Source organism: Cervus elaphus, chromosome 9, assembly GCF_910594005.1.
Source record: "Cervus elaphus chromosome 9, mCerEla1.1, whole genome shotgun sequence".
Classification (NCBI taxonomy): Eukaryota; Metazoa; Chordata; class Mammalia; order Artiodactyla; family Cervidae; genus Cervus; species Cervus elaphus.
The window spans coordinates 15,016,071-15,140,123 of NC_057823.1; the positions used below are offsets into that span (position 1 = coordinate 15,016,071).

Sequence of the window (124,053 nt, forward strand, 5' to 3'; positions counted from 1 at the left end):
AAGAACAAGTAGGAAGGCGTACTGGAGCTGGAACCCAGCCAGTACCGACCACTCTCCTCTGTTTTCCTACACCAGTTAGAACCTACTGAGGGTTTGCTATGTGACAGCCTACTCTGCACATTTTCAAGGCATTCTGCCCTTTAATCTTTGCTCTGTCTTGGAAGTTAGGAGTCTTTTTTAATAGGTAAAGGTGAAGCCCAGAGAGTTTAAGTAACTTGTCAAGAGCATGTGGTACTACGGGGATTCTAACGCGGTAAATCTGATTTGAGCCTGAGTGATTCCTGCAGGGTGCCCTGAAATGATGTGTTTTACAGAACCCAGCACACAGGAGACGATCAGTAGGTATTGGATTTCTCCGCTTACCGCCCCTCTTCTGAGCCTCACCTTCCTCATCCATGAAATGGGGCTAGTGACGTGTCTCCCCCAACCCCCAGGGAAGCCTCAGTGATTAAGGCCACCACACAGTTTCAGCGCCTTCGCCAGGCATTTTGATCCCAACCGTTCACTGTAGTCAACCATCACTGATTGACTGCATTCTGTCACATGATCTCTGCCCGCCCACTGTGCCAACATGGCGGCGCCCAGGTCCTGATCCGGGAAACGTGCACCGAGACTAGTTCGATTTTCCGTGTTTCGAGAGACGGTGAGAAGGGCCTGGGAGACGCGAGGAGGGATCCGGACCATGGGTGGACCCGCTCCAGAGCTTCCGACTTCTCAGGGACAATTCTCCAAAGATGGGGGGTGGTGTCAGTTTACCGAGGTCCCAGGGTCTCTTTCGTCCCTACTTTACAATTGTGTAGGCCACCCGGCTCGGGAACGCATCTCTCTGATGCTTTGGCTGTTCCCTCCTCTACCCTCCCAACCAGGATTGGCGGGCAGAGGCCCCCGCGGATGTCCCGTGCGAGGATCGTTCTGTGGCTAAGCCCGACTCTCCGCCCCGCCCTCAGTCTCTGTAGAGCCCGGTTTATGGAGGGGCAGTCCCAAGGGCCGCCAGATGCAGCGGCCATGGAGAATGGCACCAAGCCGGACGGAGAAGAGCGCCCACCTGGGTTTCAGGAGACGACGATCACCGAGGGGGCCGCCAGGATCGTCTTTCCAAGCGCCAACGAAGTTTTCTACAACCCAGTGCAAGAGTTCAACCGGGACCTGACGTGAGCAGGGGTCCGGGGTCAGCTTGGCAGAGGGCAGTGGGTCTGAGGATAGAGGGATATGAGCTGACTCCCCGTCTCCCGCAGATGCGCTGTGATCACGGAATTTGCTCGTATTCAGCTTGCGGCCAAAGGAATCCAGAGTGAGTGGAGGTCCAGGCTCCTAATGGGCAGGGGTATCACACAGAGCTCTCTCGGTGGCCCACCCCTTCTGTCCCTGACCTTCCAGAAAGGCTCCAGCCTTATAGCAGGTCCTGGGCTCAGCTCCTTAGCCTGTCTCCAGGGACGATTTTCTTCCCTGCATCTTCTGTATACTGAAGAGTTCGTGCATGCTCAGTTGCGCAGTCGTGTCCAACTCTTTGCGACCCCATGGACTCTCCAGGCTTCTCTGTCCATGGGATTTCCCAGGCAAAAATACTGGAATAGGTTGCCATTTCCTCCTCCAGGGGATCTTCCCCACCCAGGGACTGAACCTTCATCCCTTGTGTCTCCTGCATTGCATGTAGATTCTTTGCTGCTGAGCCACCTGGGAAGCACATACTGAAGAATAGGGGGAGGTTTCTCAGAGGGCGCTTTGATATCCCCTGACTTGTGCTTCTGGGTGGCTGCAGTCAAGGTGCCAGGTGAGAAGGATGTGCAAAAGGTGATCGTGGACTTGTCAGAGCCAAAGGAGGACAAGGCTGAACTGAAAGAAGGTGCAAACCTGGCCCTAGAAGACCAACCTCGAACAGCCGCCGTGGGGGAGATCTGTGAGGTGGGGCCTGAACATAGGAGGCAGCAACCCTGGAGTCTAGTGGGTGATGAAGGAAGGGAGGCTCCTGGAGGGGGAGGGCTAGAGGAGGTGGGCCGTGGGGGCTCCTTGAGGGGTGGGGGATCCAACAGAAGATGGTGATGTGGATGTGAATGGGGCTCTGCTTACTCCAATAGGAAGGCCTGAGAGTGCTGGAAGGCCTAGCGGCCTCCGGCTTACGTTCCATACGCTTTGCTCGAGAGGTGCCTGGTCTCCGATCCGTGGTTGCCAATGACGCCTCTGCCCGAGCTGTGGATCTTATGCGCCGTAATGTGCAGCTCAACGAAGTGGCCCACCTAGTACAGCCCAGCCAGGCAGATGCCAGGTAGGTGCTGGGCACAGAGTGCTGGCCACTGGAACAGATTCACCTGGGGTCACATCCTGGCTGTGTCATATTCTTGCTCTGTGACCCTGAGAGAGTGGCTTTAGCCTCTCTGAGCCTGTTTCCTTGTCTGTAAAACAAGGACAGTAGTTTTATAGGGGTTGGTGTATTGATTATACTTGTATAGTTTGTGCTCACAGGTGGACATAAGTACCACTATGGACTCCATTTCAGACTTAACTTCCTGCACTTTAAAAAAGTATTTATTTATTTTTATTTACTTGTTTGGCTGCCCTGGGTCTTAGTTGCGGCACCCAGGATTCTGCATCTGCATTGCAGCATGCGAACTCTTAGTTGCAGCATGTGGAATCTAGTCCCCTGATCAGGGATGGAAACCGGGCCCCCTGCATTTGTGAGCGTGGAGTCTTAGCCACTGGACCACCAGTGAAGTCCCAACTTCTTGCACTTTTATTCAATCAAGTGAACCAGTGTATATCCAGTGCCCATCACCATTCTTACTGTCAGGACTGCATCGGTAAACAATACAGACAAAACCCCTGACCTTTTGGAGTTGATAATGCAGGGATCAGCAAACTACAGCCTGCCATGCCCACAGCCTGTTTTTTGTTTGTTTGTTTGTTTGTTTTTCTTAATGGCCTGCTATCTTTTACATTTTTAAAGGTTTAGAAAAAGAAGAATATGTGATGGACCACATGTAGCTCACAAAGCCTAAAATATTTACTACCTGACCCTTTCCAGAAAATAAATGAATTAAAAATATTTGCTGGGGACTTCCCTGGCCGTCCAGTTGTTAAGACTCTTTGCTTCCACGGCAGGGGCTCAGATTCCATCCTTGGTTGGGGAACTAAGATCCCACATGCTTTTCTGACCGTATTAGAATCTAACAGATGATGACAAATAAGTAAACTGTGTAGTGGTGAGAAGTGCTGGAGGCAGCGGGAAAATCCAGGGTATAAAGGATGGAGGAAGGAAGGGAGGGTTGCCATTACAAATAACTCGGTCAGTAGCATTTGCATTTTCTCACCTGCAGAGAACAACAATAGTTTCAAATCTGTGGAAGATTGTTGAATTAATACATCTATAATGGTGTCAGTTATATATGTGCTATGGGCTTCCCAGGTGGCTCAGGCGTAAAGAATCTGCCTGCCAATGCAGGAGACTTGGGTGCGACCCCTGGGTTGGGAAGAGAAAATGGCAACCCAGTCCAGTATTCTTGCCTGGAGAATCCCACGGACAGAGGAGACTGGTGGGCTACACTCCATAGGGTCACTAGCAGTCGGATACAACTGAGCATGCACACACACATATATGTGCTACATCAGTATTGACTAGTTTTTTGGGTTTTTTGGCCACACCAAAGGGCAGGTGGGATCTTAGTTCCCTGACCAGGGATCAAACCCGGGGCCCCTGCAGTGAAAGCATGGAGTCCAAACCACCGGACCACCAGGGAAGTCTCAGTATTGGCTATTATTATTGCCATTGTTAGATGAATAGACAGATCCAAGGAGGAAAAGTTAATATAGTTAGCAAGTGGCTGAGCCAGGATCTGAACCTGGGCAGCTGGCCCCCGAGTCCAGGCCCAAACCATCACATGGCGTGAGTGCGAGGCTGCGGAGGGGTCCCTGGGGCAGGGGGCTGAGGATCTGCCCCCTTGCTCCCAGAATGCTGATGTACCAGCACCAGAAGGCGTCGGAGCGGTTTGACGTCATCGATCTCGACCCTTACGGCAGCCCCGCCTCTTTCCTGGACGCAGCCGTGCAGGCTGTGAGTGAAGGAGGTGAGGCCAGCCTGCTGCGGGGGTCCGTACGGTGTAGGGCTTGGGGCGTTACTGAGTCTTCACTGCTGCGTCCCTCCCTACAGGGATGCTGTGCGTCACCTGCACAGACATGGCGGTCCTGGCGGGGAACAGCGGGGAGACCTGCTACAGCAAATACGGGGCCATGGCCCTCAAGAGCCGGGCCTGCCACGAGATGGTGAGAGGCCTCCTGGCTCGCCTCCCCGCCCCCCAGACCTGCTCAGCTTCCTCCAGGCAGCCAGAGCCAGATCCATCCCCAGATGTTGACCACAAATGTGTTCTTTTTTAAATTTATTTATTCTTGGCTGTGTTGGGGTTTCATTGCTGCACGGGCTTTTCTCTGGTTGCAGCAAGCGGGCGGCTACTCCCTAGTTGCGGTGCACCGGCTTCTCTTACTGCGGAGCATGGGCTCTAGAGCACCTGGGCTCAGTAGTTGTAGCTCCCAGGTTCTAGAGCACAGGCTCGCTAGTTGTGACGCACAGGTTTATTTGCTCTGAGGTATGTGGGATCTTACTGAATCGGGGATGGAATCCATGTCTCTTGCCTTGGCAGTTGGATTCTTTACCACTGAGCCACCTGGGAATCCTGACAAGCATGTTACCTCTTTTATTATTATCATTTTTAGAAACTATATTTATTTGTGTATTTAGCTGTCCCAGGTCCTAGTTGCTTAGCTGAGGCATGCGAACTCTTAGTTGCTGCATGTGGGATCTAGTTCCCCCACCAGGGATTGGACCCAGGCCCCCTGCACTGGGAACGTGGAGTCTTATCCACTGGACCACCAGGGAAGTCCTGACACACATTTTTTAACCAGCATAATTCCTGAGAGCATGGCTGCAAAATGGTCCTTTGGTTGTTGGGGGGGTGGGGGGGTGGGGAGTAGTTTTGCCTAGGATAAGAGTGGGTCATTACAGTCTTCTTTCTTCCTTCTTTTTTTTTTAATATTTGTTTATTTATTTGGCTGCACTGGTCTTAGTTTTGGCATGTGGGATCTAGTTCCTTGACCAGGGATCGAACCTGGTTCCCCCTGCATTGGGAGTGTGGAGTCTTAGCCACTGGCCCACCTGGGAAGTTCCACATTATTCTTTCTAGTATTCTCTATTTCAACAACTGCAGTTTTTTCCTGGCCGCACCTTGTGGCTTGCAGGATCTTGTTTTCCCGACCAGGGATTGAAACTTGGGCCACAGCAGTGAAAGCCCTAAACGTTAGACTACTGGGGAACTCCAGTGGTCTAGTGTTCTTTTTTAAAGGCAGTTTTTCCAGTTTTGTGTTTGGCTCTGAGTTCAGGTCCTAGTTTTGCTGGTGGCTTTGGACAAGTGACTTCACCTTTTCTGGGCCTCCATTTTTGCATCTGTGAAATGGGTGTGCTGTTGGCCCAGATCCCACGGAGTTGCTATGGAGAGTCAAGAAAGCAAGGCTGGCTATGTCAGGGGGCTGGAAAAGGAGGGCTCTTGTCCTTGGTCTTTAGGAGCCCTGCTGTCAGGTCAGCCTGGGAAGTGCTACCTCCTTGCTGCGTCAGAGCCTCCCTGCAGCCTTGGGTCCCATTAACCAGCATGGGGCACACAGGCAATGTTAACTGGAAGCCATTTGGTTAACGGGTCTGTGCTTCCTTTCCTTGGGCTTCCCAGGTGACTCAGTGGTAAAGAATCCACCTGCCATACAGGAGCCACAGGAGACTCGGGTTTGATCCCTGGGTCGGGAAGATCCCCTGGAGAAAGGCATGGCAACCCATTCCAATATTCTTGCCTGGAGAATCCCATGGACAGAGGAGCCTGGTGGACTAGTCCATAGGGTCACAAAGAGTCAAGAATGACTGAAGCAACTTAGCAGGCAGGCACGCTTTCTTTCCTTAATCGTTTAGTGTCCCCAGTAGGGCCAGAAAGGGACAGACTGGTGTGATTTTGCAGATGGGGAAGCTGAGGCTCTCCCTTGCCAAGGGTCACTCAGCGCTGGGCTCAGAACCCTGCAAGCCGGTCCTGCCAGTGTCCTGGTGAGCCGCTGGTGTGGCTGTGTGCAGGGGAGGCGGCCGCAGGGGCAGGGCTGACGGCTGGCACCCACCCCACCCCAGGCCCTGAGAACTGTCCTGCACAGCCTGGATCTCCGCGCCAACTGCTACCAGCGCTTTGTGGTGCCACTGCTCAGCATCAGCGCTGACTTCTACATACGGGTTTTTGTGCGTGTCTTCACCGGCCAGGCCAAGGTCAAGGCCTCAGCCAGGTAGTCTGGGGCAAAGAGGGGTGATGGATGGAAAGAGGCAAGAGGGTCTTTCCCAGGGTTGGGTGGGGTGGGGGGAGACATGGTCCCGCCTTGGGGAAATGGTTGGGGGAGGTTCCCAAAGGGAACCCAGTCAGTCTGAGGGAGGAGCTGGGATGTGGTGACCATGCTAGGAACTGGCGGCTGCCCTTGTCCCGGACAGCAAGCAGGCGATGGTGTTCCAGTGTGTGGGCTGCGGGGCCTTCCACCTGCAGCGCCTTGGCAAAGCATCGGCAGCCTCCGGTGGCCGGTGAGCAAGGGTGAGCTGGGGAGGAAGGGGAAGGGGACAACCCAGCCAAGGTTACCACCCCCGCCTCCCAACCTTACCCCTCTTTGAGCAGGCTCAAGTTCTCTGCAGCCTGCGGTCCCCCCGTGGCCCCTGAGTGCGAGCACTGTGGGCAGCGACACCAGGTGGGGCGAGGCGGGCTGGGGGGCAGCTATGAAGGCGGAGGGCCTGGCATCCTCGGTCCCTGCTCATCCAGCCCCTGTGTTCTCAGCTCGGTGGCCCCTTGTGGGCAGAGCCCCTCCACGACCTGGAATTCGTGGGCCGCGTCCTCGAGGCTGTGAGCGCCAACCCTGGCCGCTTCCACACCGCAGAGCGGATCCAAGGAGTGCTGAGTGTCATCACGGAGGTGGGGACCGGGGGCTGTGACCAGAAGGGGGCCAGCCATCCATCCTTGATGGGCCCCACCCCATCCCATGGCCCTGTTACAGGAGCTCCCGGACGTGCCTCTCTACTACACGCTGGACCAGCTGAGCAGCACCATCCACTGCAACACGCCCAGCCTCCTGCAGCTGCGGTGAGGCCCGGCCTGGGCTGGAGCCTGTGCCTGACCCGCTGGGTGCCCTTGGGCGAGTCGGGCCCCTCCTGGGCCAGAGTCCCCTGGAAAGTAGAGATCAAACATAGTGCAGGCCTAGGGCATCTCACGCGCAAGGGCTTAGACCAGTTCTTAGAAACCACAAGCCCTGGCCAGGGGGGATGTTAGGATCTTGCTGTTAGGATGGCTGGCATCAGGCAGGCAGTGTAGTCACTGGGAGATACACAGCCACGAGAGTCCCTTAAATTAGGCTCACACCTCCACACATGGGTCAGCACTGACTTCGGGGTCCAGCCCTCCCTCTCACCATCCCTCCTGGTCCCCAGGTCGGCCCTTCTCCATGCTGGCTTCCGGGTCTCCCTCTCCCACGCCTGTAAGAATGCCGTGAAGACGGACGCCCCCTCCTCGGCCCTCTGGGACATCATGCGGTGCTGGGTGAGGCCCGGCCTGACCAGGTGGGATCATGGAGGCAGGGGATGGTCACTGCCAGTGCCCTGACCTCTGACCTTTGCCTCCCAGGAGAAGGAGTGTCCAGTGAAACGGGAGCGCCTGTCAGAGAGCAGCCCGGCCTTCCGCATTCTCAGCGTGGAGCCCAGGTGCGGGCACGGTTCCGGCTGCCTATAGGCGCGGGGAGTAGACAACCCAGACACTTCCCCTCCCAGACACATGCTCATTTTTCAAGTGAGATCTGGAGTCCCTCCACTCTCTCCACCCGCTTCTGTCCTCTCACTCTTCTGGCCCCTGTTCTGCTCATCTGGACCAATGCAGTCCCCGCCCCCCGGCCCCCCAGCTCCTGCCCCTCATGAGCTGTGTTCCCCGGACAGCAGCCAGAGGGCACCTGTGAGTGCAAGTCAGGTCCTGGCCCTCCTCTCCGCAGAACCCTCCGTGGCTCCCACCTGACCCAGTGGGAACACAGTTCTGTCTGCAGGCGCTGTACTGTCTTCCCACCACTTCCCTGCTCTCATTTGCCCCCCGACCCCCGCTCCTCCACACTGGCCTCCTCGTTCAGACTTGGTAGGCACAGCCTCTGCATGGCTCTTCTGCCTGGAGTGCTGGCCTTAGGCCCCCCCACGGCTCTTCCCAGACTTTCTTCCTGTGTCCCTGCCGCCCTGTTCTCACGGCACTCCTTCCCAGACTCCCTATTGCTCTACCCTGCTCTCTTTCCCCCAGAACCCTTATCTTATGTCCTCACATGATATAATTTGCTAGTTTCTTTCTTTTTTATTTTTGGCTGTGTGGGGTCTTCATTGCTGTGCACAGTGGGTGGGGGCTACTCCCTAGTTGCGGTGCTCGGGCTGCTTATTGGGGTGGCCTTTCCTGTTGTGGCTCTAGGCGCACAGGCTTCAGCAGCTAAAGCATGTGGGATCAGTAGTTGTAGCATACAGGCTTAGTTGCTTTACGGCATGTGGGATCTTCCCGGACTGGGGATTGAACCCGTGTCCCCTGCATTGGTAGGCAAATTCTTAACCGCTGGAGCACCAAGGAAGCCCAGTTGTCTGATTTCTGACTTGCCTCCTTGCTCGTCTGTCTTAGGCATTAGAATGTCAGCTTTACTGGCAGCAGATTTGAGGCCCACTGTAGGCACTCGATAAATGTTTATTAAATATATGATAGAAGCCCTACGCCTGCAGACAGTTTTCCCAAGGTGCATCTAGCTGCACCGAGGTGGGCAGGCAGCCTAGGTGGTATGTGCCCAGCCGTCTGGCAGATGCCTTTCAGCCCCCACTCCCATTTCCCTAGGCTGCAGGCCAACTTCACCATCCGGGACGATGCCAACCCCAGCTCCCGCCAGCGAGGACTCAAGCGCTTCCAGGCCAACCCTGAGGCCAACTGGGGTCCCCGGCCCCGTGCTCGGCCAGGGTGAGCGAGAGTGGGGTGAGTGAAGGTGGGGCTTAGCTGGGGGGAGTGGGCACAAAGGCCGATGGAGCCTCCCCTCGTCTCCCCACACAGAGGCAAGGCAGCAGGAGAATCTGTGGAAGAGAGACGTAGGCTGCTCCAAAATAAGCGAAAGGAGCCAGTGGAGGACCCAGCTGAGCGGGCTGCTTGGCTCAAGACATTTCCCTGCAAGAAGTTCAAGGAGGTGAGGTGTCCCCCACCCCCCAACTGAAGCACCCATGGGTTCTCCTCCCAGCCACAGGACTGGGCCAATGGGCTGGCAGGGCTGGGGGAGCTGGGACCAGGCAAGTGGGTGGGAGTGAGCTCCCTATCCAGGGAAGGAACCCAGTGGAGGCTGCTGAGCTCCGGAACGGGGGTTCATTCACACCCATTGTATTCCCACCAGGGCACCTGTCAACAGGGGGACCAGTGCCGCTACTCACATAGCGCCCCCTCACCCAAGGCCACTGCTGAAGCCGCCCCCACTGACTGTCCAGAGGCCCCCAGTCAGAACCCCGCTGAGCCTGGGGCTGCTACTGGTCCAGGCATAGAGTGAGCTAATAAAGACCTTTTCACTTTCCCCCGACTGCCATTTGTCTGAATGGGGAGGCTGCGTGGTTTCTCTGTCCATCTACCTAAGGGGCTCTGTTCATCTCTTTAGCTCCTTGTCTAAGGTCTGTTTCTCTGCCCATCTATTTTGTTGATTTTATTTAGTTTAACTATTTTATTTATTTATTTGGCTGCACTGGGTCTTAGTTGCGGCACATGGGGTCTTTAGTTGCAGCATGCAAGATCTAGTTCCTTGGCCAGGGGTCTCACACTGGGGCCCCCTGCACTGGGAGCGCAGAGCCTTAGCCACCGGACCACCAGGGAAGTCCCCCTGTCCATCTGCTTTAACCCCTTGGTGAGCTCTGTGCATCTGGTGTGTTGGTCCATCCTGATGCTGTGCTGTCAGTGTTTCTGACTGGAGTCTTCTGTCTGTATTAGGGAGGTGGGCAGTTAACGGTTGCCTGCAAGGCGCTTTTGTTTGTTTAGTCCATAAGTCCGGTCCAGCGCTTTTGCAACCCCTCAGACTGTAGCCCACCAGGCTCCTCTGTCCATGGGATTCTCCAGGCAAGAATACTGGATATCCTTGCCTTGCGTCTCCTGCACTGCAGGTGGCTTCTGGACCGCTGAGCCAATGATTTGCTGGCGCCTGCGATTCCCAAGGTGGCCACGGGGCGGCAGCCGTGCGCTCACGCCCGCGGGGGGCCTTTACCCTCTTCCCCTTCTTCCCATCCTCCCAGCGTAGGCGCGCCCCCAGTACTCAGACCTGTCCTCTAGGCACTGCGCCCGCATATGGGCTCGCGCCCCAGTGTCTCCTCCTCCCCGCCGCCTGGTTTCTCTGGCCCAGCTGCCCCTGAGGGCCCCAGTGGCGGAAACCGGACCGGAACCAGGCGCCTCCTGCATCCGCTCCAGACCAGGTGCTTCCTGCCCTGCGGCCCCTTGGGTTTGCACACTGAGGCACCCGGCAGCCTGTGGCAACCCTTTCCCCGCCAGAGCCGGGGAGGGTGGCAGCATTAACGAGAGGACTGGGGCAGAATCCCCACCCTGCCACGTGGTAGCTTTGGGACCATGCAGGCACCCCTTACTGGCATCATATCATCTGTTCAAAGAACCTAAACCTAATAGGCATCCCAGAGTTAACGCAAACATTCAGAATTGTACTCTGGCTTCCCTGGACAGTAGGATGGTTGTTTGTGGGGTTCTGGGTTTCACTTGATTCCTGAGTGTGAGCATGCTTCGTGACTCAGTCGAGTCTGACTCTTTGCCACCCCATGGACTTGCAGCCTGCCAGGCTCTCTGTCCACGGGATTTCCGAGGCAAGAATACTGGAGTGGGTTGCTGTTTCCTTCTCCAGAGGATCTTCCTAACCAGGGATTGAACCTTTGTCTCCTGCACTGGCAGGGGCCTGCCTGGGCACTCCTGCCGTCACACGGGGCAAAGCATGACTGACGCAGGTGGGAGCCTGCCAAGGGTGGGAGCAGGGTCGTCCCTGCTGTGGTTGTACCCAGCTCCACTCCCTGCCTGAGCTCCAGCAGGACCCTGAGCTTTATCACCATTCCAAGATATTGACCCAATGCCTCTTTATCACTGTCCACCCTGAAGTGGCCCACACTGTGGGGAAAGGCCGGGGACGTCTGAGCCGGGGCCATGTGATCCTGTGGGGTGAGGCCCCGGATGGTGGGGGCCTGGTGGGTGCACCTATTCGAAGGTTCGGCCACTGGCCCTGGCCGCACCTCCCCCAGCTGTGGTATTTTTCTCTCACCCTCCTGGACCTGGCATGGCGGTGTGGAGGGTGCACCAGGGGCCCAAGACACTGGCCCAGGCTGGACATCCAGGGCCAGGCTGTCAACACTGCCTTGCAGTCGGTGCCCCACTCCAGGGTGGGGTTGGCAGAAGAGCGAGGAGGCACTCTTGTAGAAAGAGGAACCGGGCAGGCTGAGGAGGAGAAGGGGGCCCCTGGGTCACGAGGCCCCAGCAGGGCCGGAAAGGACTCTCCACCCCCATCACACGGGACAAGGGGTATTCAAAGCTGGAGGACAGACCCAAGTAACATAGGGACTGCTGCGTTTCTGCCTCAGTTTCCCCTCTGCATGCAACCGGGCACCTCACTCCCAAGGGTGTGTGCTGGAGCAGGGATCCTGCAGCGCCTGGGGGACAGAAGGTGAGGCCTTGAGGGGGACAGGCGGTCCTGCCTGCGCCGGCGGGAGGCGGGGCCGGGAGGCCCGCGCTCGGGGGATCCCCGCCCTCCGGGTTTCCTCCGGGGTCAGCCCGGCTCCTTATCAGGCGCGGCCAGGCAGCCAGGCCCTTATCTGCACTGGCCCAGCATCCTCCAGCCTCTGCGCCAGGGGTGAGAGGGAGGAAACCCGGCCGCCAGGGGCGGGGAGAGGGTGGGCGGCCTGGAGCTGCTCACTTTCCCTGGAGGGACCTGCCCTGTTGCCGCCGCTGCTTCTGCCGCGGTGGCCCTTGGGAGCCAAGAAAGAGGGGCGGCCCGACGCCGCGGCCCGGACGGGGCGCCCGACTACCAGGGCCACAGAGCACAGAGGCTGCAGCAGGGGGCTGGTGTCTTGCCTGAACCTGGAACCACATCCTAGCCCTGGAGGACAGAGTCAGGGCCATCTGCAGGCAGCCGCAGCAGTGCTGGGGTAAGAGTGGAGTGGGCCCGAAAAGGGGGGATCCCAGACCCACATGCATTCATTCATCTGGTGGGCCCACTAAGTAAGAGGCCAAGCAGCTTCCCCAGGGTCTAGCTAGGGACGACAGGGCAGAGGGGCTAGCAATCCCTGACGTTGCTGGGACACGCCAGGCCGTGAGGCCAGGAGTGAGCAGGGATGTGGAAACAGGGTGCAAAGGGGTGGTTACTGATTGTGGGTAGCGTGGGTGGGAGGATGCCAGAGCCAGAGAGAGGACTTGTGCATGACCGTGTGCCGGGGAGTAGGATTAGCATCCGGAGTCATAGTGTCAGCAGTGGAGTCATGGGGTGTGTAAGGGGGCAATTTGGGGGGAGGGGGTCACTGAAGTGATTATGGAGGACTTTCAGGGTCTGACATGGAGACAATGAGAAGAGCCTCAGGGTTATAGCTGAGGGCCCCATGGTCAACCTGGGGGCAGTGGTAAGTGAAGGTCAGTCAGCCATGGAGAGTTTGCAAGGTCCATGGTGTCAATGAAGGGTCTTGGATCTGAGGGTTACGGCGGCATCCTGTGGTGAAAGGGTCTGTCATGGGTTACCTGCCTTGCCCCTCCCTCCAGGCTCCAGGCCAGAGGGGGTTCTGGAAGAAGGGAAATTTGCTCAAGGGCTCCACAACTAAGGCCTCATGGGTCACAGACAGCTCAGAAGCATCACTGCTGAGCTCACTGCTGCCCTGCACCTCAGTGGGCAACCCCTGTCCTTGTGCCGGACCCCCTCCTGTGTCCTGGGAGTTTCTGGGCCCACTTCCCATCTGCCTTTGCCCGTTGGACTGCCACCCACCCCCACCCCAGTCTCCCTCCAGGTGAGGGCTTGCTCTGTTGGGCTAAGGGTTGGGGATGGCATCTGCCTCCTCCCGCCCCACTGGCTTCATTCCTCCCACAGGTGAGCACCCCCTCGGGGTCCATGTGCCCGCCCGAGGCCCAGGCGGAGGTGGGCCCCACCATGACCGAGAAGGCCAAGATGGTGTGTGCTCCCAGTCTGGTGCCTGCCCCGCCCCCAAAGCCTGCCTCGCCTGGGCCCCCAAAGGTGGAGGAGGTGGGCCACGGAGGCTCCTCCTCACCACCCAGGCTGCCCCCTGGCGTGCCAGTGATCAGCCTGGGCCACACCAGGCCCCCAGGGGCAGCCATGGCCCCCACAGAACTCAGCACCCTCCGTCCCCCACTGCTGCAACTCTCTACCCTGGGAACCGCCCCACCCACCCTGGCCCTGCATTACCACCCTCACCCATTCCTCAACAGGTCAGTGGGGGACTGGGGCCTGGGGGGAATCCAGGGGCAGGTCCTTACCCACAAGGCATTAGTGACCCACGACCCCTTACAGCCTCTACATTGGGCCAGCAGGACCTTTCAGCATCTTCCCTAGCAGCCGGCTAAAGCGGAGACCAAGCCACTGTGAGCTGGAGCTGGCTGAGGGTGAGTATGAGTTTATGTCCGCCCAACCATCTCTCCTGGGGCCCACGTCTGCCCGACAACCTTCCACTGGGAAAAGTGATGCCACTGCACACAGACACACACGGGGGCTCAGTACTCAGGTTACACTCATGTAGCAAAACCACAGACCCACGGCCAGTTCTTCACAGCCTCCGTCACCCAACAAGCCACAAGGATTCATGGCAAAAAAAGCACAGCATGGGGGCTCTGCTCACATGCACAGACACACAGGAAACAGCCACCGGGCAAGATCCACTCCAAGAGACAGCCACACAAGACAGCCACAGGACCACAACCACACAGGAGGCAGACACACAACCACAGCCCCTGAGGTCCATGGCCACACAGGAATTAGCCACACAACCACAACCACATGGCAGTGAGCACAAACCACAGCCATGTGGATACACAGGAGATCACACGGCCACCTGAGAAAGAATAGGTCACGATGCAAGAAACTCTTAGACTCAGGAGCACATCCAGCCACACAGGGGGACCACACAGAAGGAGAATCACAAGGACAGCTCCCCAGCCACATTCCCTAGGGAACCGCAGCCACTGACATAAAGGAGTGGACAGAAATACAGGAGGCTTCGGTTATCTGCAACTTGGGCCTGTGATAGGCCCTGTCTAGGCAGCTTGGGGGCTTCCCTCCTAGCTCAGTGGGTAAAGAATCTGCCTGCAATGCAGGAAACCTGGGTTTGATCCCTCTGTCGGGAAGATCCCCTGGAGAAGGAAACGGCGATCCACTCCAGTATTCTTGCCTGGAGAATCCTATGGACAGAGGAGCCTGGCGGGCTACAGTCAGTGGGGTCGCAAGAGTCGGACACGACTGAGCGACTAAACCACCACCACCAGGAAGCTTGGGGGTGGGGGGTGCGGGGGTTGCTAACTGAGCTACACGTGGATCCTACACGTGAATCCCTTGGATGGAGAAAGCCTCAGTCCACTGCCAGTGTTGAAGTCCCCCAAGAGGGTGTTGGGAGCCTCAAGTAAGGGTAGGTGGGGCTGCCTGCCTCTCTTGGGCCATGGCGCCAATCCTGCCACTCCTGTCCTCAGGGCATCAGCCCCAGAAGGTGGCTCGGCGTGTGTTCACCAACAGTCGGGAGCGCTGGCGGCAGCAGAACGTGAATGGCGCTTTCGCTGAGCTCAGGAAGCTGCTGCCAACGCACCCGCCCGACCGGAAGCTGAGCAAGAACGAGGTGCTCCGCCTGGCCATGAAATACATTGGCTTCCTAGTGCGGCTGCTGCGCGACCAGGCGGCGGCTCTGGCCGCAGGCTCCGCCCCTCCAGGGCCCCGTAAAAAGCGGCCGGCACACCGAGGCCTGGACGACGGCGGTGCCCGTCGCGGGCCGTGTCGCAGGGCCGAAGTAGTGGCGCGCCCCCAGCCCGCGCCTTCCAGCGGCCCCGACAGCAGCCGCGGCGGGGCGGGCCGACCCATCAAGACAGAACAAGCGGCTGTGAGCCCAGAGGTGCGATGACCTCCACGGTGTCGCCTCCGAGCCGAAGGGCACTGGGAAGTCAGCTCAGGGCCATCTAGGAAGGGGCGGACGACGCGCTCGCAGGGCCTGATCTGGACCGAACTCCCCCGAAGAAGGACTAGTGAGGAGTCCCCTACAGGGGAAAGGGCCCCCGCGGTCCCGAAGGGCGACCGTCGTCGCCCCCAGGGGCTTGAAGACCCTTTTATCGCCCACGGCCCGCTGAAAGTGGCCTTGTCCGCGTACCCCTTCCGCGGGGTGAGGTCCGGGAACCAACACATCAGAGCGGCCATTGGACCCAAAGGGGGCCTAATTTTTCCGAGCTGGGGTCACCGAGGGAGTTGAGAAGGGGCCTGAGCACACGCTGCTTTCTCACTGGCGCCCCCTCCCGGAGACTGAGAGATCCGCACTCCTCGACGGTGGCGGTGGCCGGCCGGGCTCAAGGCTGTGAGGGGCGGAATCCACGCGGAGACCCCATCCCACCGACCCCGAACCTGTCCCGCACGATTGCGTTAGCGAAGGCTCGGGCGCTCTTGCTTTTGTTTTTCTTTATTTCTTTATTTCACATACACATTAGCCATTCAATGGAGAAGCCGGAGAGAGTCAGGCAAAGATGGTATAACAGAAGCGCAGTGACGGGGGCGGGGCGGGGTGGGGTGGGGTGGGGCGGGGCGGAGAGGGAACGTACGGGCTGGCTGCCTACTTGCATTCCGCTAGGACACTGAAAACCCAGAAAACAAAACAGACAGTAAACTACCCTTGTTTCTTATGTATCTCAGTGCAGAGACGGGGGTGGAGGGCAGAGAGAGGGGGAGACCAGGCTGAAGGAAGAGGAGCGGAGGGACGGGGACGCTAAGGGGGAAGCACACCAAATCCATTAGTACTATATATAGAGATACTCGTATATACTGCGTTTCTTAGCCTAAGAAGAAACTTGTTTGACGGGACGGGCGGCCTTTGCGGTCCGCGATGCTGGTGCTGGTCGGGCGCACGGATCTCCCGGGCCGAAGCGGGGCTGGCCCAGGCTGGCTGGCGGGGGGACGGGGGGGGCGCCCCAAGGGTGGGTGGGGGGAGCAGAGGCGGGGCTGGGGTGCCCCTCGGGCTCTCGATTGGGGGACGAAAATTCTCGTGACTTTATTGCTCCTTTATTTTTCTTTCGTGTGTGGGGGAGGGTCCGTTCAGCACGGTCGGGGTGGGGAGGTGGTGGGTCGTCTGAGCCACCCGGCCCCTCTGGGACCCAGAGCGCGGCGTCCGCTCCGCCAGCACGGGGGTGAGAACAAGGCACTAGGTCGGCCGGCCAGCGCGGGGGCGGGTGTGTAAGGCAGTCGACGGGGGTTGGTTGCAGGGTGGGTAGGATGGGGCTGTGTGCGGGGCCGTGTGCGTGCGTGCGTGCGTGCGCGGGCCTGGGCGAATCGACCTGTCAGCTTGGCTGGTCCTATCCTGGAGCGTCGAGCCTTCCCCGTGCTCCCCGGAGGGTGACGGTGGTAGGGGGCGGGGGTGGAAGGAGTGATGTCGAGTCGCGGGCGCCGGGGAAGGGGTAGGGTGGGGTGGGGAAGAAACTACCAACTTGCCGAGCGCGCTCCTGATAATGCTGGTGAGGGTCAAGTTGGCGTCTGGCTCAAAAAGGACGCTTTGGGGACCTCTGAGGGAGGGAGGGGACCTTTGTTCGTTGGCATTGACCTCTGCGGGGGAGGGGCTGGGGACCCGCCGCCGCGCCCCCGGGCCCGGACCGTGGATCGGGCGAGGAGGGGGCGCTGGGCCCCAGGGAAGGGACGCCCGGGGAGACCCGCGGCCAGAGCAGCCCGCCGCCGGGCGCACGCCGCTGTCCCGTTCCGTTAAACTCAACAAAGAAGGGATATGCGTGTTCCTAACAAGTGCAGGATATTTAATTGATTCATAAACTTATGTATAATAGTTTGTGGGTTTTTTAAAACGTACTTTATAATGTAAGAAGCACCAGGGTTTTTATGTTGAATTATCTTTAAAATAATTTTCTCTCGTCCTTTTCCTTTTTGATCTTGTGTTGATTTTTAATGTCGAGGTTTTTTTTAAATTCTAAAATGAACGTTTCCTTCAGCCCTCCCACCGAAACCGAGAACGAACGACGAAGCAAATAAAAACCCCAGATCATCCTCGTCAACGCAGGAAAACGACTTAAAAAAAAAAAAACCTGAAAACGAACAGAAAAAAAAAAAAAAAGGAAAAAACACTCAGCTTTCGTTATCCCCGCGCAGGGCGGGGCAGGCCCGGTTCTTTTAGCGTCCCCAGAGCCGCGAGGACATTACAACAAAAATAGAATTTTTTTTCTTAATCTCTTAACATACAAAGATAGGAAAACTCTCTGATGCATTGCACTTGGTTCAATGAAAAAAAAAAAGTTCATTTCCCCCATATATATTTTTGTGGGTTTTTTTTTTTTTCTCTTCTAACACGTCCCCACATCTCCTGTCGCCCTCGTCTGCCCCTCACAACGACACTTAGGAAAGGAGCGGCCCCCTACCCCCGTGCCCACCCGGGCAGCCCTATAGGGCGCGCTCCCGCCCCGGCCCAGCTGGCCTGCAGCTTCCGACCTCGCCTGGGCGGGCGCCCCGCAGACCCCCTGCCCCCGAGAGCCCACCGCGCCCGCCGCCCCGATTGTCTTCGAGGGAAGGGGCGCGTGCGGCCGGGCAGGGGGACGGGGTCCCTTCTGCTCCCCTCTCAGCTCTGACCCTGTTTAGCCAACCAAACTGAAAAATCATTGCACTTTGACCGCGCGTCACGCCCGGCCCACCCGGCCCCCCACCACCCCCCGCCCTACTCCCCACGACCCCCAGGCTCCCGCGGGTTCCCCCGTCCCCTGCTTCTCAGACCCGGTCCTCCCCGACGGCTGCACGCGGATGGGGGAGGGGCTTCGCTCGACTTCCAACAAAAGCCACCCCTGGGGCCAGCCACCTCCTTGATTCCAGCGGGGGAGGAGGCGGCCGCTCGCTGGCCCCTTTGGCCCCAGGTGAGGGCCCTCCGCTCCTCCCCAGCCTCCTCCCTCCCCTCCTTCCCTCCCTTCGCTTGGGGCCACAGCCTCACCAACTAGATTCGCAATAAATAAAGCCCAAAACCCACCCCTATGTGGTGCAATGTTGGGTTGCTTGACTTTCAGAGGATCCTGACCTGTGCTTTGTGTTTTCAGACAGTTAAGGAGAGAGAAAGAGAGGCACAAGGACTCCAGAAAGGGGCGCAGGAGGGAGAGGCGGGGAGGAGGGAGTAAGGCACAGAAAGACAAGCCAGCGGGGCCAAGTCACACCCTGGAGGGGGGCTGGGCGTGCTCTTGCTCCCATCCCTCCCAGGGGGGGCTTCTGAAGACCCTCTGGACATGCCCCCAACCATCCCTTGGAGGAGGAGGGGGCTGCGGTGGGGAGGAGGGGGGGAAGAGCTACTTCTTGCGGTGTGTTATCAAATTGTTCCCAAGTTGCTCAAATGGAGGGGTTACCAATTGCAACAGCAAAGACCGAAACAATGAATGCCCCACCCCTAAATAAAGAGTAAAGACATTACAGCTGAAATCCAGAGAGAAGTGGCCATGGGGGTGGTGTGGCGAGGGAAGGGGGGGTAGGGCAGAGAAAGCTCCAAAACACTTTTTGAAAAAGGACGACACCCAACACCCTTCAAAGGAACTGAAAGTCGGCGAGCAGGACGCCTACCTAGCGCAGGTGGAGGTTTAGCTGACGGCAGCGGCGGCGGCTGCCTCACTCTCGCTCGACTCCGGGGTCCCCTTTCTGCTCCACTCTCCGGCCCCGCCGCGGCAGGGCTGTCTGCGGGAGGGGCAGGGGCGGGGACCGGTGGGGCAGAGCGCGGGCACCTGCTTGCGGGGCCGGGGTGTGGGCGCCACCGGGGGCCCAGCTCCCCTCACTCGTGGCCGGTCCGGACGACGACCCTCCTGGCCTGCCTCGGGAGGGAGAGGAGAGGGCACCTGTCCCGGGCTGGGAGGGGCCGTCTGGAAAAGCATTCCGATTTTTTTCCTATGGACTGTACAGAGGGGTTTGGGACCTGGGGAACTGGCCCTGCAGCTCGGGGTGGGGTGGCAGAATACCCTCCTTTCTGGAAGCATGAAACTGGCTCCAGAAGATGCCCCCTTCCGAGCTAGGGTGGGGGAGGGGGTGGACTTCTAGCCCAAGGGAGGGGCGGTGGGATCTCAAGGCTACCCTGCCTCACCCAGTCCAGGCGAAGAAGCCGGAGGCGAAGTCGGGGGAGGGAGGGAGGGGGTGGAGTCTGCAGGGGAGAGCCCTCGGGGTCTGCACCCCATCATCTTTACAAGCTGGTCCTCTGAGCTCCCGAGTGAAGCTCCGGCTGGAGTCAAGGGTGGGGTTCCCCTGGGAAGGGTGAGGGTAGGGGACAGGCCCCTTCAGAATTGTGCTGGTTGCTTTGTTTGGGGATTTTGCTCCTTCCCCAGAAGGCCGGGACGGGATGTGGGGGGAGGAAGGCAGTTCTGCATCCTTTCTTTCTGTCCTCTACTTGACAGAGTCCGTTTTGCATGTTTCTTTCTGCTTGGCTGCTGGCGCACAGCTCCACCGAGACCTCTTCCGAGGCTCTCTGAGAACTGAGCTGCTTCTGGGGGCCTGCAGGGGTCCCCGGGCTGGAGGAGAGAAGGGCTGAGTGGCTGACGACGTCTAATTTTTGCTTTTCGGTGGGGCTGGGCTGGGCTGGGGGATTTTTTTTTCCACGTCTCAAAATTTCTTCTCCCCCCGTTTGAGGAACCTCTTCTTTTCATTTTGTCATTTCTTTTGTTGATCTTATCAGAGGAACCAGGACTGAAATAGGACAAACAAAAAAAGAGGTGATATTGAGATGAGCAGGGGTCACTGCCTTCTTGCCCTTACCTGGTCCTGGGACTCTAGGTTGGTGCCTGAAGCCCCAGAGGGGTTCCAGCTCCAGCCGAGTCAAGGACACCAACACCTCCCACAAGGGTCCCTCCTATGGGAATCCTATTCCCCCAAGAGACCCGCCTCCAGTGCTGGAGTCCAGCTGGCCTTCCCGTGGGCACAGTGCCCAGCGGGTGGGACCCCCATGGCTGGCGCTGGCACGGGCACAGACCTGGGATCTGGCCATGTTTCCAATTGTTAGGTTTTTGTGTGGGTCGTGGAGCAGGGGAGGAGGATGCCAGGCTGCAGCTTTTGTCCCCAGAGGAGTTTGGGGAGTGGGGTGGGGGAAACCCAGCTTCTTGCTGAGTTTTCTTTCTGTCTCTTTGGATTAAAAGCAGAAATTCCCATCTGTATACCTCAGCTAAGGTCCCACAGGCTGAAAGGCTGGGGAGGGCTGGGTACCACATGACTTTTGTCCCTCACAGTACTAGGCCCAGGGGAAGGGGTCAGTTGCCCAGTGGGCACCGCGCCCTGGGGAACAACCTGAGGCTCCTCCAGTGGGCAGCAGCTTCCCTCAGAATGCCAGCAGGGGGCGCCGCCTTTCCATAAATGCAGCCAGGGTGGGCCCTTGGGACTGGGCTGCCTAGCAGTGCCTTGCACAAAAGGCTCTGGCCCCACCTCAGAGCCAGAGGGATGGGGCGGGGGGGAGGGGGGGGGCTCCTCTATGGTCTACAGTGCCTGATGGTACCCTTGGGGCAAAATTGAAGGAGTCCTTGAAAATGCACCCTGGGGTCCCTCCCAGGCGCTGCGTCACAGACTCAGGCCAGCAGAGGCCAAGCACAGCTAACTGCAGAGCATGCACAGGAGCAGATGCATTCCATCCCCACTCCAGCCCTGCACAGAAGCCCGTGGAAGGGAAGGTGGCTGCCCTGCTCAAGGCCACACAGCCCACACGGCCGGGCAGGTACTCAATGCAGGGGGCAGCTTCGAGTCCATGCTCCTCACTGCTACGTGTGGCGCGTTCCCAGGGAGGCAGGGTCTATGGTGGCCAGGACACCCGCACTCTGCCAAGGCTGCAGCCAAGGCTGCCTCACTGGGGTGAGGGCCTAGGGTGGCTAGGTCAGCCAAATTTTCAAAAGAAGCTGAAAGTCCAGACGATTTCATGTGAAATTTTCCATTATTTAAAAGACGTGTTTCAGTCACACAGATTATGGCCTCCTGGTCAGGCTTTGGTTTGGAACTGCAGGCCATCGTCCACTGTGAGATGGAGACTTCGAGTTTTTAGAGTTAGAAAGGGCCTTGATCCTATGAGCGAATGGATGTTTACTAGACATGTTCTGGTAGTCATTTCCTGATGTATGTGAGTCAAATTGTTATGTTGTACACCTTAAACTTATACAAGACTATCTGTCAATTATATCTCAGTAAAACTGGAAAAAAGAAGAAAGGGTGGGCCTCGGAGATCATCTAGAACTTTCTGGGACGATGGAAACATTCTCTAGTTGTGTTGTCCAATGCAGTAGCCACAAGCAACACATGGCTTCGGAGCACTTGAAATGCGTCTGGTGTGCCTGAGGGTCTAAATTTTTCTCTAGTTATTTAAACAGCCATATGTGGCCAGTGGCCATCACACTAGACAGTGCAGATGGGGAGCACTTGGCAACGTGGGGGTTTGTGGTTGCCATGGTGACTGGGGGCACTGCTACCATTTATGGGGCAGGTGAAGACACCACCCTTCCTGCCATGCGTGGACAGCACGCACAGGGGAGCCCTGCCTTCCTGTGGGGGAGCCCCTGGAGCCCCTACCCAGAATCCAACCCCATCAACTGATTTCAGGCCAGAGGGAGGCACAGAGGGGCCTGGTAAGGTGTGGGCGGAAGCCAGGACTGAGGCCTTCCCGGAGCAGCTGGGGGAGGGAGGCTGCAGCAGCAGGCTTCTGGCCCGAGGAAGAGGGGAGCTTCCTGGGTGAGCCCCTGGTCCCTGCAGGCTCAGGTGTTAAGTGTTCCCTGGGACGCCAAGGGCGGACTACACTGGCACCCTTACACCACCTCGCTGGCTATAAGCCCACCTCTCCCCCTTCCTGAGAGGGAAGAGGCTGGGACACCGGGGCAGGGAGGGCCTGTTTGGCCCCTCTGCCCATGGCAGGCCAGACCAAGGCCTCGGGCTGGCCCCTGTGGGGGTCTCCTGAGCTGCATGGCGGCGGTGGGGGGGGACAACCATCAGTGCTCAGGGGTAGAAGACTCCAGGTCCGGTTCCAGGCCTAGAGTTAGGGACAAAAACGACTCCAGTGGGACTCCCTGGTGCCGCCCTGTGGTCCCAGGAACGGGAGGTCTGCTGCCAAGCCCGGAGTGGCTTTTTCTGCTCACCCCTCCCTGTTTCCTGAGCCAGGTCCAAAATTGATTAAAACTAAGTAAAAAGCGCTGCCCAGGGAATGACAAAATTGCTAAAATTCTCTTTTCTTCCCTCATTCTATTGTTCTCTCTCCATCTGGTGCTCCAGAGATCGGCTAAAGTCACTGGTTACTGTGGAAACCACCCCCCACTGTACCCCCTGCACCCGCTGCAGCAGCCTGCCTGCCCCCAGGCCTGAGGGCTCCCTGATCAGCTTGTCCGACTCCTCTGGCCCCCCAACCCCCCTTCCCAGACACACCTGCCTGCTCAGGGCCCTGGGCCCCAAGGCTCCTTGTAGGAACCAGGGGAAGAAAAAATGTTTCCCAAACATGCCTCAGATTCTGAGTTGGCCCCACTATCCAATCAAAGTGAGCAGAGAAAGTGAAGCAGGGAGAGCATGTGGAGGCGGAAATGGGGTGAACGGGGAGGGAGGGCTCGTGGCAGTGGTCCCCGAGAGTGAGCAAGCACGAATATACTATACAGTCAGAGCTGCAGGGCGGACAGCAGGAGGAGGGAGGGTGGGCAGGCGGGCACGCTGGAGCCCTGCCGCCTGGTGCCAGCCCCGAGCCAGGAGGGGAGGCCCGCCTGCTGTCCCTTCCTCTGGCACCCCCTCCTGCCCTCTACCAGCAGGGCTCTCGCAGCCTCCCTGGCACAGAGCGGAGGGGGCTGGCTCCAGCCCCTGCTCGAAGCCATTGTTTTTCTTCTCAACACCCCCAAGTTCAAGTTCATCTGGGTGTTACATCATGTCTGGTTGCTCCTGGAAACCAGACGGGTCAGACGTGACTCTGGGGAAAGGGGGTGGGAAGCTGAAGGGGGCTGAAGTTCTCCTCCCCTCCCCTCCTTGCCACTAGGGAGCTCTGAAGTTTGAAGTCTGACAAAGTTTTTGGCTTTTTTTTTTAGGGAGGGAAAGGAAAAGGGAAAAAAACAAAACCTTAAACCACACACACAAAACTTCCATCCACCAACTTTCTTTGGACCTGGGCCTCAGAGCAAAGAGAGAGCGGGAGCTGAAAAAGGTGGCCCGGGGGGCTAAGGAAGCCTCCGAGGCCCTGGGCTCACAGGGCGGTGTTTTTGTCGAATGTGCAAAAGAAAAAGATCTTTGCCTGTTCTCCCTCCACTCCCCAGAAGCCCCACACTGTACAAGCTGCCTGGGCTCTGCTCCTGGGGCTGATCCTCCCTGTGCCCTGAGTGCCCTGGGTTCTATAGGCGGGCGCCAGCCTCCTAGGGACAGGAATAGGGTAGGAGGCCTGCGTGCACCAGGGTGCAAAGACAACTGGGCAAAGCCTGGTCCAGAGGCCTCCAGCAGCGGGGCTGGGGGGTACATTTCCTTGTGAGAACTGCGGGCAGATGGCAGCAGGACTAGGGGCTCCAACAGCCTGGCCACCCCTCTGACAGGATTCACAGGATGTGGGGGAGGTACCTCCGGGGCAGCGTTGGGCCGTGCCTCATCCCCAGTGCCAGAGTCTCTGGGCACGTGGCCCACCCAAATCCAAGGAGAGGGGAGGGCCTGGGGCAAGGACATGCCCCAGAGCAGAAGGAAAGCAACCAGGCAGACCTTGTCCTCCTGATGCAGCCTCCCACTTCCACCTTCGCTTCCACCAGGCCTGGCCCAGAGCGCCTCTAGCCTTGGGTCCTTGGCTGCCTTCCCCAGGGCCAGGGCTGTCAGAGCTAATTATCCAATTAGCTGATTAGCCAGGGGGCCTGGGGGCTGCCTGGGGAGGCAGGCTCAGCTGGGCGTGCAAAAGCCTGAGCCCTCCAGCCCTGCCCCGGCCTCTTCTCCCGACTGCCCCAGGACCCTGGCCTCCTCCAGAACGCCGGAAGACCCCCACCCCTGCCTGTGTCCACGTGGTGGGCAGGGCCTCTTACCTGAGACTGCTGTGGGATGTTCAGAAAGTTGCCGTCCCGGGGTCCGATGCTGACAAACCGGTTGGCAGAGGAGGCGCCTGTCGCTGCGAATGCTGTGGGGAGCAGGGGAGAGAGGGAGAGACCCCGTGAGGACTGGGGGCCCACCCGGGCACTGCCCCTTAGGGCTGCTGAGAGAGGGAGAGACTAGGTTAGACCATGCTGCCTGGGCTGAGGCTGGTGGCGGGAAGGCCAGGCCGGAGGGGACCCCTCATCCTCTCACTGACCAGGAGCTCGCAGTCCCCTAGCCCCGGCACTCCATCCACCGCAGCCAGGGAAGCTCTTTTGTGGCCCTGGAGGCTCTAGCTGAGGCCCTGTAGACCCAATTCTGTCCCCTCCTCCCAGAGCACCTGAAGTAAGATCCCTTGCTTTCCTGCTGGGCCTCTTGGTTTTGGAGAAAAGGGAGCCCAGGAGGCTGGGAGCTCTGGAGACGGCCCCACCCTGCTGGGAGAAGGCCATCTCGGCCGGGATACCCCTCTAACAGGGGCGCCTGGTTGGGTGCTGCACCGCTTACCACCCTGGGCCCAAGGACTGGCCCCGTGGCTTGGGAAACTTGAAGGGTCCCAGTAGAGGGCTAAGCTGGGTGGGACAGGTCAGAGAGGGTCTGGGAGCTGGCTGCTGGCTCAGGTGCAGGGGTGGCAGGGCTCAGGCCTGGCAGGCATTCTCCTCCTCTGATGGATGAGCCAGCTCCTATGGTCCTGCGGTTCCCAGGGACCAAGATGGGCCCACGTGCAGAGAAGGAGGAGGCCAGAGGGCCTGGCAAAGCCCCAGGGCGTGGGCAGCAGGGGCAGTTGTTCTGAGGCCTGAGGGGGCAAATGGGCCAAAGATTCTGGAGCTCTTCTGGGTTGTCTGGCTGGAGCCCTACGGGAAGGAGCTGGCCCTGTACCCTGGGAGGAAGGAAGCCCCCAGAAAGGCTGAGGTGTGTCACAGGCTAACTGGGAGTCCCCCTCCCATCCCTCCCAGCACCAGATACACCCCAGGGACCCCGTGCTCACCAGATTCTGTCCATAAGCGGCCCCCAGCCACCCTGCAGCCGGGCCCCCCTCCCACCCCACCCACCTCCAATGACCATGGCCATGACTTTGTGTCTTGTGGCAAATGCAGATGAGAAGATGACATGAAGAGGATGAAGAGGGGAAAAGAACTCAAACCATGGAAAAAGAAGGTGAGGCAGAGAGCGCGAGGCCGAGAAGAGTGGTGAGATGGGCCGCCCTTCCGCCGCTGTCCCCGAGTCCTGACCCACAGCCTGCCAGCCCCCAGAGTGCTGCCCACCCCCGCCCACAGTCCCCCAGACGGCACACCGCCCACCCTCCGCCTCTCCTGTCCTTCATGCGTCGTCGGGTCTAGCTGGGGCCTCTCAACTCAGATTTTTCTCTTCCCTTTGACAAAATTTGTCATCGGTTTTAAAAAAAAAAGAGAGAGAGAGAGAGACAAAGAGATGAAGTAAGCCAAGGTCCAGAGCCCTTCCTTGTCCTTAGAAGATCCAACCTGGGGAGAAATTGAGGGAAAGGGGAGGGATGGGAGGGAGGGTTAAAAAAAAAAGAGGAACAACGAGAAACCAAATGTGAGACTGAAGGCTGGAGGGGAGGGGATCAGGGGCTGGCCTGCTGCAACTTTAGAGGCCTGGGGGCCCAGAATGGAGGTGAGGGGGGCAAGGCAAAAAGGGGATGGTGGTGGCGTCGCCTTGTGGTCACATTTAATTTTCTTGGTGTGGGGGGGGGGGGGCACAACGAAACAACGAAAAAATCGAAAAACGAAAAAACAAAAAAATGAAAAAAACAGCAGTTAGGCATGAAGATGGCATGGCTGTGCCTCCCCTCCCCCCGCCCACCCTGGCCAGCACCCCTGGCCTGGGTGCCCCCACTGTGCTCCCTCTCCCGCCCCCCGGAGGGGCCTGGGCCAGGGGCCCCAGCTGGGAGCAGCGGGCGGGCAGGGGGGCTCGTGGGGTGCTGGCTGGTGCCACTAAGGCCCCGGAGGCCAAAGTCGGGGGGCTCAGCTCTGTCCTTGTTGGGGTGGGAGGCACTCTGGGTGGGGGGCCTTTGGCAGTGAGAGAGGGGCTCTCCTCTTTGCAGCGGAGGCTGCTTGGACGGGCCGGGGACGCTGGGCGTGTGGTTTCGGTTTCATCGTCCACTTACAAGGTGACGGAGGAGTCAAGGCGGCGCCGTCTGGGGCAGTGCTGGTGGATTTGGAATCAGGCATAGGAAGGGGCACTGGTCTGGCCACTGGAGGCGGCGGTGGTAGCAAAAATGACCCCGGGACTTTGCCCTGGCCGCTACCGTTGGGCTGCGAACAACATAAATAGAGTGGCGCATGAAGGCACATCACACACAGACACACGCTCCCCTGCGCGGGCACGCCCGGCAGCGCTCCCAGCGGAGGACGCGGGGTGGGGTCCTCTCCTCCAGGGCGCCGGGGTGGTGAGGGCGTGAGGCCTCTATTTGGTCTCTCAGGTGTTTCTCTTTTTTTTTTTTTTCCGTAGTCCTCTTTTGAAGTGGTGGGAGGGAGGAAGGGGGATGTCCGACGGGTCGTTTGTTATTTCTTAGGGAACAGGTTTTAGGTACCAAAACGTGCCATTTAACTATACAAGCAGCTGTGCTCTGAACTGTCACGCTCTGAAGACTTTCTCCTATGGCAGCAAAGATGCACCAGCTTACTCCCTGTGCTCCCCCCAAACACACACGTGCCTCCCCTGGGTGGGCTCCTGGGGTAGGATCAGCTGACCCAACCAAGGAGCACAGGCCCACCAGTGTGCGCCCCGTGCCATGGCCTCGGGGGCAAGCCAGGGCATGTGCCTGAGGACAGTGGATGCTAGCCTATCTGCTACAGAGCAGCCCAAGAAGAAAACCCATTGCTGGCAGCCCCAGTTCCCCCAGAAGCCGGGACCAGCTACCAGAGTCACAAATTGTCCATTACTCCCTCTTGTGCCTTAAACTTGAGTTGCCTCCTCCCGGCCCCACGTGTGGCCTTGTGTTCATCAGCCTTTGGGATTCAAGGCATGCCGGCCCCACAGAGAGGGGCAGAGGGCCCTGGCTTCCGGCAGACACAGCTTCCCTGGACCTTGCATCTCCTGCTGCTCCAGGCAGTGCCCTCTATGACCACCTGCAGCCTGGGCTCACGGGGGCCAGGCCAGAACTCTTCCTCCTAAACGGGCCTCTCTCCTGTGGCTCAAACCTCTGTCCTCCCAGCTCCCCCAGGTTTAAGACCATGGGAGGTTCACAGGCTCTTCCTCCTGTTAGCAAACCCTGCAGAGTCCACCCCTGCTCTGTCACCAGCTCGGTCATCCTTCGATCCTGGCTGGTTTCACCTGGACTATGAAACAGAGACTCCAAGGGGCCTCCCCTCTGCGGACAGCGTGCTCTTCAGCTCAGCACCTGGCACGGAACCAGGCACTTCGCTCAGGCTGTGTCCAGTCCTCCCACCACCTCTAAGGCAGTTCCTCTTGTTTCTGCCTGCCCCCCAGGGGTACCGACAGCGTCTGGAGACATTCTGGTTGACACAGCTTGAGGGTGTGGAGGCTGAGGATGCGGCTTGACACCCACCCTATAACACACAGGGCCACCCCCAGGACAAAGGCCCAGTGGTCCACAGGCTAATGGTGTCGAACCCTTAGGAGAAGGGAAGCTCCACTCTCCCCTGTTCACAACAGAGGAAACTAAGGCTCCTCATGGTTAAGCGTTCTAGTCAAAATCACCCAGCTGCAATGGCCACTTAAGTGTCCCTACAAGTTCATGGCCATGTTTGTCTGATTCCATGGACCCATAGACTTATCAACCCTCTTCCCAAATCCAAAGGAGTTCAGACACCCCAGTGCCCCCAAACCTTCCATAGCTACCATGACCTCTGATGTAAAACGTTGTCTCCCCAGTCAGGCTGTTGGTTCCAAGCAACAGCATGCCGCCAGCTCTGCAGGGTGATGCTGACACAGTAGTGGCAACTGCCTTCACTCATTTCCACAGCCTATCTGGCTCCTATCTTGCTCTTCCATCAGGGCAGGAAGTAGAACAATCCCAAAGGATCACAGCCTCACTCCTCTCCAGGCTGTCCTGAGCTTGGGCTCCAGGGGCAGCTGGGACACGGGAGCTTTCTGGGCAGCCTCTGCTCCCACAGGGTGGCCTCTGCTTCCTCAAGAGCCTGTCTCCCCCCAGGAGGCTCTGAATCACTAATCTCATCTGATAAAACAAATCCTAGGCTGATAGGACCAGACATGGAAAGCTGCTGATTTACAACATTCAGATCCTAGAAGCAAGTCCCAACCAGACTAGGCTGTCTCTGCTCTGGTTGGGGTATGAGTTGAAGGTTTAAAAATCTCAAGATCTTGGGACTTTGTGGTACCTTAAGACCTCTCGAGTTAAGAGCTTAGAAGTAAACTAGAAGCTGGGATAGCACCTCCCTTTCATCTGACAGATGAAGATGTGGGCCTGGCCACTCTGCAACTGGAGAGCAAGGCTGAGCTGGAACCAGGCTTCCTGCCTCCCAGAGCCATGGCCTCCCATCAGTCCCCGGATCTTCTCTATCGTGCTCATTTGGTCTGTTCTCTATGCCAGAAATACAGCTAACTGGGCATCCTCTTTCTGCCCTTTGCGTGTCTTCTAATCAGCAGTTCCCAACCTTTTTGGCACCAGGGACTGGCTTCGTGGAAGACAACTTGTCCACAAACTGGGGGGTGGAGGGGATGGTTTCAGGATGATTCAAGCACATTACATTTATTGTGTACTTTATTTCTAATCTGATGCCACTGCTGATCTGACAGGAGGTACCGGTTCATAGCCCAGAGGTTGGGGACCCTTGCTCTAAGTGGATCTCCATTTAACCTTGGTCTTTACTGACCTGATTTTCTCAGTCAGGAGCTTACACTGGGGTCTAAGAGGTACCTGGGAACCATTGTGCACACTGTAAAATTTTGTATGCATGTAATTTTCTGCAAAGATGGTTCCTAACTTCTGGTTCTCAGGAGGTTATAACTTACTTCTCTAGTCTCTACATCAGTGGTTCTCCAAGTGGGTCCTCTGACCAGAAGCAGCAGCGTCACCTGGGAACTTGCGGAGAAATGCAGATTCTACACCCCACACCAGAGCTGCTGACTTAGACGAGACCCAGCCACCTTTCACCTCCAAGTCACTCTCACACACGCTAAGACCAAGAGCTCCTACTCCGGGATGGCCGTGGTGCGAGCACAGTCCGGTACCCCCACCCTCTGCCACCATGTCAGTGGCAGAGCCCAGGGCCTCTGGCTCCTCCTCCACACCACGGGGAGACCATCTCTAGTCTCCTCTCAGGAACTGGGCCCCAAAGAGCAGGCTCGCTGCAGAATTCCACCCCACACCCAACTCTCGGGCACAATAGGCCACAAGAGGAAACCTATAGAGACTGCTCTCAGCCAAACTAGACTTTCTCTTTAACCAGAGGGGCTGTCTGCTCCCCTGTCAATAAATAGCTTTTTGTCAACTGTCTACTCAGAGCCAGCACCTGCCTTGAGAAGAGAACTTTCGAGGCCAAGGAGACCTTGATCTTTTCTTTGTTTGCCATGCCACATGACTTGCAGGGTCTTAGTTCCTTGACCAGGACTGAATCCAGGCCCTTGGCAATGAAAGCGCGGAGTCATAACCCTGGATGGCCATGGACTTCTCAGCCCTTGATCTTGAGTGATCAAGTCAAGGGGAAGGCTCAGGACCTGGCTGTCAGGAGTCCAGGGATGGGCTGACCCACACTCTTAAGGGTCCTGTGGGTTAGCTTCGGTTCTCTGGGCCACGTCAGTTCCCCAGGTGAGTCACATTTCAGTTGAAACCCCAGCTGGCCCCATAGCTGAGAAGCAAGGTTCCTAGCCCCTCGGATCCAGATTCCAGAACCCAGGACCCCTGGGGCTGGGATACAGGCCGGCAGCTCCCGTAGACTCCGCTGGCATCTCTGAAGGAAGCACGGGTGCTGCTGCGAATCGTGTCCACTTTTCCCTCAGTGCCCCTACAAGTGGACAGAGCTTGTCCAGAGAGGTGGGCAAAACTCTGCACGTGCCAAGGAGCTGCAGAGCCAGCAAAAGAAACCCTCGCAGGGCAGAGGGGAAAAGATGAGAAAAGCGGAAAAGGGGAGAAGAGCAGGAGGGAGGGAAGAAGACTGGCCTCTGCCCTGGACAGCAAGAACACAAGGGCCAAGCCACAGCCCTGCCCCCATCGAGATGCCAGCACTACGCAAGTGCGCTGCGGCAGCACCAGGCTGAGCAGCTGAGGGCCGCCGCCCCCTCTCAGGGCGGCTTCTGGATGCCTTTCCCTGCCAGGGCACTTTGAGTGTCCGCCACACCTGACCTCTCACGGTGCAGTTCCAAGCTGGACCAACTGGGAGGCAAGCAGCTGGGCCTTCTTACAGCACAGTATGCTGCTGGAGTTCCAGAACATTCCCAGAGGTCTAGAGATCACCATGCCACAGCCTGGAATGGTCTCCCAGGAACTACACAAGGACCACTGTCCCACTGAAGGGTCACGAGGGGCTCACTGCTGTCGGAGGTAGTTCTCTGCTCACTGGATTTGTGTCTCTGCTCTAGGGCTCGCTGATGGAGAAGGACAGTGGGGACAGAGCTCCATGGGGAGCCCTCTCTCTCCCAGGCTGAGGAGCAGAAATACTTTATTCCAGAACCATGACTGACCTGAGAGCCCCTTGTTAAGAGTCCCGCCAACAGGAGTCTCATGACACAGACTGTGGAAGGGAGCCTGCCCTCTCCCAAGGGCTTCTCACTGGGGATGAGGAAGGTGCCCCCGAGCACCCTGAATCTGGAGACGGTCACGATCAGCAGAGCTGACAGAGGGCGGTGTTGCTGGCATCAAGTGGGCAGGGGCCAGGCACGCTGCTTAGCACCCAGAGTGCACAGACATTCCCACACCACAGAGAACAGACAGGCCCCAGTGTCAGCTGCAAGGGAATCCTTGCAGCCCTGAGGTTTAAGAGGGGTGTCAGGAGCTAAGGGGTCTGGGCCCAGATTGGACAGATCATTGGTCCACTCCTGCTATGGGAAAAGACCAGAGCTGGGTAAAGAGCCCAAGCAAGGTGGGCCCAGCCACTGCCCCGTCCTCTCTGGACCAGAATGAAGAGGCCCCGGGCGGACACGTGGATCCCTGCCCCCGGACCCAGAAGACTGAGGTGTTCGGCAGTCCCAGCTCATGGCTGCTCCAGCCCCAGGTGGGCTCCCGGCTTTGGGGCCCTCTCCCTGTGAGCCCTGAGACAGACAGACAGACGCAGAGATGAGCTGCAGGGGGGCTCGCGGGGCCCTCTGGACTCACCTGTCCGGTGGCCTGGCCCGAGCCATCCGAGCACACAAACTGCACAAACTCCTTCAGCGAGTCCTGCCCGTGGTGGTGGTGGTAGCGGATGGTCGGGTGCGTGAAGTACGGGCTCGACTGCTGGATGATGGACGTGGAGGGGAAGTGCAGCGCTGACGCCGTGGCCCGGGGGCTCCCTGCGTGCACGCGGCAGGAAGGAAAGGGCGTCGTCAGGGCCGAGAAGGCCGTGGCGAGGGACGCTGAAGCCGAGGAGCCCTGCTGGTCAGAGCCCTTTGCGTCCAGAGAACAGGGCAGGAGCAGGGCAGGGGCCGGGGTGGGAGAGTGAGGCGCCGACTGCTAGTGTGAGGGTGTGTGAGATGGCGCCAAAAACACTCAGTAAAGTCAAGGTAAATAGCATTTGAATGCAATATTTTAAAAAGTTGAATTGGGATGGCCCAGAGACCAGCTGCTTCTCTTTATAAATAAAGTTTGACTGGAATCAGGGCTAGAGTTAGGGTGAGGTGAGACGTGTGTGTGTGCTCAGTCGCTCAGTTGTGTCTGACTCTTTGCAACCCCATGGACTGTAGCCCACCAGGCTCCTCTGTCCATGGGATTCTCCAGGCAAGAATGCTGGAGTGGGTTGCCAAGTCCTCCTCCGCAGGATCTTCCCAACCCAGGGATTGAACCCACATCTCTTACGTCCTGCATTGACAGGTGGGTTCTTTACCGCTAGCGGCACCTGGGAAGCCCTGTGAGGTGAGACAGGGTCATGCAATTAAAAGATCAGTCCTTTTATTTAAAATACTGATATTCGCTCATCGTGTATTTTTTGTTTTAATTTTTAGAACATTGCATTTAATATTATTTATAAATTTTGGTGACTGAGATTTCAGGTGCTCCCTGACGTTCTGCGCCAAGGTCAGTGCCTCACACACCCCTCCCTGGTGCAGGGCCTGGAAGGGAGCCTTGGGGAGCAGGCAGACCATTCGGTGGGGCTCTGGACAAACACCCGGCCCTGTGCCAGCGCTAGAGGGGCCTCCACGGAGCACACGCACGTCCCGCATGAGGCTGGATGTACACCTGGCCCCCAGGTCACATTCTTCTGTGCTCGGGCCCCACGGCTCATACACACTTCCTCGGACGCCCAGCTCCCCCCTGGAGCAGGCCCCACTTCTTCCCCAGCCAAGTCCTCCCTATCCTGCCTGTTTCCAATCAGCTCGCTCTTGCTCTCGGTTTCATTAGGGGCCTAAAGAAACTTGGCTTCTCTCTGGAGTTCATAAAAGCTGAGTGGAGCGGGGCCTGCCGCCCTCCCCTGCTTGTGCGGAGGGCCTGGGCTCCCCACCCCCACCTCGCAGCCACCACGCCCTGCCCCGCTGCTGGCTCCCGGCCAGGAGGCCCTGAGGAGGAAGCCAGGAGGGTGACCCTCCGAGTGCTCCGTGTCCTACGCAAGGGCCCGGGGTGGGGGTGGCGGGCAGACACAGGGCAGTGTTCAGAAACAGTCCAGGCCTCTCTCGAGAGGGAAGAGGTGCCCGCAGTTTCCCACCTGGTTCCATCCCCTCCAGAACCTGGCGGCACCCTCCCCTCAAGCTCTCTGCCAGACTGGAGCAGAGAGTCCGCCCCACGCCCCGGCCCCCGGCAGGCAGTCTGCCGACTCCTTTCCTTTCCCCTTGGCCTAGCCCTTCGCTTCTGGAAAAGAGCGGGGAGGCCTCGAGCAGGGAGCCTGGGCCCCTCTGAGGGTCCCTCAGAGTAACGTGGGCCGGTGCCAGGGAAAACAGACCCTGGGCACTTTGGGGCGCTGAGAGAGAGAAACTGGAAGGAGGGCAGAAGGAGAAGCCTGTGCTCTCCCATCCACAGCTGGCGGGAGGCAAGGAGAGCTGGGAGGAGTGGGCCCAAGGCCTCAGGACAGACCTGCGCCACACAAAACACACATGTGTGCACACGTCACGTGCACACACAGCACACACGTGTGCACACGGCCGCGCAAACACACAAGCACACGTGCATCGAACGCATGCACACAGCACCCTCGCATGAACATAAGCAAACACACATCCTCACGTGCACACACAGCGCACAGCAGGCGTGCACCCCAGCACACGGGGTGTGAGAGGCAAGTGGGAGCGTGTGGGGGGGCATGGTGAGAAGGCCCAGGGGCCGGCCTGGGTCTGGAGGAGGTGCCGCTGCTGTGGAGGGGGGCCCGTCCCCACGCCCGCCCACTGCCACACCACGGCCAGTTCGGAGAGTGGGGCTGTCACTCGGGCTTCCCTGGCCAGCTAGCCCTCAGGCAGGGCTCCTCCGCCACCCCCGCTGCCCCCCTCCGGGCCCTCCGTTTCTCACCTGGTCTGACTCCAGCAAGCACAGGCAGCGGGTGGTGAGTGAAAGCCATGCGCGGGGAGCTGCCCTGAGAGGAGAGGGCACTGCAGAAGTCCAGCTTTCCTGACTTCTTTAGAGAAGCCGGGCCTGAGGGGAGGAATCAGCAACACGGGGCAGGTTTAGCTGGGCCAGGAAGGGAGCGGGGGAGGCGGGAAGCCAGCAGCTCACTCCTTCTCTCCTCAGCCCCCTCCTGGCTGCCCTCTTCCCTTCAGGGCTCCCCAGCCTCCGCTGCCTGATTCTCAGGCCCTGAGTGCAGACCGTCCGCTGCTGGCAGGTGAGGGAGATCAGGCCCTGTGGTGCGCCGGGCAGGGCGTGAGCAGGCGGGCCATCTTGCCCCCTAACAAGCAGATTATGAGCTCCAAGGTGCACAGAGTCAGAGTGCAGAGGCGGGACCAGAGGGCAGGGAAGGTGTGCAGGAGGAGCCCGGGGAGCAGCTTCACACTGAGGGGCCAGGAACTTCCCTGGAGGCCCAGTGGCTGAGACTCTGTGCTTCCACTGGGGAAATTAAGGTCTCAGTCAAAGGAAAAGAGAAAGAGTGAGGAGGCCCCTGCGGAGGGGCAGGCTGGGGTCTACTCCATGGGGTCCTGGGCTACAGGTCCCGTTCTGCCAGGAAGAAGCCAGGGCTCCTTACGGGAAGGGAAAGCACAGCCATGGGCCCTTCGGACCACGGTGGAGAGACAAAATCTGACAAGGGAACAGGGAGGAGGCTGGAGGGCCAGGGTGGGAGCTGGGGGCGAGGGAGCCAGGAAAGGCTGCGCTTGGTCAGGCACCCAGAGGTCCGACGGTCAGGGTGGGTCATTCCTGGGTTTGCTCTGCTCCCAGGACCAGAGGTGGAGGAGGCACTTGGCAAGAGACAGGGACACAGAGAATGCTCCATTTGAGCTCGCCTCTAACAGCCTGACGAGGCCAACCAAGACCACAAAGCAGGGCGCCCAGGCCAGGGCCCCCAGGGGAGCCAGTCTCCTGTCCTGGGAGGATAAGGTGCAGTCGGGGCAGGTCTCCAGAGCTGCCATCTTTGGAACACGAATCGAATCAGTTTGGGTGGGGTGTGTGTACTGGGGGCGGGAGGGGGGTGCTACAGAAGAGAGAAATAAGAGCTGTCTTAACCACAGAGGGAAGAGGCGGGGGAAGGGCGCACTCCCAGCCGCCAGCAGAGGTGTTATCTGGCGGCAGCTGTGTGCCACCTGATAGCTGGCACGATGCGGGGCGGGGGGGGTGCGGGGAGCGCCCCCACCAGCTGCGCCCAGCTGTCCCCCTGGCCACACAGCACCTCCCCAGCTGTTCCCAGTCCTGCAGCTGGGCTGCTTAATTGGCGATTTGTCCCAGAACAGGGAAACAACGCAGTGTTGGTGGGAGGAGGGGGTGAGTATGGAGGAAAAGAGGGGAAAAGCGAGGGAGCCGGGGATGCCACAGGAGGACATGGGGCCATGCGTGGAGGGACTGCCGGCGGGAGCGGAAATGGCAGGCTCGACAGCAGACAGCCAGGAAAGGAGGGAGCCGGAGCTGCGGAGGGGAGGCTCCAGGGAGCCAGGTCTGGATGGAGCGACCCGGGGGGGCCCACGCCTCAGGAGCCAGCAGTGGACACGGCCCTCCAGGCACACCAGTCCCTGAGGAAAGACTTCACTTCAGCTGGTGATTCTTCAGGGCCTCTCAACCCCTTCTCTCTGCCCCTCCAGAGGTTGCCCCTGCAGGTCTATGCCCTGCTGGCTCAGGTCCCTGCTGGCCATGAGGACACCCGGGGAGGGGCTCCCAGAGTCGTGCAGGAGCCTGGTCGGCAGAGGGTGGGCCTCGCTGGTGGTCTAGCCCTCTCCCTCAGCCTGGGGCCTGGAGGTGAGTCCTCCTCTCCTCCTCCCAAGTTGCAGAGAGCGAAAGCCAGAGGTTGCCTCCAGGTCAGCAGGGAAGCGGAAGCCCCTCCCTGCCCTCCGGTCTTGCCTTTCCCCCAGCCCTGGCCCCTGCCCATCTGCCTGGCCCTTCCTGGTATAGCAACATCTGGAAGACACCAAGGAAAAAACTCTCAGGCCGACCCTCGTCTTCCTGCATCACAGCACAAGGCCTCCGTCCCCAGGCCTAACCACACGGACACCTCCCATACAGAGGTCTGCGCTACCTGGCCCCCAGACCCCCGTACCTGGAAGGTAACACACAGGCTGCACCAACAACGTGTCAGACAGAAGCATTCTGCAGGCAGCCTCCTTATACACACCTGTGCACCACACACATGTGCGTGCACACACACACACACGGCCCTCCCTCTCCCCCTCTGCTCCACTTGGGCTCTCCAGGTGTGCCCTCACCTCCTGTCAAAACAGGAGAGCCCCCTGGTGAGCCCCTCCTCTCACCAGGAAGGGGCTGGCGAGAGGATCGAGAGGCCTGGCAACAATTCTGCTCACTCGCTGCTAGGCTGTGCTCCTCTCCTTAGACCAGTGGTTATAAACACAGGAAGATTCTGTCCCCAGCAGGACACAGCCACGCCCGGAGACCTTTCTGGCCACCACACCTAGTAAGGAGGTTTGCTACTGGCATCGAGTGGGCAGAGGCCAGGGCTGCCGCGCCAACACCCAACAGGGCACAAAATGGCCCGGCCGCAGACAATGCTGTGGCCCTGGAACGTTCATGAACGCCCAGTCTGAGAAACTGCTTTAAACCATGAAGACGGTAGAGCGGGGGCAACCTCCCTGAAGAAATACCCAGAGGAGGAGGACAAGGAGGCTCTGAAGAGGAAGCCATGCCCCCCTTGCAGGGCACCAGAGGTTCAGGGCCAGGGCTTTCCTTCTGCCACACCGGTGGGTCCTACTGCCCACGCGTGACAACCCGCCCGCTCGCCTCTGCTGTCCAGGCCTGTGCCCCTCTGGAAGAGTGGGCTGGGAAAGGACAGGCGGTGCTGCCTGCAGCAGGAAGCACCACGGGAGGTTCGCCGGGTAAAACTGAGGGGGACAGGAGGCTGCACACCGCCTGCGCTCCAGGTTGGGCCTTGCAGTGGCGCCCATACCTGCATCCACATCGTTGGGCCAACCACTGGACTGGCTGCTGCCAGCTGCCGGGGAGCGGCCTGTGCCAGGATAGAAGACGTCGTCGACAGGGCTCTCCATCTCACTGTCATCGATGGACTTGGGGCGCTTGGTGGTGCTGGGGAAGGAGGAGAGGGGTCAGGTGGGCCTCAGGTGAGTGGCCGGACTGGGACCCGGACCCAGGAAGCCTGCACTGATGCCCCTCCGTGTGGCAAGCAGGTGCCCGCTGTCAGCAGCATCTCAGGGCACTCCCTCTGTGCCCTCCGCCCAGGTCAGACTGAGAGCCCCCAGGGCCCAGCCCACCCCCTCCTCCTCGAGCCCCTTCTCAGTCCACAAGACCACCCACCGCCATCCACCCAGCCACCCGAGCCCAAGAAGTGGGCCAAACCCTCAGCTGCCTCCTCAGCCCGCCTGCTACTTCCCGTCAGCTCCCACGGCCAGAGGGGGTGAGTGAGGCACTGGCCAGGGACAAAACAGCACGGGGTGACGCAAAACTCAGTCACTGTGATACTATGTTATTTTATATTAAAATACGATTAACTATGGAGATATCATAACATTTTAATGTAATATTCTAACATACCCAAATGAATACTTGAACCTCACAATGAACCAAAATACTCGATTTTTTTTTTTTAAGGGACAGGATCGCACCCTGTCCTGCATGACTGGCTCTGACCGGGATGCACTGTGCCTATGCCTACCTCTCAAAAGGCTCTCAACTCCACCCCTCCCTCTCGGGCCGATCCCCCACCTGACTCAGGCCCTCCTCCCCTCCAGCCTGGTGGGAGAGCCTCTAACTGACCGTCCTGCCCATGAACACTGATTCTAGAAGTCTTTCTAGAACACATATCCCCAGCCTCTGTTCCTTGACCCCTCTGGCCTGTGAAGCCCACTGGGGATAGTCCTGGCAGCCTCATTTGGGATGGAGGCTGCTCTCTCTGCCTAGAGCGTCCACCCCAGGCCTGTACCAGCCCCTCTTTGTCTGAGTTCAAAGGTCACACCCCCAGGAAAGAGGCCTTCTCCAGTCCCCACAGGGAGCCCCTTCCAGGCAGAGCCCTGGCCTCGCTTGAGTTTGTGTCTCTGAGGCTGAGCACCTGTGCCAGCGCTAAGCTCAGGGGTGCACCACAGAGCAGGCCCGGGCTCTGAAGCCAGCGCCCGCAACGGAGGGTAACGAGCTGGAGCGCCCTGCCCGAAGCACCTGCAATGTCTCGGGGCTGGGGGAAGGCCGGGGCGTGGGGCTCACCTGGTGGAAGGAGGGGAGGTGATGGATCGCCGCCCCAGGGTCACCTGGTTTATATTGTAGTAGCTGGGACTCTCCAGGTCTGCCAGCGAGAAGTTGGGCCCTGATGCTGTTGCAACAGGAGCTGGGAAGAAGGGAGAGTGTGATGAGGTCTGGAAAATATGGGCCCCTGTTTCCTTGCTGGGAGCAGCCCCTCGGAAGCCCTGGAGTGAGTTCACTGTGGAGGCTGCTGAGGAAACCTCCTCTTGGCTGAAGCTTGTTGGAAAGATTCCTTGGTTATGATTTTTTTTTTTCCCTCCAAAGCAGTGGAGGTTAGAGGTGGGGCTCTCCAATGCCTCCATTCCACCTAGCCCAGCGCCAGTGAGGCCAAGAGTGTCCCAGGAAGTCTGTCTGCCCCCTCCCCACCTGAGACCCCATCAGTGGGGGACTACATAGGGTCCAAGTCCCACCTCCTCACCCCCATCCCTGCGGACTCAACCCTGGCCCAGAAGGAGGAAGGACTCACTCTGTGATACTCTCACCAGCTCCGTCACATTCCAGACCCCGGAAGTCACAAAACAGTCCTGGAAACTTAAGTGCCCTGAGGAGGGAAAAGGGCAGGTGAGTGAGTCAGGCAAGGCCAGGAGGGGCTGTCTGCCTGTCTCTCCCGATCTCGCCCCACCCTCAACTTGTTCCATCCCATGGCCCGTGTCCCAGCCCCAGGCTGGCCCTCAGGGGTCCTCAGATCTCCATGGATGCGGGGTATGCTCCCATGCGTGCCCTCCCCCATGGAACAGCAGCCTCTGTTCAGCCAAGGGACAGCTGAGTGAAGGGGCTGGCAGGCGCAGGCCCACCCGGCCCCGGAGAGCAGAGAAGGGTACAGGCTGGGGGATGTGGTGGACACAGCGGGCCAGGGGGGCGGGGTGCAGGCAGGAGGGCCGGGGGCACTGACCGTTGGGCAGTGGTTTGATGTCCGCATCTCCTTGCTGGTTTGAACTATCTGATTGTCCGGATTCTGCAGGAGACACAAAGGGTGGGATGGGTCAAGACCAAGTGCCCCAGGCTCAGCAGGCAGGCAGCTGCCCCTCCAGCCCTATGGACTCCTCTCCCCATCCCTTCCTGAGCAGCCCAGGGAAGCCAGGAGAGAAAGAAAGGCTGCTGCTGTGGCGAGGCCGCCCTGCAGACTGCAGGGTGCTGGGCCGCGTCTCTGGCCTCCTCCCAGTAGATGCCAGGAGCACCCCAGTTGTGACAACCAAAACCCAGTCTCCAAACACTGCCTGAAGTGCCCGGGGCGAGCTGCCCATGAGTGAGCCCTGGCCGAGACTCAGGGCAAGGAGGCGCCCAGGAGGGAAGCCCCCGACTGCCCCTTTGCACAGCTGGGTTGGACCCAGGGGTCCCCCGTTCTCTACCCCACTCAAGCTCCAGAGGGAGCAGCCCTTTCCCTCCCTTCATTAATTAGAGCCAGTCCTGCCTGCCTGCGCCACCCCCACCTCACCTTTATGCATACAGGCAGCGCCTGGCAACACGGAGGGGGGAGATTTGCCTTGATGCTGTCGCCCGCTCTGTGCCAGCCTGTCTGGGCTGTCTCATGCCCCAGTGCCACAGCTGCTCGGAGGGAGCCCTGAGACAAGGGCCCATTGTGCGGTGGGAGCGCACAGAGGACGGGGGGCAGGGTGGAGTGTGTGTGTGAATATTTTGCTGAGCTTGGGAAAGCCCCCCGCCCCTGCCCCCCAGGTCCTCAAAGCTTTGTGTGCCAGGGGCACAACGGGGACCTCCAGAACGCTTGCCCGGGCACGACAGCTGGCGAGAGGGTGGTGGAGGGGGCCAGGGCAGCTTGTGGGGCAGGAGAAAGGCAGACATTCAGTAAAGAATCAGCTGCTTGTGGGGGGACCAATGGGGTGGCCTCGGAAAACTGGGCCCTGGCATTGGCCTGGGCTTCGCTCCGCTCTTTGGAGTGACCCTGCCTCCCGGGTCTCACCCGCCACCCTACAGCCGGCCTGCTCGCCACGGAGGCCATCCTCTACCAACCTTGCGGTCAAACCGCTCACACTGGGGAGTGAATAGCAAGGAGGTTCCTGAAGAGTGACGTGGGCCCAAGAGATAGAAGTGGGGGGATCCTGCAGCCACTTGGGAAAGAAGGAAGAGCTCCAGGTGTTGGGGCTGGTGAGCAGAACAGTAGCCTTCTCAGAGCTAAGGCCCTACGATGACTCAGCCAAGTTCCTGGCCCCTTGCATCCATGTGGCCAGTGGGAAAAAGACAGGCTGCCCCAGGACAGTTTCAGGCCCCACTTCCCCCATCCTTTATCTTGTTTCACTTAAAAAAAAAATTTTTTTTTTTTTGAACATATTTATTTGGCTGTGTTGGGTCTTGGTTGCAGCACACGGAACCTTTGTTGCAGCATATGGACTTAGTTTCCTGGCATCATGTGGGATCTTAGTCCCCCAGCCGGGGTTCCAACCCGCATCCCCTGCATTGGGAAGGTGGACTCAACCACTGGACCATCAGGGAAGTACCTTTTTAGCCAGCCTCTACTTTTTAAAAATTCCAAATGATAATAATAATGAATCCTGTCACAAATCAAGCTAACAGGACCCCCCGGCCCGCCCCCTTGCGTTTGGGGTGTGTCCTCCCACACCTCCCTTTGCACCCACCCGAGCAGCAGTTTTAGGGATGGCAAATTCCACCCCAGGTCACTTCTTTGTCCATGGCACTCTGCTCTGGAGAGACTTCCTCCCACGCCCCCGGGGGAGGGCAGTCTCTCTCTGCACGTGAATTTTCTTGTTGCTCTCTCCTCAGCCCATTCCTGACTCTCTGGGTCTGATTCAAGCCCCAGCTGGTCCAGGAGGGAGCAGGCAAGGGGTTGAGGCAGTAGGCGGCCCACCGTAGCGCCTCTGTGGACCAGTGCCCCGAGCCTAATGTCTCTCAGGGCCGTCCTTGCCCAGATTCACAGCTCAGAAAGAGCGCAGCTGCAGGACCCGCGTGTGGAGCCCAGCGAGCCGCACCCAGTCAAGGCTTTGCTGCAAAGGCTTGGCCCACTTGTCCCTGGACCAGCTCAGTCCCCACAGAGCCCTCCAGGCCAGGGACAGTGGTGTAGGAGGGGATGGTAGGAGGCCATCCTATTAAGAGTGGTCTCAGCCCTTCAGACGTGGCCAGGTGGGGACAGAACGCCGCGCGCACGCGCACACCCAGCCCAGGGACAGTAAGACGGGAGAACCCGACAAAGAGATGGAGGTGGGCCAGCGCGAGAGGCAGAGACAAATGGGGCTGCAGGAGAGCGCGGCAGACAGGAAATCCTTCTGAAGCAGGACACTGCCCTGAGACGTGACTGCTGTGATCACTATTAGCCCCATGCAAGGGAGAGGCAGGAGCGGGCTCCGGCGGGCGAGGCCCGCTGCCACGCGCCTGCAGGCGCTGCTCCGGGCGCTGCTGGCAGCCATCTTAGCCCTTGGCAGCCATCTTACGGCTGGCGGCCCCGCCGGGCCACCGCCGCCCGCCCCGGGGCGCTCGGCGCGGCTCCGGGACAAAAGGCAGAGACGCTGGAAATCTGCGCCCGGGCTGGCGGGCAGGAGCGCCGGCCTGGCCGGCGGGGCAGCTGGGGCCGGGGCTCCGCCGTCCTGCTCAGGCGGTGCCCCTTCCCCCTCCTGGCCAGCGCGGAGCGAGGAGGTCAGAGGAACGAGGCTGAGGGCTCGCCCGTGAGCCACGCGTCCTCAGGCGGCCCCCAGACCCAGAGCCTCGGCTGTTTACCCAGGAGACCCCTGCCCCAGAGAGGTGACGGGGCCTGAGGACAGCAAGGGGTGTGCTGGGGGCAGGCCCTTGCCCGCCGGTCAGCTTGGAGGGACACCTTGGGCAGACCCGGGAGGGGGCAGACAGGCCGCTGGGCCTGTGCTGGACAGGCTCCTGGGGAGGGCCAGGAGATGCCCCCCAGACCAGAGGCAAGAGCCCGCCAGGCCAGCTTCCTGAAGCCATGGGCACCCTGGGAGCTGTGCCCTCCCTGGCTGGGGCCTGCTCTGGACAGCCCCTAGGGACCAGGAGCTCGGCCCCAGGCTGGCACCCTGGGGAGCCTCACACCCCAGCGCCTGACCCCCTTCCCTGTCCAGGCTCCCTGGGGAAGGGAGGGAGTAACCCCAGGCCTTGGGACACAGAAAGGCAGGCCCCTTTATGACACCCCTTCCCAGGCCCCGCCTCATGGTTGCTTGGCTTTTATCTCACAGAATGGGGCTTATCAGAGCCACCAGCTGAACAAACACACAAATCCACGGTTAGTGAGAGAAAACCCTCCGCCTGAACTCTTTATCTCCTGTTCGCAGGCCCTGAGCACTGCCCCCTGCCAACAGCACAGGAGGCGCCCTGACTGCTGTGCCATGAGGGCGCCTCCCCTGGCCACCCCCTTCTCCCCACGCCCCAGCCCAGCACGTGGGGGCTCTCCCCTGGCAGTCCCTACCAGGCGGGCGTGCATGAGTGAGCTCCTGCCACACGGGAGCCCCCCTCCAGTGTCTGCTTTCTCACTGGGGACAATGGGCCAGCTGGTGGCCTGTGGGCCGGTGGACGGGCAGAGAAAATGTTGGCTGGCACCAGGCGGGCAGGTGCCCGGCTCCATCCTTTATCCTCTCCCACCCGGCCCACGCCCCCGAGGCTGTCGCTCGGCTTCCCCAGCCTTCCAGGGCCATGTCCCCTGGCAACATTTCCGGCCTCGGCTTTCTCTCCAGCCTGGTAGACGGAGCCGTAGGGACCCTAACCACCCACTCCCAGCTCGGGGCCACCCTGACTGAACCCCAGCCCCCAGGCCTACCACTCTCTTCAGGGACAAAGGCTGCCTTGACTTTCTGGAGAGACTGGAGAGGGGCCGGAGCGGCCAGAGGCACTGCTGCCTCCGTTCAGTCCTGAGGTGACACGTTCCTGCCCCCGGGTGCCCAGGGCCGGACAGCGCCTCCTGTGCGCTAAGCTGCTTTCCACTCAGCCCGTCAAGTGCAGCTTCCTCAAAGCCAAGTCCAGCCACCGTCTGAGGACGGCTGCCTGGGCGTGCAGGCCTCAGGCCTCTGCCTGGTCCAGATTTAGGGGATGGAGAGAATTTTGGAGGCTGCCACTTGTCCTTGATGCTACCAGGGTGGCGAGGGGTGTGTTCAGGCTGGCTCATGTCACACGTGTGTGAGCTCGTGTTCTGCTGCCCGTCTTCCTCTTGGGACTGGGGTGCTCGTGCGGTCCACACCTCAGGGCAGAAGGCAGGACTGCGTGGGGGCGGGTGACGAATCTGGACTCTTCCTAGGTGTGGGACCAAGTGGGCTCCGCAGAGCAAGGCTCTGAGATGGGATTGGCTCTCAGGTCCCAGGCTGCTCGCCCTCCATCCCCTCACGGCTTCAGTCATCCCCACCCCCCGGTCAGCGCTTGTAGACGAGGCCTCGTGCAGCACCCAGACCTAGGCCAGGCTCAGCCAGAGGTTGGCAGCATGGGACCCTCTCTTCCTCAGGGTTCTTCTGTGTCTCCTGGGACAGCCCTGAAGGCCCTGAAATGCCGTTCTCCTCGCCCCCAGCTCTGCGCATTCTCTACCTCTGCTCAGTTCTTATTAAAGCCCCCGACTTCCTTTCTTCAGCTCCTCGCCTTTCCCTCTGGAATCCTATTTCTGGTCTCATTTTGCTCTGTCTTGGCTCCGTGCCCCTCTCTCTGTCCTTCCTTCTCCTTCGCTTTCCCTCTCTTTGGCCCCCTTTCCTCTCCCAGTCCTGCCTGTTTGCACAAGTGTGTGCGTGTGCACACGTGTGTGCTTCGAAGAGGCCTCTGCCTCTTCATCAGAGCTCTAAGAGGGGAAGCTCCAGCAGCCAGAAGGAGCCCAGAATCACACATAAACTCCAACTGACAGCATGTTTTTAATATATATATTCCCAGCCATAGACAGGGAGATATTTATGGCTCCTACTAGGTGAGGGAGGGATTCCTGCTCACTGCAGCACATGCTCCGCCTCGGCTCCCGCCCCAAACAACTTCTCTCTGAGAAGCAGGCCACATGTAATTCACCGGTTGGCTGCCCCCACGCACATCAGAGACTGAGAGCATTTGTTGGGGGGCTGAGAGGGGCACGTAGGCACAACCGCACCGACACACGCGTACCCAGGCACGTGTATGTCCTAGGGCGCACATTTGCTCTACATCCAGACACACACACACACCCCCCCAGAGATGCCACCAACCACCTGAGGCTGTCCAACAGGGGTGGGCTGAGTTGGTGTGTCGAGAGCGGCGGTCAGCACGCTCACTGCTCAGAGGAACCTCCGTTGGCTCTCTCCGGACCACTGGCCTTTGAGGGTGGGGTGGGAGGCCAGGCCTCTGGGCATGCCTGCCCTTCCCCTCCCCCAGCTCTCCCCAGGCCTGAGGTTGGAGAAGCAGGCAAGGGTGTGCTCTGTTCTGGGGGTGCCATACCCTGAAGGACCAATTCTGGAGCTGATCCCTGGCCCTGTCCAGTGGCACACACCTCCTCCCCCGCCACCTGCACACGCGCACACACACCCCTTTCTCTCTCTCTGCAACTGAGGAGCATCCAGGGCAAGAGAAACTCAATCTCAAGGGGAGCCGAGGCCTGGCCTGCAGCAATCAGAGCTGGAGAATGTAACTATTGTGTCTCCTGAAACCCAAGTCTGAGAATCTGAGACACCCTGAGGAGGGGAGCAGCAGATGGGTGGGGGGCTAGGGGAACGGGTCACGGAGGGGTTCTCCCTGTCTCTGCAAACAGAAGACTTGAGACCGAGGAAGTCCTTGGAAATGCAGGGCAGCCAGAGGAGGCTGCGCTCGACCAGGCCGGGCCCAGGGGGCTTTTCGATCTTCCCCCTTTCCCTCCACCACCTCCATGAGCCAGCATGTATGCTCGCAGGAGCTGGGGCCATCCTGGGGTTTTTCTCTCCTCTGTCATCCTAGACCCCATGTGGTTGGAGACAGAAGCCTGACCAGGAAGCATAGCTCTGAAGCTGTGGGTGGGAGTGTGGGCAGGGGCAAGGCAGGGAGACATGTCACTACCCCCCCATCACCCTCCTCGCTTCTCTCATTTCCCCTCCCCTCATGGAGCCAAAGGGGCTCAAGCTTTTGACTCGGGTCACCTGTTGCGGGGAGGAAGAGACAAGTGACAGGAAAGAGAAAGCGACCAAGTTACAGCCTCGACACACGTGGTCTAGATCCGCCCTAGCTGCCCCTGGGGCCTAGGTTCAAGGAAGGCCGAGGGGGTGGGGGCAGCAGGCCCGGCCCCGGGGATCTGTCAGGCAGGGACCAGTGACTCGAGATGGGACACTCCTCTCTCATCTCTGATCCCGATGGCACTGCTTTCCGCCCAGCCCACCCTGCCTCCACAGCTGCTCTCGGGGGTCCCCTGGGGAGCAAGGGCAGAGTCTGGCTACAGCAGGCCTCATGGCCTGGCAGGGGAGCTGAGGGAAGGGAGGAGAAAGCAAGTCCAGGGGCGTATCTGGTGCCCAGAGGAGCAGCAGAGGGGATCTGAAGGCTGGGCTCAAGCAAGCAGCTCCAAGCCCCCTAGGCTGCTCCCTGGTGTGAGCTGCGCCGTGTTCTCTGCCCTGCTCCTGCCAGGGGAAACTTTGTCAGCACTGCGCCCAGCCGAGGGAGGACTAGAGATGGGGCCTGGGCGCCCAGCCGCTTCTCCCCCAGGCCTGACAGATAATGTGCAGCAAGGGGGAGAGGAGGACACCCCGGTGCAGAGCGAGGCGCCCAGCAGGCTGACGGATGGAAGAGCCCAGGACCATCAGCCTGCCAGCCGCCTCTCCAAGTCTGGCCCAGTAGCTAACAAATGAGACCCCCCACTCAGCAGCACTGGGGGTGGCAGGTGGGCCTGCAGCCTCCTCCTGGGTCTGCCCTTTGCAGGAGACCCAACACAGGTCCCAGCAACCCAGGTATCAGGGCTCCATGGCTGCAGGGTGACCGTGCAGGCCCAGGGCTGAGCAAGAGCACCACCCCGGGTGTCAGAGATGTCCAGGGGCTGGAAGTCCCATCCGAGCAGAATTCACACAGAGAGGGAACGAGAGTGAGACATCCCCTACTGCACAGGGTGGGGCCTGTGGTGAGACAAAGGCAGGAGCCCTGGTCCCAGGGCTGCCTCTGCCTCCACCCTGAGCCCGCCCTTGGCACCCCCCTCCCATCCAGGGAGGTATCCTTCTGCAGAACAGGGGGAGTGGGGGGCACCCCAAGGACGAGGGGAAATGGAGGGAGGAGGTGGGCAGCCCACCAAGTGGAACAGGGCTGCTCTGAGTTCACTGCCATGCGCTGGGACCTACGGGCCCAGTGAGCCTGGCCAAGATCTGAACTGTTTCCTCATCTGTAAGATGGAGATTGCACCCGCCCCCTGGGGTTCCTGCCTGAGGAATAAATGAGAAAATGGGTACCAGGTGCTCAGCCCAGGGCCCAGTTCAGAGTAGGGGCTCCTTTCAGTGGAATCACCGATTCCCTTCACCTCCCTCAGCTAAAACCCCACTCTGTCTGGGCTCAGCGCAAATGTCAACTCGGTGGGGCCGCTGTGGCTAACCCACAGCTCCCCTCCCACTGGAGTTCATACTGTTTATGATATATCACGTGCACTTGAGATGATGGTTCTTGGTATCTCACCCCAGAGACCACTGCCAGTGAGCAGAGGGGCTCCCTCAAGACTCGGCCCATTACCCTCTGCAGAGAGGGGCAGGGAGCTTTCTCGGGAAATAAAGGGCAGAGCAGAATGCCTTCTACACATACATCCCTCCACAAATGCAACGGCCACAGTCCCAGGACAGTCACCACACTGGAAACAGTCAGGGAGAGGCAGGGACAGGGATTGCCAGGAGACGGCAAGGCTAACATGGAAGCAGAGAGAGACTTGTGTCCCTGGATGCTGAGGCTGCTGAGCGCAAAGCCCTGCACACATGAGCTCGGCGCTGGGCGTACGGGGAGCTGAGGACACCGGGGCACAGGCGTGGCCACACAAGCGGCCGGGTGCCTCTGCTGGCAGCACAGGCTGGTGCCACGACTCAGGCGGCAGCAGGAGCCAACATTTCTGAGAGGGCCGGGGGCCAGGCGTCATGTGGTGCTGGGGGCCCAGAAAAGTGGCCCCCTGGCCCTGAAGCTTCTCCTTCCTCTCCAACCTGATGGACAGAAACTGATAGTGGAGGATGCCCTTCACACCAAGAGAAGGCAGGGCCGCAGCAGAGGGGCCGTGTCCAGGTCAGGGGCCTGCAGAGCCGCTCCCCCACCCCGGCCACGCTATTTCCAGTGCTGCCCTTTCTGGCCCTTCGAGCTGCCCCAGCCCGGCCTGGCCAGACAACCACCCCCACCCCCAGCTGCTCTTAGGACTATTAATAGCGTCCCTACCTCCCAGGGCCAGGCGTCACCTTCTCCCCCAACCCCCAAATACACTTGCCCTTGGTCTAATGATCTGTAAAGGGACAGAGTCCTCTGGGTGCTCATGCCAACTAGGGAAGAGAAAGGGGAGGCAAAGGCTCTGGAGGTCACCTGAGGGACATTTCTGAGACAAGCAGGAATTTAAGGGAAGGAGGCAGTGGAACCAAGAGCAAGAAACAGACAAAAAGACAAAATTAAAACTAACAGAGAGGGAGGGACCAAGACAGAAAATCAGTCAAAGCAAAGTAGTTCAAAGAAAGAAGTCTGCTATAGAAAGAATCAGAGGGGATTCTCTGGCAATCCAGTGGTTACGACTCCGCGCTTCCACTTCAGGGGGCACGGGTTCAGTTCCTGGTAGGGAAACTAAGATTCGGCATGAAATGTGCCCCCCCCCCAAAAAAAATCAGAGAAATAGGTTAGAGGAGAGGCAGGGAAAAGGGGGAAAAGCAGAGAGAGAAAGAGGAAGCAAAGGAGGAAATGATACATTAAAAAACAAAAACAGACGGGGAGAACATTTTCCTAGAATGATTTAGGAGTGGCTTCACAAACACAACTGCCTGGTCAGCACCTAGCTAACAGCATCTGTCTGTAGGGCGCTGGACAAGGTGAGGGGCTGGGGAGACTCCAGGCCAAGGAGCCCTACCCACCCACTCTCACAATGTTCTGGGTAGTGGAGGAGATGAACAGAAGGAATACCTGACCAGGAAAAGAAAATGGGAAGATCAAATCCCCAGGATTAGGAAATCCACTTTCAGTCCTGGACAGGGGCAGGCCTCCACACTTGGAGCCTCTTCACCTGTTGGAAAGGCAGCTGGGTAGGCCCGAGGATGGTGGAAATAGGAGAGCATCAGTACCCCTGGCCACACTGCACTCCGTGTTCCCCCTCTCTAACTGTGCGCAGAATCCTGCCGGCCCTGCCTCCCACTGCCCCTTCATTGGGAGAATCCATCCAGGGACCCTGGGGGCCTGGAGAAGAAGAAGCCACCCACCTCTGTTCTCCTCTGGGAAGCAGACAGAGGCTACCTGTTTCCCATCCTCAGGTACTCTGACTTCCTTAGCCTCCTGAGAGCACCCAGTTCCCAGGCTGGTAACCCTGGAGGAGGCTCCTCTTGCAGGGGCTGGCCTTGTGTGGCAGAGTCAGACTTGGACTCTGACTTTGGACAGCATGAGAGACCTAAGACCCTGAGCACCAGGCCTTCAGGCTGCGGGTTTCTGACCAGGAGCGCCCCACCAGCCCGTCAGGCCCTCGATCCAAGGCCTGTCAGGGTTTTGTTCATTACACTCCCCCACACCTGAAAGTGTAATTTGAGTGGAAGACTCAAAGAAACCCTCTAATCTTTCCAACTACATAGACCACCCGGGTTTTCCAGGTGGCTCAGCGTAAGGAACCCGCCTGCCAGTGCAGGATACGTGGGTTCAGTCCCTGGGTTGGGAAGATCCCTTGGAGGAGGGCATGGCCAGTCACTCCAGTATTCTTGCCTGGAGAATCCCATGAACAGAGGAGCACACAGACCATCCAGGCACCTTCCCTCTACTGAGAGCACATCTTTCCTAAAGACCCAAACCTCAGCACACATACCCAAGGAACTGATCTGGAACACCTAGAACAGCTCATACTCCTGTAAAGCCCAGCTGGGTCTGGATGCAGGACTGGACACACTGGCCTCCAGGCCCGAGTTCTGGACTGACCACAGGAAGGAACAAGAGGCTCCCTGAGAAGGGAAGGGCAGAGGTGCACTCTCACAGGCCTCCCCACCCTGGAGGCCTTAAGGCAGCCACCGTCCAGAGCGGCCCCGGCAAAGCATGAGGAATTTGGGAATTTGCCAACCTCCAACTTGGAGCCCTGAGGTCCCAGGCAGGGCTGAATGATTGGGCAGGTGGGTGACCTCCCTGGAGGCTGAGACCTCTCTGGCCGCTGAAGGAGTCTGGGCTTGGAATCAGGAGCCTGGGGTCCAAATTCTAGACCTACTGTTATTAGGCCCCCAGCGTGTCTCCCGGGCCTCCTCTTTGTGCAACACAACCCCAGGCTTGCCTCAGAGGGCACGGGGAGACGTGAGCAGGAGTTTTTACAGTGAATGAAGCGGGAAGGTTTTATGCACTATAAAGCGCCACGCACACATAGGGAGCTGCCGACGGGGAAAAGGGGCCAGCTTCTGGGACTATGTTTCAGGGACGGCGGGGATACTAAGGAACAGCGGAGGGGCATTTTCCCCACGGAGTACAGAGGCCGGTGTAGGAGGCAGCTCCCCAGACTTAGGGCTGCGACAGTTCAAGCCGCTAAGGGGACAAAATGATACTGATCCTACAAGCCTGGCAGGTGCCAAATTTCCCACTCACAAGGCTCTGAAGTACCGAAAGGGACTTCCCTTTCGGGGGCTCGGGTTCCGCACCCCCGAGAGCGGTGTGCTGCACTCCCCGACTCGGCAGCTAGGTGGCACAGCGAGTTAACACTAGCTGCCCTCCGCAGGCTGCGGCCGGCGCGGAGGCGGCGGCGAACTTGCGCTCAGTCTGCCCTGGGCTGCAGGGGCCAGGGAACCCCTTGCTCAACGGCAAGGTCCGAGCTGGCCCCAGGAGGACGCGGCCGCGCTCGGGCCCCTCGGACCCCGTGTTGTGCGGCCCGAGGCTGCAGCTCTGGTTGCGGCCGCTGCCGAGCACATCCCGTGATGAGATAGGAGGGCCGAACTTCCCGTGCTCATTGATTAGGAACAGCTTGCGGTGCGGGGGCCGGATGCAAGGGGGCCGGGGAATGGGCTAGTGAGGAGAAGCAGGAGGTAAGAGAGGGGCTGCCAGGTGCACGGCTGGGAGGGGTAATCCAGTGAGCTCAGGCTCCCTCTGAGCCGCCGCCGCCGCCGCTCTGAGCCCCGGCCTGCCTCCCCCAGCGTGGGGCTGCCCTGGATGTGGGCTAGTCTGCGGCTGCGTGACCCCTGGCGTGTTCCCAACACGCCCATGACGCCCCCACCTTCTGGCAACACGCCTCTGCGCCTGATAAACGTTTGGAGAGGAAGGTTTCTTCCTTTTTTTTTCTTTCCATCTCTCTCAAAAAGTTAAAAATGGAGAGTAAAAGTCAGAGATCAGAAACCAAAAAGAGGGATAGAAATGGAGAAAAGTCAGGAAGAAAAAAAAAAAAAAAAACCTCAACACAGGCCAGCACTCTCGCGGCGGTGGCAGCAGTCGGGCAGGCACACCCTCCCGAGGCTGGCGTGGAGAAAGGCCCCTTTGTTCCGCAGCGAGGTTAGCCGAGGTGAGGCCCGCCCGCCCCCTCCCCCCTGACCCTGGGCAGCGCAGATCGCTTCTCGGGGCCCCTGGACTGGGCTCAGCTGCTTCTCTGTCCCCCCAGTTCTCCCGCCAGTCCTCCTCCCAGCCAGTGCAACAGCCCAGCAGACGGGGAAGGGCTGCTCCCTAGCCTCTGCCTTGCCCAAGCACCAAGGGTCACACATGTGGGGCAGGGCTGGGCTCCTCCGATGGGCCCCTGGATGCCCCTGATGCCAGACATCAGCAGCTTGTCCAGGCTGCTCTTTAACTGTGGGGTCCGGGGGACAGATTCTGCACACAGCCAGACCCCCACCAAGGGATGGGCAAAAGAGGTGATTCGTGCTAGAAGATGGTGCCCCAGGAGGCGCAGGCTGACTGACCAGGTGCCTCTTGCCCACAGCGAGGCCCCAGGGTGTCTTGTGTACCCATTACAGATATGGGCTCTTTCCAGTGCCCTTGGGCTCTGGGAAGGGGTGGCTCCTGCAGGTCTTCCTCAAAGCAAAGGCTGGGCTCTGGTGCTGGGGTTGCCCTCAGAGGAGAGGCAGCGCCTGAAGTCACTCCATCTGATCCCCAAGGAGGGGCCAAAGTGGGGTCATAAAGGGGGGCAGCCAGTGGAGAGACAGCAGAGGGGTGGGAAGGGAGAGAAAGTAAAAAGCATCCCTTTGTCTAGCAGCACACCTGCCCCCGCCCCCCCAGCCCCGCCCCAGCCCCTCTAACAGCTCACGTTGGACAGGGGACCTGAGGGATGGCTGTCCTGTGTGTCACTCACTGTGTGCCCACCATGGGCACCCTGACCCTGTCCACTCAGGCTCCCAGCCACTCAGCAGGGATGCAGGCCTCAGACTTTTCAGGCACAGCTTGGCGGCTTTACACTTGGCCAAGAAGTTTCCACCCAGCAGCCCTCTCCAGCTCCCACCCCAGGCCCCCGGCAGCAGAAATCCTGGAAGGAGGGACTGGTTAGATCCTTGTGCTCCAGACAGTCCCCTGGCTTCATGCTGAGGGGGTACCTGTTCCACTGGAGGCCCCAGCCCCCCACCAGCAGTAGTGGAAGGCAAGGCAGTGACAGAGGGGAAGAAGAGTAAGGTGTGGCTGACCTCGCCCTCCCCAGGCGAGGAAGTGGGGGGGTGGGGGTGGGGGAGCAGCTGCAGCTAGAATCGCAGGAGCCTGGACTGTCCTCTATGGCATCGAATCGGCGAGGAGAAGCTGCAGCTCAGATACACGGTGTCCTGCCAAACCCCAGTCCTTTAATTCAATTAAGTGCGGGACAGACTTCCCAGATTTGTGTGTGTGTTCAAGAGCATGTGAAAAGCCGAATGTGTTGAATCCCGGGAGCTGAGATCTTGTGTGACTGTGTGCACACATGTGGATGTGTGAAGCCTGACGGTGGAGGAGGGAGATGAGCGGATGCGAATGGTGAGGGGCCGGACAGGGGTGGGGCAGAGCGGCTCAGGAAGAGTGAGCACCTACATCTTTTTAGAGAGCCAAACTCCAGACCAGGGTTCTCAACCCCACCCATGGACCCTTCTCAGGTGGAGCCGTCCTGTGCAACAGCAGGGGGTGTTGCTGGCCTCTGCCCCCTGGGTGCCAGTAGCATCATGCCCCCTCAGCCGGGACAGCCCCAAATGCCTGCCCACGGCCAAGCGCCCCTGAGGGCAGTGGTGGAACCCACTGCTCTGGGGCATCTGTTGACAACCACAGTCTGTGTGTTTACTACCAGGACTTCGCCTCATCTCTCTCCCTTTGTGGAGAAGGAAATGGCAACCCACTCCAGAATTCTTGCCTGGAGAATCCCAGGGACGGGGGAGCCTGGTGGGCTGCCGTCTATGGGGTCACACAGAGGTGGACACGACTGAAGCGACTTAGCAGCAGCAGCAGCAGCTCTCCCTTTGGGCTTAAGCCCCAGAGTGCTTGGCTTCCCAAGTGTCTCGGGTCTGGTTCTTTCTCCTGAGATAGTCTCCCTACCTTACCCATCTGGCCAGAGGAGGTCTAGAGCTACTCGGGCTCAGCAATGGTTTAATAAAGCGTTGGTGTCTTAGGAAGTATAGCAGTGGGGGGAGCCCGCGGACAGGTAAAGTGAAAGCTCAGAGCTTTCACTCCTTAAAAGTCAGGAGCCAGAGGTCATGCCCAGGTCCAGAAAGAAGCCTGAGTTCTCCATCGCTGGAGGTGAAGCCCACAGGAGAGATGTGGACGTGCCTGAGTGCAGACCCCTGGGAAGATGCCCTGCTCGGCCCCCAGAGGCCAGCAGAAGTCCTGCACAGCTCCAGCCATCAGACCACCCTCCCGTTTGGAGGCGCCAGAGAAGCAGGCGTTTAGGTGTCCCCAGCTAAACCCCAGCCCAGGTCAACCCCCCTCCCCTGTTCCTGGGGTCACCTGTAGCTTTCCTGGTGGGGGGTGGAGGGACCCAGATCCAGCAGCCCTTCTTCCCTCTGGCCCAGGAAGCCTGCCTCTCTCCCTGGCCCTCCAGGAACCCTGAACAGCCCCCTTCTGGGAGCAGAGCCAAAAAGATGGAAGAAGGATGTTTATAAGCTGCTAAAAGGGAAAAAGGAAAAAAGTGGGAGGTGGGGCAGAGAGGCCCAGGCTTCCAGGTAGTGTGGATGGGGCCTCCGTGGGGAAGGAGCGAGGCCACCTTCCTCAGGGACCCTGCCGTCCAGCTGACCTTCTAACTGGTGAGATGGCGCCCCCTGCCCCACCTAGCTGGGCCACAGCCAGGCAGGCCTAACAGTGTGCACACGCGGCAGTCTCTCACCCCAGAGGGCGTGCGTGCTAAGTTGTTTCAGTCCAACTCTGCGCGACCCTATGAACTGAGGCCTGCCAGGTTCCTCTGTCTGTGGGATTCTCCAGGCAAGAATACTGGAGGGGGTTGCTCTGCCCTCTTCTAGGGGATCTTCCTGACCCAGGGATCGAACCTGGGTCTCCTGCATTGGCAGGCAGGTTCTTTACCACTGGCACCACCTGGAAATACCCCACAGTGGGCTGCCAAATGACGGCTTCTTGACACTCTTACCCCGACCCACAGGACTCTAAGACACTACTGGTTCTAGCTTATGCGCCACCCCGCCCCGCCCCGACCCCGGCCCCAGCACACACTGCTCAGCCTAGGAAGGGCAGAACCAGGGAAGGGTCAGGGCCCTGCAGATGGGGGGCTGGGGTGTGGTGACAGGAGCCCAGCTTGGTGGGAGCGAAAGCTGAGTCCCCAGCTCACAGGGCTCACAGGGCTCGGCACACAGCTAATGGGAGGCTGGCAGTGGCAAATTGTTGTTTACTTTTAATTAAGTAAACAATGTCGGCTTTCCGCCTCCTCCCCTGCCATCCCAGCCAGTAATTTGGGGGATGACAATGGGGCTGTTTCCTTCCTCCTGCCTTCTTCCCTCCCTCCGAGCACTCCTGCTCTCCCCCGGCAGCAGCCACTGAGACGCGCTAGAGCCGAGGCTCCACGCGGTGGGGAGGGGGAAGAAGGTCCAGGCTGACCCACTGCCTGTGGGGTCCTGAGGTGGCAGGTACTAGGGGGCACGGTTCCACTGGCAGGTTCTCTGGAGGGCGGCAAGGGGAGCCTTGCCCTGGGAATCTCTGAGCCTGTAAGCTGTAGCCCATTTTCTTTCTGCTCCCTCCCCCCACAGGCCTCCTCCCTGACCACCATCTCTCAAATCCACAGAACGGGTGATCCAGAGTCTCTGGTGGAAGCAGCAGCAGAGGCCAAAACGATGTGAGCAGGAGACATCCCCAAAGTCGGATGGGTCTCCCTCACAAGCAGCCACCAGGCAGGACCTTCTGGTCTGCTCAGGCAGAACGGGGTCAGGCCTGAGGCTGCTCAGCCTCGGGGGCCAGAGCTCACTGAGCCGACTGGATGCCGGGCAGTGGGTACCAGCTTTTCCTTGAAGCAGGGCTGGCTCCACGGCCTGGGTTTCTGCTCTTCCTTATGGTGAAATCCTTAACTTTTGAACAAGGGGCTGTGTGTTTTCATTCTGCTCTGGGCCTTACAGATTCTATAGGTGGTTCTGCTCAGAGGCCCAAATGAGTGAGGAAAGGGAAGAAGAAAGCCAAGAAGCCAGTCTTGGTCTTTCCCCTACTGAGTCCCCTAGCCTGGGGTGGGGCGGGTTGGGGGCAGGCGCTGGGCTCCCCTCAGTGAAGAGGCAAGCCAAAGGGGCCGAACCCTGAGTCTCTATGAGAGGCTGAATCTCCAGTGACTCCACGTGGGCAGGCAGACGGGCACAGGGCACTTATGTGGAAACAAAATGCTTCGCACATCCTTTCTCAGGAAGACTGTAAACGGGCCCACCTCTCCAGGGCACAGCGGAGGCAGGGATGGGAAGCGCCTCACCCCCCCCCCTGCCTCTCAGGATCAGGCCTGCAGGTCCTGAGCCCAGCCCGGCCTGGAGCTCATTCCTGTCCCCTCCTCCCTGAGAGGCAGAAGACTCCTCCAAGGTGTTGGGGGTTGGGGGACGGAGTCATGTGCAAGCCCGCTCCTCCCCCTGCCCCCCTCACCGCTCCCCCACCTCCTTCCAAAGGGAAGGGCGGGACTACGGCGGTGGAGTTGGCTGGGGCTGGATGCAATTTCAGCCACAGAGCAGGGCTCCCTGGCTGGAAGCAATTTTCTCATTAGGACCCCGGGCTGCCTGCACGTTGGTTCTCAGCCCTCACTCCCCTCCTGCGAAACCACACCCCACAGGCCTCCCCACAGACCACTCACACGCACAGGGAACCCATGTGAACGAGTCAGGGGGACGACAGTGGGGTCAGTGCGGGGGTGGGGGCGGGGCGCAGGAGAGAGGTACTGGCCCAAAGCCCCTGCAGGGGTGGCCAGTGGAGAGATCAGGGCTCCTCACCCAGCAGCTGGCCACCCGCTGCCGCCTGTTTAGGGCTCCCCAGCACAGAGGCACAGACAGCCGCCAGCCCCTCCTCGCTTGCCTCAGAGAGTAAGGATCCCAGCCCCCAGGACCGAGAGCCTGAAGGCTGGCTTCACACCACACTCCCAGCCCATCCCCTTCTTGCTCAGCTGGGTTGGGGGCGAGCAGATGGGCTCTGGGGAAGCAGACCCCCTCCCCCAGCCCCAAGGCTGCTCAGAGTAAAGGGTGGTCTCAGGCCAGGGAGGAGGGGGGACCGAGGCCCTGTGAGGGGCGGCTCCGCGCTCGCGCTCCGCAGACACATGTGGTTGGACTTAAAAAGCTATTAGGGAGCGAGGCGCTGGCGGGAGTGTGGCCGGCCCTCACACCAGCAGTGGGGAGGGGAGGGCAGATGCCGAGGCGGTGAGCTCAGCACCTCCCGCTCCCTCCCCAGCAGGGCCCCTGGACTCCAGGAGAACTCGGGGACCCTCACTCAGCAGGAGAAGGGGGCGAGCCCTCGGGGGAGGGCAGGTGTGCTGCTGGGCCCGGGCGGGCACAGATTCCAGGAGGTGCCGCCATCCGAGGGCTCTAGGCTGGCCTTGGCGACCTCTGGGGGCAAGGGGACAGTCCCCAGGGGTTATTCTATGGCTCAGCGGGCCCCAGGAGAGCACAGACAGGTTCTCGGCCTGACTTCAGCTTTCTTGGGGTGACAATGGGCTGGAGGTCTCCTGTGTGCTTGGCAGGGCTGGGGAGCAGTGATTATTAGGAGAGCGGGAAGGGAAAAGTGAGCCCCACCCATCACGAGGCCAGAAAGAACCGACGGAAAGTTCCCTAGAGCTGCCAGCTTGTAAAAAGCTTCTTTTCTTTCCAAATTATGAACATTTTTTAACAACGGGGCGGGGGGACGGGGTAGAAAACTCAGAGCAGCAATCTAGGACTTCATTAGGACCGTGTGTGACCGTGACTGACTGGTGACTGAAGGTGACGGATGCATATGGGCTGAGTGTCCAAGAGTTCTACTCCAAAAGCCCAGCCAACACCCCCTCCTCGGTCCCCTTATTTTCAGAGACCTAACTCTCCTTGCCCCATGCCTAACCCAGAGAAGGCTGACACTGCAAGTGGTTGTCAAGAGGGGCAAGGGACACAGAGTGGAACCACTCCTGGGATTGGCCAGTCACTTGCTAAAGCTCCAGGTCCATCCCCGAAGGAGAACACCCTGGGGTGCTGAGCTTAATTAACACCCCCCTGGAAGAGGCCTTAGGCTCTGGGTCCCCCACAGGACCCGAGTGAAATGCTCCCACCCAAGGCTCTTGACGTGGCTTCCCTGGTGGCTCAGTGGTAAAGAATCCACCTGCCGATGCAGGGGACCCAGATTCTGTCCCTGGGTGGGGAAGATCCCTGGAGAAGGAAATGGCAAGCCACTCCAGTATTCTTGCCTGGGAAATCCCATGGACAGAGGAGTCTGGTGGGCTAGAGTCCATGGGGTCGCAAAAGAGTCAGACAACGACTTAGCGACTAAACAACAACAAGGCTCTTGAGGTTCTCGGAGCTGCTCAGCCATTCGCTGAGGTCACTGACAGCCCCCCAGCCCCCTGAGGGAGCAATGCAGAAGTGGGGAGCTCAAGTTACACAGTGCCTCCGCTGTGTGGCAGGCAGGACCTGGGTGTTTGGGAGACATTTAATCTGTTTGACAACCCCATGGAGTGGCTGTTATTTCCCCCCAATTTTAAAGATGAGAATATCAAGGTCCAGTAGAACCAACTGCGATCACCAGAGCCCGAATGGATGGCATCTCCACAGGTCTGGTGGCAGAGCTCCCAGCACTCCTTCTCGGGCCAATCTGTAAACTGGAGGCCTGGGAGCTGCGAGGGGACCCCAGGCAGGGCAGCAGAGAGGAGACTGCTCTGAGCCCCAGGAGTTGGGCCGGTGGGGGAGGAGCTGACCACAGAGCTGGTGCCGGATCGTGCTCAGGAAACACGCAAAGAATGCGGCTGGCAAGGGGCCAGTGGGCCAGGACCACAAAGAGGCCTTTGTTTTAGGAGGTGTCCAGGGAGTGGATGGACAGAACAGCGGAGGTGGGGGCAGCACCCCTTGGGGGTTTGCCTGGGGAAGGGCAGCCATGCCTGCACTGTCCCCACACACCGCCCGCTCCTGTCATCCCCTGCTCCTGGCCCCTGCAGTGGTGGGTTCTCGTATCCGGCCCCAGACTCCAGGCGAGAGAGCCCCTGGGGCCAGGTTCCCCCACTCTCAGCAGCCCCCACCTTGGCTTGAGGGGTGCTCCATGCTCTATCCCGAATCCACCCTTCTGGACCCCAGAAGTCACTTCCCCTGTAATGTGATGCTGCAGTTCCCTGGAGCCTCTAGGCCTCCCAGCGCTGGCTGCAAGGAGTGAGGATCCTCTGAGTGAGGATGAAGGGGTCGGGGCTGAGAAAGGGGGCCTCGGACCTCCAGGTGGGCCGTGTGAAGTACTGGAGAACCCGTGCCCCACTAGTGGTCCCTCTTTTCCACTATGGGAGAGAGGGAAGGCCTTGGAGCATGTACCCTCCTCCTTCCCTCTCTGTAGTTGCAGGGTTGCTCCAGCCAACCTCTTCTTGGCATCTGGAAAAGTTTGGGAAACTTTAAAAAAATTTTTTCTGGAGTTTGTCTATGGTTCCCCAGCCTTGGGGAGCCACAGCCAAGAAGAAGGGAAGGGGGAGTAGGGGGCAGAACAGAAACTCACCAAGAGAAACAGAGCAAGGCAGGGAGGGAGGCAGGGAGACCCAGGGGGACCCCACCAGCCAGTCTGGCCCCTGAGTGGCCTGACCCTGTGGCCTGCCAGCCTCTCCACAGCCAGCAAGAAGGACCCCCACAAGACTGTCAAGCCGACCCAAGCCCCCCAGGCCTGCGGTGCCACGCCCTGCGGAAGTCCCACCCAGCACACTGCTCAGCCTCTTCCCCGGGACGCCCCTGCCAGACACGTGTGCACCCAGGTGGAGGGGCAGCCAGTGTCTGTGACCTCCGGAAAAGGAGAGGGCATCTTAGGATGGGCAGCTAGAGGCAGTAACAGCAGCTGGAAAGAGGGACTGAGGAGAAAGTGGGTGGGCTTTTCTGTCAGTAGGGTTTCTACCTAGGTTTCCAACTCCCTGTGAGCAGGAGGAGGGCAACATGGGAACTGGCAGAGCCCCCCAGAGCCCAGCAGGACTGCCCTGGGCCCAGCAGTCTCCCTCTTCTGCTGAGTGTGTGAACGGGCAGCAGCACAGAGCAGCTGAGGCAGAGCTGAGGTGGTCGAGGGCTCACCCAAAGGGCAGGATGGAGGGCGTGTTATAAGCAGAACTCTAGGTTCATCCCAAGAAAGGGGGCACACGTGTGACACACAACTGTTTCTCTAAGAGGACCCAGATCATCACATCAGAAGGGTGCCCCTCTCACCCTGACACGGTCCCCGTCTGGGTCGGGGCCAGGGCAGGCAGGAAGCTTTTCCTGACCCCAGTGATGCTCGGTGGGCCCCTCCTGACAGCCCATCCTCAGGTGACCCACCCTGGGCTCTCAGAATACAGTGGTCACTCGGGGGGTCGCCCCCACAGGACAGTTCCCCTTTGAACTCCCTGCCCGGGGGCCAGCAGTGTGCGTGCGCCTCTCAGCTCCAGATGTGTGTGTGTATTGGGGCGGTGGGGGCGGGGGAACTGCCTGGAGGACCTGTAGCACCAGGGATCTAGCTGGGAATGCAGATACTTTGGGGGCAGGCCCAGGAATCTGTGTGCTAACACGCCATCCTGGGGACTCTGATGCAGGCTCTGGGGTGAGAATCACTGGCCGAGGGGGAGGATCCTGACTGGGACGGCAAATGGGAGGAGGAGAGAGAAAGAGAGGAAAGGAGTGCAGTGGGGGTGGGGGGCGTGGGACACATAGGCAGCACCACCTGAATGCAAGGGGGCGTTTGGTCCTAAGTCCTCAGGCACAGTGCAGGGCGGAGGAAAGGCAGAGGGGAGGGGTGGCGGGGAGGAGGGGGCAGTGGGCAGCAGGGGGTCGGGTCTGCCAAGGAAGAGCAGGACCAGGGGGCGGAGGGCAGACGCACAGCGGGGAGGGAGCAGTGCTGTAGACGAGTCTTCCCACCCCGCCCCCTCAGGCACCTGCTAAGGCAGCAGAGGCAGCGGGTTGTGTTTCTTTAACCCCTGGGGCCTGTTGACACAGATTAGTATCGCTGGTCAGGGGTCAATAGGGAAGGCTCTTGAGGTCAGGACCTGAACAACTGGAGTTGTAATGAGCCACGTGGGGAAGAGGCCCAGGGAGAGGAGAGGGCTGAGGGGGAGGGGGAGGAGGGCTGGGCTGTGCCTAGGAAGGCGGCGGGCTGGTCTCCAGGAGGGGGGCCGTGGGGAACCCACCTGCACTTGGGGCGGGAAGGAGATCAGGCTCCTGATTCAGGCAGAGGAGAGACACTCCGCTGCCTAGAGCTGAACCCCTAGCCAGGGAAGGACAGGGGAGGGTCCGTGCCAGGAGGCGGTGGGAGACCAGGGGCAGCCTCAGCTGACCACCCAGGGCAGCAGACCCCTCAGGTGCAGACAGCACCCCTCTCCCCTCCGATGATCTTCTGCACCCTGAGTGGGCGTGACCCTGCTCCCCCCGCGTCTGTGGTGGGGTGGCTGGGGTGGCGCTGCGCCCACCTGAGCCGTCCGCCCACCCTGGGCCACCTGGTGGAGCCTGAGCCGGGTGACTCATTGGAGCTCTAGTGAGGCTGGTGCGTGGGCTGGGCAGTGTCCCAAACACCTGGCGGGACCGCCTCTGCCCCACCTTCTGTGACAGGAGTCGGGATCCAAGATCCACAGCCCCCACCCGAGTCTGGAGCAGCTACTGCCCAACACCTCTGCTGGCCCCTGCCCCGGCCTGGGGCAGTCCCAGAGGGCCACAGGGCCCTGAGCCTACCTCCTCTCATGGCCAGCAACGCTGGGCCCCAAAGGCCACCCCAGGGCCACCTCCGGAGGGGCTGGTCTGGGTGGGAAGAGTGGACAGTGTGGGGCATGGAGGTGGAGGGGCGCATGGGAGGACACAGACATCCCAGGGTGCAGAGGGCGGTGGGAGGCAAACTGGGCGTGGATGTTCCCCTGCATGTCTGCAAGGGCACGGGGTGGGTCACACACAGACCTGTGACATGCAGGAAAAGAATACAGTGCCTTGAGGTCAGCCTGACAAGGTTGTTAAGCATCTGCTACCTGCTAGATGCTGCTGAATGAGGAACCAGAGAAGCTGACTTGAGTAACTCTCCCTGCAGCTGGAAACTGGGTGCATAATGAACACAACACAACCCCACCCCAACCCTGGAGAGGGAGAGATAAGCTCTGGGGGTGGGAAGTGATGCGGGGGAAAAAACTGTACTAAGGGGGGGTGACAGCTGAGTTGGGGTGTGAAAGATAGAGGCGTTTGGACAAAGGGGAAAAGAGACAGGCAGACTGAGAGGAACATGCGCAGAAGCCCAGAGGAGGGGAGCGGCATGGCGAACGGAGGGTCTGCAGAGAGCTCCATTTGCTGGAATACTCAGTGCCTGGGGAGTGATGGGAGACGACGCTGAAACGGTCAGGAAAGGCCTGTCAGAGACCCTGGGTGCCTGCCTAAGGAGACAGCACCGCTGGGAGACAGTGTGACCCAGCTACCCATTTGAAGGTGGTCACAAAACTCTGCTGCTGCTGCTAAGTCGCGTCAGTCGTGTCCAACTCTGTGCGACCCCACAGACGGCAGCCCACCAGGCTCCGCCGTCCCTGGGATTTCCCAAGCAGAAACACTGGAGTGGGTTGCCATTTCCTTCTCCAATGTATCAAAGTGAAAAGTGAAAGTGAAGACGCTCAGTCATGTCCGACTCTTCACCACCCCATGGACTGCAGCCTACCAGGCTCCTCCGTCCATGGGATTTTCCAGGCAAGAGTACTGGAGTGGGTTGCCATTGCCTTCTCTGTACAAAACTCTAAGAGACAGCAATTCCCCTGCTAGGTATATAGTAAAGAGAATAAAAAATGTATGTCCACATAAAGACTTATTCACAAATGTGCATAGCACCATTATTCACCATTGACCCAAAGTGGAAATAATCTACATGTCCTTCAACAGAAGGATGGATGCATAAAATGTGGTAGAGTTGTACAGTGGAATACTATTTAGCTGTGAAAAGGAATGAAGTTCTGACACACGCTGCAGTGACACTGCTCAGTGAAAGAAGCCAGTCACAGACGGCCACGCAGCATGCCCCCATTGACACAGAATGTCCGGATCGGCAAATTCACAGAGGCACACGTTCAGACTAGTAGCTTTCAGGAGCTGGCAGGAAGGAGGAATTGGGACAGTCTGCTAACAGATATGGGGGTTTTTTGTCAGGAGCTGCGATGGAGCTGTTCTGGAATTAGATAGTGATGATAGTTGCACTCCATTATGAATGCAGGAAATGCCATAAACTAATATATTGTAAAATAGTGAACTTTATTATGTGAATTATAACCCAATAAAAAACAAATCCAGAAGAGAGGAGAAGAAGCTGAATTCAGAAAATCACAGTGGTGAAGAGGCAGGGACACTTAGGAGCCACCGCAGGGCCACAACAGTTTGCTTGTGGGGTTCGTGAGCTGGTGACACCCCCCAACCAGGACTAGGCATGGGACAGAGAGAAGAGAGGGGGGCTGGAGTGCAGTGAGGTCACTGATGGACACAGGGTGGGGAGTCAGCTGGATGTTGGCCCAGGAGCTGGAAAGAAGAGTTCGAAGAGTTCAGGTCTAAGAGATGCCGGGGGGCCGGGGGTGGGCAGCAGCGAGGGGGAGAGGTGCCCAGAGGGGATGGGCCCCAAGCTGCCACTCCCTGGTTCAAGGCCGACAGCAAGGTTCTTCCAGACACTGGCCTTCCAGGCATAACTCAAGGATTTTAACAGCGTCTAGTGCATCAGACTGCTGTGGACTTAGATGGGGCTTAGATTACAGGAGAGAGCACAGGAAGAGAAGAGGAGAATGAGCAGACCCAGGGGAAACCAACCTTCACAGGACAGATGCAGCAAGCAGACCTGGGCGAGCTACATGGAAAGAAAGGGCCTGGGATGCCTCAGGGCAGAGAGAGGGACCTATCGCCCGTGGGTCCAGGGACCAACTAGACCACAGGCAGCTGCCTGTGGAAAGCCAGACCTGGGAGAGGAGGCCGAGGGGTAACTGATCGGGGTCCTTGACCAAGTCCTGTGGGAAGTGTGGGAAGCAAGCCGCTCGGCCCCCGAGCCTCCGGATCCCCGGCTTCCACCCTCCTCACCCCGTGCGACGGCCCTGCCCACGGCGCTGGGCCCTGGAGCTCAACACATGGCACCACTCAATGGTTTCTGGCACAGGAGAGGGATTTATTTCCTGGACGAAGCAGCCAAAATCGTTCTGCACCTTTGTTCGCGAGCACGGTGCAGTCGGAGCCGACATTTTCTAGCAGGGCTGGGGAAGAACAACTCAAAATGGATTCAGGGAGGGTGTCGGCTGAGGAGCAGCTGAAATGCTGCCTTCCGTGGTCTGCAAGGCTGAAGGCCAATGGGGGGGAAAGGATGTGGTCGCGTTCTTAAAGGCAAGTCAAGCAGGGTTTTTAGTGAGCTTGCTGTAAGTGAACTCTGGGGATAGGTAAGCCACCTGAAGCTTAAAAGGGGGCTGATCTAAGGCAACAAGAACTTTTACTAAAAAAAACAAGAGTGGCCTTGCAGACTGTACTACCTAAGAGATAGCCTCACGTTCAGGGGAGAACAGTTCTGATTCATGGGCCGAAGACTGACATCACTCAGCTCCCAGGAATCTAAAGTGATGCAGAGAATAGTTCCCTGCGGTACCCACCTCTCCGGGCCTCTGAGTCCTGGATACCTGGACTTCAGGGTCAGGTTCCAGACCTGTGGCCTGAGAGGGGAAGGCAGGTCCCCTGTCCCACCCCAGCCCTCTGAACAGCCAGCCTGGAGGCTGACAGTGGCTTCCTTTCCGATGTTCCCACTGGCCCCTCAACAGCCTGGGTCTTGGGCCCTCTCCTGATAAGGGCCTGAGGTTTAGACCAAGACAGTGTCCTGGAAGGAAAAGACCCATCCCAGGGCCCCCAGAAGCCATCTGCCTCCTGTCTCCTCCCTTCTCCTTCCTCTCCGATCCTGCCATTCACCACGGAGATGTGCACAGACACAAAAAGGCACTCTGCACTGGGATCCACGTAGAATCGTAGAATCGTCGCCTCACAGCCTATTTACAGACGTTTTACCAAACAAAACATCAACCCCCAGTGTTTGACAGGAAGCCCCTCCCCTCTTGTCAGGAGCGATGCCTCCTAAAGGGGGTTCCTAGCGATGAGCAGCAAAAACCCCAGGAAGGGGAGAGGGGGAAAAAAAGGAACACACGGGGTGGGAGAAGGTAAAATTATAAGGTTGGGGCTGTCAAGGCAAAAAAACGGGGAAAAAGGCAAAGCGACTCCACTATTAGGGACTCGGTGTGAAACATGGAATTCACAACAGCCGAAAATCTTCGTGCTTTGTCTGCGGAAAACAGAGACACAGCGGCCTACGGGCTGGGAGGGCCTTGCAGCCACTCGGCACACAGCCTGCGTGTAAGCAGTGCACTTACCCTGAGATACAGGGCCGAGCCCACAGCCCGCCCCCCCAGCCTCACAAGCTGCTCCGCACTCTGCCTGCTAGTCACCATCCTGTCCTCTCGCCCAAGGGGCACCCTGGAAGGGACCGAAGTTGAAAACAGAAGTGGGAAGGGGGCAGTACTGCCCTTTCGGTGGACAGGAATAAATGGTGGGGAAGCCCATCCAGAAAAGAGCAAACTCGGGGTTTTGGATCAGCCCGGCTCGGCCCCACGCCTCAGAGGAGAAGCTGGGCGGGAGGTGTCTGGAGAAGCCAGAGTGTGGCCGGCGTCCTGGCAGGATGGGAACCCCGAGGGCTCAAGCCCTCCCATCCCGGCACCCCTTCCTCTGCACTCCTCTCACTCAGAGGGGCCTACAGGCCGGAGCTAAGGGGCAGGGTTTGAGCCCGTCACTCCCAGGCGCCTCAGTGGGCAATGAGGACAGGAAAGAGGAGAACCGAGGGCAAGAACCCCAATCTGGGTCCAGTGCTTGCTTCTGGAAGAGGGGGGAGAAGACCTGCCAGAAAAGGGAGGGGGTGGATATGACAGTGCGTGGCCTCGGGTCCTGACACCCAGCACGGGATGGAACACACGGGGGCTGTCAGCCTGGGGCCCCTGCTTGCCCCTGCCTCCCCGGGAGCAGAGCTCTGCGCACCCCGGGCCGAGGTCTCGAGAAGCAGCCCCCGGGAGTCCTGGGGGCCCTCTTCTGTGCTGACTTGCCCGTTGCCATCCGCTGCCTCTGCTGTGGTCAGGCTTTTCCCACTGTGACGCCCCGGACATCGGGGCAGGACTGTTCTCCGCGGCGGGGCTGCCCTACTTGTTGTAAGACAGTTAGCAGCATCCCTGGCCCTGTCCCACTAAATGTCAGTACCAAGCCCACCGCCGCCACGCAGCAACAACCAGAAGGGCCTCCAGACGTCACCAGCAGTCCCCTGGGGCAGAACTTCCCCCGTGCTGTTCTTGTCCTGTTCTCACCCTTGTCCTGTTCTCCCAAGACCGTGTCACACACAGCTTTGGACCCACACCAGCGGGGACCAGGTACTTGTCTATCCAGGAGACAAGAGGGGGCTGTGGTGCTGGCGGCCGTGGAGCCCCCTGAGAAGAGAGCTCCTGTCCCGCCCTAACTGCCACCACGTCCCCTTCATTCTGTGCCTGCAGAAGCCCATCCGTTCCCTAGGGGGCCTGTGAGGTCTGGGTGCCGGGCGGGGGGCGCTCCTCTGCCCTCCCCCTCCTCAGCTCTGAGGAGCTCCTTGTGTCATGCCAGAGCCTCAGTGGGACCCCAGCCCACCTGCCCAGCCCCTCAGGCCACCTCCCCAGCCCCTCGGCAAGGGCTGTTATGCCCGAACTGTGTCCAGACACCGGGCTTTTAACAGCAGCTTCCTCTGGGGCTGGGCTCTCCCAACCTTCGCCTCTCACTCAGCCCAGCTCCTGACGGGGGAGCCACAGCGCCCTGTAATTACAGCAATTGTAATCTCTTTTACTAACAGGTAGATTAATAGTGAGGCAGGTTCACAAAGAGCCCCAGACAGGAGCTGCTCGGCTGCCGAGCGGGCGGAAAGGCTGACACCTCGCAGCAGGGACGTGCAGCACCGACTCAGACGCTCGCTCTAGGCCCGAGGAGCTCGGGGCCTGCAGGCTGGGCTGGCCGTGCCCCTGGGTGACCGGGGGACTCATGGGGTGACCGGCGGCAGGTGCCTGCGCTCTCCCTGGGCTTCAGTGTCCTCACGGGAGCAACAGAGAGCTTCAACTTCGTAGTCCTCAGCGCTTACTCTCACATCCGTGGGGTGTGACTCGCACTGACATTTATTCACACACTCCAACCCACACCAGGACACCGACACCCACCCCCTGACACTCGGGGTCACACACGCCAAACATGCAGAGTTAAGGAACAAACTGAGCTTCATAACACAGGAGCCCCGCCCACGGTAGGATGGCTACGGGCCCCCTGGGAGCTGGAAGCCTGGCACCTCGGCCACCAGGGAGGAGGGGAAAGGCTTCTGCTGCCCCTCCCTGTCCTGCGCCAGCCCCTCTTCTGCTGCAGGTCATGGGCTTCCCGCCAGGCCTCAGGAGTCCCAGCGAAGCTCCCCTCACAGGGCCCAAGGACAGTTAAGTTCTGGGCAAGACGCGGCACCGAGTACAAGCAGGGGGTGCCAGAGGCCAAGACACTGCCATCCTGATGGACCAAGGAAATGCAGACGGCGATGTGGAGAGACTCAAAGTGAATGAATACACATGTGTGCACACGGGCGTGAGCGCCTCTGACTAGAGCCAGTGGGGACTGAGCCCGACCAGGGCGGGCTCGCGAGCGTACGCCGGGGCACCCTGGCGAAGGACATGGCCTGGCCTGGGGCCGTCTGTGTGTGTCCGGCTGTGCGGCCCTGGGGGACGCCATCTCTAGGGCGCTGGGTGTGTGTGTGCGCGCGCGAGTGAAGACAAAGTCCACAGCTTGGAGGGCAGAGCTCACGGTCCCTGAGCCTCCCCTCCAGTCACAGGAGGACACACACTTCAGACAGTCCCAGCGTCCTGGTGGCAGACGGTGGCGCTGGCCTCAGGGATGGGCAACAGCTGCTTCCTCAGGAACTCTTGGGGCCCGTGCTGGCGGCCACCATGGGCCTGCGATTCGGCAGTGGCGCTGGGGGGCTGCTGCCATTAAGGCGCCATGGCCAGCACCTGCTCACTGCCGAGCAGTCCCCGGGCTCCCCTGCCAGCTCCCAGCCTGAGAGAACCGACACCGCCATGCCTGAGGCCCTCAGGAACCCTCCCCTTCTAGCAGTGCCAACAGAGAGAGGCCTGGAAGAGGGGGCCTCAGAAGGAAATGCAGGCTGGAGGATGAGAGTGTGTGGGGTGATGTCCAGGACTAGCTCCTTCGTTGGTTGACAGCACGCGTCCATCAGGGGACGTGTGAGCAGGTGTAACCAATGCACACCTGTGACGGGGTGGGAGTGTGGGTGCGTGAAAAGCACGTCCTCGTGTGATGTGTGCGTGAGGTGTGTGTGATGTGTGCGAACGACGGCAGTGTATTTCTGTGGCTCTTGGTAGTGAGAACAGGGTACAGCTGGGGACGTGGTGCGATGGACCCTCACATGCCATCTGTGGGCATCAAATTTCCAGACAGCAATTTCACAACATATGTGACAAGTCTTATAGACGAGAGTCTATACCCTATGCCTGGTAATTCAACCACTAGGAAGCCTTGTCTGAAGTTCATAAACAGAGCTACAAAGCTCAGGGCACCCAGATGTCCATCCCAGCAGAATTTACAACTCAAAGGCCTCCACACACGAGGGACTGCATCAACTCTGGAACACTCAAGCATCATGAGTCGCTCAAAAAGCATGTTTGTATTTTTAAAAATAATCATATGTTATATTTATAATAAAATGTAATTTCCTATTTCCAAAATGAAAAGAGAAGTCACTAGAAATGTTGGTAATTAGGGACAGTGCAGCTAATAATGAGATGCTAAACAACCACAGAGTATTTTTTGAAAAATTGTGACATGTTGCAATACACAATGGCATTAAGTTTTTATAAGAAGCACGCCAAAGTGTTTCTATCACTTTAAAAATTTTTTAAACCCAAATTAAAAAAAAATACAATGTTGAGCATAAATAGGTATAAAAAATGCAACAAAAGGCTATTCATGGTTAAGAGGTAGAATTTTGATAATTTTTATTTACCCCGTTAGATTTTGTGCTTCTTTGGTATTTTAATGATGGCATGTGCACTAGTCTTATAATCAGAAAAATGCCTTTTCAAAAACAGTAGATGGATGAGAGGCTATATGTACCTGACTCTCTCCCCAAATCATAGCAGACACTAACGAGGTGATAGCAAACCACAGCCCTGTGGGTCCAGCCGCATTCCTGTTCCTTGAGCCAGGCAGGCCTCCACCTCAAGAACTTCCATTCCTGTGTCCCAGGCCAAAGGATACAGAGAAGGAAGGAAGGCGACACCCCCAACCTACTGTCACACTGCAACACCACTGCTAACCACACTCCTGAGACTCCTGGGGCACCAGGCCGCCCCTCCACTGACAAGGGGACCTTTGGAAGGAAAAGCAAATCTCTGAGAAAGTCAAGGACAGTAACAGGGGGCCGGAGGAAGGAAGCTCACAACCAGGGAGGAAGCGGCCAACTGGAGATTCTTAAGGTGGAGAGAGGAGAGCTGGGAATGCACTCAGAAGCTAACAGAACTGACTCTAAGGTCTGAAGCCAGTGAAGGGGCAGCAATGGCAGAATCGATTTCAGAATCAACTCAGAGAAGTGGCTCTGCGTGTGTGAGTATATGAGAAACGCACTGTTCATGTTGCTTTAATAATTCATTGTTAAGAACCAAATCTAGCCACCGGAGCTGGGAGCAAAGCACCAGCTGGGGAGCGGCAGCCATCTCCAACCCAGGAGGCCTGGTCCTGAGGGGTCCCCAGGAGGGAGCGGGCAGGCAGGGCCAGCCCTGTGTCTGCACCCGCAGCCACACAAGGAGCCTGGAGGTCGGGGCTTCTGGGGAGAGGGGCGGGGATGAGAGGAGACCCCTGAGCGAAAGGCAAACAATCCCCACGCCCTGAGGCTGCTCCCTGCCACCCTGTGCTGCAGGGCACCTGACAGGCAGGCTAGCGGGGTGGGGAGGGTCTGGCCTGGGAGGAGTTCCCTCCGCGTGTGGGCTGGGAGCTGGCAGGGGTGGTGAGCTGGGGGGAACACAGGCCTTGCCCCTTCTGTCAGGACGAGCCATGGAGACACAGGGAAGGCCTGGGTGAGGGTAGGACAGGTCAAGCTGGAGCCTATGACCCCCCGAGCAGTGGCCCCTCTAACAAGGGGGCCAGGGAGAGGGCAGCTCCTTCCCCATTCTCCTGACACTTTATTCTCATTCTCAAAAAGGGGAAAAAAAACACATATTTTGAGAAACCAAGTCCTTTTCAATCCATTAACCCACAGCTTCCCACTTGCCTGCCACATTCACTCCAGCCTTTCAGAAGCCTCGATCACTCCTCACCTGTCTGCATTCTCTCCTCATGATGCCCACACAGAGAGCACACCACCACTCTCCCTGGCCCCACTCCTGTCCTTTATCAGCCCCATCTCTGATTTTTATGCCATTTCATGCCTTTGCATCATCTCAAGGATGGGATGGGCTGTCAGCTGCTTCCCATCTGAAGGTAATTCAATATTCAAAATGGGTTTATGGGGTTGTATAAAACTATACACTGGGTGAGAGCCAGATGCCAAGGCAGATAAAACATAGTCCCAGTTCCAAGATTCCAGCCTAGCAAAAGAAAGCTACAAAATTAAGTGCAAAGTGTCACAGAGGAGCAAAATTACCCGGCCCTCAGCCAAACCTGGGTCCAGCTTGCATTCAAACAAGGCCTCGCCCAGCTGACTGCTCACTCCTGCACAAGACTCTCCAGAGGTACCTGTCTCGTGACAAGACACATAAAGGCAGGATTTGGCATCGTGGGAAGGCCCGGCCTCTCCCAGGGAGGCCAACACATGCCTGCAACCACCATCCACAAACCAGGGAGCAGGGCTCTGGCTCACCAGGGACGGCCCTGCAGCCGGAGTGCTTGGTTGGAGAGAAACACAATTCAGGAGGCCCTGCCAAGCCAGGCTGGCATTTGAGTAATTATATTAATGAATCTCCAAGTTTCAATATCTAGTGTTAGACGGTGGCTTCAGGACCATCATCCTCAGTTACTGTCCCACATGGCCGGGGACACTCCTGGGCAGCAGCATGGCTACAACAGACTCTGTGTGTGTGTGTGTGGGGGGGGGGTTAAATTTTTTTTAATGCATGTATTTGAAATTCTGCCCATGAATAAGTTAGAGAACTCTGGACCATCCTTGGGGCAGGGGCCTCTCATTTGGCCATACCTCTCGGGCTGGCAGTGCCCCGAGAATTACTACTCTTGTGGAGCAATGGCCTTTGTGTTCAAAGCCAGCACTGCTCCCCACAGAGTTCTCCTTGGCGCAGCAGGCCAGACTTGCCTGCAAACCCATGGGCCTTGCTTTCCCACCCGTGCTCATTAGCTGCTCAATCCCAAGTCCACACTCAAAAGTTGGGCTCAACACACACAGAGGGCAGCTGATCCTCCTGCTCCCGCCAACTCCCCGGCACAGACCAGACCACTGCACTGCCATTCTGGCCACCATCTGCGGGCCCCGTCCCAGGCCAGCAAAAATGATGACCTAGTTGGCCATGCTTTACATGTGGTCAGGGCCAGTGGGGACCAAGTAAGCTGCAGCCAGGTAGTAAACTAAACAGGCACTAAACACGGGTAAGAAAGAAAGAGTCTGCTATAACCCTGTGAGCACAATCCACGCATGCCGTGCAAAACGCAACCTGCTCCAAAGGACATCAGGTAGCTTAGAATCCAAATGTCTGTAAAACCTCACACACTCTTTCATCTGTTCCATTTGTGAGGTCTCTTTGGGTGGCAGGCTGGCCCTGGTTGCTGGGTCTGGGAAATGGGCTTTTGTGGAGACAAGTTCTCTTCCTGGGACAAGTGCACTCGGGGGGCCCCATGGCCTGGAGGCTGCAGTGGCCTGCTCAGGTCTATGTGGGAAGCAAGCACGTCTTGCCTCTTGGAAACTCTTTGATAGGCAATAAGGGATCACTGTTTAATGATTCTTTCATTACTATTGTTTTTTTTTTTAATAACAGGCAAAAGATCCACACTGGCAGGTGGGGCTTACTCTCAGCACCACCTCCATCTTAACTGCAAAGGGACTCTGAGCCTTGAGAAGGCAAAAAGACCCTCTTAGAAGCCCCATGATATCCCCCCAAAAGGTCTCCCAGCTCCAGAACCCTACACACAACCAATCAAAGCACAGAATACAGAGCTGCAAGAAATTCAGAGAGGAGGCCCGGCAGGAGCTGAGGGCCTCTGCTAACACAGGCAAGGGAGGGTTGTCGTAAGGAGAGACACACAGGCTCTGCTCACCCACCTCCAAGGCGGGGCTGCTCGGTCTCACCACTACAGACCATCCATGACTTCTGATGGCTTGACTCGATTTTTGACTGTGTGGTGCAAAGCAATACGCAGTAGAAATCATACTTCAAATTTTAAATTTTGATCTTACATGTATAGGTATGGCCGAGTCCCTTTGCTGGTCACCTGAAATTATCACAACATTGTTAACTGGCTATACTCCAATATAAAATAAGAAGTTTTAAGATTTATTTTAATCTTTTCCTGGGCTAGTGATATGCAGTACAGTATACTCTGGTACTCTTGTGATTCTGGGCAGTGGCAGTGAGCCACAGCTCCCAGTCAAGCAGGCCGTCAGGAGGGTAAACAGCCGTTACACTTACAACCTTTCTGTGCCCCTATAATCGGGTGTCCCAGGTGGCTCAGTGGTAAAGATCTCGCCAGCCAATGCAGGAGCTAAAGGAGACATGGCTTCGATTCCTGGGTCAGGAAGATCCTCTGGAGAAGGAAATGGCAACCCACTCCCAGTATTCCTGCCTGGGAAACCCCATAGACAGAGGAATCTGGTGGGCTATAATCCATGGCGTCGCAAACAGTCAGACAGGACTTAGCGACTAAACAATAACAACCCATATAATCACTCTGTTTTTCACTTTCTGTTTTTCACACTGTTTCTTTATGGCATAGTATTCCATAAATTACGTAAGATATTCATCCATTTATTATAAAATAGGCTTTGTGTTTGATGATTTTGCCCAGTTGTAAACTAGTGGAAGTGTCCTGAGCACGTTTAAGGTGGGCTAGGCTCAGCCATGATGTTCGGTAGGTTAAGTGTATCAAAAGCATTTTTGACTTACAATATTTTCAATTTATGACGGGCTTATCAGGATGCAGCCCGATTGTAGGTTAAGGAAGATCTACAGTGACATTTGGGGCCGGGTGGTTCCTTGTTGAGAGACTGTCCCGTGCATGCGCCCTGACTCACGAGATGCCAACAGCACCCCCCCCTGGTTGTGACACCAAAAGCGTCCACAGCAGCTGCTAAATGCTCCTGAGGGGCAAAACCGGCCCTGGTGGGAAACCATGTTCTCAGATGACCAGCCATCCTGGTTTTCAGGGGACAAAGGGCTTTCCTGGGAAAAGGGACTTTCAGCGCTGAAACCAGGAAACTCCTGGGCAAATGGGGACAAGTAGGCTGCCCACCCTTCCTCCCTCCCAACTAACTTCAATCCCTCCACCTGCCATCAAAACACATTTCCTCCTCTATCTTCAGGGATGCAAACAGCAGCTCTTCATTGTTGTGTATGAAACCACTTCTCACACACCTGAAAAGATGACATCCCACCCCACAGATCCTTCTGGGGCCAAAATATTATCCTTGCCACCTCTTCCTTTCTGAGCACCGTCTCCCACAGCCATGACTTCCACGAGGCTCTCTGAGACATGCGCCAAATTGCTCGCATATTTTTTATATTACTAAGGCCGAAATTGACCTAAAACGTCTGGTTAGGAGCAACGGCCCCACCCTGGCGAGGACAGAACTGGGGTGCAGAGCTCTGGTGGGTGCGCATTTCAACTCCCCTTCAGCAAGCGGGCCGCGAAGCTGTGGAGAGACCCCCAAGGAGGCGGGAGGATGGAGAGAGACCATTTGGCTCTCCCGTTCTCCCCAGCACTCTGCTGAGCCTCACATGAGCCGCTAGACACGGGGACAGGACCCGAGACCCTCGAGAGAGCACATGTAAGGACACGGGGTTTTCTCCCCGGTTGGACACCGCACCGGGGACCCCACCTGGTAGACCTCAGGATTCGCAGCCCCCCACCCCGCCCCGCCGCCCCGAAGCTTTCTATCCATTTGCCTCCTCCCTTTAAAGGCCTCTCTTCATTTGGTCCCCCAGGGAGCCGTCTGTTACTACAGAAACAATGATGTCATGTGGGGGGTGGGGCTGCAGGGCTCTCCCACCCCTCCCTAGCTAGGTATCACGCCTGCCTACATCACGGCTCAGAAATTTATAGCCCAGCGCTGGGTATTTATAAGGTGGCTCTGGTGTGACCACAGATTCAGTGCTGGGCTGGTGACTATTTATAGCCAGAGGATATACACTTATTACATGCCCCCCCGCCCCGTATTCTGGGCCACGTGTTATATAACTGCCATTATGCAATAACACCCATTACATAATAATTATACACTAATGGGGATATAATCTGCAGGCATAATAAGGACACACTCCCCAAGGCTGCACTCGGTAGGCCTCCTGCAGGCCGCCTCCAGGGATCTCTGGATCCCTCCGCGCACTCCACCCGGTCCAGGAGTCAGCAGGTGTCACCCTGCTCCCGGCTGTCATCCACAACCTCCCCAAGGCCATCAGCCCCAGCCGCAAAGCTCCATCCAGGTTCCTTCTTCCTGTCTTGTCCCTGCTGCTGGCCTACAGAGAACACTTCTGCCTGCTGTATCTTTGAGCCCAACACAAAGAATTATGAAGGGGTAATTCCTGGAAGGCTGAGAGACACTTCACTCTCCATTTCAAGAAAGGAAAAAACCAGCAGCAGTCACCCCTGGAAGGAGCCTGTAGGGTCTAGAAAAGCCTCCAGCATGCCAGGCCAGTTGGCAGAGGGTTGGCCCCATGCAGAGGAGCACCCTGGCCCTCCAGGAAAGAGCTGGAAAGAGGCAAGGGCTGGGGCCAAGCCAAGCACGGTCAGGCAGGCCACTTCTCAGCGGCTCCTCCTTCCCTCATCACCCCGCAGGGGCCAGGCTTTGCAGGGGCCCTGACTGCCACCATCGCCCTTGGCGTTACACCGCCGGCAGGAATGCCCCAGAGCAGGAGCCTGGCTGGTCAGATGGCAACACACGCTCTGCTGGTCTCCCTGCTCCCAGGAAGGACAAATAGAAACTGTCATCTCAGGGGAAAAAGAGGACAGGGACTCTGCACCTGGGGTGATGGGGGACACGGGTGGAATGGGCAGGGGACATGAAAATTTAAGACCGCGATAACACATGATGGAGTCAATTCAATTAGCCTAAACATATCATCCGCTCTTAAAATAGATACCACTGTATTTAAAAGTGGTTTGATGAGAAGTTAACTGATGAAAAACTAGAAGAACCTACACAGATCTGGGAAGTAAGTTTCTTTCTGGCACAGGAGGGTGGTTTGGAGAGCCTGTCCCTTACGTTCCCCTGTTGTTTGAAGTTCTAATAAAAGAGTGTGTCTTACTACCATAATAAGAAAAATCAAATACATCTTTTAAAAAGAGTAGTGCCAAGGCTCAGGTGACACTTCCAGTCTCTGCATCCCATGCTGCAGAACAAAACGCCTCTCTCTGGGCTTGGTGGGCCTGATGTGGCCACTGGCTCTCCCCACAGGCCTGGCTCAGCTGAGTCGCAGGTCCCAGTTCCCATCCCCGCAACAGCAGCCCGCGCACACAGACTGCGATGCAAAACGTCAGGGGGGATGTTCAGCAAAAGACTCGGAGTGGCACTCGTGATTCCCAAGGGGAGAGGAGCCCCCAGGTGGTTTTAGTCCAGGGTCTTTCTGCCCAGAAAGGGACAAATGGAACAGGACAGGCAGGTGAACAGCCAGGACTCAGAGGTTCTGCTGCCACTCGAGAAAACATAAAGAGGTCCTAAACTGGAAGAGAGGCAAGAGATGAATCTGGGGGACGTTTTGTCCAAATCTCTCCATTTCGCCAGAGGGTCTCAGCTGGGGCAATTCTGCCCTCAGGAGTACTTGGAAACATAAGAAAGTGTTTCGATTGTCGGACTTCCCAGGTGGCACCAGTGGTAAAGAACCCACCTGCCAATGCAAGAGACGTGGGTTCAATCCCTGGGTCTGAAAGATCTCCTGGAGGAGGGTATGGCAACTCACTCCAGTATTCTTGCCGGGAGAATCCCATGGATGGAGGAGCCTGGTGGGCTACGGTCCATAAGGTAGCAAAGAGTCAGACAGGACTGAAACGACTTGGCAAGCATGCATTTTGGTTGTTGCACATGGGGCAGGGGCGAGGGGTATATCTAGTGGGTCAAGGCCAGAGATGTTGTTAATCACCCTATGATGCACAGGACTGTCTCCCTGACACAGAAGGATCTGGCCCCAAAGTCAACAGCGTCATGGTTGGGAAACCCTACTCTATGGGACCTGATTTCAATGGTTAAGAGGTGAAGTCCCTATCTTCTTCGTCAGGGAAACAGGAAAATCTTCAGCAGTGAGCTATCCTCTCTCACACCCAGCCCCCTTCAGCATGTTGGAGGACTTTTATATACATAACCCTGAAGTTTTCAAACTTTCAAAAAGGGGTAAGAAGGGGAGTCTACGTGAATTCAGCAGCATAAAAGGCAATGAAGAACAGATTATTGCAAAACTTCCAGCGATCTTCTGGTTAATTAGGATAATTATATTCACTTATTTCAAACTGCAATTCCAAGCAGACTCCCAGGAAAAAGGGCGTGACCGAGCAAGGATCAGGGATTCCCAAGGTGCAGCCAAGCCTGCCTGGCCGCACACCTGGACTTTCTGCACAGTCTACCTTCCCCAGGACGGGGTGCCAAGAAGCTGAGCTGGCCAAAGCACGCTGGGGGTGTCCAGCCGACATCCCCCACCTGGTCTATGCTAGCATGCTGCCTCTCAGGTCAGAGGCAGGGGGCTGACTGGTAGGAACAGAGACCACTGTCAAGGATGGGCCAGGTTCCCGCCGTCTGTTTCCACCCTACATGCTCAGCAGCTGGGGGAGCCCTTGAGCTGAGCCACAGGCTGGGCTCCAGCCCCTCCAGTCTCAGCTCCTGGAGAGCAAGGGAGATCATGGGGACCTGCCCAGCTTTCTCCTCTGAGACTCCACCAAGGCCAGCAATCCCCATGACGTCCAAGGAGCGGCAAAGCCCACAGAGGGAAGCCAGGGTGCTCACTGACCGGAAACCTGGGTCCTTCTGCAGGAAACTGATTGTGCAACCCAAGCGCCCTGACATCGCTGCACCGGGTTCCCTTCTCTGTACGGTGGGGATAATGATACCTGCCCTGCCTATATCACTCAACCATTGTGAGGATGGAATCAGCCCCAGACAAGCTGAAAAGGCGCAGCCAGCTGACAAAAACGAGCTAATTCCTCACTGTCTTTCAAGGTGAAGTTCAAGCAGGTCACCTTCCAGGAAGCCTCCCAGGTCCTCGCGTCTGGTTCCCCAGTTCCTCACTGCACACAAAGACCCCTGTGTGTGTCACCTGAGTGCACACGCTCACCGCTGGGAACGCCGGCTTACCACCAGAATCGATGTTAAGAATTTGGGTAGTTAACACGCAAACAGGACTCAACACGGTGCCTCGACCATAACGGACCTTCCGTGGAAAAATGGAATTAAAGCAGGGCAGGGAGACCACAGGTGTGCCCTCTCCTCCACCAACAGGGAACAAAAAGTCACTGGGATCCTGGACAAAGGAGTGTCCCTTAAGTTATCGATGTCCTCCAAATTAATAGCAAATGATGCACAGAGATCACTTCTCAATACTCTGTATTCATCTATATGGAAAAAGAATCTAAAAAGGAGTGGGGAAAAAAAGAGTGGATATTTATGTAAGTATAACTGATACACTTTGCTATACACCTGAAACTAACACAATATTGTAAATCAACTATGCTCTGGTAAAAATTAAAGAAAAAAATTGATGGCCCTGACCCTGGCGCAGTGGCATGCCAGGTCGTCATTAAGACATCAAAAGTGAGGAAAAGAGCCAGAACACCCCCCACCACTGATAGCCCACCAGCCATGGTGGCTGCTGGGGGCACAAGTCACTTGGAAGACAGGCCCACAAAGGGCAACCCTACAGTAGTTTTTTAAACCCCCAGAAAATCAGATATTAGACATGTATACAAACAATGTAAGGAACCCAGGTACCCGGGTGGGGAGGGGGTGAGGCCTAGTCCAGCCGACACCACCCCCCCCCCCCCCGCCACCGCCCCTCTGCCGGCTGGGACCCTTTTCTAATGCCAACAACTCTTCGGCGCAAACATGCTTAAAATGGCGACGGCGGCCTGCAGGGCCAGGCGCTCGTCGTACTGTTTGCCACGGTGCCCTCAGTGCCAAGAAAAACCTACCATGAGAAATGCCATCAGCTATATTTATCTATCTCTCAGCCCCCCAGCCTCCTCCTTCCGTCTGCCAAGCAGGCCTGCGGAGCCCCCCTCACCCAGTGGGCACACTTCCCTGTTGCTGACGCCCGTGACCACCTGCCCAAGCCTCGCTTTCCGGCGCTCTCCTCCCCAGCCCCGGCAACCAGGCTCCACACAGACACAGCGGCCAACAAGCTGCACCCTTCTCACTGGTACATCAGGTGTGCCCACATGAGCTTAAAGTTATGCACCCACACAGGCGCTGATCACCACATCTGTGGTCCCAAACCACGGGCACTGGTGGTCCTCCTCCCCTCAGTCTCAGCTCCCTGCTCGTCAGCCAGAACCAGCCTGCCCTCCGTGAGCCGTGGGCCGGAGCCTCTGGAAGAGGTACCCATGCCGCACCATCTCAGAGGCCAGTCATCATGTGGAGACAGAGGCGTGGGTGAACATGCGAGCCTGAGAGGACAGGGCTCCTCCTGGGCCTGTGTACCATTGCCGGCAGGATGCCCGGCTGGAGGGCAGACCTCTCAGCCCCCCAGTTCCCAGATGGAAAGTGGGGAGCCCCCGCCTGTATTCCAGAGTGCTAAGAGTTTCCAAGAAGCGCACATGTTAAAAGGACCCCCTGCCCCATCCCCTTCCTATCCATCCAAGAAGGCCACGGCAGAATCGGGGATGATAAAGGGAAAATGGCAAAGTCAAGGTTCAGGACCATGCAAATCCTACAGCTGCTGGGGATGTGGCTCATAGGGGGAGTGTCCCTTCCATGCCAGGCACTTCCGACCAGTCCTTACACAAGCAGCAGGGCTCCTAGCTGACCCTTCCCACCTTCGGGCCTAACGCAGAACATGTGAAGGTGAACTGGCGACTGTATCCTAACCCCCCTTGCTTCAGGAGGCAGTGCCCACACCCCGTCCCAGGCTTCTCCCCAGAAGGCTGCCTCCCGCCTCTGAGCCCCTCACTCAGAAAAGAGTTCCTGGGAGCCAACTCCTCTGAGAATGAAGCAACCCAAATAAAAATTTTAAAACCCAGAAGCTCTTTCTCTCCTGCCCCCTCCCCCTCCACTGGCAAATGAAAACAAACAAGAAATCAAAGAGGCCTTTTGTGTGAGCACCGCGCTGACACTGCTGGGGCCTTTGAAAGGACTTCTGAATCGGACACTGAAGGATAAAATAACTGAAGCGTGGCAGCTCCTGAGACAGGGGGGTGGGGTGGGGGTGGGACTGACGGGGCAAAGAGAAAGAGGGGTGGGGAGGGAGACACCTTCTTCCCAAGGCAGAAAGGGGGATGTTTGGCTGTACCTTCTCTGCTCAGCGGCTGCAGGACGCCAGGACAGAGGGGGACTGGGGCACAACCCTCTACCCCTTTGGCCTACCTTCCTCAGCATCCCAGATTCCTGCAATTCTAGAAGGCGCTGAGATGGGCCCTGCCTCCTCCTTCACAGCCCACCTGGAGCTGTCCTGTGAAGCCCCGAGGGGTCTCCCCTCGCCTCTGGCATGGATCACTGTTCACATCTATAGGTCGGTGCCTTCTAGAAATTATCAGGGGACCTTTGCTCAAACCTTGCAGGCCACAGGCAAGAGTCTCTCATCCTTAGAAGGACCTTGCTCACAGTAGGTTCACCAAGTGTGCATGTATTTCATGAATAAAGAAAATTCAACCATCTTCCTGCAGTGCCAGAAAGTAAGCTGAAGCCTCAGGAAGTCCTTCCACACGTCTGGCCCCCAGCCCTCCTGCTACAGAGCTGCCCCGTTTCCTCTGGCTGGGCGGTGAAGCACAGCTGGTCACCATGCTCGGGCTCCCAGGTCCCCTCTGGCTTATTCATGGGCCGAACTCTGCCAGCTCAAACTCAGACAAAGATAGTTCTTTTTTTTCCCCTTGAGCTACAGCTTCCAACTCAGCCCTGACAGTGAGCACTCCACCAGGACCCCCTGCACATCGCAGCCAGCGGGGACCCCTGACTGGTTGGAGGGATATGCCACATAGTCCTAGAATGAGACCAGCCCGGGGGGGCTGGGCGTCTCCGGTCTCTTCTTTGGGGTCACCCCCTCGGAAGTCAGCCTGAACTGTATTATCCCTTCACACCATCAGATCCAAGGACCCCGTGTCACAGGATCAGAGTAAAGGCGGCCTGGGCAGGCTTCTCAGGTATGCAGCCTAGGCCATCACGCAGACCCAATGCTTGGTTTAATGATCTATCGTCTCTTTGTAGTTCCTAATCATTTTGAACCAGGAATCCCTCATTTTCATTTTGCACTGGGCCCCACAAAATACGTAGCTGGAAGGCCTAGCAAATCGTGTGGCTACCTTGGGATCTGCTTGAACTTGGAGTTTCCGTGTCCAGTATAGAACGCTCCAGTTTAAGGGGGCCTCCAGGGGGTGATGACCAAAATGGCAAGTGCACAAGGAGCTGTGTCAAATGTGGGAGGCGTGAGAGACTGGCAGCGTTTGCCCTGGAGAAGCGACAGCTTCCTGGGAAGAGGGGTGGAGAGGAACTGTGAGCCCTGTCTCCAGCACTTGAAACACTTCCGTGTTACAGAAAAATGAGCTCTCACCTCGTTCGACCCTTAAGGCCGAAATAAAACCAATAGGTAAAGGTGACAGGGAGATGTCCTAGGACTCAGGGGGTTGTAACACCAGAACCGCAGCAGCTGGCATCCCCTGCTTGCCTGCTATGTGCCAGTACCTTTACGTGTTAGCTGTTCAGTCCCTTTAACCATCCTCTCAATTAGCTGAACAGAAGACTTTTACAACGATGGAAGCTGATCCTCGAACCACCGTGACATCCCTTCTGGGACACTCTCAAAGGCATCTAACCCTACACGGGTGTATCTTGCTGGTTTTAGGAATCTGGTAACTGGGCTACACAGTCTTCAACAGCCCTGGCACCAGATGGCGCTGCCTCAAAAACAGACCAGCGGCCTTTCTGGGCATGGGTGAAGAAGCACCGGGGCCTCAGGAGGAGCAAGGCCTCCGGAGAGGGCAGCTGGTGTGCCCTTGGCCACTCCCATGCACTCACACCAGGGCCACCAGAGGGGGCCAGGCATCCAGCAGAGGCTTGGGGGATGCCACTAGCACCGACCACATCTCGGCAGGGCTGACATGGCGGGCCAGTGCCCTCCGCTGCCAAGGAAGCCCTCTCTTGGGCCAGAGAACCCGCACTCACTGAAAAGCCCAAGCTCTGAAGCAGACAGTGACAAACAGGGAGCTCTTACACCGAGAAGGGCAACTCTGCACTTGGGAAAATTCACTTGGACAGATCCTCAGGTGCTAATCCATTTCCTGGGACAGGTAAGGCCCAGCTGTCCCCAGACCTGGAGGCAAGGAGGGAGGCAGAAGCTCCTTTCGGAGCAGCACATTGACCAACGCAGGGGAACACAGCCTGCCGAGTCCAGACAGGGAAACTCTACAGGAGAAATCATCAGGTCCCTTCCACAACAACAACCCAACAACTGCCAGGAAAGAAACCAATATGAAGAAGGAGGAAGAGGGGGAGGATCGCCTAGAGCTTATGAGACTTCCAAGACAGAGCAACCCACTTTAGTGCATGAACCTGATCAGGATCCTGATCTACACAAACAAAATTTGGAGATTATTAGGGAAATGTGAACACTGACCAGCCAAAGAAATCATTTTCAGTGTGATAGTGATATTATGTTTCCATTTTTCAAGAATCTTTATCTTTAGAAACATGTGCAGAAATATTAACACAGGAGAAGCTATAAGGCCTGGATTTTATTCTAAACAACCCAGAGTAGGTGGGCATCAGGGGCTGTGGATAAATCGAAACTAGCCATAAACTGGCACTGGTGATGGGAGTTCCTTCTATGTATAAATTTCTCTGTAGAGAAAAAGCAGAGATAAAGAAAAGAGCCACCCCCTGAACACCTGGACTTAATGGGCCTCCACTGTGTGCCTGTTGGAGGGATCTTACGGGGAGAAGCTGACGTTTTCATTCAGTAAAGCATTTTATTACTTTCAGATTTTTTCTTTTCTAGGATGGAGGTCTAGATTAAGGATGGTCTGAAGATGCCCGTTTACCTTCAGATTCTTGCAGAAGCTTTGGGGAGTGTATAGCCATGCTTCCAGACCAGTTCAGCCACCCTTCCTTACCCAAGCATCCTTCCGCCTGGCCCCAGGTTCCCCTCTGTCTCCAGCCACTGCCCTGGGACACCCCCTTTGGATGGAAGGACAACGTCAAAAATGTACAACCTCCTTCCCATGGCAGTACTCTCTGACCCGGTTCTGCTTCAACATCCCCTCCTGAATGGGAAAGGTACCCAGCAGGAAGGCCACCCTCATGAAGGGTGCAAAACACTCTGAGTGGCCTTTTAGGACCCTGTGTTCTGGGAGTGGGGCTCTTGACGTCACATACACTCGTCCTTTAGTCCCTCTCAACCATGCCACTTCTTAAAGCTTCATGTGAGACAAAACAAGGGCCCACAAGGGCCATGGATGACGGATGACAATGGCGCTTGCAGGGGAAGCCACACCCCCAAGCTTACCATCACAAGTCTGCTTGTCATCAAACCTGGCACACCAGTTCAGCCCAGATCAGGTTCGTCAGCCCATTTGAAGGGAAGGACAGCATTTCTTTTAGAATCTAAAGTAACCCTTGTCTGAGCCCTTGCTGCCCCAGCCACCAACCCTGGTTTATACTGGAAGCAAGGAACAAGTGGCACCCTACTGAGTAGGTCTTTGCATGGACATGGAAGAGGAAGGTTGTACTACTGGCCTGGCACTGTTTGGGGGCTCAGCCAGCAGAAGACATTTGTGAGTAAACTGGAGTGGTTTGGAGAGAAAGCCATGCCCACCGCTTCATGCAATTTCAAGCCATCTACCCAAGGCCCATGGGTAGGCCACACCATATCCACTTACCCTCACTACCTCAGAAAGGTGCCCTCAAGTTAAAGCAATTTCAGCAACAAAATTCCTACCTTCCTGAAAACTATCTGGAGTCCAGGGACCTGAACTGTTGACAAATTATAAGAAAATGTTCTCATTTCTCCACTCAGCTTTTGTCAAGGAACTCAGCCTCAGCTGGGACAGAGGGGGCCACGACTACATGTGATGGGCATGGATTTACTCATATTCCTGGGAAAATCTTCTCATTATGTCTAGCGGGCAAGTAGGGGTGCCACCCTTCTCCTTACACCTGTCTGGTCAGTCCAGGAGCCAGCTGGCTGGTCAGGAAATGGTCTCCATCACACATACTTCACCCTACCTTGGCCCCCTGCTAGCAGCAGTAAAAAATACAACCTAAAATAAAAGAAGTCAGGGAAACAGCTCTGCTACAGGATCCAGCTACAGATCAAGGTAGAGGAAGCTGGCTCAGGAGGAAGATGGGTATTGATTTCACCTTAGAGGCCCTAGATCCAAAACTGAAAGGTACAGAACTGCCCCCCCCTCCCCCCGCCCCAGAGGAGCTATCTGACAGACACAAGCTCAGGTCTTCAAGCCTGCCCCAACCCACTTCCAATACCACTACCTCCCATTCTGATTGCTGCACAGACAGAGAATCAGGGAATAACTTTTAATTTTTGCTTTGATCTCCTTTCCAGAAAGAAAATAGATGAACAAGGAAGAGGACCAGCAGTTGGTCATTCTTCGTGAGGGGGCTGTGATAGTCACACAAGGCCAGGTACAGGCCTAGAAAGGTCCACAGAGGGAAATACAATGGGGGGTGGTGGTGGAGGGGGGTGGTGTCCCCTGCCTCCATCCAACCACCAAAGCCACTTCTCAGAAGAGAGAATGAACAAGAAGAGAGGCCTAAAATATCACCTTTTCCTCCTCCTGAGTTTCCCAATATATAAACTCTTAGTGCTAATCCGAGTTGAGTCCTCAATCCTGACGCAATACTGAAAGTGCCCCAAAATTTCCTTTCTAGATTAAGTCATCTCTCTCCTCCCAACATCCCAAACAGGCAAGGGGGTAACCACAGCAAAAAAGTGAGTTGCTTTTCTTTTTTGTGAATGAACAGGAAGGAAGATACACACACGCACGCGCACACACACACACACACACACACACACATATTTGCGGGAGAAAGAACATTCACTAGAGTTGAAGTTAAGCCACATTCTCTTACATTCGCATGAAGAGAGAAAGAAGGGGGGGAAAGGAGGGGGAAAGGTTGGAATGGTGGAAAGGAAAAAAAAAAACAGAAAGAGAAAGGTTTGGTAGCCCTCTCATTACAAGTTGGTTGGGCATAATGTAAACACACTTCTGCCTTGCTTAATCACAGAGTGCCGCCCGTTTAGGTTTCAAAGGCGGCAGTAAATTGGGCGTAGCTGAGTGGAGGCTAAAAATTAACCAGCCATCTCTGTTTCAATTTGTAAGAAAACAAAAGCGGAAAGAAATTATAAAAAGGGAAAGGGTAGGGAGGGAAAAAAAAAAAAAAGAACAGAGGAGAACTGAACCACCACAACCCAAAATGCAGGGTGAAATTGGAAAAGCAAAGAGGAGAGAGAGGTGGAACTACTTGGAACACAAAAGAAAAAGGAGATTTTACAGAGTTTTGATTGTTTGTTTCTTTAAGACCTCTTCCACAGCAATGCCTGCTCCCCCCCACCCCCAGCAGAGGTGTTGGGGCTTGGGGCATCCACCCCGGGGGTCTCACTACTTCAGCTGAGACCCGCAGGAGAAGGGGCAGTAAAGGGGAAGAGCGCAAGGGAGCTCTGCTCATTTTCACTCTCTATGAAATCGAATGACTTTTCTCCTCTCCGTCAGCCAAATCCCAGCCAAAACAGCTCCCGCCTGGGCATCTGGGCCCCAGAATCTGCCCGCCTCTGCCTTCTTTCCTCTTTTCTATTCATTCTGTTTCAGATCCCAGGATTTTACACGCCCCTCTCTCCACCGAACCACTGCCCACCCCGCTTGTGCCAAATCTGGCTTTTCCCCAGGACTTGAGGGGAAGCTGCAGGAAAGCCGGTACCTGCTCCCTAATACTTTTTCTGATTCGTTTAAAATCAGAGCAAGGAGAGGGTTTTTTTTTTTTTTTTTTGGTGATGGTGGTGGTGTTTCTCACAAACTCTCACCATCACGGGTAATTCACGGGCGTCCTGGCCCCAGTCCTAGGACCTGCAGCGTCTTTTGAGTCCTCCAAAGATGGAGAAGCACGAAAATCAAATCAGTAACATGGCAAATGAGCGAAGGAGGAAGAACGGAGCAAGTGAAGGGAAACAGAAGGGAAAGGGGAACATCAAACGAGCTGCAGGCCTCAGCAGAACGGGTGCACCAGTTAGGCCCCTGGTGTGTACATGCGAGGATCCCTTGGAAGGAAGAGGTACAATAAACAGAACAAATGCCAGCAAGTGAAATAAAATGGGGCGGAGGGAGAAGGGGGGATTGAGAGCAACCTACCCGGAGTGTGGACAAAGTAAGCCAGATAAAGATCCAGTTCTTTGATTGTGACTCCAATGTGATGTGGCTGCACGCACAGGCCGGGGTTCGAGCACTGGGGCGACTTGTAGAGCCGCTCCCCGTCAGTACTTTCCAGGGGGATCCCCTTAAACAAAATCACCATGACCAGGTCCAGCCTCCACACCTTGTCTGCCTGGCGAAGGCAGTCAATCCGCCGGATCTTGCCCTTCTGGTCGGGGTTGGAGAGCACACAGCAGGGGGGCTTCTTGCCCGTGATGGTCAGCACAAAGTCCTCCCGGAACTCGGGCCGGATGTCTTTGCGCAGCTTGGCCAGCAGCCGGGATGCCCACTTCTGCTTGATCTCGGGCTTCTCGCCCAGCAGCTCGTCCTTCACCGCCCGCTCCTCGTCCTTCGACATCCGCTTCTCGTGCTTCTTGAAGTACTTGCGCTTCCGCGCCTGCAGGTTGAACCAGGTGTAGGAGAAGGCGCGGACGTGAGGCAGCAGCGCCTCGATGAACGGGTGGAACTCATCCTGCAGGCGGCAAGCCGGGAGCATGCGGGGCGAGGGGAGACGGGAGGAGGGGAAGACGGGGTGAGGGGGGAAAGAGAAAAGGAGAAAAGAAGCGTTAGAAAGGGGGCACAAGTAAAATCGCCTTCTCCTCCTCCTCCCCCCACCCCACGACAATTTTCTCTTGCAATTGTTCTAGGAAAGTGTGGTCTGGAGCCGCCACCAGCCTAGCCTGCCGCTCGCTCCCATCTCAGCCTCAGCAGCCAGACAGAGACACCCAGAGCCTGAGCACACACCTATTCTCTCTCTCTCTCTCCCTCACTCACTCACACACACGCGCGCACAGACAACGTTGCCGTCCACACACACACACGCGGCTGGTATCCCCGCCAGGCTCTGTCGCGCCCATGACATCTCCATGTTCTATGCAGTCTCGAACTCGTGTCAGCTCGCCCCGGCACGGAGTCCAGTCTGCACGAATGCCCGTGGACGCACACGCGGGCGGGCGAGGGCCGCTTCACGCCCCGACACCGGTAGGTTTTTGGCCACCCCCAGAAGAGCGAACATGACATCCACGAGTCAGCGAGCCAGGAGAAGGATTTGGCTTCCCCCTCCCCAGGCTGTTTTCATTCTCTCTTCTGCTCCGATTGGAACATCCACCCCAGCATTTTTTAAATCAGATCTAAATCCTAAATATGTGATTTCAGCTTTGTTATCGACACCAATACTAATGTTAACCACAGTCATAAGGAACAAAACGCTTCTTGTTAGCACAAATAAGGTGGTGGTCTCAGCCACAGTAGGGTTAAAAGCTACGGGGGGCATCCAGTACCCCGTCCCCACTGACCCCTTCACCCTCTTTCCCACTCAGTCAGGTGACAGAGGGCCGGGCTCTCGCTTTTTGTTTTTTGGTTTTTTTTTTTTCCTCTTTTTCTTTTTTGCTTGTTTGCTTGTTTGAAGTTTAAATAATAATTGATTTCTGTTTACAAAAATAAAACTGGAAAAAAAATAAATAATTACCATTGATCTGAAGCACCCGGCAAAGCCCAACGCCCGATTCTGAGCTTCTGGACTCAACAGAGTTGTGAGTTGGGGGCGGGTGGGGGGAGGGGGCGGGGGAGGAGCAGGGGAGGAAGGTAAATGTTTTAAAGGGGGTTATTATTGGTGTTCTGGGGACTAGGGGCCGGGCTTGGGTGGATTCTCAAACCCTTCCCCCTCCCCCCCCCATGCTCCACTGCACAGAAGGGGGAAATTAATATTTTTTTTAAAGGAGCAAAAAGAAAGGTCAGGGATAGCAAGCAGAGAGAGGGAACGAGTCGATTACCACACATGCCAGGTAAACAAAAGCCAACAAAAAAATTTTCTTTTTTCAGTTTCACCCCCTGTGCATCCTCTTCCAGCTTTTTAAAAAATAAATAAATAAAAGAAAAATATGCAAAATTTAAAAGTCAAAAACCTACCTCCCACCCCACCCCACCCCCAACACACAACACGCCCTACCCCACCCCTGTGCAAAACAAAACAAAAACAAAAACGGGGGTGGGGGGAAATCGGCAGCTGAAGAAAAAGGCTTTCGGCTTTGGCAGCGGCACAGGGGTGTAAACTTCGGGCTGCCTCCCTCCGCCTCTGAGCCTGATCGCAGGCAGAGGGGGAGCTCACAGATTCCCGGGGAAGAGGACGAGTTCGGACCGGCTGCAGACCGTCGCTGGCAGAAGCGTGCAAAAGAGGGAGGGAGCGAGGGAGGGAGGGAGGGAAGGAGAGAGAGAGAGAGAGGGAGAGAGGGAGGACGTGGATGGGGCTGTGTGTGTGTGTGTGTGTTGTGTGAGTGTGTGCGTGTTTGTGTGTATGTGTGTGCGCTGGTTGGGTTTGGTTTTTTTTTTTTTTTTTTTTGCTTCTTTTCTCTCTCAAACTCCCTCTCTCTCTCCCCTTTCATGCTCAATCCCCATCCATTCGCTGGTGCCAAAGCCAGTAAAAAGGGTGGGGGGGAGAAAGGGGGGAGGGAGACAGAGAAGGATCCACCTATTTGGCAATGAGACATCCTCGAGCAGCCAATGGCTGCGTCCAAGGGGAGGAGGGAACCGGGCAAGCCGAGAGGGTGGGGAGAGCCCCCGGCAGTTGGAGACCAAAAACAATTTGCCCAATCGACAAGTTCACGTCTAATGAACAAGCAAAGTCCAGCAGTTATGAATTTTTCATTCCAGGCTCCTACTCGGGTCCATTTGGCAGTGGCCACCCAGCAAATCTGAAGGGGGTTGAGGGGGACTGGGACTGAGGAAGACATAGAATTTTTTTTAAAGCCAGAAAAATAAATAAATAAAGGCCTGACTCCGGGCGGGCTGGCGGGCGGGAGGGAGCCCCAGAAGGCCTTGGGGAAAGCAGCTGCGCCTTCTCTCTGTGTTTTGGTTTCAGTCTCTTTCTCTAAGACCCGCACACTCTTTTTCTGGTTCTATTTCTTTTTTTATTTATGGGACGCACAGGGGCGAGTGGAAGTTTTCCTCCCCGGCCATACACACGAGCCTGCCTGCCGTGCTATGAATAGAAAGAGAAGAAGAAAGAGAGCTTGGAAAGTGTCGATGCCAGCAGCACTTCCAGGGCAGGGACCCGGCGCCCAGGGTGCGGCCACCCCTTCCCCCAGCCTGGCGGCGCTCACCGGAGCGCTCCCAGGCCGGGAGGCAGGCCCCCAGCACTGCCCGGCCTCCCTTTCCCCAGCCCCCATCGAGCTCGGTGCCTCCCTCGGCCCACACCCAGCCACACACGCTCCATTAGCGGTGAAGAGGGATGCCAACGCAGTGCAGCTCCGATCGAGAAACTGCAAGTTTATTAAAATAGCCTCCTGTCACAGCACTCGGCTGACAAGCACTACACTCAGCCACAGACACAACAGCCAACCCCAGGGGGAGTGACAAAGGCAGGAAGGTGGACACAACTTCCAGACCCTGAGCCTTGCCACCCCCGAACCACCACCACCTCCTAAACTCTTAGTTCTTTGCGCTCTCCAGCTCCGCCTGCTCCACTTGCTCTGTTTATAGAGTTCCTGGGTTGGAGGAGGGTGAACACTCACCTATGCCCCGTTCAGATTAAAGGGCCCAAGCCATACCGAGCAAGGTATAAGAGCATAAAATAAGAAACCTGAGGGAAGGGAGGGATCTAAGAAAGGAAACAAGGCAGAAGAGAGCTCTATCAGGAAATGTGAGACAGCCTTGGGGAAACCGAGTCACCCCAAAGCACTCCCCGGGGAACCCCTGCTCTGGGCCTTCCTCCCAGGCGGGAAGGGGAGCATGGGGGAGGGGAGCCAGGAGTGTGGAAGTCTCCGCTGGGTCCTTTCGGGTAGGGGCTCCAGAGCAGCCAAGCTTTAGGCCTTTGTAAAGCAGTTAAGGAGGAGACAGTTATTAAAGAAATGGAAGAGCGGAGGAGGAGGTTAACACCGACCAGGAGAGGCTGACCCTTCTCAGAAACCAGTTCCTACCTTTGTCCTCTCCCCAGGTGAGGCTCAGCCCTCAGCTGGCAACAGAAAGAAGGTCACTGCTTACTCTCGCCCCTTTCTTCCCCATCTGAAACACTCGGTGGCCTTTAAGCCCAGCAGAAAGATTCGAGGAAGAGGGCGAGGGGTGTGCCCCAACAAAACAGGCAGCCCCGAGCCCTTGCTGGACCCAGACAATGGGGAAGGCGCCACCTAGCACCTGGTACCCCAGGCCAGGCCCTGACTGGCCTGAAGTGAGGTCACGGGCGGCCCGAGAGAAAGTTAGAGGTGAGCGAGCAAGAGGCAGGTGTCACTGCAAGACAGGCCTCTTAGGGTGGCATTCAATAATTAACATCACGTTAATAACCACCTTTGGTCCAATTAGCCAAGGATGTTAACTGAGTAACATGAGATACCAAACCTTGCCTCTTCATCTCAAGACGAGATGAAACAAAAAATAAATAAATGAAGTCAAGATGAGACAGTAGAAACTACAAGTGAGTTTATGGTGTGTTTTTCTGGTATTTTGATTCATACTAAATATTGGACACCAAACAGAAAATGGCCAACATGAGCCTCCTGAAAAATTCTATCATGTTCCCTCTCACAGACCACCCTGCCAGGCGCTAAACATAGGTCAATTCTGAATCCTGGTGTTACAGTTGGGCAGGTGGCAGGGGAGATGACAGGTAGAAGGATTCCACTGGAAGTTAGGGAAACAGGACAAGATCCTGGATGAAGGGAGAGGTCAAAGGTCGATGGAATGGTGGAGAGACTGGACATAAAAGTGTCGGTCCCCGGAAGACCAGTGGAGTGTCTCAGTGGAGCCTGGGGACCCACTGTGCCCCCTCAACTCTCCCTTAACAGGAGGAGCAACCTGGAGCTTCCGAGGAGATGAACAGGGAAGGAGAACAATCACCATTTGTCCTTCACCTGCCCTGCTGGTGGGGTGGCCAGCCACCTTGAAGGTGGGCTGAGGGACTCCCAGGCAGCACTCTCCTCTCACCCTGCTGCTTCAGAGGGAGGCCTTCCTGGGTGAGCAGCCAGGGGAGGGTGGTGAGAAGGTCTCTCTCTCCCTTCTGCGGGGCACACGGAGAAGAATCGCTCAGGTTCCATGAGAAACACTTGGCATGCCCCACCCGTACAGCCCCCTCCTCCTGAATGCCACCGGTGGCAGCTCTGGGTCCTGGACACGCCCTTCAGAAACCCCAGACAAAAGGGGACTGTCCCCCTTTTGTTAAGAGAGCAGAGAGGCTCCTTCTGGAAGATTACCTGTCCCAGACCCAGCCTCCTTCTCTTCTCCCCTTGGTCTCAGGTCTCGGCTGGGAGCTCAGATACTCTGCACCCCAAAGAGAGCCAAGACACACACACACACACACACACACACACACACACACACACACACACAAAACCCCTCTGAGGATTCAAGGCTTCTCCGGGGCTGAGTCACCCACAAATGCAAGGGCTCAGGGGCTGGAGGGAGCAAGGGGACAGGCAGGCCTTGGAGGAGAAGGAGAGGGGAGGGAAGAAAGGGAATGAGACAAAAAGCAACGAAGGGGTAAGGAAGCCAGTGATGCTGGTGAGAGAGTAGTAAGCAAAAAAAGAAAATTAAAGACAACAAAGGGAAAAAGCAAAATTTGGAGGGGAAGGTATTTTCCCTCATTTAAAACAAAAATCTGAGAAGTCAGAGATTAGACTTTTAAAATTCACATGAGCTTCTAGTTTGTGGAAAGGAATTTTTCTGCCTTTGCTAGAGAAAGGCCTCTCTCATTACTGTCACGTATATAGAATTTGATTTTTTTTAAAAGCAACAGTTTTCACGGAAACATTTCTGAAATACCCATGCTGGTTTTAGCCATCACTAGGAAAAATGTGCCTCCAAAAGAAAAAGAATGAACAGGCCACAGGGGGGGGGAAAAAAAAAAAAGAGGGAGAGGGAGAAAGAAAGAGAGAAGGAAGACCAATCCTAAGAAAGACAAGCTGGGCCCAAAACTACAAAAAGAGAGGACAGAGAAGGAAGGAAAGAGGACACAGCTGAAAAGGAAAAATGAGCGAGGAGAAAAGATAAGGACTCTAGGACAGGGGCAAAAAAAGAGAAAAAGAAGATGATGAGGAAGAAGGAAAACTAGCGAAAGTGACTGCTTCGAGCTTGAGAAAGTTAAATGCGTCGTTTTTCTAAAAATCGACAGAACAAATGAGGCCTTGTGGATTATTTGAGGGGAAACAGGGAAATGTGAACAGAATCTCACTCTTATAGACAGTATTCAAAATCTTCAAGGAAACAAAATAATTTTCCCAGCCTGAGACAGGTTTTACAACCGACATACCTGCCAGGAGTGAAACATCTAGAAGTGCAAAAAAGTGATATCTTTAAAAACAGGGTCACTGTTTGGTGGTCACCTTATTTTTTAAAAAAAAAATCCTATTTGTCTACATCCTGCCTTCTTTAAGGCTGATTTATTCTTTCAGACTCTGGACACATACTAATTTTATATCTGTCTGTGTTAATTTGGATAACTATACGCAAAGAGTGCAAATGACTCACAAAACCTACTTAGGATTTACCAGACATATCAGGATTCATTGTACTACTGTATATCTGCAGCCTAGTGAAAAAAGACGCAAGAAATTTTAAAAGGCCACAGATAGAGCCCTGATGAGCCAGTTTAATTCCTGGGATTTTATAAGTCAGGCTTGGTCTGAACCGAAAAGAGGCCAACTTCGTATCTCTGAACTCTCCCATCTTGTTCCACAGAAGGGGTTCAAGAAAGCAGTGGCCCGACTCCCCGACAGAAATGGAAAGAGAACCACCGTAGGCAGCAAAAGGAAGGGGCTGGCTGCTTATCTGAGAGGTGGGTGGGGCCTCCCCTTGCTGGGGGGGCAGGCAGGAAGGGGCTCTGCAGCCAGAGTAAAGTCATCCAAGACTCTGGAACCGCCAAGCATGGAAACCAGAAAATGCACATTGCGAGGAGGCTCGGAGAATTTGGACAAAGCGGGTTTTTGGCTGACTTGGGCCTGTTTTCCTCTACTCAGGAATGGCGGGCCCGGACGGGGTTTTCTGGAACCCTCAGCTGGCTGAGTGGACTTGCCCCACACCCCGGGCTGAGTCTAGGACCAGGCCTGCCTCCGAATCAGGCTGTACTCTACTCTCCTCTCCTATAAACCGACCCCCACTCCTTCCCTTCTTTTTCTCCTCAGGACTACAAACCCGGAGCGGTGGCCTGGGATCAGGCCAACAGGCAGCCTTGTTCTGGCTCCGAACACTACCCTGCTCCAGGCACATCTCCCCTCTCCCTCCTGGCCCTGAATAAAATCGGGTGGGAAGGGAGGTGTTGGGGAAGACAGTGTATTCTCCCTAGTGCAACTGGAAATTGTTTACTTTCATTGTTTACAGAGTAGAAGAAGCAAAACCCTTGTCTTTAATTCACCACCTAGCTTGAAACTTCCTTGTATCACCAAACAGATGTAAAAGCCGGGAGGGTCAGAGCCCAGTCGTCCATCTAGGGGCTGCTGGAGGATGGGCGCCTCCGAAGATGAGAACGCCCAGGACAGGTGACAGCCGAGGGCTTCACAGGGCAAGGGCAGTGCGAAGCCAGAGCCTCACCCACCCACCACGTGGGTCTGCAAAGTGTCACTCCTGGTGACCAAGGACCCGGGGAAGAAGGAAGAACCCCACAAGCCAACTTCACAACTTTGGCTAAAGGAGAATTGAAAAACCGGCAAGAGGCACGGGCAGAGGAGACAGGCACGTGAAGACGAGGTCTGCGCCCAGCACACTGTGGAAATATCCGGAGGGCAAGAGGGGAGGCCAGAACAAACAGCAGAATGCTGAAAACCCAAAGCCCGGCCGCCAACTACCGACCCCAGAAAAAGCCTGGGGATCCTCCAGGGAAGACGGTCCTTTCCCTTCCCCCACCGCTGCCAATGCACTTTGGAGGCAACTCCCGCGGCCTTCACAGGTCCTCTTGGTGGGCTCTGGCCCTGACACCGCCTTGTTGGCCGGGACTGTTGCCTCTGCCGCAGCAGCAAAGGGCCAGGGCAAGAGGGGGTTTCTCTGAGCTCCGGGTGCCCTCTGCCTGGTCTGCACTCCCCTCGGCCCGGAGAGAACCTCTTTCTTGCAGTTGCTGTGGCAACAGGCAGTGCCCAGAGCCTGGGGCAGAGAGCCGGTGGCCAGGATGGTAACAGCCCGAGGTTTTCACTGCTCCGAGGGCTCGGGGAGCTGGGCGGGCCCTGTTCAGGGAAGCGGTTTCCCCCAAATGTACAATTTTAGGAGTTGGAAGGAAGACATTTTTCAATCCCTCAAAATGCATTGTCCCCCGCCGCCCAACTATTTTATCATCAGGATCACTGCCAAGGAAATCCGAGAATCCTCATTCCCCTGGTGTGGAGCCCCTTCGGAGGCTGGCACCAGGGTGCTCAGAGCTTAGGACTGTGCCCACCCCTCGGCCACAATCCATCCCTCACTGGCTCCCTTTCTTTTTTACCCTCTCTCCCCCTCTTGTGTCCTCCAGCTCCAACACAAACTGTTTGCATGGGAAGTCTCCCTCTATGACCCGATTCAGCACACACAAGAGAAAACTGTGGGCGACAGACCCAACGTCCTAACGAACTTGAGTTAATTAATGCTAAGGAAGAAAAGAGGCGCCCTCGCTCTGTTGAATCACGGTTCACTAGCCCTTTCAGTTTGCTGTGGGTGGAGGAAAAAAAAAAAGAGGCTTTTTGGTTCAAATATTTTTGGGGGGCGAAGGGAAAACAAAAACACCGCAGAAGGGCCGTGGAGGGCGAAGCTGTCAGTACCTGCCCAAGGGAGCCGAGGCAAGGGTAGCCAAGCGCTCTCCCCCAGGCTCTGGGCCTGAACGGTGCTGGGAAGGCGAGAAAGGGTTGGATAGGGGAGGGGATTATCCATTGATTGCCGGCTTGTTCAAATAAATCGCTCAAGAAAAATTACACTGTCAGACTGTAAGACACAGACATAGACATATATATTTTTTAAAGCCCAAACCCAGCAACTCGATTTCACCAGAGCCGTGAAAATGTTTTAACAGTGCAGAAAACCGAAGTACGGATGGCATAAGAACAAAAAATTTAAGTGTGCAGGAAAAAAAAAAAAAAAGATGAGGTGGTAATGGGGAGGGGAGAACAGCTGCAATTTTGCTTTCCAGATGTTGACAGCAAAATGTAATTGGCATGGAACATCTTCCTTACCACTTTTTATCCTTTGGTCCTGAGATGTTAAAATCCCACAGCTAAACCTAAGTCTGCAGACAGTTTCCAGGCGCTGTGAACACGTGGATGGGTCATGAAGTCTCCGTGGGCCACATGCCTGCGAGTTTTTTATATCAGCCCACTAATTTTTACAAGCCCTCCCACCATTCCTCAGTGGGGAGACCTGAGCAAAACAGGCTGGAGAGCATTGTTATTTAAATAATAGTTATTATTATTTTGTAACCCTCGGCCTTTACTTTTGAGGCTGTGCCTTCCTTTAAAAAAAACCCAACAAACTTAAACTTAAGTGTGACACAGAGAAAGAAAGCACAGTTCTAAGGCTTCCACTCAATATGTTGTCACAAAGTGCACACACCTGTATACCCCCATCCAGATTAAGAAATAGAACATTTTCAGCACCACTCAAGGGGCCTTCAGTTTTTCAACTCCAGTGTTCTCATAATTCATATGTCTTAGAAATAGATCCTGCCCACACCGGTAGCCTCAAATTTGAGCACCTAAGTATACACGTGCATTACAGAGCTGAGTGCACTACTCATGTGACCATAAAAATTCATAATGTAAAGAAGCCTCTTAAATCCTCACTGCTGCAGAGGGCTATCTACACCTCTGTCTGTCCGTCTCTTTCAGTGCCTGCCCTATTCTGATCTTTCAACAGGGCAACTAACGGTGCAGTGGGGTTAGCAGACTATCAGGGCAAATGTGGGAGACAGACAGGGCCCACCAAGCTCAATTCAACAGAACAGCCACAGTGACTGAGGGGGGAGTAAGCAGGCAGGAACTGGGTGGCCGTGGTATGCATGGGTCATAAAAGTAACGTGGCTCTGCAGAGTCAGGGGTTCCTGAGAGTGAATGAGCACCTATCAGGACAGACTCTCCTCGTCTCTGCCCAGAAGAGCCTCCCAGGGAGAGGAAGGGGGTGGCGTTGGCAGAAGGGGGCCTACAGTGTGAGGGGGTCCTGGAGTGGGGCTGGGAGGCCAGGGGGTGGCGTTGGCAGAAGGGGGCCTACAGTGTGAGGGGGTCCTGGAGTGGGGCTGGGAGGCCCAACTCTGCTGCAGCTGCCTCCACCTTCCCTGAATTCAGCCCCAGCTGGCTCCCCCGTCACTTTCACTCGCACTAAATTTACTTTATAATTTTAAAATTAAATTTTAAAAAAAGCAGGAAAGAGAAAGCACTGAAGGCAAAATACCTCCCACAATATCTCTCCGAGGGGGGGGGGAAAGTTTCTGCTTATGTAAAAAAAAAAAAAGAATGCAAGGGATTGCTGAAAAGCCTAAGCACCGAATAACAAGGAAAATAAAAGAGGAACACATTTAATTGAAAACACCTGAAGCAAATAAATAAATAAATAACTCCCTCTGCAACTCAAAGCCATTGTACAAGCCCCTACCCCCAATTTCTTGCCCACTTTCACCTTTCCTTTCTCACGGCAGCTGTGTCTTCCCGGAGCACCGCGGAAGCCTCTTTTCCTTTCAAGCCTATCCACCCCCTACACCTGGGGGAATGACCAAGGCAGCAGCTTCCTCTCTGAGCAGCCTGGAGCAAACCTCTGCAATCCTTACGAAGAGCTTCTTCTTTCTATTCTTATATCTCCCCAGGCTGTTCCCACCACTGCCCTGGACCCTGCACTTCTGCCCCAAATCTAGGCCCTGTGGGTAGCGGCACCATGGTGCGGCTGGACGCCAGGCTCAGCCCAAGTGGGCAGCTCTCCCCTCTACTAAGGGCACAGAGCTGCCAAGGCAAGCTCTCAAGGACTGAATTTTCTCTTCCTATTGCATTTGAGGTTGGAAAGAAAGAACTGTTCTGCTTAATTTAAAATATGACAAGGGATCTGAGCTCTATGAGCCTACAATCTCTAGAAATATTTGATTACTTTGGTGGGGGGGAGTTGCAGGGCAAGACTCTGCATCTGAGACCCTACACCCGACAGCCAGGGTTTGACTCTCCCACCAGCCAGCGGCCAGGGAAACACGCCCTCGGCTGGCACGGGGGTACCAGAGCCCGGCTCCTTTCTTCCTTTCTTTTTTAAATCGCTCTAGCGAAAACCAGGCAGTGGGTCAGGGCCCAGAGGCGGGGGAGGGATGAGGAGAGGGTTGTCTCTGAAGAGGGGGAAAAAGGAAAGGGAGGTTCCAACTCCGGGAGAAGAACGGCGGCAGAGGCAAGTTTCCCGGCTTGTGCCAGTTGGGGATTTGCGAATCAGACCAGAGCGGAGGGAAAGCAGTTGAGGAAAAAAAACAAAAAAAAAAAAACTGCATTAAAACTAACCAGCTTTGCCTAAAAGTGCGCCTTCCACCCTTAAATAAGACAATGCTGAGGGGAGAGGAAAGACGAGTTATTTCTCACTCTTTAATTATTCCAATGCTTAGCATTATTAAAAAAAAAAAAAACCACACACATTAGCCAATGATATATTCTAACCCTCAACAAAGCTGGTATTTTTCTCTGATTACAGACTTTGCCGTGGCAAACCCGGGCTCCGACGACAGAGGCAGTGCAGAAGCGCGCTCCTAAATGAGAGACAATTTTATTAAAATCATAATCATTCCTCGCATTTCTCCAGCGCCTTTTCAGCGGCAGACATCCCAGGTGCCCCACGCCGGTTCTACCAGGGAACCGGCGGCCGAAAAGCTCAGTTGCCAAACACCGGAGGCTTGAGCTCCACCAACTGCCGGCATATATATATCCCCCCCCCCCGCTTTTTTTTTTAATGTCTGTTTCCATCATCCAGCCTCTGTCTCACGTTAAGGGAAAAAAAAGTGCAAAAACTCCTTTACAATTTTGAAAATAATTTTTTTAGAGAAGAGGGAAAATGTGACCCGAAGAATAAAAAGAGAGGAAAGGGGAGCTAAGTGTGGTCTGGAAGCTTGGGGGGAATGGATGCGGCGGGGATGGGGCACCTCTGGGTCAAGAGTACGGAAGACAGTGTCAACCGCTGCCCCCGGTCACCTCCCCAGTCGCAGCTGGAGAGGGCTGAGGCATCCGCACGTGGAAAAGGAAAAAGACCTAACACCATCAAAGCGCCCTGAAGTAATTCGGGTGATGAGAAGTCGGGTTTATGACTGGCTTCCGAGAGGCGGATCGGAGCGCTTTCTCTGAATGCCGGGGACTGCTAGAGCTTGGGGGGGCGGGGGTAGGATTTCACTAGGGAGATGCCTACCAGACATTAGCCTCCCCCTCCAACAGGTTAAGTCGGGGCCCACTCGGTGCACATGTTCTTTTTCCACTTTTCCTCTTCTCCCCCCTGGCCTGCCCAGAAGTGCTGCAAAATGGCTGGTAGCAATGGGCAGAGAGGCCTTAGCGCCCCAAATTCAAGAAGTCAGGGCCCAGGAAAGGCGGTGTCGATCAGAAATCTGGAGGGGAAATTTTATGTAAACGTTCTTAGAAGCTGCGCAACTCCCGCGGCCTGAGGGCGGAAAAGAGGGAAAGGGAAAGCGCATTTTCTGCCACTTAGTCACATTTCTTCCCTGTGTTCGCCGGAGGCCAAACGCCCCCAAACCCAGCCAACCCTTGAAACAAACAAAAATGCTCCCCTGCTAAATTTCCCCCGCCCTTATTCACACACAAAGAGGCGACTTGGGGAGAAATGGGGAGGCTCGTCCCCAGGCTTAGGGTCTGGCGGCTGAGACGAGCACGAAGGATTCTCTCCGTACTGACGCCCCAAAGTTGCCCTCGGATTCTGGGGCACTTAAGCTCTAAAAGTCCTTCGAGCGGCCAAAGAACAGGAATCATGAATTTCGCATTCTTTGCAAAGCCCTCGCGCGCATTATCGCCCATTGGATACCGAGAGGACACTGCGGCCCCGAGCCCCACCCCGCGCGTCCGGGGAAGGGACCCAACCAGCCTCGAGGCCAAAATGCCGCCATCTGAGCCCCTTCTGGCGCAGGCCTCTGGTGCTGCAAATGGCTAAAGTCCCAGAATGGGAACCAGGCCGGCCCTCGACGCCCGCGCCGGGTCACTTCTTGCTGGGCCGCGGGGAAGCCTGGGCCGCGCCCCGGGCGAGAAGGTGTCGCGCCTGCGCAGTGCGGGGTCCGAAGGATGCCACAGCCACCCCCCGCCCCCCAGAGTCTAGTTGGCGTCATTCTGGGGCTTCGGCTGCGAGGCAAACGCCCAAAGCCTCGCCTAATGCCACTTTCCCTTCACACCCGTTCCCGGGCTCCCCTCACCTGCCCGCGGGGGCAGCGTCCCTCTCACGCCTCACTCAACGCTCGTTCGGAGCGGTTCCGCCGCGGGAGCGACCCAACCTTGTGCCACAGGCGCTTTCCGAATCCCGGGCTTTAGCACACCGCTTCCCGCCTTTTCGCCCGGCGCACGCGCACACCCGACTTTGCGCACGACCCTCCAGCGTCCCGGCCGTCCGCACCATCGAGGGGTGTGCGGTCCCCTTCTACCCTACGGTGTGTACGGCCCACGCAAGTGACAACGACAGTCAGCACCCAAGTTCCGCGCATGGAAAACACCCAGCCCTCCCCTTGCTGAGCTCCCCACCTCCCCTTGTGGGTCCCCACCACCCACACCCACCTATGTTTCCCCTGTCCAAGCGTGAGCCATTTGAAACGGGTCGGGGACCTGTCACACGCGAAAAGAATACCCAGGAGGTAACAATGAAAGAAGCTGTAGGCGGCAGGAGCCTGGCTAGGGGCGTACCCTGGGGCTAGCACACAGGCACCGGCGGCGCGTCTCCGCCGGAGTTTCCACAGATATACAAGCGGACTAGGGGGCTTCAGGGCGACGTGAGGGGCCGCCTGGATCCTCTCTTCCGGGCGCTCGGGAGAAGGCACGGAAGACGATCTTTCTTCCGCCGGGCCCGGAGCATCCGGAGCGCTTTGGTGGAGCAGTGGGGCTGTCTAAGGAGTCCTGGGACACCCTCCCCCACCTCCATTCAGTGATGCGCTTCTATTTTAAGACATCTCCCATCCCTCCAAAACCCACCCACACTCGCTCCTGAGGTCCACAGTGCGCACAGGGAACCCGCCTCCAAGCCCCCGGGCGCACCTGAGGGAAAGTCCAGGAGGGCTGGTAGCGCGCGGCCTGAGCTGCCAAGCTGGACTCAGGGGGGGCACATGGAAGTTTCGCCCGAGATGCGGGGCGGGGGTGGGGGCGTTAAATGGCCTCTTTGTGGAGAGGAATTGCGGGCCGTCACTCAGGATTAATTTAAGCAGCAACAGCAAACACACCAAAAAGCAATGTCTCGCCGCCAGCACCCACCCCCGCAATTGTGTTTCGGGTAGGGCTGAGGGATTCAGTGATGTAGCTCGGCCTTTCGCGGGAAGGGGGGTCCCTAGCCTTTAAGAACCACGGGCGTCCACAGTTGGGGGGGCAACTCCCGCCTCGCCCCACGGCCCCTGCAAAGGAGAAATGTGTGTGTGTGTGTTCTGCATGTTTGGGAAGAAACCGAATAGGGATGGTAAAACCCAAGTACAAACATGGAGCGGAATGGGGGGGGGGAGGTTCTTACTTACAAGAAATATATATATATAAAGGCACAAATTTCCAATATAAATATAGCACATGCAGGGGCGCCACTGGGCACCCATTCTGGGGAGTCTCACCTGAGCCCCAGGGACATTTGGGGAGGCGGCTATTCCGAAAGAAATGGAAGCGGTGGGAACTAGGCCTGCGGGTCCCAGTCCCCTCCCCCCAAAGCCTGAATGCGGCTTTGCAGCCAGGTGCCCTGGGCGGCCTGGCAGGTGTGCCCCTCACGTGAAATACACGCGTGTGCAGACTGGGGAGGTGCGTGCCCGCGTGGGCCTGTTGCCATGTGCGTGGGCACCGGCAGTTCCTGCAGGCTCATCTCCCCACCTAAGCTCGGGACCCCCAGTGCCGGCGCAGGGCAATACTCGCGCTCTGAACACCGCTCAGGATGCAAGCAGGAGAGTGCAAGTGTGTGGTGTGTGTGTGTGTGTGTGCGCGCGCGCGTCTGTGTATATGTATGTGTGCCAGACCCCCATCTGATGTTGGACAAGGGTATATATTTATGGAAGGTGTGCTTCCAGCAGTCCCAAAGAGGTGTGGGGCCTGCGTATGCGCAGAGCAGGCAGTGCCTGGGATCCCGGCCGCCGGCGCCAGACTAGGGAACGTTGGCCACTCGGGTCTGAGCTTCTGTGCGAAAGCGTGCTTACGTGCGTGCGCGCGCCCGAGTGTCCGCAGAGCCGGGAGTGCGCCCACTCGGGCGCCCCGTCGGGGCCGCTGCGCCGGGGAGTGCGCATGTGCTTGCCCTAAGAGCCGCCACGTGCGCCGGGACCGCCGTTGCCGCCACGCCGAGCCAGGATTTGGCCCCTGAGCGGGCCAGGGGGCAGGGCCCGCCGTCGCCCGGCGGGTCTCAGCGGGATGTCGTTGGAGCGGTGTTGGTTTTGGCCGCGGCTGCTCTAATGGGGGAAGCCCCGGGGAGCGGACGAGGGTGGAACAAAGAAGGGGAAAGCAAGGGAAAGAGGGCTGCAGAGGAGGAGGAGGAGGAAGCGCACTGGAATGCGGAGGGCCCTGGGGAGTGAGGGTGCAGGGCAGCCCAAGTCTCCTGGGCATGGCTGGGGCCGAGGGACTTGCCTGGAAGCCTAAGGCTGCCACTCCCACCCCTCACTGTGGATGGAGACAGTTTTGCAGACCCGGCACCTCTCTGCCTTCGAGAATCCTGGCCCCAGCCAAAGGCTCTGCAGGCTGCAGCCACCACGGGCCACAAGCAGCAAAGTGACATTTGGGCTGGAGGGCATGGTTCGCATTTCCTCAGGGGAGGGCATACCATTTGAGCCCTCTTATGCAAGGAACCAGGAGGCCCCTTCCCCTGTTTTTTTGCCTGGGTTGCTTAGAACCTCAGTTTTCCCCATCTGGGGAATGGGAAGGGAACTCCCATGGGGAGGGTCAGAAGGAGGAGTGTCAGTTGCATAGGACTGGGTTGAAAAGCAGGGTGATCTGTTTAAGTCTTGCTTGCCCCTGGGGGCCTTGCTGAGTACTTCCTGCCATCCCACTTCTAGCCTCATGACCTTGGCACTTAACCTTCTGGCCTCTGTTTCCTCATCTGTAAAACAGGTTACTCATACCTGCCTCCTGCTGGGAAGGTTACAGGAGGTCACGTGCGCCCGCCCACCCGCTGCCCAGGCATAATTGCTCTGGAGTTGCTAGCTGTTATTTTTATTGTGAAGTCTATGGCTGTGACAAGCTGTGACGCTTGGTGTGATCGCGTGAGGCTGGCTGTGTGTGTGACTGTGCCGCTGTGTGTGTGTGCGTGTGTGTGACAGGTTGTGTGTGAGACTGTGCGTGGACGACAGATTGTGCCGGTGTGCGGCAGTGCCTGTGACAGGCTGTCACTGCGCGACAGACTGCGGGTGGCGGGGTGTTGCGCGTACCGACTGTGAGTGGAGATGAAGTGGTGTGTGGGGCTGGGACCAGGGGACCCCCACAAACCTACCTCAGTGAGGGTCTGGCTGACAGACGGGGAGACTCTCAAGGCCGGGGGTAGGTCGGTTCAGTGTCCTGTCCACCTTGGCGTTTCTATTGTTCAGTGGGACCCCACCTGCTTACAAACCTTGGGAGGTGCCCCTATGATGGAGCCTACCCCTCCCCAGGGGGACACATTGTGTCAGCTCAGATACCCATCCCCACCCCAGGAAGGTCATCAGGAACCTCAGGGCATGGAGGATCCCAGGCCTGGCTGGCTTTGGTGAGGGACACACACCCTGAGCCTGTTTTCCACGATTTCCCTGAGCTCCAGGCCTGGGGAGGGCTGGTGGAGACCCAGAGAAGGAGGGATTTAGGGAAAGACCAAGAAAAGCCAAGAGAGAAATGGAGGAAGAAGATGAGAAAAACAGAGACTTCCCTAGGAATTGGCGAACCTAGAGTTGCTTGAGGTCCGGGCCTCCAGTCAGGGTGGACACCCATTAGGTTTTTGGAAATGCCAGCTGACACCTACAAGCATTGCTTGTACCCTAGGCCTTGTGCTCAGATCCCACTTTAAGGGACTCACTGCTTCCTTCACTGATTTCAACCCAGTCACTCTTCTAATCAGTGTGGGATTCTACTTCTTACACCCCTCCCCGGGGCCCAGCGCCTCCTTCTACATTTGGAGAAACTGAGGCTGAGAAAGGGGAGGGGACCCATCTGAGCACCCACTCACGGCCCAGGAGACCTGAGAACTCAGGACTCCAGGCTTTGTGTCATGCACTTCCCCAGTGTGGAAAAACCTCACCAGCTGGAAAAACCCCAGGGCCTGTGGGTTGGGGGCAGCACCCTCCAAACCCCACCCTGCCCCCTTGGCGTGTCAGTGTGTGTGCACTGGGTGTATGTTCTGGGGAGTACTGTGGTCCTCGGCTGTCACGTGTCTGGTGTCACAAGCCACAGCATGATGTGTGTGTCCCTCTGCTGGTGTAGGCCTCTGTGTGTCTGTGTGTCCGTTCAGGACCAGCCCCTGCCAGAGAGAGGGGAGAAGTGTCGAAGCACCCCCCCACCCCACCCCCCCGAAAGTGTGTCTTTGATACTTGCAGCCTCGGCAGCGAAAAACAAGTTTCCACAGGGCCGCCTTGGGCTGAGGCCAGGCCGTCCTCAAATAACATTTGAAGTTACTTAGCAAACTTTGTTTAGTGCCGAGAGAGGCGGGCACCGGGCTGGGGGGGGGGGGGGCAGTAAACCGGTTCCTCCTAAGGCCCTTGTCCCTCTGTGGGCACAAGTGCCCAGCGTGGGGCTTGGATCCCCCCACCCCAGCTCTGGGGAAGGGGAACAGAAATCTTTAAGTCCAGGGTGGGAGGGGATAGGCTTGGGGGAAGAGGGGTTGAAGCACCCTCCAAATGAAGCCTGGCTTTTCCCATTTCTGTCCCTGGGCTTGAAGAGAAATGCCCGCCTGGTCTCCCTGGGGCCCAGAGGCTGACACCAGGTCCTAGGGTCAGTTCAGAAGTAGGAGTGTCTGCACTTCTCCGTCACCCCCTTTCTGCAGCCCAGCTCTGCCAACCTCGAGGCTGGTTGCACGAGCTGGCTTGAAGAATGTTTCCTCCTCCAGATGCACACACACAAGCACCCAGAAAGCCCCCCTTGAGCCCACATGCTCGGCCCCCCAAACCCTCTCCTCCAGGGTCCCCAGCCCCAGGCAGCAGAGGCCAGAGAACCAGCAATGGCGGGTTTGAAGTGAGGTTGGCGCCTATGGGAGGGGGAGGGGGAGGAGATGCCAAAAATGGTGAGCCATTACAGGCAAGCAGGCGGGAGAGGGAGGAAGCAAGCAGGGAAGATGGAAGCCAGGCGGGCATCCTCATTGAGCTCTGGGGTGCAAAGGGGCAGCGGGAAAAGCATGTTGGGCCCTTCCACAGAGCGGGCATGGGGGACAAGCCCCAGGTGGCACGCGGCGGGCAGGGGGCCCAGGAGGTGCCCGGCATTCCCCCACCCCCACCTCAAGCTTCGAAATGGAGACTGGCAGCAGCAGCCGCTCGGCTCTGCCCGGGCATGGGGTGGGGGTGGCGGGCAGGCAGGACGCCAAACCAAATGCCACCAGGCTGGGCACAAGGGTTGCCAGCCAGCAGGGCCGACCCCACCAGCTCCGGTCCAGAGCCCTCACACCTGGAGCTTTGGGGGTGGAGGGAAATGGGGGTCCAGCGGTGGGAATTGGGGGTCCAGCAGACAAAGCCGGGTCCCCTCAAGCCATGGGCAGTTCCCCAAGACCCTACAAAGATGGCGCAGCCTGGCACTGCCAGGGCGACAGGCTGGGTAAAAATAAACTGGACCCGCCCTGAGGGAGCTAAATCGAGGGGCCCAGGTGGAAGTGCCACTCCGGGCCACCAGCTGCCCCAGCCCCACCCCCCAGCTCCGAGCAGCCCAGTTGAGAGCACCCAGTGCCCATCGAGTCCCAGTTTTTATAGAGAAGAGGCCCCGGCCATCTTGTCCCCAGGTCTTAGGCCAGCATCCACAAGTAGGGATAACGGATGACCTCAGACAGCAGCAACAAGAGGCTGTGCGTTCCAGGCGGATGGTGCAGGCAACCAGGCTAAGTCACGTACCCCTGACCTCTGCACCGCCCCTTGGAGAGGGCAAAGGACCTGGGAGGCCGCACTTGAGCCATGGCAGAGCAACCAAATTGAAAGTCAACACTGAGCCGCGAGGTCGCCAGACCACCTCTGCTAAAAGCCATAGCTGCCCAGCACTTCCGAGGGCCTACCTGTTCTCGTTCCCCCATAACACCTATTGCAGTCTCAAATACTGGACACTCCCTTGTTTATCGGGTTCACAGTCTACCCTCCCACCGAGGCTGGCACCTCCACTCATTTTGCTCCTTGCTGAGCCCCCAGGGCCCAGAACAGGGCTGGCACCCAGGAGGTGCTTAGCAAACATTTGTGGAAGGAATGCACAGGCCCCCGGCTGCACCCCCAGCACGCGGGCTCCGGCGAGGTGCCCGGTAAGGTGCCCGGCAAGGTGTGGGAGAGGGCGTTGGGCCCTGCCAGGAAGGTGAGGACAAGCTTGGCCGGTGGGTGTGCAGAGAGGGTGGGATGACCGTCCACTCCCATTTTGAGCCCTGGGACAGAAGAGCTGAAGGTCAGAGCTGTAACTAGGGTTCAAGGGTCAACAGCTGGGACATGCTTTGAATGGTGGTATGGGGGCCGAGAGGGCCACTCTGAAATTTCATAAAGGCCAGAAAATAAGCTACATTTTTCTCCATTCAGTAAGATTTAGGATAGTGGTGATCAGAGAAGAGAGCAAGGCTCTACCACCTTCTAGCCCTTGGCCCTGATACAGGACACGTCTTCTCTGAATCTGCTTTTCATCTATCGAATCAAGCACTTCCTTCACATCAAGCACTGTTTTAAAGCACTTGGGATAAACCAACTCCTCTGATCCTTTCCACAACCCTATGAGAGGAAACTGAGGCCCAGAGAAGTCGAACGACTTGCCCAAGGTCACACAGCTACTGAGTAACAAAGCCAGGTTCATACCCAGGAAATTGGCTCAGAGGCCCCACTCTTCTAATAATGTCCAAATGTCCCAAACGCCAACAGTGCCAAAGTGGAGCAACCCGGTGTAACGTACTGTCAGACACACACATGGGCACAGCTAACCCTTACCATATCCACCTCGTGTGGAAGGATTCAGGGAGACGAGCTCGGGAGGCACATAGCTCAGGTCAAGACACAGCGCACATTCAGCACACCTTAGCCATTGCTATGATTCTGAGGACAAACACTCATTCACTTATTATCCTCTGAAAGGTTTCCTTCCTGTAGGACTCCACGAGCCACCGTTCTTCACTCTTTCTCCAGAGTCAGAAATAAGGAGTCAACGGCCAGAGGATTAATCAGACAGCCGCACGGGGAACAAGGGCCTCGGGGTCAGCCTCGCCTCCATCCTGGACTGTCTCAATGGCTGCCAGAAGCAAGACTGTGAAACGGGGGCCCAGAGGCAGGGCTGTTGTGGGCAGAAGCGAGCATGTGGCCTCGCAGGAGTATCCCCCAGGCGTCTACAAACCAGCACCTGGACTCAGAGCTCCCAGTTCCATCAGGAGAGGCTGGGGTGGTTGGATCTGCTGCTTAAAGACAGCTGGGGGCAGGGCAGGCAGGTAGAAGGGAAGGTACAAGGAGGGCAGGTCTCCTCTCTGAGGCTCCATTTCCAAGCAGGGCCAGGTGTGGCCCAGGTGCGAACGGGTGTGTGGGTGTGACCTTCATCCCCGTGTGCTGGAGCAGCATGGGATTGTTGTACGTGACCCACCATTTGTGCCCAGGCTTGTGTGTCTGTGAGGTGGGGGGAGCCGTGCACTTGTTGGCAATACCTGGGTCCTGGTGAGCAAGACAGTGTGAGACACTGTGCCAGCCACACTCTTATCCGGGTGTATTTGTGTGTGTGCATGCACGCACTTGGTGTCAGGGGCTAGCCAGGCTCCGGTGTGTGTGACTGCATGTGTCTAACAATATACCAGAGCCGAGTTTTTCCACTTCGGCCCAACGGTTGACACGAGGGCTGGATCGTTATTTGTGGTTGGGGTCATCTCTGTGTACTAAGGGTGCTGGGCGCCTTCCTGGCTTCCACCCACTAGGTGCCAGAGGCAAACTCTCCTCCAAGTGTGACAAGCAGATGTTTTCAAGCATTGCAAGGTGTGTGTGTGTATCAGCGTGTTTCTGAGAGTGTCACTGCGTGCATGTGCCATGCGCTTTTCGCCATAGGTCTGCTGGGTGGTGGCGATGCCTGCGTCTCATGGTGTGTTATTGTGTGACCGTGCGTACCCCAGAGTCGGCACCCACGCGCGTGTCCCTGTGCACGTAGCCCGAGTCGCTGTGTTTGGTGTGGTGGGGGCATCGCCAAGTGTCTGCGTGTGAAGCGAGCCCCTCTGTATGGGAACCCCAGTGTCTGTGTGCCCCGGTGTGCCATGCCTGTGTGTGACAACGTGCTTCTTTGTGCCTGTGTGTGCCAGTGAGAGTGTGCAACTCTGTGGGAGACGGACCCAGAATAAACCCCCAAGATGATTCAACTGAAGCCGATATTTGGATGGACCATCTCGGACGATTAGGCCCTCAACGCTCCCCCTACCACCCCAGCTCCTGGCTGCCCCGGACAGAAAGCTGCCTCCTAGGGCCAAGAGGGTGGGGTGCTCCTCCAAGTTGCCCCTTCCTCCAGCTCTGCTCCTGCAGATTCAGGTGGGGACAGACCCCCGCCTTTGCCTGATATGTGCCAGGAAGGCTGGCACGGAGCTTCCAACCGAGGGGGCAGGGTTCTGGGCGATGGTGGCGGCACTGCCCCCTGCCTGCTGCTGGCCACCACCCCCAGTCTCTGCTCAGGGTGGGGCCCAGTGGGGGGAGAGCTCCCCAGTGCAACCCCGGCTTCCGATTGGCTATGGAGCGCCGCAGTGCCCGCCACCCGCCTCCCCCTCCCCGGCTGGCGCAGCCACATCGGTAGTGATGGCAAACGCAGCTCGGAGTTCTGGGCACAGCTGCGCCTCGCAGAGGCCTGCCAGCCCCACCAGAAGCCAGACACCCCAGCTCCGTGCCCCCGACCCCTCCCCACCCGCCTGCCCGCCCAACCGGGCAGCAAAGTCACCCCAGCCACTGCTCGCTCAGGCTGCCAGGCCCAGTCCACCCAGCCCCCTCGCCCGCCGGGCCTGTGCCCCCTTGGCCCAGCCCGCCTGGGGGCCCAGGCCCCTGCACGCGGCCACTCCCGCCCTCAGAGGGGCTCCTCCGGAGTGGGGGGAGGCGGCAAGGAAGGGGGGCGGGGAAGGGGGGAGCTAGCCCTTCTTTTAGTGAACGCGCCCAGAGCTGGAGCCAAAAATCGAGGAGGAGAGATATTCAGACAGAGCCAAGATGCGTTTGGCAGGAGGAGAGAGAGGGAGAGAGGGAGCGGGAGGAGGGGACGAGAGAGGGAGGAAAGAGAGGGGGCAGGGGAAATCAGGGAGGGGGCTTCAGTTTCCAAACCATGCTCTCAGAGCCTCCGAGGGTCAGCAGGGTGGTGCGGGGGTGGGGGACCCGGGGCCGACTTGGCCCCGGGGGCAGTGGGCTCAGGCCCATGGAGACAGCCGGACACCCCAGCTGGCCAGGCCAAGACGGACACGGGCAGAAGCCAAGATCAATGTGCGCCGGGCAGACAGAGCGAGGCCTGTGGGCGGCCCAAACATACACCCGCACCTCACCACACAACGGGCTTCTGTCCATGCCGGGCCAGGGGCAAGGGTGGGGCCCACAGCAGGGCCACCACGGCCGCCAGACCTCAGGGGAAGCCTCGGAGAGTCCGGCCTACTCCCAGCCGCTAGTTTGGGCGCCATAGTGGGCCCTTTGCAAGGTGCCGAGAGGCCAGGGGAGGCCACGGAGAGGGGTCCAAGTGGTCAAACAGCAGCCGATGGTCAGCGGGACGAGCCTAGGACACACAGTGCCCTGGGGGTGATACCTGTCGGCCCGCACAGGGAAGCGGGTACGCCCACACAGGTGGACACAGGCAGGCCGCCCCACACACGAAGACACACTGATACACCACTTGTCGTGACGGCCAGACACGGGAGGCTTCGATCGATGATTTGTTTGGTGACGTTCCACAGCGGCACCTTGACACAGACCACATCGGGCATCCTGACACCCGTGGTGACACGCCCCCACCTCGGTGTCACCTCAATACACAGAGACGGAGCCGGGGGTGACCCTCAGAGACAGCAGGCAGCGTCCACTGACACACCCTCGGAGACACAGGGCCACTTGGAAAGGGAGCCACGCAGACACGCACAGCCATCTTCCGGGAAGTGGTCCTCCAACGGCTCGCCGTGCCGATGAACGCACACGCGAATTGGGAAGAATCCGGGGAGCTGCTCAGGGGTGTCCCCCTACCTGGTCCCTTCACCTCCACATCCAGGGGTTTGGGGGTCGGAAAGCACAGACTGCATTCTCTCCCCTCCGCCCGCCGCTAGGAGGGACAGGAGCCCCCTCCTCGGCGCTGTGCTGGAGGGAAGCACCAGTGTCTCGGCCTCCTCAGCCTCTCTGTCCCGCTGGAGGAAATTGTGAGACGCCCCCCCCACCCCGCCCTGCCCCCTGTGCCTGCACTTCAAGAGCAGAGGACAGGAACCAAGGGGACCAGAAAGGCCAGGCTCCCCGGGGGCTGGAAATGGAAGCCAGTGGTCTGACACTGACCACCAGGAAGCCTTTGCTGCCAGCCACAGCTGCATGCCCGCCCCCTGCACATACCCACAATGCCCGCTGGACCCTGTCAAGGGCCCTCATAGGGTCCCGCACAGGCATCCCATCCCCACATTGGGCCCAGGTGACGACATGCCCTGATGCAGACACAGAAATGACTCTGGAGCCACGAGTATGTCTACACTGGGATCCACCCAGATTCCTCAGTTTTTTGACCCACTCACATCTGAAGACTCACATGCACACACCCTTGCACACTCTGGCCCAAGGCCTCAGAGCCTGGCCTCAAAGCCAGCTTGGTCGAGGTCAGGGAAAGGACCAGGGGCAACCGAAGCCCCCCACAAATGCCATCTGGTTCCCACAGGGCAGCCCAGGTCTTGGCTCTCTCTCTGTCCCCTCCCGCACCCTCACCATCACCTCTCCCTGCCTTGAACCCCTGCCATCCATCCCTTCCACAGCCCCCTGCGCTGCCCGCTCACCCCACCCACCCACCGCCACCTACTTGGCCTCCAGTAGCCCACCTGAGGAAAAACAGCTGGGCCATGGGCTGGCCTCTTTTCCTTCCCAACTCTTCTCTTGCTTCCTCCTTCCTCCAGGCAGTCCACTTGGATTTCTATGATTGGGAGGTGCTTGACCCTGCCCTCCATCCCTCCGGAGTGGCCTTCCCTCAGGAGGGCCTGCGGCTGGCCTAACAGTGATAACCAAAATGACACATCATTCCTTTCCTTGACCACACGCTACATGCCAGGTACAGCCCTGAGCCTAATCTCAGTGTGAGAAGTCATTATCATTATTGCCCATTGGAATATTTTTAATTATATTTTACTGCCCATTTCACAGACCAACAAAATCCTGTGCTTCCAGTCACGGGATTAGAAGATGCAGAGCTGGAGCTCAAACCCTGAGCTATCTTTGGCCAAGTCTCACACTCAACCTCTGCTCCCACGGCTCCACCTGGGAGCCCCTGAGGTCACATAAGACCTCTGGACCGGGCCAGCAATGCCTGGTTCTAGTCCCCACTGTGTTAACCCAGCAGAGCCCTCAGCTCTGAGCTCCGTCCATCTGAGCTCAACCTCGCCCCAAGCATGGGATACTCTGTCCCAGCTGGTCGCCACACTTGCCTCCTGCCCCCACCCCCACCCCCAGCAATGGGCACTGAGGAGGCAGGGCCAGAGCCAGAGAGAAAATTTGCCACAACAAGGAGGGGTCTCGTGTTGGCGTCAGGATGGGGAGGAGAAGCTTCACAGGGACAGAGAGGTGGCCACAGAGACCCAGGGAGAGAGCAGGGGGACATCAGGGAGGCCCCAGCCCATCACCCTCCCTTGAAGGAGTATGTATGTGATTGTGTGGAAATAAGGGTACGTGAACATTCCGCTGCTCCTGCGGCCGCGTGACAGGCAATGTCGGTGAACATGCGTGTCTGTGTACCCACCTGGGTAAGCCAGCAGCCTCATGTCTTGTGTCGAGGTGTGTGTCTTGTGTCAGGTCTGTGTGAGCGAAGACACACTTGAGTCAGCCTGTATCCGAAGGTGTCTGGACGGTATTGCTGTGTTTCCGTGAGTTTATGTAGAGACACGTGCCCTATATCAACGGGTCCGTGTGTGTTGGGGGGTATGTGTGTGTGTGTGTGTGTGTGTGTGCTGGTAGGGACAGAACACAGGTCCACCTTTTCCTGTGTCCCTAAGTTCGTCCATCCATGGCCGTGTGTCTGGACGTCAGCACAAATGCGTTGTTCGTGTCCTCATCTTGGCGGCAGCGGTGGTGTATCTGTGTGTGCACATCCTGTGTGCAGTTCTGTCTGTTAGGAGTGGGGGGCCTGCCATCTACCCCACTCCCCTCAACAGAGGACTCAGGCCCGTGACTGCAGTGGGCTTAAACAGCCCCAGCAAGCACCCCACCCAGCCACCCTGGATTTCGATGCTTTTTCCACCAGGAGATTCTTCCCCCCCGCATCACCACGTCCGCCCTTCCCCCTCGCCCACAGTGCCTCTCCCCGCCAGGGCCCCGCTGCTCCAAGCTCGTTCCTGCTCAATCATTTATTGACTTTAAAATCGAAGCCAATTCTGGTTTGAAAAAAAAAAAAAAAACCACACACACACACACACACACACACACACACACACAACGAGGCCAGGGAGAGACAGAGTCCGAGACTCGAGGGGGAGGATAGAGCAGAGATGGGGCCAGAATCAGAGAGAGACAGGGAAAGACAGCGACAGTCACAGATATAGGACAGTGAGAGAGACGGAAAAGGGGCAGAGAAAGACAGAGATACAGGAAAAGACGAGACTGGCAGAGCAAACTAGGGAAGCAGAACGATTTATAAAAACAGAGACTAGCTCCCAGAAATGTGACTGGCAGGAGGGGCAGGCTGGACTCCACTGACCAGTCAACAGCAGCCGCCTGCCCAGAGCTGAGGAGCGCAATCCAGCGAGCCCATGCCCCCTTCTCTCCCCAGACACCCTGCCACACTCAGGCCTCCAACACAGAGCTGACCCCTTGCTCCCTTCTGGGGTGTCAAAGAGCCAAGGCCTGGCCATCGCCCTGAGTCTGGGGGCTACCCCAGCCCTTCCTCATCTTGTCACCAGTGGACCAGCTAGTATTTTCTTTCCCAGGGTGCTGTGATGTCTGAGGAGCCAATTTCTCACCCAGGCCAAGGAGGAGGGTAGGCCTGAGAGCTAAGCGTGCGGCTGGTGGGCCAAGGGCCGCTAAAGCATGAGGTCTTGATTCCACTAGGCCCCAAATAGTCACATTGGCCAGCCATAGCTCACACCCAGCTAGGTATAGGGGTCGTTGAGCAGGGGGCTGGCCAGTCAGAGGGGCCACCCTGACTGATGGTGGGTGTGGGGGCCCCCCACACTGCCATCAAGGCCAGAGTGCTTGCTCACACCTGCATACACACTGTGACACACATGTGTGCATATGCACCTCACTAACGCATACTCACACCTGCTTCTGTACAGGAAACCCCTTGCTCCTGGCCACACACATGTCCATACCATGCAGGGCTGCCCATGCCTGATCCACAAGGCCACATGCAGACACCAAGACTGACACTCACTCTCTCTCTCACACACACACACACACACACACACTAGCATCTGTGGATACAAGCATTCTGTTTGTTGAAAGGGGGGCCGACACAAACCCCTGACATACCCTCTAGCCCCTTGCCACAAACCACACCCGCATTGCAGCCATATTCACGTGGACTCCCATTCCCCAGCCTGGGCACACTTGGCACACAGCTGGCAAGGCTCAGATCGGCAGAGGGGACAATTAGGAACCCAGACTTGGCCTTGAGATGCCCCCCCAAACGTAGGCTCTGCTGGCAGGCAGAGCTAGGCAGCCCCCAGGTGTCCCTCTGCGGAGTCTGGGTTGCCAGCCACAGCATGGCCCAGAAGACAGGGCTACCAGGGCCGCTGTGGGGCTCTGGGTAGCTTCTGTGCCCTCTCAGAGCCTGAAGCCACCTCCAGGGAGGGTGGGGTGGCAGGGCACACATCCCCCCGGGCCTCTTTCGCCCTGCACCGAGCGCGGTGCTGGGAACTTCGCTGGAGGCGGGACGCGCTCTCGCAGCGCGCCAAGGTCGGCACAGCGCCCGCGGCTGACTCGACGGCGTGGCCGCAGTACGATCGGCAGTTGTCCGCGACTCCTTCCCGCCCCTCCCGCCTCCAGGCAGCGGGACGGGATTCCCCAGACCAGCCTGGTCCGCGGCGCGGCAGTCAGCCGGGGTCGCTGGGGCCGGAAAGTTTGCGCTAAGGAAAGTTCTTTTTTTTTTCGGGGTGGGGGGGCGCGACTGCGGCGTCCAGGGTCGGCGAAGAGGCGCGGCCTGGGCTGGCAGCCGGCCCGTCCCTCCCTCTCCTCCCCTGCCCCACAGAAATTTGGGAGCCCCGCCATTTTCTTAGCCCCGCTCCCATGTGAGGCCTGAACAAAGACTTTGGGGAGACGCCCGGGCCGCTCGGCCCGCCCCGGGCACCCCGGCAGCACGCAAGGGCCATCGCCACGCACGCCGGCCGCTGCCACCCTCCGGAACCGCTGCTCCCGCCCTAGGGAACGCCGCCAGCCCCAGTCCCCGCAAGGCGCCCTGCGGACCACCCCCTGCCACTCTGTCACCCCGCAAACACTGCCAGCGGCCACGCTGTCCGGGTGCACGCCACAGTCGCCCACAGGTCGGCGGGAGTCCCGCTGCCCACTGCACCCCAGTCGAGCGCGCGCGCGCGCACACACACATACACACACACACTCACACACACGCACTCCGGCTCCGCGCTCCAGGGGCAGCGCCACGCACGCAGCCAGCCACCCCCGGAACCCCAATAGGAGTCTGCCCCTGGGCCAGGGTCGCACGCGCACCGGGGCGTCCGGACGCGTGCCCGGATTCCCCATCGCCCGGCTTGCACCCCTCGGCCGCCCGCGGGCTCACTCCCCCCAGCCGCCGCGCTCCCCCTCCGCCCTCCCGCCCGCGCCGCCGGCCGGCCTCCTGCGCCCGCTCCCCTCCCGGGTCGCGCGGGGGCGGCGGCCGGTACCTGGGTGAGGCAGTACGGGGAGTACATAGCTGGACGCCCGGGCGGGAGCGCGGCGGCCGGCCGCGGCGAGAGGAGGCCCGGCAGGCGGCGGCCGCGCTCGGGCTCCGGCTCCGGCTCGGCTCCTCCGGCCTCCGCCGCGCTGCGCCCGCCCGGCCCGCGGCCCCCGCGCTCGGCCCGGCGCCGCTCCGCGCTCGCCGCTCGCAGGCTCGGCCCCGCCGGCTCCGGGGCCGCCGCCGCCGCCGCCGCGCTCGCCGCTGCCTCTCGCGTCCGCCGCCGCCGCCGCCGCGCGTCTACTCCATGCCGCCGCCGCTCGGCCGGTCACCCTCGCCCGCCGCCGCCGCCGCCGCCGCCGCCGCCGCGCTGTGAAAGTGAAAGTTTAGACAAAGTTTGGAAGCGGCGCACTCCGGGGAGAGGGAGCGGGCGGGCGGCGCGGGCGGGAGGAGGGGCGCGGGGAGGGGCGGGCAGGGCGGGGGAGCGACGGCCGGCGCGCACACACATACACACACACGCATGCACGCACACATGCACACACACACACGCAGACACACGCGTGCGGGGGCGCACACCGACGCGGCCACCCCGACACGTGCTGGCCCGCGTTCCAAAGCAGACACACGCTGACACGCAGTGAGGCTCGGACCTCCCCATACATGTCACGTACAGAACTCACTGCCACACGTTCCACGGTCCGACAGAGCACACGCAGACACCTACACACGCAGCATGGACACGCAACCCACACACATGCACCGACACACAGGCACACACATACACAAGACTAGGAAAGCAACCCACGATGCACGCACTGACACGCACACAGGGCCCACCATCACACGATGATGCCCACACACATGCATTTCAACAACAAACCGTGTTTAGACTCCCCAATACAGGTGGACACACTCCAGTACGACCTCACATGGACACACATTGATACCACCAAGACGCACATCAGTGCAGGTTGACGCCTACAGATTCATCCTGATACACTGACACTGGCATGATCATACAACCACATCCTCACACTCTCCAGACACACAACTGCTATACACAGACACCCAAATGTACCTGCAACACACACACACAAAGTTGCACCAAAAAACCACCTTGGCAGTTATGAAGATACACTGACACATTGTCACACAAAGACACACCATCAGACGCCAGGATATACGTGCCAAACGCAGGGAAAGCACTGATACGAAGCGACGGTGGCAGTCACAGCTACACACAGGCACACATACCACACGCCTGATGCCCAGATGTACACAAGTGTCACACACAGACACCCAGGCCCCTCCCCTCACACACACACACACTTGTCCTTGGACCTGCTCATGGACATACACAAATCTTCCAAGGGTCACATGTCCCAACCATCAGGGACAGAATTGGACATGGAGGCCTCGGGTACAGTACTCACACCCCCTGGTGAGGCTCCCTCCCCTCGTGCAGGCCCCTGATCCCCCATTTCCGGATCTAGGAGGAATGGGGAATGGGTGGAAGGTTGGTGCTGGGAATCCTGGCATGGGGGCAGGGGGAGCCCTTGAATGACCCCCAGGGTGGGTGGGGAGGCAGTGCCTGCAGCCCCCAGGCAGCTCCTGCCCAGACAAAGCTCCCTCCTGCTGCCAGCACCTTCTCATCCTCCTGGGCCAAGAAGCTGTGGCAATTCTCAGCTATGCATTGTCTGCTGGAAGCATGTTGATGCCCAGGTGTGTGTGTGTGTGTGTGTGTGTGTGTCCGTGTGGGGTGAACATATACCTGAGGGCATATGTTCCCGGTCACATTGCATCATTGAGGCAAGGTGGCCAACATTGTGTCTCCGGAGTCTGGGTGGGTCTGGCTGTCCTTTGGGGGGAAAGGAGATGGCAGGTCAGTGTATGTCTGCCCTGGAGTCTCTGAATGGACCAGTGTGGTGGAGTAGCAATGCGGGTCTGGCTGTGTGCCTGGGGGTGTCTATGAGTCAGAGGGTGAGTGTCTGCCAGGCTCTGTGCCTAGCACTGGGGACATAGTAAGGAACAAGACAAAAGATCCGGCATTGGGTGCACTGACATTCTAGTTGGAGTCACGTATATGAAGGGTCTGCTCTTTGACAGGAGGTGCTGGTGATGAGGATGCCACCGTGTGTGTGTTTTGAGCTGACCCCAGTATGTGCACCAACTCTGAGCCTCTATCAGAAAGTGTCAGTGAATGTGACAAGCTTGTGTGTGTGGTATGGATGTAGGTCTCTCTCTGTGTCCCAGAGCATGTGTACCCAGTCAGTCTGCCTGTAATCAGGAGCTGTGTGGCAGAAAGAGTGAATGGGTGTCCCTAGAAATGCGTTTCTCTCTGCGGGGTCCCTGTGGATCTGGGGCCCTGATGAAGATCTGCGTGTACCAGAGTGTGTGTACACAGGTGCCTGTGTGTGTCGGGTAGCCAGGGCTCTGTGTCTTTTCAGAGAGTGGGGCTGTGTGTAACAGGCTGTGTTGGTGTGTGTGACTAGGTGTGTGTGCGCGCGACGCGTCGGGCGGGGGAGGTCTCTGTGCGCGTGAGAATGTGCCTGGTTACGTGTGTGTCTGTCCCTGCCGTTCTTGGGGGGCTATATCCCAGGGTCCCACCCATCTGCCCCGGCCTTCCCGCTCAGCATCGCAGCCGCCGCCGATGCAAGGCCGTGGCAGAGGGAATCGATACGTCCTTAAAAATTCAAGGGCTTCTCGTAAACAGAAACTTTTAACACCGTTTAAAGTTTCAGGGCCGCCGCTGCTGCCTCGCCGCCGCCGCCACCGCTGCAGCAGGAGGGCGTGGGGGAGGAGGCACCGGAGGCGGGGTCGGGAGCCAAGGAGAAGGGGCGGGGCCACATGGGGGATGGAAGAGAAGATGCGGGAGGGTCTGGGGGCTCTGCGGGGCTGAGGGGAGGGGCAGAAAGGGGATTTGGGGATCACGGGGGCCGGGGGCCTGAATGGCTCAGGAAAGGATGTGGGGGATAGGCTAAGGGGTGGAGAGCGGGGGAGGGGAGGAGAGCAGGAAATGGTGGGGGCTGGGACGGGTCTGGGGGCCTTTGAGGAGGCCCAAGAGAGGCTGGGACTGGCTAGGAGAAGCAGCTAGGGATCTGTAGGCCCGGGAGGGGTTAGGGGGGACCAAGGTGGGGCTTGGATGGCTTAGGGAAGGAGCAGAGAATAGATCTGGGGGTTATGGGGGCCTGAGTGAAGGGGACACCAGAGCAGTGTGGGCCTCTGGGCTGGAGGAGGGCGGTGAGAAAGGTTTGGGGAGTGGGGAAGAACTGGTTGAAGGGTTTGGGAGTGTCTGGGATCTTTAATATAACTCGAAGCTTGGGGAGACCCCCCCACAGCTAGGGTGGCCTCCTTGTAGTGCGAAAGTGTTAGTCACTCAGTCATGTCTGACTCTTTGCCACCCCATGGACTGTAGCCCGCCAGGTTCCTCTGCCCATGGGATTCTCCAGGCAAGCCTTTCTGTTCTCCAGAGGATCTTCTCTACCCAGGTATCGAACCCAGGTCTCCCACATTGCAAGCAGATTCTTTACTGTCTGAGCCATCAGGGACCCTCCTTGCCCCTCTGCAAATAGCTGTGAAGTGGTAACCCTTCAGAAGTTCAGTCACCTTTGGCTCAGGCCTCCCCCTACCTGGCGGCCCATCCTCCCAGCCCTGTTCCACAAGCTGTGCCCACTCCCTCCTCACCCTCCTGGTCCTGCATCTGGGCTCTGCTGCAACCAGCATCCCATACCCACTTCATACATGTGTGCCATGCGTACACACACACAACATCCATACACACACACACCCGCCATCCTTCCATTCACACACACCCTCACAGCACAACACCTTTCCCATGCGCACACATACACATTCTCTTCCTTTCACCCTCACACATGTTCACACAAACAGAACATTTGTCCCCATATTCATGCACAGATCCACACTCAGAATTCTCTCCACACACTTACTTCCATACACACAATACGCCCCCCCCCCCCCCAGTGCACACACACATCCACTCTACTCCCCCCTCCACAGCTGTCAGCTGGGAGGATTTTTGCAGAAAGGCTGAAGGACACAGTGGTGGGGGGGGCCTCCCTTCCCCCTACCCCTCTCCCCTGCAGAGCCCAGGTCTTAGGACCACACCTGGCTTTCAAGAAATCGCAGGGGAGGAGGGTGCTGCCAGGGGGCTGGGCACAGCTGGAATGCCACAGCTGGAATCCCCCACATTCCTCCCTGCCGGGGCTGCCCACCTGGCTGCAGCTGGCAGCAGGTGTGTTCTTACAATGCAGGTGTGTGGGGAGAGGAGGAGGGGGAGGAGCAGGCACCAGGCCCACGGTACTACCCCGCCAGGATGCTGGGGGCAGTGGGAGGCAGTGCCCAAACATCTAGCCTCTGGCAGCCAGGTCCTGGGCCACCAAAGGTGGGGTCAGGTGTGGCTGGGCTCGGTGGGCAGGTGGGCAGGCCCTCCAGAGAGGACGACGAACATCTGGCAATAGGGTCAATGAGGAGCCAGGCTGCAGATGCTGCCAGGGTCAGGGAGGGGTGCTCTAGGCCCTCCTGTCAGGACTGGGGATCCCCACTCTTTAAGAGGGCCTTATGTCTTCCCTGCCCAGCCTGGAGGGCATGGTCTGTGCCCAGGCCTGGGGTCCCAGCCTTGTGCTCGCTGCCCCCTCTGTAGGCTGGGAACCCCTATTGGAGACTGCAGAATCACAGGTCCCGCTACCAAGGTGCCCCTGACCAGGCACCTGCATCCACGTCACACACACACACACACCAGATTCCTACAGTCACACAGGCACAAAATGACAAAGACACATACAGGCATACCCAGACACACTAAGATACAGACCCTCCTCCTCTTCTGGAGGGGTCATATAAATACTATAATCACACAGACACAGGATCATCCAGAGATGCTGGCGCACAACCTTAGTCCACAGACACACAAGCACGCACACAGCCACAGAGCCATCCCACACCAGTAACACTCCAGTCACACACAAAGACCCTCACCCTCACATCGACACCCTCCCTAGAGATGCAGACACACACTGACCCACAGAGACACAACCAGACGCAGTTGTGCAAACTCCCAGCATCACCTGCTAAGCCCGGTTACGCACACACACAAGGCCACACAAAGTCACACAATGACACACAGTCTTAAAGACCTTTTGAGCATACACAGAGGCTCTCAAAATCATCCATAGATGTGGCATACACAAAGTCACACACAGACATACAGATGGCATACATAGGGACACACAGATACACAAGAGCAGCCCTGGTCACACACAGTTAGTTAGATCACACACTGACACCCAGAGACATACACAGGTACCCCCAGATCACATGTGGGGACGCTCAGGCTGGCCCTCAGCTGCACATAAGGTCCCGTAGACACACACTCACACGTGCCCCAGCAGCGCAGCCCTACTGGGCCAAGGACAGGCAGGCGGCAGGGCTTCCGGTGGCAAGCGCTCATCTGGAGGCAAGGAAAGAGCTGGGGAAACATTTCATTTGCAGCCGGCTGGAGACCCACCCCACCCGTCCTGGAAACCTGGCCCTGGCTCCTGAATGGGGCCTCTGTATGCCGCCACCGCCCAGCCGACCAGGGTGTGGGTACCGGGGGTTGGGGAGGGGGGTGAGGCCAGCCACACCATGTCCCTGGCCGAGCGTCAGGGGCCACCCAGTCACACGCCAGGGCCCAGGCCGGAGTCCTTCAGACCGGAGGAGCCCTCTTCACCCTCATCCCCTGCACATTTAGAGGCCACTCCCCAAAGCCAGCCTGTAGAGGGAAGTCAGAGGAGCCAGGCCAGGCCCAGCTGGCCCCGGATCTCCAAGTGTCCCCTGTCTCAGGTCCACATATGTCCCCAGGCCAGGCAGCTGCCAGTCCCATGCCACAGGGCCACTCACTCCAGCACCGAGGTGAGACGCCACGGGAGGTGACCGTATCCCTGTGTGTGACAGTGTAGTCGGGCTCCCTGAGCTGCCTAGGGGTGGGGGTGCGGCCATGATAGGCCCTTGGCTCCCTGTCACACACACGGTGTCACCGTCACACCTTCCATCGCCCAGCCACACACAGCCGCCACTGTCTCATCGTCAGTCACACGGTCACACACAGCCGCACCGTCGCCCCTTCAGCCGCACACAGGGCTGCACCGTCGCCCCTTCAGCCAGCAACACTGCCTGTCACACCCTCAGCCCACGCTGTCGCCCACAGAAGTGCCGTCACAGCCTCAGTGATGCTGGTCACGCGTGCCTTCAGCCACGCCGTCTCACACCTCCTCACACGGACCCGGACACGCTGACCCCCACCCTGTGTCAGCATCACGGTGACCAGCAGGGGCGCACTTGCATGCTCGGCCCGGGTGCCCCTGCAGCTGTGTTAGCCACGTGGCCACACAGAGTGACTGCCCTGCTCGGTCACAAGGAGGGGAAGCCAATCTGATCACTTCAGCCTCAGGGCGTGGCACGTAGCTGCCCCTGGAGCAATGTTTGAACCCAACCAGTTACTCCAATAACTCGACAACACACCGTGATTGTCACGGAGCAGGTCACCAGAAGGTACAGGCCACTCGCTTTGGAATTGCTTACAGGTATTCTGATGATGCACGCTCAAGTGTCTCGCTGTTGCAGGTGACAGGCACACAAATGCGCTGACATACTACACCCAGAGTCCCCAGACAGAGCTACAAAGAAACAGTGGGGGACAGCCACACCACGGTGACAGGGACATCCTGTCACATAACAGCCACTCTCCCCACTGTCTGTCACAACATTGAGACAGCCCCTTAGCCCTCCCAACAGGCAGTCAAAGGTGCTAAATGACCCCCACAATAGTCACTAGGAAACCCCCCAAGTCATGGAGACAGGGAGAGGCCCTCACTGCTACTCTCCTCTACCCACTGCCGTCGGAGCCTGGAGAGCAGGGGGGCTAATGGACACGCAGCTGTAGGCGGTGGGTGCCAGCCCCCCACCTTATGAATATTCATCGGCTGGGGCTCTCCTGAAACCTGTGAGGAGTTGGAGGTCCCAGGCAGCTGGGCACCCCCTTCATGCCAGGAGGCCCTCAGGTGAGGGGGGGGCTCATCCGAGCCCCAGCAGTTCTTGGAACGCACACCCAGTTACACACATGAGCACATATAAGTTTGTGAACAAGACACACAAATAATCATCACACAAACTCACAACCACAGCCCACAACAGGGCACCCACCATCACACACAATGCGCACATACACACACACTTGGCATGCAAACACAGGCACAGGCTATCACAGGAATGCACAGACACATAATCACACCCACACCACAGACACGCGAACCACACACACACCCGAGGCGTACAGACACGGACACACACAGTCACACGAATGCACAAGCACACACTCATGCCCAACCCACCACACACACACACACACACACACACACACACACTCCAGGCATGCAAACACAAGGGCACACTGTCACAAGACCGCTGTTACACCCAAACTACACAGACACCATCACACATAGGCATGAAAACACATACATAGAGATACGCAGGATCTCACTCTGCCCACCCCTGACGTTTTACAGAAGGGGAAACTGAGGCACCGAGTGGCTGAAGTCCCCTTAAAGCAGGATGGCCCCTCCTGACTCCAGGCAGAGGCTACCTCCGGGCGCCCCCTGCTGGCCCGGCCCCTTCACGAGCGCGCGGTACGGGCACGCGCCTGACGTAACCATGGCATCCTCTTGGCACGAGCGGCCCGCGCGCAGGGAGGGCGGGGCGGGCGCGTTGCCATGGCGCCGGCGGGCCGCGTGAATGGGGCATTGTTCGCCCCGGCGCCCGGGCCGGGCTGTCCCGGACCCACCCGGACCCACCCGGACCCACTCGGGCCGGCAGAGACTGGGAGAGACAGAGATGGGGAGAGACAGACAGAGCTGTAGATGGGGAAAGACACTTACAAGCCGAGTGAGAGACAGAGATGGAGAAGGAGATGGGGGAGACCTGCAAGAGAAACGCACAAATAAGGAAGGACAGAGGGAAGGGGCAAAGGAAGGCAGAACCGGAGATCGAGATGGAAGATGAAGGGCTTCAGTGGGAGACCGGACCAGTCAGCCGGCACCCACGGAGCCCATTGTGCCTGGCAACGAGGACACATAGACAAAGTCAGAGATGCTAAGAGGTGAGAAGAGACACTGCTATACAGAGATCCAGAGAGGACGAGGGTCAGAGATAGGGAAGGGATGAAGGAAATGCTTTGAGCGTGTCTGGTCCCTCCCACCTGGGACCCCTCTCCACTCCCATTTGGACCACAGGTCTTCCCTGGTCAGACCCTCTCAGAAGGCACACCTCTGTTCTACATGTCTTCCCACTACAACTGACAAGACATCATTGCCACGGGGACCAAGTCAGGGACACTGCCCCCAGACACTCCGAGACACCCTTATGGGCACAATGACATCCACAGATATACACACAGACTCTCAGTGACCCAATCATGATCCTAGCCAGACACACCCGTATGACACGGAATAGTACCCCACACCCCCAGACTGACACTGAGTTACAGATGTGGCCCCATCAACGTACACCGCATGAGGACCCTGCCAGCTACATAGCCTCAGGATCACATGACCACACACCACCACGCAGGCTCACCAGCCATGGGATCACTGTCTGGGGTGCACCCACACAGCGCACCCTCACATATGCACTCACTGACACCTTCACAGACACTCACATGCCCTCTTCTCAATCGGACCCACTGACCGGGTGCCCTGTCCCCTGGTCCAGACTGATATCAGTGGGAATGCTGGGTCCAGATCTCCATGCTTGAGACATCAGTCACCAAGTGAGATTGAGAGGGCTGGGGAGGGAGGTGAAGCCTTGTCCCTGTACACCTCCAAGGGCTGGGTCAGTCTGGGCCAGGGTGGTCCCCTAACTCCTGTCTGGGTCAGCTTGGCCCAAGTCTGAGCCAAGGGTGTCCCCTGGTGGCCATGTGTATTCTCTGCACCCATCAGGTTGGGGTGGGAGGTGGTGCGGAGTAGGGGGAGCCCCCGGCCCTGTCTGAATAGAAGGGCAGAGAGGGCAGGCCAGACTCAACACACAGAACTCAGAGATGGGAAACCAGGCTCCAGAAGCAAGAACTCAGATCCAGAATTCATAGCCTGGAATCCAAACTCCGGAATTCAAAACCAGATCTCAGAATCAAATCTGAATCTATATTCCCAGATACCAAAATCTAGACTCCAGATCCAAGAACTCAGGACCCAGAATCTAAAGTCCAGGTCCATGGGACTTCCCTGGTGGCTCAGTGATAAAGAATCCACCTGCCAGTGCGGGAGACAGGTTCGATCCCCGATCCAGGAAGATCTCCTGTACCACAGGGCAATTACACACGTGTGTTGCAACTACTGAGCCTGTGCTCTGGAGCCCGGGAGCTACAGCTACTGAGTCCACGTGCCCTAGAGCCCACGCTCCACAACAAGAGAAGCCACTTCTGTGAGAAGCCTGCAAACCGCAGCTAGAGGGTAGCGCCGCTGTCCGCAACTAGAGAAAAGCCTGTGCAGCAACAAAGACTCAGCACAGCTAAAAATAATACATACATAAATAAAATCACTTTTAAAAATTAAAAAATAAAAATCCAGGTCCAAGTGTCCACAATCTAGAATCCAAAAATCTAGATCCTGTCCTCCAGAATCTAGAATCAAAGCCCCAGTGGGAAATTACCTGGCAGACCAGTGGTTAGGATGTGGTGATCTCCCTGCCAGGGCCCCGGGTTCAATCCCTGGTTGGGGAACTAAAATCACATAAGCCGCACAGGATGGCCAAAAACAAACAAAAAGAATGATCGAGGACCCAGAATCCACATCCAAGAAGATGGGGTGTCCCTCGGAGCCAGCTTCTTCAGTCCCCCACATGAGAGCCTCGGCAGCAGGGGCTTTGAGGACAGGAACACACCGAAGGGGCAGGAGAGGAGCCCTGCACCGACCACAGAGCCTCTCCCAGCTGCTGCCCCTGTGCATCTTCAAACACGCACACACACTTCAACAGGATCTTCTACACAGACCCGCATGCCCAGACTTGCAGCCTCTGATCATCAGGTGTACAACACCACATACCCTCAGATACACATGCACAACCACACACACCCCCTGTCACACACATTACATCACACATTCACCCTGACACACACTATCACCCAGAGACACCCAGATCTGCCACACACTCCTCCCAGCACCTGAACACACACCCATCTGTGTACCGACATGATCTCCACGCTGCCCCCCAGGCCTAGCCAACCCCCTTAAGCTCAGGCACACAACCACCACACCCAGAGACACACAAAAAGCCAGGACTCTCAGCCCTGCACACAGATACACTCACAGAATTGTGGAGGCTGGCATGCATACACACACACACACACACACACACACACACGAACTCTCCCAGGCACAGAGAAGCCTGTGCCTTGGCAGGCATGCAGCCCCTGGGAACGGGACCCCCGGGACAGGGCTCACCGTGCACCCCCGTGCCCACCCCAGCCCTCCCCCGCCTGGCCGGCTGGCGGGCTTTAATACAGATGCCAAACTCATAATTGTAACTGAGGGTGACAGGGTCACCTTGAGCCCCAGATGCTCGCGCGGTGACAGATGGCGTTGGCAAACCTGATTATCGGCCCCCGTGCCAGCGCCTGTGGCACCTGCATCCCCCGCCCCTCCCTGCTCCCCCAGCACTCATTACCCACCCACTACTGGGCCTGGGGGGTGGGGGTGGGGGCCGGCTGGCATTGCCCAGGAGGGGGCAGGGACTCCAGGGGCCCCCCCTGGCACCAAGGTTCCCAGCTGGCTCCCCGGCTGGCAGGAGGTGGGCACAGCTGAAGCAGGGCAGCGGGGGGTGGGGGAACAGCCACCTCCGTGCCTGCCAGAGAGAGGGGTGCTCACAGTGCCAGGGCCAAGCCGCCCCCTCGGACCCTGCTTGGGGCTGGCACAGAACCCTGGAGGGAGGAGGAACAGCATGCCCCTCTCTGTGGGCCTCGGGTGACCCTCCCCCACTCAGGGCCTTGGGAGCCGCCCGCCTGGCCTGTTCCCACCCCCCTGTGCAGGCCTGTGGGGTCAGAGGTCACAGGCTCCCACGCCCCGAGGGCCCATCTGTTTCCTCGGGTCCCCCCCGCCTGCTCCCCTCACCTGGGGCCTTCCTTCCTGAGGCAGGAAGAGGGCTGAGAGGGGCCTGGCCAGCCCCCCCGCCCCGCGCTCCAGGGGGCATTTGGAGGGAACCCCGACAGCGCCAC

At 57.8% G+C, this 124,053-nt stretch overlaps 3 protein-coding genes across 15 annotated transcripts; 2 read left to right on the forward strand and 1 right to left on the reverse strand.

Moving 5' to 3' along the window:
- Positions 1-521: 521 nt before the first annotated feature.
- On the forward strand, positions 522-9,603 carry TRMT1 (tRNA methyltransferase 1). 4 transcript variants are annotated; one of them, XM_043911290.1, is made up of 17 exons: positions 522-643; positions 948-1,151; positions 1,236-1,291; positions 1,760-1,902; positions 2,076-2,263; positions 3,943-4,058; positions 4,142-4,254; positions 6,146-6,294; positions 6,494-6,580; positions 6,672-6,741; positions 6,828-6,962; positions 7,045-7,130; positions 7,475-7,583; positions 7,668-7,744; positions 8,889-9,008; positions 9,099-9,228; positions 9,430-9,603. In XM_043911290.1, the coding sequence occupies exons 2-17, from the start codon at positions 967-969 to the stop codon at positions 9,577-9,579; spliced, it is 1,914 nt and encodes a 637-aa protein (XP_043767225.1). In that variant the 5' UTR covers positions 522-643; positions 948-966; the 3' UTR covers positions 9,580-9,603. The 4 variants fall into 4 exon arrangements, with proteins under 4 accessions (XP_043767225.1, XP_043767224.1, XP_043767226.1 ...); XM_043911289.1 differs by having other exon boundaries at positions 537-643; positions 867-1,151; XM_043911291.1 differs by lacking the exons at positions 1,236-1,291; positions 1,760-1,902; positions 2,076-2,263 and having other exon boundaries at positions 537-643; positions 867-1,151.
- Positions 9,604-12,074: 2,471 nt separating this feature from the next.
- Positions 12,075-17,447, forward strand: LYL1 (LYL1 basic helix-loop-helix family member). The gene is made up of 4 exons (XM_043911320.1): positions 12,075-12,211; positions 13,138-13,493; positions 13,576-13,667; positions 14,745-17,447. Exons 2-4 carry the CDS (start codon positions 13,159-13,161, stop codon positions 15,164-15,166), a joined length of 849 nt encoding a protein of 282 aa, XP_043767255.1. The 5' UTR covers positions 12,075-12,211; positions 13,138-13,158; the 3' UTR covers positions 15,167-17,447.
- Positions 15,697-112,928, reverse strand: NFIX (nuclear factor I X). 10 transcript variants are annotated; one of them, XM_043911298.1, is made up of 11 exons: positions 112,801-112,928; positions 84,514-85,045; positions 39,087-39,149; positions 38,661-38,735; positions 38,159-38,279; positions 36,894-37,030; positions 33,869-33,991; positions 31,553-31,728; positions 26,423-26,570; positions 24,252-24,343; positions 15,697-19,944 (listed from the first exon to the last, which is right to left on the reverse strand). In XM_043911298.1, the coding sequence occupies exons 1-11, from the start codon at positions 112,825-112,827 to the stop codon at positions 19,930-19,932; spliced, it is 1,509 nt and encodes a 502-aa protein (XP_043767233.1). In that variant the 5' UTR covers positions 112,828-112,928; the 3' UTR covers positions 15,697-19,929. The 10 variants fall into 10 exon arrangements, with proteins under 10 accessions (XP_043767233.1, XP_043767232.1, XP_043767229.1 ...); XM_043911297.1 differs by lacking the exon at positions 112,801-112,928 and adding an exon at positions 112,628-112,646; XM_043911294.1 differs by lacking the exon at positions 112,801-112,928 and adding an exon at positions 108,796-108,815.
- Positions 112,929-124,053: the final 11,125 nt, after the last annotated feature.

What these genes read in the sequence shown, in the direction of transcription:
- LYL1 (XM_043911320.1), top strand. Translation starts at nt 13,159, where the DNA reads ATGTGCCCGCCCGAGGCCCAGGCGGAGGTGGGCCCCACCATGACCGAG. An exon ending in CCTCACCCATTCCTCAACAG is followed by an intron (nt 13,494 to 13,575) that starts GTCAGTGGGGGA and finishes GACCCCTTACAG; the next exon opens with CCTCTACATTGGGCCAGCAG. An exon ending in TGAGCTGGAGCTGGCTGAGG is followed by an intron (nt 13,668 to 14,744) that starts GTGAGTATGAGT and finishes TCCTGTCCTCAG; the next exon opens with GGCATCAGCCCCAGAAGGTG.
- NFIX (XM_043911296.1), bottom strand. Translation starts at nt 85,441, where the DNA reads ATGGAGATGTCATGGGCGCGACAGAGCCTGGCGGGGATACCAGCCGCG. An exon ending in CATCAAACCACTGCCCAACG is followed by an intron (nt 38,736 to 39,086) that starts GTCAGTGCCCCC and finishes TTCCCTCCTCAG; the next exon opens with GGCACTTAAGTTTCCAGGAC. An exon ending in GCTTGCTGGAGTCAGACCAG is followed by an intron (nt 31,729 to 33,868) that starts GTGAGAAACGGA and finishes GCGTGCACGCAG; the next exon opens with GGAGCCCCCGGGCCACGGCG.
- TRMT1 (XM_043911289.1), top strand. Translation starts at nt 892, where the DNA reads ATGTCCCGTGCGAGGATCGTTCTGTGGCTAAGCCCGACTCTCCGCCCC. An exon ending in CCCAGCCAGGCAGATGCCAG is followed by an intron (nt 2,264 to 3,942) that starts GTAGGTGCTGGG and finishes CCTTGCTCCCAG; the next exon opens with AATGCTGATGTACCAGCACC. An exon ending in GGGACATCATGCGGTGCTGG is followed by an intron (nt 7,584 to 7,667) that starts GTGAGGCCCGGC and finishes TTTGCCTCCCAG; the next exon opens with GAGAAGGAGTGTCCAGTGAA.